At 37.1% G+C, this 144,179-nt stretch overlaps 1 protein-coding gene across 8 annotated transcripts; it reads right to left on the bottom strand.

The window, feature by feature from the left end:
• Nucleotides 1-45,811: 45,811 nt before the first annotated feature.
• SATB1 (SATB homeobox 1) lies at nt 45,812-143,322 on the bottom strand. 8 transcript variants are annotated; one of them, XM_019726015.3, is made up of 12 exons: nt 143,046-143,322; nt 119,347-119,581; nt 115,413-115,589; nt 114,517-114,643; nt 113,631-113,754; nt 95,016-95,127; nt 92,237-92,691; nt 84,409-84,621; nt 76,431-76,586; nt 49,977-50,180; nt 49,309-49,404; nt 45,812-47,540 (listed from the first exon to the last, which is right to left on the bottom strand). In XM_019726015.3, exons 2-12 carry the CDS (start codon nt 119,555-119,557, stop codon nt 47,040-47,042), a joined length of 2,376 nt encoding a protein of 791 aa, XP_019581574.1. In that variant the 5' UTR covers nt 119,558-119,581; nt 143,046-143,322; the 3' UTR covers nt 45,812-47,039. The 8 variants fall into 8 exon arrangements, with proteins under 8 accessions (XP_019581574.1, XP_074168893.1, XP_074168894.1 ...); XM_074312792.2 differs by lacking the exon at nt 143,046-143,322 and adding an exon at nt 137,025-137,163; XM_074312793.2 differs by lacking the exon at nt 143,046-143,322 and adding an exon at nt 122,250-124,065.
• Between the last annotated feature and the right edge of the window lie 857 nt (nt 143,323-144,179).

The raw sequence follows: 144,179 nt of genomic DNA, 5'->3' as shown, positions 1-144,179 counted from the left end.
TCGGTCAGAGTTGTCTCCAGTGTAGATAGCAATGATCTGGGTCTAGATGAAGTGTAATGAGACAGGGCATGGTTCCCACCAGCCATGGACAGTGTTTAACCTCCTGATCTGGTTATCTTGCCTCCCACTCTGATGTGCTCATCAGTGTGTCAATCACAGCTCTGAGAAAGGAACACTTTGCTTCTTCTTGAGAATTTTTACTATGCTCTCCAGAGTGGGGAGAAAGAGAAAATATAGGAGCGAATATTCCAAGGGGAAACTCCATGAGCTCACATGGTTCATTTCATGAACGAGCTCTTGTTTTCTTTTGAGAAGAATTTCTTCCATCCTGATACCTCAAGGTTTAAGCTTCCTTGACACCAATCTATGCAAATATCCCAGTTCTGCTTTCTCCCTGAGACCACAGAGAGAACGGAATGTGGAAAGGATCCAGGCTGCTGTTTCTGCCTGTGGGTTTGGCCCTAAAATTGCTTTTGTGCTTTTCAGTCAGTCCTTTCACCTCAGTGGGGCTCAGCGTTCTCATCTCCAGAAATCTTTGTGTAAAATATGTCTGGGGGTTCATAAAACTTTGAAAATCAGTAACTTATGCACATGCCCATAGCTTGAAAGAGTGGGTTTATGAGAATAATATACTGATTATTTGGGGGACATGATCGATTGGATAGAAACACTTTAAAACAAGGATTTTGGAATCCTTCTTCTAAAAATAAAAACATGGGTACAATTCATCATAATCTTACCTGCAAGGCAGACCCTGAAGTGGAGAGTTAACATAAGAGAATCCTAAAGAAATCTGACCACGTGTCTCTGTGAGTTTTGTGGAATGAAGTTCATTGTTTTATACTCATGCTAGTTAAGCCTTCGAGGTAACAGAAGCATTGGTATCTTAAATTTCTAGAAGAGCCAAGGGGCCATCGCAGGAAAAACCAAAGCCCTTAATTTTTAACCCTTACAGAGACTCTTACAGACAAATAAAGCTTGGCTTTTACTTACCTTTCCAGTCTGGTAATTTTTTTCACAAGTGAGAAAGAACTTGACCAACAAGGGTCTAAATAGCTTTTCCACCTTCATGCTCCACTGAATTCTGAGGGAATTCCCATCTTCCATGTTTAGATGCGCAGAAGTCAGCTGTGAACCAGATGGATGAGGGTGAGTTGCCCTCCACGAAGAACAAGCAATCTCCCCATATCCACTCAGTGTATGGCTCCAGATTCTGCTTCTATGTCTCACTGATTATGAGGGGTTTTTCTTGTTTTTTGTTTTTTGGGGGTTTTTTTTTGGTTTTTTTTGCCATATCTTCTCCCCCTTCGTTCCTGCAATATTTGTATTTCATGCTCTTATTCTCTTAATGCCTGAGCAATTTGAAACTCTCATAATATAGGCAATTCCCAGTTCTCGTTCCTGAAGTATTGTGATTCCCTTTCAGCTTTTCAGAGGCACGTGTGCTGGGGAAAGAACGGAGCCCTCCCTGTCAATCCAATTTGTGATAAGGATTTCCCCAGGTGCACCCATTCCATGGTCCCGGTGTTGCTTTGTGCCTGGTTGGCATCCTTTTGGAGAGCGTTTGTATTGCTTTTTCATCTCAGAAAAGATACTCTAGTCACAAACCAGTCATCTGCCTGTTAAGCTGTATTTAGAACAAATCACTCTGAAGCAAAACAATGACGATGACAACAAAAGAGCTACACTTATTTTTTTCTAGATTTTTAACAAAATGTTTGATGTTGTGGAGATTTCCAAACAATTAATGTGAAATTGGGGACTGTTGTTCACATGATTTATTTACCATATAGAGAGAACTCAGCTGGAGTGCTGCTGTCAATGACACTCCCAATGAAATTTTAGCAAAGAGTTGGAAAATCAGTGAACTCTCCTAAGAAGCAGTACATTTTCGTGGGATAAAAGTTAACAGGAATCATAACGCTTAAAAATCACAAGGTACAGGAAAGTCTACGCCAGACCACCGAAGGGTATATATTTCTTTGAACACTTGATTTCATATTCAAAATTGGTCAGTCATTTAAAACAGGTTGAGAAATAGCAGGTTGAGAAATAGCCCCGTGTTTTTCATAGCCTTTCATGTTATAAATCAGGGTCATATATTTGTGCACACATGTGCACATACACAAAACAAGAGAAAGAGAGAATGGTGAACAGCAAGCACATTTTATAAAAGTAAGACCCCAGACCTGGACAATCCCCAACTATCATAAATGTTACAAATCCAAAATGGAATACTTAAAAAGAGCCCAACCTGTTTCTCATGAGCAGTTTTTCAGACGCTCAGTACAGACCACATGAGGTCTGCTAGGTTTCCATTCCACAGGGTAGTGCAAAAATAGGCCAGGAATAAAAGAGAACAATGGTACACACACAAAATAGTAAAAATGAAATAGAGAAGGTGTGAAGTTAGATGCTTGATTAATCTGTGGAAAACGAGCGCCAGGAATATTGTTATGGGCCTGGCTCCTAGAGGCAAGATTTGTTAGCAAAAACTGTCTCTAAATATTTATGCTCAGCTAAATAATTGCTAAATAATTCCAGTTCTCAGCTGGAAATCTAGGATCAGGACTAGCCTAAATTAGTAGATCTGTGAGATGGTATATTGGTATTTTATTCAGCAGTACTCTTGCTCAATGATACTTTTACCTTTCAGCATATAATTAATATCCTTTTATAAAAAAGCTTTTCATGTCCCCACATAGGAAGCCTTCCTTTGGAAATATTTCCCTAAAACAAACAAAGCACTTAAAACAGTCCATTCAATAGCATTTGTGTTAGGATTATTAAAGACATACAGAGTTTTGGCTTTCACACTGTGTACTAACACGGATTCTTTCATTTGCGGATCCTCGCGTGTGGAGTGGAGATGGCGGTGGCAGTGGCGTACTTCTTCATTCATCATCTTGGACATTAGTTTCCTGAGAATCAGCGTAAGTTTCTAGCATTCTTTTTATGGCCCTGACTGGTGCTTAGTGAACCCAAGATTAAAAGCAGAACTTCAATCTGCAGGGACTCTCTAGAAGAAATTATTTTGTGTGAACCAAGGGACACAGAAGAGGCGTCATCATTTAATTCAACTGCCGGAGAAACACCAAAATAGTCTCACATTCTTCTCATATCAGAACAGGAGATCGTTGCTGGTTTTGACCAAAAATTGAAATACTCATGTAAAAGGAGTTAGTTGAAATGGAAGCCTATACTTCTCTTTTTTTGTTTTTCTCTTGGACACTGTAAATGTGTTTAAAAATCAACATACAGGAGGCCTAGAGTCTAAAGTGGACTCTGCCATAAACAAGTTCTGTGTTAAGGCACTTCTTCTCTTTGAGTTTCAGTTTCCTCATTCATCTTGAATAGGAGATTGGATGTGACATCTTGTGAGCCTTTCCAGTTGGTTCTACCCTTCAACAATTCATCTCTGACTTTTAAAAATCATGAAGCAGAAACAAAGAATATAACAGAGAGAAAGAAACTGATGAAAGGAGCAAATTCAGTTGGAAACTGGGAGGGGTTAATGTAAATGTATTATTGTCGTGGTGTATAGAAGAAACTTTGACCTTGGCCTTTGATGTAACTATCCAGAAGCCACATCATGAAATTTTGGTAAACAGCAAGAACCCCAGAGCCCCCTGCTGACTTCATAGCCCATCTCATCTGCTCGTTTTCTAGGCAAGTTTGTCAACCTCTCTTTGCCTCTGTTTCCTCATCTGCATAAATGGAGATAATAAATAATGAGATCTACCTCTAAAGCTCATTTGAAGATTAAACAAAGTAAACATATATGGAACACAGTACCTGCGACAGAGTAAAAATTCATGTTATCTGTTGTTATTGTTCTTTGACTGAACTACAGGAAAACAATGTATTGATGTTACTCAAAGACATTTTGAAGAAAGGAAAAGAAAGAAATTATTTCGCTGCAGCAAATAAATGTATATGGTTTCCTGTGTTGTTTTGGGTTTTGTAAGAGACTGAAAAAGGAGGAGGTTTTCCTCTCCCTAACAGACAAGAGCTACAGAGATGGAGCTTGGCAATCTAAAACAGATCTATTTTGTCCACTAATGGAGAAATAACATCATGTGCATTTCGAAAGCTCTGGATCTGTTTAAATCAATTAAAGTATAGTTAATGTATTTTAATATCTGAGCTCTTTCCTTATCAAGATAACTCTGCAATGTTTTCTCCTCAGAGCCCAAGGTGATGAAAAATAGACTCATTTACTCTATTACATCTTATAACTGCGGCTTCAGGAATTTTGTTTGTTTGTTTTAGTTGTGAAGCCACAAGAAGACTTTATGTGGCTCTAGAACTGCTGTCGATTTTCATACCACAATACACAAGGGCATTTCTCTCCTTCAGGCTGCTATTGTTTCCAATCTCGAGATAAATGTGCACTTGATAAAACTATTTTAATGATGTTAATATTAATACTTCAGTAGAATACTTTATCTGCTAGTAATAGCTTTAAAGAGTTTGTTGAGATTTTATCATCTCATACATTTTAATAGAGTATTAGGTTTGTAAATAACAAGAAAAATACAGTAGATCCACCTCTCACTTCCTTTACATCCGTGTAATGATTACCAGTGGAATATTTGCTGTTTTGTACCCTTCGTAGACCAATCAATATTTTGGTGATTGCAGAAGTCTGAAGCACAGAATTGTAGTGTAAACAAATGAGAAACATTAAAAGTATGCTAAATATGATAGCCAGTTGATTATGTAAATTTAAACAGTGTAGGGGAAAGAAATTGCTTATTAAATTAGTCTGTTTTTAGTTCATTCTGGCATTGTTGATTACACACTATAGCCAGATATTTCATAAATAGATTCCTTTGGAACCTGGAGGTTTGGGAATGCCAGCTGATTAATGGAGTGGTGTACAGGCTTGGAGGCCGTAATGGAGATAGCATGTCTTATGACCATTGCCATTCTACAGCTCAGGCCTTCCGTGGGGGTGCAAACAATGGAGAGGGAGGGAGGGAGAAAGAGAGAGAGAGAATGATAAGAGCTTTTGATGGACTGCTCATCTCAATATGCGCTCCTCATCCATCAGTCTGGGAATTGGTTGCTTTTCAGCTACATCCTGTTAGTGGTCTTCATAGAAGCAACAGTCTAACGTTTTCAACTAAGAAGTAAATGAATATATTCCATGCACAGTAGATTTGATTATGTAACTGTAGGAATATCCACAAGTTTAGAAATACCTAAAGAAATCTCAAAGTGACAGAGTGACGTGGGAAACGTTTTAGAATGATAGATTGGAAACTCAACTGCAGTGTAGGAAAGAGAGACCTGATCTGGTGTGCTGTTTCCTGTTTGAGAACTGATACTGTAACAAGAATAACTAAAGAACAATAAATTGGCATTTCTGTTTTGTGAAAGTCAAGAAGGGTGGCCCCTAATTGGCTCTTGGGAAAATCCATCTTCTAGACAGAGAAATCCTAATTTTGAAGACTTCTCCATCTACCAAGCGTGATGCCGTTAAACCTGAACATCCATTGCTAAATATCCTATAACTCTGATTTGCATTTGGCATTCACTCCTCTTCTTCTTCTCTACTTAGAGGCCATACCACCTAACAGCCTGATCCCTTGCAGTCCCATTCCCTCCTTGCCATCCGTCTATAAGAACAGAAATGTATCTGTGTTTTCAAAGTTCTAACTCCACGCCGGCCCTGTGATACGTTTCTCCTGTTCACACAGGCAATCTCCCTTGGGGTCATTACTTCCCATCTGCTTACGGCTCCATTTCCTTCATATGAAAAGAGGGCCTTCTCTTGTTCCAACTCTGCTCTTACTGTTTTTCTTACTTCACCCCTGAAACTATGGAAAAGGACGTCACAGTATGGGCCTTCGTGTTCTCTCTGCTCGCTTATACCCAAACCCCATACATTCTGATTTGGGTGCCTATGGTGTCAGAGAAACCATAATGTTGAAGGTCACCAGTGGCATTTTTGTGAGCAAATCCAGTGCCTTTTCTCATCTGGACTCTCCAGTATCTTTCTGAATCACATGAGTTTATGTCCCACTTCCTATTCTGGAAATTCCCTCCTTCCTTGACATTCATGATACTGTGCTTTTCTTGTTCCTCAATCTCTGACTGCAGTCTCTGATTGCTGCTTTTATGTTTCCTTTGCTTGTCTTTGCAAAAGTACTTCATATGTATATATGCTTTGTATATATTATCCAGAACTACAACGGGCTAAGTATGTGATAATTGCCATTTTACAGATGAAGAGGCAGAGGCTAAAAGAATTTAAATAACGTGCTCTAAGTCACATGCCTCATAACAGATGGAGGCAGGATTTGATACCAAAGCCCTGTCCTATGCATCCTCAGCTGATAACCTCAGAGGACTCCCAAATGTTTTCTTTTCAGAGCCTGAGATGATAATTTGCTCTACTGTATTTTATAACCGCGGCTTTGAAAATTCTTTTTTTTAATTTGTGAAGCTGTGACACCACCGGCAGTGTCACCAGAGCTCTTTCACCTTCCAAGCCACTTCATCTACACATCTGCATCTGGACACACCTTTTTGGCTCTTCCTCCCCTTGTACAATAGAAGAACAACTCCTTCCATTTATGCTCTGTATTCCTCTTATGTTGCTTTCTTAAGATCTTCCTTCCTATCTCCTAGTTCCATCATTCTTTTCCCTTGCTATTACATCAGTTTCATTCTAGAAGAGGTCCCCTTTTGTGTGTATGTCCCATTGCAGCTTCTGCCCCATTGCTAAAAAGATTATGCACTTAACTGTCTCCACTTCTTCACATCTCATGTTTCCACCTTTCTTGTTCTTATTTATGTCCCCAGTACTCAACTGAAACTACACTTGACAAGGTCTTCAAAGACCTGAAAATAGCTTCAGCGACACCTTCCTGTCCTCATTTTACTCTACTGCTCAGCAGTTTTCTTACTCCTTACTTTGATTGCCTGCTGCCACTCTCCTGGTCTTCCTCTGACCTCCCTGACTACTCCTTCTCAGTCCCCTGTGTTGGCTCCCCTCCCTCGATGCCACTATTCAATGGAGAAGTGTCCCAGGGCTTGGTCGTTGGCCCTCTTTTATTCCTCTTTACCTCCATTCATCATTGATGATTTCGTCCAGTCTTGTGGATTGAAATACTATCTATTTGATGATCATTTCAAATACATCTGATCTTAATTTCTCTGCTCCAGATTTATCTATCCAACTATCTACTGTTCAACTTTCTGATTCAGAAGTTTAACATAGCCAAACAAGAAATCACGTTAATTTACCTCAAACTTGCCCTTTGGGAATCTCAGTCTCAGTAGATGGCACGATCAATCTCCCTCAGCAACTCAATGCAGAAATTCAGGAGTCATCTTTGCCTTTTCCCTTTTCATCACTCCAGTCATTTCTCCTCCAAATTATATTTCAATTTCAGCCTAATTTACAATTGCATTGCCACATTTCTAGTTCCATTTAACTCATTTACCTTCTTAATATCTTACTTTTAAACAGGCATCTTGCCTCCCATTCTTGCCCCCATGCAATCTCTTCCTCACACAGAAGCCTGTATTTTAAAACATTAATCAGAACGTATTATTTCTTTTGAATCCTTTCAGTGATTTCCCATGGAACTTGGCATAAAACCCTACTCTTTTTCATGGCCTTTCCCCTTATTTCATTTTGTGCCCCTTCCTCCCTCTCTCACATTCCTCCAGCCACACTCATCTCTTTTCTTTCCCTTGCACACGTATAGTTCTTTCATGCCTCAGAGCCTTTGCACATGCTGTTCCCTTTTCTTTGACAGCTTTTCACAGAGTTGAATTCTTTAAGTTGCAGTTAAAATACGCTCTCCTCAGAGATGTCTATCGGATCATCTTATAAAACATGGCCATCCCAGTCTCTAATTGGTCTCTATCACATCCTCTTATTCATTTTCCTCAGTGTTTTTAATCATGGTCTAAAAATGTCTTCTTTATCATTGGTTCTCTGTTTCCGCCTTCTAGAATAGCACTTCTGAGAAACTTTCTGCAACGTTGAAAATGTTCGTCTGTGCTGTCCCATATAGTAACTACTAGCCACATGTGGTTATTGGTCACTTGAAATATGACTAGTGAGACCAAGGAACTGAATTTCTAATCTTGATTAATTTAAATTTAAATACAAATCGCTACTTGTGGCTAGTGGTTACCATAATGAACAGAAGAGCTCTCAAATGTGTATTCTATAAAAGTCAGGGATCTTTGTTTAATTCGTTCATTGCTATTATCCCTAATGCTTACGAAAGTACTTGAAACACAGACAATGCTCAGTAATATTTGGTTAATGATAAAGAAACAGTAGGTGATTTCCGGTTAGGATGAAAATCTGGGAGAAAACAGAATGATTCCTAATTGTGGCATGATTTGTAAGGGATACAATCTTCCCTTTAGAAATGTGTTTGGACTATATGTGGCTTTCCTGAGATCTTTAATTAGGATTCTGAGAGAGGAACCTGATATTGTAAATTAATTTTTTGACCATGTTCAAAACATGCTTGATTCTTTGGCTGTGTTTTGTTAAGCGGTGATACAATTATGCTATCTATGGAGTTATCATATGTAATTAATGAATTAATCAATTTACTTAATTCATGTGCAGAAAGATATTCTGTTTTCTAGTGTTGTCTACTAATTATGCAGTAAATCAAGGCTTTGAAGAGTTTCAACAACCATTCATTTTTTATGAATTAATCTTTCTTTGGCTTTCTTCTCAAGGGGTGAACAAATAATGCAAACATAGACCCAAGGATACGTGAAGTCTGAATGCTAAGAGCATGCAGAAGGGATAACTGAATATAAAAAATATATGGAATTAATTTTCAAGTGGTGTACTAATGTCGCTGGGCGCAGACAGGGTCAGTCAGTGTCAAGAGCAGGTAAGACCCCGTGGTGCAAATAAGGAAGGCCTTGCTTCCTTGGCAAAAGATGCTAAATGAAATATATAATCAGTAAAAAAAAAAAAAAAAAGAGTAAGAATATGCAAGCAATGCATATAACAAAAAAAAATGGCTAAAGAATAATTTTGCCAATTTTGATATTAATACCAATCTAAGAATAACTACAACTATTGCTACTGCTATGCTACCATTTTTTGAGAGCCTGCTACGTACCAGGAACTATACTAAACACTTCATATACGTGGTTCTAGTTACTAATCAGGTCAATTCTGCATGCGGACTATTTATTTCTCCATTTTTTAGCTAATAAAACAGGCTCAGTTTAGACTCATAGTTTGTGAGTGGTGGAGCTGCAATCTGGCCCCAAATAAATCTGACTCCAAAGCTTGAGCTCTTAAAAAGAAAAAAAAAGTTAAAAATCTGATATTCTGTATGGCATTTAAATATAGACACGTGAGAGTTTCTTAGGCGTATGGAATAGGATCCAGTTTTTAATACGACATTTTTATAAAGTTGTTCTCTTTTTGTGATCCAATTGTCAATTAATTCTTATGGTCTAGAGCAAAAGAAAAGCAGGTCATAGAGATGAATAAAGTAAGTTAGGTGTGAGACAATATGGAGTGATGGGACCTGTGGCAAAATGAAAAACATGTGCCTATCCAAAGGCAGTAAAATTCATTTTAAGATGCTGTTATGGGTTGAATTCTATCTCCCCCAAAAAAGGTGTTTTGAAGTCCTAACTCATAGTACCTCAGAATGTGACTTTATTGGGAAATAGGATCACTGCAGATGCAATTAATTAATGTGAGGTCATGGGAGGAAGTATGATCATGAGGGAAAACGGAGTATGGGGGGCCCCTAATCGAATATGGCTGGTATACATATAAGAGAAGAAGAGACAGATAGGGACACAGGGAGAATGCCATGTGAAGACAGAGACTTGAGTGATTCATCTATAAGCCAAGAAACACCAAATGTTGCTGGCAAACCACTAGGAGCTAGGAAGAGCCAAGGAAAGATTTCTTACAAGTTTCAGATGGAGTACGCCCTGGCTGACACCTTGATTTTGTACTTCTAGCCTCCAGAACTATGAGAAAATAAATTTCTGTTGTTTCATGCCACTGCGTCTGTGATACTTTGTGACAGCAGCCCTAGGAAACTAATACAGATGCACTGAAAGGACCATCCATTGTCTAGATAGGAACAGTTGATCTGAACCAACTTAAACCCTTGACACAATGATCTATAGGACAAATATAGCCATTGATCATGAATAAATAAAAGCAAACGAAGGAAGAATTCTGAAATTCTCTGATTTCGAATAACAACTTATAGAGCACTTAGTATTGCTATAGACTGTACTAAGTTCTTCATAAATATTATCTCCTTCATTCTTCATAATAATCCTACCCGTTAGGCATTAGTACTACCATCTCCATTTTACACAGGGGAAATTTACACACATACAGGTTCAGTGACACCCACAGTCACACAGCTAGTAAGTGGCAGAGCTGGGATCAAATCCAGGTATAGTCTGATGCTGGAGTCCATGCTCTTGACCACTGTGCCATGCCAGTGGTCATCTTCAGCATCAATGCTCTAACTCACCCTTATTTTTAGTGACTGGCATGTGAATGTTACACTTCCCCTACATTCATCAAGTCTGATACAGAGGCTCTGATTACCATACTCTCTTCAGCGATGCTCAGTGCCTTTTGATTTGCTTCTATGATATGGAGAGGGCGCAGCATCAGTTCAACTGGTCCCTTTCTGGCATGGCTATGACTTACTCAAAAATCAAGAGAAGGAATTCTGGTGGATGCTCACAACATCTATTCCAACGGTATATTAAAAAATCTGAGGAATTAACTCTTGGATAGATTCAAGATCCTATTAGATTTATCATGAGGCAGGTTGAGTCAAACACTCCCTAAATTTTTCCTTTTCACAATGCAGTTACCTTGATATATAGGTACAGAGCCCTTGCTGGAAAGGTTACATGGAAAATATGTAATAAGCACCAAAAGTGTAACAGCAGACTTTCTCTTCCTGAGTTTCTACCTTTCTTTAATCCTTCGGACTCTGGGTCTATAATTGACTTAGTTCTGGAATCTGATGAAGGCTGTTGGTCCTAGGATGATGGCTCAAGTTGGACTTTTAGTCACCAGACGTGGAGTATTTTTGATTGTTTATTAAATAAATCAAGAAAGACTTAAAGGTGGTTGCTTATTAATTTAATCTTTGCAGCCTATGTTTAATTAAACACATCCAGAAATACCTGTGGGTTGAAGTAGCCTCAGAAATTTAGATTGTCTAACCAGCCTTGATACCTGTATTCAGTTGACATCTGGTCTTTCTGCCACTATAGGACCATGCCCACTAAAGTTCGGGGGAGTTTCCTCTTGTAGTCCTTTCTAGGAATGCCATCCCAAAGAGAAGAGCCAAGAGAGTTCTTGCTATGATTTTGTGCTCAAAGCCTTCCTGAATGAGACTCTACTGGGCTCTCTAGAAGAGCATAGGTAGGGAGTGCGTGAGCAGAAAGTGCTTGGTAGAAACAAACCATCATTTCAGCCTCCCCTACATGGGTGGTTCTTAAACCTGAACATGCCTCAGAATCTCCTGGATGGCTGGTTAAAACACAGTTTGTCGTTCCCCATCCCTAGAGTTTCTGATTTCGCACGTCTGGGATGGAGCCGGAGCGTCTGCATGTCTAACAAGTTCCTAAATGATGCTGATGATGTTGGTCTGGGAGCCACACTTTGAGAATCATTGTTCTGCATCATGTCCCAGGGTTTCTGGCCGTTCAATGTAACTTACTGAGGAAAGCATTAGATCTGTGTTTGCGTTAACCAACCTAGAGAGCTTTTAGAACCATAGTCAGCTATCTGAGCTAACACGTTGAGGGCAAACATTCTTAAGGCACATTTATATCAAAGAATTCAGACCAAACATGCTTTCAGATCAAGTACCTTCAAAATCTATCCCCATGGATAAGCCACGGATTTTTATAATACATGTAAGCAAGTTGTACAACTCCTTTCTTGGCTCTGACTCCATATTTTTCACCCCAGTCCATGCTGAAATCAGATTCTGAATACTGGCCTAAAACAATTGAAGGGGTTGGCATGGAGGTAAATAGGAGGTAGCCCTTTATTATTAGTCTGCTCTCTGCTTCTTCAGGCAATGGAGGAAGTAAGGGAATATTTCATGAGAGTTTTTTCAGATGACGTTGATGGGTTCAGGGTATTGCAATCACTCTAAATTCTCTACAAATATCACCACTCCTGTTGTCAGGAGTCAGGCCACTCCCTAACATTCATATAAAAAGCTTTATGTGGCTGTGAATTCAACTGTCACTCTAATTTGGCAACCTTGTGAATCTTACTTTGGGCTTTGTAGTTTGGTGATCTTAGCCCTTATCTATATGAGGCAAGAGATTCTTTCAGCATGGTCAGGACAGTCTCTGAATTTCATCTGGAGCCTTGTGGCAAGAATTTATGTATTGCAATTTGTCATCCCTTCACCTTAAAGATAGCCAATGCTAATTTCACTCTGGTCCCAGAATTCCTCATGCCATTCTAAGTTGTTCCGTGACACTGACACATATATCGGAGGTTTTTGTTTTCGATGTGCATATGATGCCAAGTATTCAGAGGTGATGACAAACTTTTTATTTTGCCATTGTGTCTCAGTGTCTTTTGCCTAATTACCAATTCCAAATATTACACATTTTCTTGGGGGTGTTAGCCGTCCCCTACACCGTTCCGATTTTTTGCATCAGGGTTCTTTGATAGCAAACAAAAGATCCTAAGTAAAAAGAATGTATGGTTTTCCTAAATGGATATCAGAGTGGCCTTAAAATGAGAGGAATAGCTCATACTTAAGCTTTGGGAAGTACTAGACCCAGAACTTCTCTGGATAGCTAGGTAACAAAAATGAACATGCAGTCTCTTTAGGGTGCATGGTCAGAATAAATGGCTTGCAGCTACTCTTGATCTTTGAGGAATTATGCTCAATATTCACTCTCCAGGAGGAAGGAGACTAGTGTCTCCTTAATCACGTGCCCATCCTTTTGCCAAGAGGCATCATGTCTCCTTGATTAAGGCTCACCAATATTGTATTCAATTAGGAAGGAGGCATTTCCCAAGGCAAAGTTAGGATGTTATTGCCAGAAGAAAGAGGAAAATATGCTGGACAAGTAAAAGCCTGCAGTGTCTACCCAATGACTGGTTACATTAAATATCTCTGTGGTATAGGTGAATGGGTTTTGTAAGTAATGATTTTACATCTACCGGGGTGCCAAAAACAATGTATACAAGTGGACACTTTGGTCAACATTGCTCAAGCAGTTCGCCATAATCAGAAGTGTCTGGACGCTAATGGTAACCACTTTGAGCATCTCTTATAATTGCAGAAGTCAAACATGACTTGTGTTCATCTTTTGTTATAGGTATATATTGAGTATTACAATTTTAATACAGTTTTCCTTTCTCAAAATGTGTATACATGTTTTTGGCACCTTCTGTATTTGGGATCTTTATTTTACGAAAATTTTTGTCTTTGGTAGAGCCTAGTTTCTGGACTGTCTCTGTTTTTATTTTGGCTACTGTAAGCACAAAGTTATACATACTTTCTTAATAAATCACAATGTCTTTTAAGGACAGCAAAATGTAGATGGACACAAGTGGGTTTTAATATCCAAGAGTGTAATAGTGTAAATCTCCCTTTAAATTTCAACCATATGGGTTTACAGAGCAGTTAAAAATAAGTCTGAAGGCATTAATGGCTTTGACTAAATAGAAACAGACATCAGGCTAAGCCCACGAACAGCCAGAAAACCAATGGGATGATACAGACATACAATAAATACAATCAAAAAGACTCAGTCAAATGTGGAATGCAGCACATCAAAGGTAAAACCTTTACCTATTATTAATTATGACAGTAATTTCTATCTCATAACATTTCACATAGCAACTGTAACCAAGAACATCTGCATTTTAAACTGAAGGTGCCTCGTATGCTAATGGAAGGCAGGATAGAAGCTAAGGAAAATGGCAACATCCAAGCTTTCATGCAAACCACCAATTGCCTTATTTGATGGTGGAAAAACAACATCTTTTGTATTACACAATGGTATATAATTCTAAATAGAGTTTAAACAAGAAGGGCCCTCAGGGTACTGTAAGGGTCCTAAGTTTCTCTCGTTACATATTCTATGTTTTATATTTCAACAGTGTCATTAAAAATAATATTCTCTTTTCATAACTACACTTCAACCAAAGTATAAATAATCAAAAATACCTTTTATCTAGAAGTAAGAGAACAGAAACAGTGACAAAAGGCCAAGAATTCTTTCATAAGCAGGATTTTTATTTGCATTCAAAGCTCTCATGATATCTTCATGTCTATTCAATCAAATTTGTCCTTCCAAGGCTTACCCTGCATCTCTTCACATGAATTCACAGAATCCTTGTACCTGCTTTTCAAGTATTTAGCCCCATATCTGGGCTCGTGGGCTTCATGTTCATGGTTCATGCCTTGTTCTTGATGTTTTCAATGTAAATACTGAGTTAGTCATATGAGCTAATTTTCTCTGACAAACCATTAGTTGGTGCTTAGTTTGTGTATCTGGGTCTATACCCAGCTTTCTATAGCAATTATTAATAAAACTGCTCCTTTCATTAGGGTGTATTGGAGGCTGAACACCTACTAAACATTTTGTGTACATCATCACCTCAGGCGTTCCTTACTCCAAGTATATTTGGTACTGGCAGTGGACATCTATTGCTTTGATAAGTCCCTACATGAGTCCCAACTTCCCAAGGTATACACAAACATTGGTTTTCCCAGGCTCCTTTGCAGCTATGGTGGATATGTCATAAATTCAACCTAACTGATCCACCCATGCAAGACTTCATTCAGGATTGAGTTACCTGAGCTCAGAGGCTCCGCATGGGCCAGAAGGGGGCATTTATTTTTCTGGCCTGGTGGAAGCAGAAACAGGTGGCACTGGTGAATTCAGAAGAGTTCCTTTCAACCTGGGCACAGGAGGCAGCTGTCGTGGTAGCCTCCTCATTCATCTAATTCTTCCTCACGGTTTAGGGTATTGTTCATTGTTCCTGAAACTTTAGAATTGAGGCTGTTACTTGATTGCTCCTACTGATTCTGTGAACTGCCTACTAGCCTTAAAATCAATTTCGCTTTAAAATAGCCAAAGTAGATTCTGTTCCCTGCAACTGAAAAAACCCGAGCAACCCAGTACTGCTAGTAGTATGCTCCTTTTAAGCATGAAATAAATTGAAACTAAGTAATTTGTCTAATACTGCAAAAAGGATAGCTAAGCATTGGAGGTAGAATTGAAATCACTGGCGCTTTGCTACTTCATACCTTTAAACCTCTTCCCAGAAGAGGCAGCATTTGGAATCGTTAATAATCATATATTCTTCAGGACATATTTGTGCCTGATCCTTTGTAATGACATATTTTTTAAAACCTGAGAACATGATATGTCGTGACAAGAGAAAATATGTCATAAAAAAGACAGTGTCTTCATGGTCTCAAGAATTACACCACCACAGCCTGAGCAGAAAGGGAAGATCTGAGGTGGGCTGGGGAGGGCTCGAAGAAGGAGAATCAATGTGCAAAGCAAAGTTTTATAGGTTAAACTATTTTTTCATAGAAATTTCCCTTCGAGGCATATTTAGTCTGGTCATGTCTTTAGCAAAGCATAGTCTGAAAATCGGAGAATACCATAGAAAGGTGACATTAAAATTCCTTAAGCTCCTGTATCTTCATGAAAGAGATTCTGGTCTACATTTTATGGTATTTGACTCAGGTAAACTTTTCAAAGTATGTGTTGTCTAATTGTTTCCAATTTCCTAATAACACTGTTCCGCCCTCACACACACCCCACCACACTATTGTAGCTGCTATTGACTACTGGAACCCACAACACTACTATTTGGTATAATGAGGGACTTTGGGGCTTGTATCATTAGTGAAGCCTTCCGAATCCCTTCTGCTTATCTTCCCCACATATTGTTTGCAGTTATATAGCTCTCTATGTTTTGTTCAATGTCATTTGACTTTGAATTTGGCTTGTTTTCAAGGTTCAGTAAAATGAGTTTCGAGATGTCCATATCCTGTGAAGAGGCGACATTCTTGGTTTCTAAGAAAGCTGTTTTTGTTCGTGCTCCTGGGGAATTGCTTTGTGTTGCGCCTTCTATTGCCCTTCCTTGTTCCTTTATTAATTAGATACTTAAATGGGTCTTTTAAAAACTAAAGTTGCCATTATTACATTTAAATCATGCTTTCGTTATTACTATGTATGAATTATCTAGCATTCTTAAACTTCAATTACTTTTTTTCAATGGAGATTAATCATCAAGTGCCTGGAAAGAATATGGTCCAAGTTGGTGAAGATGGGTTTTCTTTTTCTTGAAGCTTTTTGAAAGATCATAGGTTCAGAAATTAAAAATAAAAATTTCCCAAACGAATATCTACTAGGCTATTATAACAATAAGGATCTACTCAGGACAAGAGGACTCACTCCAGGTCTTTCAATAGAGGGAAGTTTATACAGATAAGTCCCTGACTTATGATGGTTCAACTTACAATTTTTTGACTTTACAATGGTGTGAATGTGAGGCACATAATAAATTACATGAAATATTTAACACTTTATTATAAAATAGGCTTTGTGTTAGATGATCTTGCCCAATTCTAAGCTAATGTCAGTGTTCTGAGCACATTTAAGGTAGGCTAAGCTAAGCTATGATTTTATTAGGTTAGGTGTTTTAATGCATTTTCAACTTAGGATATTTTCAATTTATGATGGATTTATCAGGACATAACCTCATTATAAGTAGAGGAGCACCTGTATTAGGAAATAATTAGAAAGATATTGTGAGAACAAAAAGGGAAAGAGGAGATGGTGAAGTAGCCTAAACAGTAACAACAGCAGAAAGTTGCTCTCATCTCTGGGGCTCTAAGGACAAATGGAAGAGGTGATGTACTCAGAGCCCAGATGCCAGAGCTTCCCTCCAGATGGCTGGACCAGAGAGAACATGCAGCCACTGATGGAAACACAGCTCAAAGCAGAGAAAGATGGGGAGAAATACACTGGGCTTTCCCCTTCTACCATATCCTGCCAGGACCTCCCATTGATGGAGTCTAACTGAAAGCCAGTTGGCAAGGGAAACTGGGAAATACACATTTCAGTCCTTTGTGACACATGGCAGGTTAGGGTAAGTGTGGGAAATCCATTGCAGAGCAAATAGTCTGATGACTACACAACAATCTAAGGAAAAGTTTGAAAGTAGAGCAGGATTATGTCTGAAACTGCTTCCACTTATTCTTCTGCCTATAAGTTATTTAATGGGGCTTTCTGGAGGCAACTGTTCCATGAGGGCTCTCATTGTAGAAAAAGCTCTTCTGATAATACACACAAAATATTCTCTTATGTCATCAGATTATGGTTATTTTAAAAATATTAGTTTATTTGCCTTGCCTTATGATGAGCTATTTATTTTTCTGTCTACTATATATAGAACCAAGATAATATCAGTGCTAATGAAGTCTTATAATAACAATTATTATTAGCGTACTCTTATTCCAGAAACTGGCAAGTTTCCGGTATGTCTTCAACTTCATTCCCATTATTATAATCATGTAATGTCTAGCAATAACATCACATTAAAATTTCAAAGATTTTTTTCTCTGTTCCCTGATAAAATGAAATCTTTACTTGTTTATAGATTACAATTCCTATTTTTAGTCATAAAATGGGGCAGATACAAGGAACTTTCTGATTGCTAATGCTAAAGGTAGGAAAAAATAAAGTGTGGTAGAGGATTATTTCATGAAAGTGCTGAGTGATGGTCAGTGACCAAGGTAAGCCAAAGCCAAAGGGGAGAAAATGGTGGAGACCTAATGGAAAGGGATATCAGGTGATGGAGGCTGACAGTGAAGGCAGAGGGAGGGGGCACTTAAGTTATTCCACAAATATTTAACAAGCACCTACGACAGCCCAAGCACTGTCCCAGCTGCTGGCAATAAAGGCAAAAAAAAGTGAGAAACACTTTGTGCTTCTGCAGCTCTTATATTCTTCTAGTGGGAAAGAAAAACAAAACAAGTTTACAATTTACCTGAATGATCAATTCAGGTAGTGGTGTTATAAGGAGGAGGCAGTATTTGCTGAATAGGTGACTTGGAGGGAGTGGCCAAGAAATTTGTCTCTGAGATGGTGGCTTTGATACTGAGACCTGAATGAGGACCTCAGGAAAAAGCATTCCAGGCAGGACATACTCCTGGAAGCCATACGAACCTCAGGAAAAAGCATTCCAGGCAGGACATACTCCTGGAAGCCATACGAAATTTGGCATATTTGAGGACTCAAAAGGCAGCCACATGAGGGAGGGACAGATGATTTTATTAAATCCGCAAATTAGGGTGGAACAATTATTCCAGGATGACTGTTAAACAAATAACACTGGTATTGTAAAGAAGGGATTCCGTTCTGCATGACATGGTGTTCGGTACCTCAAGGACACAAAGATGAATAAAGCAGAGTTCCTGCCTGTCAAGATGCTCAGCTAGAGAGGGAGAGACCAAAATCAAAAATGATTCAGGGCAAGAAACTCACGTACAAAGTGCAATGGTTGCATAGAAGAAAAATATTCAAATAAGGCAGCAAACCATTAAAGAAGACATTATTTTCATGATGAAATTTAAGATGGATTGCAATGCTTCAAATGTGCAGCAAGTAATTCAACTTTGGGCCATTGTTACGAGGGACCATTTCATGTCTTCAGCCAAACCAGAATTTGGATCATAGAGTTTTAGAGCTAGACGAGACATTAATTATCATTGAGTTTAAACCCTTTATTTTTCTTAAGAGGAAGTAAAAGAAGCTAAATTACTAGGCCAAGGTCAGTCAGTAAACTGACACCTTCCCGTGGATGGTTCTAGAAACATATCTTGCTTTTTTTTGCATATAATAATAACACAGTCATAGGTTGTCAGCTTCAGTCAATGCCCACACTTCTGAAACACAATTTAAAAGTATGATTCAGCTGATTCATTCATTCATTCATTCATTCATTCAACAAATATTTATTGAAAATATGCCTGTAATATGCTGTTGAACACCCACTATATGCTGAGCACCTACACGCTATTGAACATTTTATGCTAATCACTGCACTCCTAAGAGTGAAGTAAAACACGAAGTTAAAAGTGTACAGTTGTTATTTCCCACTAACTGAGTGGAATGGAGAGTTAAAAAGTCATTATAAGTAGAACCATAATTTTCCTCCAGTCTGGAAGTAATTCTGGGCTTCCTGTCTATAAATAGGTTGGTCTACTCTAAATGGACCCCACTGTACTTCTTTAAATCACAATTACTAAGTAACCATCCACAAACAGCTGATGTTGGAATTGAATGATCTAGATAAGCAAACTTCATCTGAGGGCATTTAGAGATATGTCTGTGGGATGAGTAATAGCCTATGTGGAGAGTGAAATGCTCAGCTGCTCGAAATTCTTAGCAGGTCTCTGAATTCTGTCTAAAAATATTGGCAGCAACATCTGCCCTCATTGTCAACACATGCTGAGAAGGCTTTAATATTCACCCAGAACAGGTAGGCTCTTGGTTTTCAGAAGGTTGCATAAAGATCTTCTACCCAGCAATTTACGTAGACTGCATTTAAGCTTCCTTGGAGATACTAAAAACTGCTAGAAATTTAAATTTTAGTTTCAGAATGATTGGTATTTGTTAAAGAAATCATTCATTGGAAGTCAAGAGACAGGTTCTGGAACCTCCTGTGCTATGACAAAGTCCGTGGCTTTGAATATCTTCCTGTCCATCCACTATATACTCTTTACTATGCACTAGGGTTCACCTATGGACCATATATGAATGATGCTCTGATCCCTGAAGATATCATATATTTTCTCATCACCGTGCCTTTGATCATGCTATTCCCTCTGTCTGGAATCTCATTCCCTTGTTTCTGTGCCTAAAATAAAACAAAACAAACCTCTGCTCATCCTTTAAGGCCCAGCTCAAAATTTACTTTCAGTGTTCATCAGGAAAAATGATCATATCTTCCCCAGTATTTTATAATGTTGTCATGCACAACATCTTACTATGTGCCATATACTTTATATGATTTACCTAAGTTAATTCTCACAACTATTTTCCCTCATTGATAAAGGAGGAAAATGAGAGCCAAAGTCAAGTTACTAGCAATTAAGAGAACTGAGATTCAAAGTCCGTGGCTTTGAATATCTTCCTGAATATTCCTTTTGAATATCAAACCCATGAACATTTGATGCAAGACACCATGGCTTAACTATTTTATTTTCTAGCTATTGGGCCTCTGTCAGCCAAGCATATCAGAACTAGTTTTGTAGCTCTCTAATTATGCTATGGAATGTGAACTCTGAATGGAAAGACCAAGATCAAGTGGGGCCAGCATCCTACAAACTTGAGTTGATGTGCTACCATGTTGGTGACACAATTGAGATCTATTACAATAAAATAAAGTTAATTGGGCAGATTTGGAACTAGAAAGCAGTTTGTGTTATGGGCACACAATTTTCTGTACTTCTGTTCCTTAGTTTTTCTATTTCTAATCCAAAGAACACACGTAGAAAGCAACAGATCTGTGAATGATTATCTCCCATTTTCTAGAATTATTCATTTATCCAGTTAATGCTTAGTGAGCATCTGTTGTGTTCAAGGCACTATAGAGGGTTCATGGGGTATCAGGTAAAATCCATGCTCTCAAAAACACACAAAAATGAGATAAGATATGTACCCATGTAACTATAATGGAACTTTGAAAATAGTCAATGTTAGGGGAAATACCATTTACATTTCATTAACCCGTATTCACACTTTTAAGCGGTCATCAGTTTGAATACATTCTGACTCTCATGCCTAAGAGGAAGTAGATTGAAAATGGAGGGAAGGGAAAGGTACAAAGGGAAGGGATGGTGATGTATACGAAGAAAAAACAGACATAAGACATCCTGATAGTTCTGAATAATATCTCAAAAACTCATTTTCACTTGGTTGCAAATGACAAGTCTTAAGTCAGCGTAGATATAGTCAGATGGAACACTATCCAAAACATTGCCCCAAACAATAATAATATAAATACATAATGTTTCCTCCTCCCACATACATACTTGCTTATAGTTGAGGTCATCAGTATCTCACCAGTCTGGGGGATTTTTCTATTCTTATAGCTCTTCACTTTAGGCAAATTAGCAGAGCTCCATCAAAATGCATTCTTAATTCATGAGCAGATAATACTTTGAGCTGGCAAGTCTCGTAACTGTGTACAGTGCTGGCATCCATTCCTTATCCAGCACACCAGCAACTGCTCCATAGCCAAATCCCCTGTTAAATCCTTCACCACACTGTTTATGTCTCCTGTAAGGGACTCCAGAATATATTTTGTACATCTCATCTTTGTCAGTCCAGAACTAGAAGCCCAATAATATTAGTTAGAACAAATGCTAGTTTGTTAACGAGCTATTTCTTCTCATATTCCATATACTTATTTATTCCTGACAATACTTGCCTTGTCTTACCACCTAGAAACATTTGGTGAGTTAGTCTTCAATTGTCATTCCTGCACTAGCTGAAAATGACACCTTTGTTCTTTTTCAAAAGGAATTTAGAGGTAAAGAATTACAATTTCATGAAGGTTTCTTTATGTTTCATCTCTTAGTTGTAAATGATATTATAGATTTCAAACTGAATTCATATTAAAAATGATCCCCAAGACTATAAGATCCTCAGGAGAAGAAAACTGTGTTTATTCCTTGCACCTCACATAAAGCTTCCAGAATGGGTGCTTGGTGCATTTGTGTTGAATTCAACCAAATGAAAAATTGTGGTTCATTTTGTTTATAGTTTATATGGAAATCTGATGATAATGCTACTAAAGTTCAGGGGAAAATTCTTGGATTTTAAAGACCCTAGGTAGCAAGACAAACAGTAGATGGAATGGTTGAAAGAGTTTTCCCTCAAATTCCCAAATTTGTGGGAAATCCTTCAATCAACCAATTCTGCTTTGCATCTCTCCCAGTGCTATGAATTCTACCCAATACAAACACTTACCTATTAAGAGGACACTTGGATAAATAAACAATCTGATGGAGAAATAGGCAGAGGACATGAAAAGACATTTCTCCAAAGAAGACATACAGATGGTCAATAGACAAATGAAAAGATGCTCGACATCACTAATCATCAAGGAACTTAAAACCACAATGAGATACCGCCTCAACCAGACAGAATGGATATTATTGAAAAGTCAACAAATAACATGTATTGGCAAGGATGTGGAGAAAAGGGAAACTTTGGGCACCATTTTGTGGGACTGCAAACTAGTGCAGCCATTATGAATACACTGTGGAGATTCCTCAAAAAACTAAAAATGAATATACCATACAACTCAGCAATTCTACTTCTGGGTATTTATCCAAAGAAAATAAAAACACTAATTCAAAAAGGTATATTCCCTGCTATGTTCATTGCAGCATTATATAGCCAAGATATGGAAGCAACCTAGGTGTCCTTTGGTAGATGAATGGATAAAGAAGATGTGGTATACAAGGGTATGGAGCACTTACACAGTGGAAAGTTCGCAAACTTAATCGTCCGTGTGTGTGTGCATGTGTGTATGAAATGAAATATTATGCAGCAATAAATAAAAATAAAATCTTGCCATTAGTGACAACATGGAGAGACCTAGAGGGTATTATGCTAAGTGAAATAAGTCAGACAGAGAAAGACAAATACTGTATGGTTTCACTTGCATGTGGAATCTAGAAACAAAACAAAAACAGACTCACTGAAACAGAGACCAAAGCAATTGTTACCAGAAGGGAAGGAGTGGGCGATGGGTGAAAACAGGAAATGGCGTATTGTCAATAATATTGTGATAAATTTGCGTGGTGACAGATGACTAGTAGAATTAATGGGGTGATCACATTTTAAAGTAAAAAAAGTCAGTATTTTGTACGCATGAATATAACCAATATAAAACTGTATACCAACTATACTTAAATAAAAAAAGACAAAGTAAATACATATATATATATACATATATACATATATATATAAACACATACATATATAAATATATATATATATAAATATATATATATATATATATATATATATATATATACATACATACATATATAAATATATATATATATATATAAAATGGAAAATGTTGCTGCCTCTTTTACTCTCTTTATAGTGGAGCGTTTGACCTTTGCTTATACTCCCTTCCTTAGTCTTATGATTTAAATGCATACTTTAAAGTTAGCTTGTTTTGTCAAGAATATGATAACTGCAGGAAGATACAGCAATTGTGTTGAGTGCGGAAAGGGTGAGGTCCTGCTGTTCCTTTATGTATTCACTTTATCAGCCAGAGGAGTAAGTTTTCCCCTGTGGCTCCCTTCAGCTTGGTCGTCGTTTTTCAGCAGCGAAAGCTCCATCAACAGATAGCAGCCTTTCCAACAGAGGAGAAAGGATCTGCCACTTTAAATTTTCAGCAGGCAACTGGCATTTTATTATTTACGTATTTCATGTCATTATGTTGGATAATATAACAAATGATGCAATCAGATCCACGGGAAATTTAAAGTGGTGTACACCTGTTCTCACCTGGGAGAGGAGCAATAGCTCATACACAACTTCCCCAGCTGAAAACCTGCAGTACACAAAGCCTTTGCATAGAACGTGCTCCCAGACTGACAAATAGGCCAAGTTGAAGAACATGAAATAAATTCCTTTAACCTTCTTTGATGAGCTTCAGACTTGATTTTTTTAAATAAAATGGCTTTTCCTCTTATTAAAAAAAAATGGGGGTGTACCAAAATTGGTTCACTAAATTGCCATCGAAGCAGAAATGTGAAAACCAAGTATAAATCACGAATGCTTTTCTGAGCTCCTGGCTAAATTTGTCTGCTAGTCCTAGAGATGGACCCTCTTATCAATTATGTCATCACTTTTATTTGGAAAGTGTATGCAGAGGAAACATAATTGTGACTGAACCAGGAAAATATACTTCTTAAAATAAATTAATTATACATCATGCAAAGAGCAAAGCCCCACCCCTCACCCCTTTTTAACTCCTTGAAAAATTTGGAAATTCTTCCAGAAAAAAAAAGATGACTTAAATATACAGCAAATCTGGTGTATAACTGCTCTTTGTGAGTCGTGTTGAGATAGTGTCAGAATAGATGGGGTAAAGGAACACTGAACAGCCAAATTCACAGCTAGTCAGTCACCTGGTACCAGGCCAGGTTTCTGAAAGATGATGAACGTTTAGGCAAAATCTTTCTTTCACTTGTAATGTTTTTGTCTCAAATCCTAATGGAGTCTCCTAGCTAGCTAAGTTTACCTAATGGGACTGCCAAATAAAACATAGAACATCCCGTTAAAGTTTAATTTTAGATAAACAGATAACCTTTTAGTACAAGTATTTCCAAAATATTGCTTCTAGAGATATAAAATATAATCCATGTCCCCCCAGAAACATCCAATATAGTGAGACAAGACATACAGACATGAAATATTAATTATACTAAAATAACATACTAAATAGCATACATACAAAATGCTTTATACTAAAATAATATATGCAATATATTTATATTGTATAGTAAGTCCCAAATATTGCATAGGACATATTTATACTAAAACATTATTTGTTGTTAATTCAAAGTTCAAATTTAACTGGGCATTGGGTTTTTTGTTTGGTTGGTTGGTTTGGCTTGGTTTTTACTAAATTGGGCAACCATCGTAAGAAGAAAAGCACTCCCAGTACCTGGGCCACCTATAAGCCTAAGGCAAGTGTCCTGCTTGGCCCGTTTCACCTGGACACACACCCACATCCCAGTCATATACGTCATTACTAGCCCACCTGCCAGCAAAGGACACCACAAGTAAGGAGGTAAAAGCATGAGATTTCCTCCCTAAAGTCTACAGCAAATGTGTTGAATCCTCTCTGTCAGGTTTTCCCCGGAAGATGCCTCTTCCTAAATGTGAGATGGTCCAGGACCCTCCATCATGTCAACCATGTATAAGAAAAAGGGAGACTAGAAGGGGCCAGACTACTTCAGGGTCTCTGAGTTCGAGGACTTTTAATATTTACACTCAGACTTCTCCCACCAAATGCTATGATCCAACAAATGACCTTAACAAATGACCTTACATATGACGTATCAACATCAGCACCCTCTTCCACCCAGTTGGCAAAACATTTCCACCAAAGCACACGGTACCATGTTTTGGGCCTCTGCTAATTCTTACCTGATGATGGTATGCAAGTTACACTGATGGGTTCACAAGAAGTTTCTAGTACACATGATTTTTTTATTCTTTATGTTCCATAGTAAATATAGGTGGGATATCAGAACAACAGAGAAAATAAGACCAAATTCTCACTTTCCTGTTGTCCAGTCAGACATTAATCAGGAGATAAATCACATCTCTTGAGCAGTTAGCCAAGTGAGTATCAGAGATGCTTCTGCCTCTCAGAGAGTTTTTTTTTTTTTTTTTTTCATGACCCTACTTATAAAAGCCTTCTGTTCTTTTGGTCATGCCCACTTTAATAGACATTAATTAATGCCCATAGCTGTGACTGTCAAACTTGTATGTTTCGGAATCATGAGGAGGGCTTGTTAAAACACAGGCTGAACTTCTGATTCAGCAGGTCTAGGGCTGGGATGAAGCTTGAGCATTTGCATTTTAACATGAGCCCTGGAAATGCTGATGCTCTGGTCCAGGGACTGAATTTTTAGATCAACTGGGCTATAGATTAATCTTCCTTATTGCAGCCAGATGTTGTCCTCTCCTGGATGCAAGATACTAGTATCCTGTTAAAGTTGCCATCAGATGCCTTCACATCAGTTTTAGAAGACACACGTGTACGTGAGTACATGCACATGTTATAATACGTATATATCAATTACTTTGAAGGACAACAAAGCCACACCTAGCTTGTGTTACATTAAATATAGAACACTGTGGTTCTCACATATCTTTGCTTTTAGAGGGATGGGAAAACTTCCTTCTATATCTGATAATACATTTCCCTTCCCACCCCCAACCAGTATGTATATAATATTAATACTTAGTAGTTTTGCAAATAAATTAACTTGTAGCCATAAACTGGTAATTACAAAATTCCTTTTTTTTCCTATTTTAATAATTAATACATATTTTAATAGAAAATTTAAAATAAAGAAAACACCTTCAAAATAAAACATAGAAGCTACCCCTAATTCCACTGCCCAGAGAACCTCTGTGAATTTTATAATATATATCTTTCCTGGGGTTTTTTTCCCCCTTTTTTGTTGTTTTATGAAATTGGAATCTCATTGTTCATACTGTTTTGTAATTTTTTTTTAACAAATGATAAATTGTGGGCATTTCCAATGTGCTTCAACAATGTGATGTCTAAAGACTACAAAGTGTTCTTTTACAAAGATATGCCATAATTCATTTTGTTTATCCCCTATTGCTGGGCATTTAAAGTATTTCATTTCTTGTTAATGTAAATAATGTCAAGAAAAATTTTCAGGTTACAATGCCATCCTGTCTAGTCACGGTACAACAGTTCATCTAAGTTTCAATTAAAATAACTGTAAAGACCAGAAAACAATGAAAACTCACAGCAATTCTAAAAACTTTGATTTATGAACTATTTAATGGAAGAACAAACCGCTAACTAGAAGACAAAAGGAACTGAACAGAAAAACAAAACTACTTGAGTTTCAGTTCATAAAATGCCTAACCTTCACCCCTATGAAATATATTCCAGGTGGGGAAAAAAACAACAATGATACTGTATATTCTCCCACTATTTGTCCCCTACTCAGAATCCAAGATCTTCACCAAACAGAAAAATAGAAGCTCTTCTTTGCACTACAGCTGTTTCGATGAAGAATGCCACTCTTTCCTTTCAGTTCTCCATTATTCTGCACCACTGCAGAAATAACTCTACCCAGAATGAAACTGCTAAAACAACCAGCATGCTGATAGTAATGTCTCATATCCTAGGAGATGTAGCCCCATAAACAAGCTCTGTAAGTCAGGAACACAAAGATAAGCAGAATGCTGGGAAATGTGTATGAAAGAGTATTGTGTTCCAAGTATTCTGCTTGTTCAGATCGTCATAAAACCAGACAGCAGCAACAGCAGATGCCATCTCAAAGCAGAGTTGCAATAGACGAATGCCTTCCGGGAGGTAGGCATAGCACTTGGAATGAACTCAGCACCTTGCCCTCTCGTTATCGTAATAAGTAAGAAAATTTGCCGTCATTCAACTGGACAGAACCAAGGGAAACCATACATCTTGCTTGTTGATATATGCCAAAGTATAACAAAAGTGAAAGGAAAGCACCAGTAAGCCTATGAGAAACGAATGCCAATAGGAAAGTTTCAGATGAGGAGTGTAACTATGAAAATTATCAACTGCTAGTTCAAAAAAAAAAAATCATGAAACTCTTTGGCATCTTCAATTGATACAAGGAAAAATTACTGTGATGAAGAGGAGCTGAAATGTGTTCAGTGTGAATAACCCAGGAAGAAAGCCAACAAGGTGTCATGAAAAGGCAACAGTAAGAGATAAAAATAGATGTGGATAAGATGTGGAAACACTGCAGATGCATTAAAAATATAATAGCAGAATTTAAAATGCTATTGGTAGTCAAAAAGAGCAGAATTGATGTAGACTACAAACTTGGGCTCCTCCACATGAGTGCAGAGAAATAAACAGAGATATGAAAGGCACAAAAATATATATAGCTATGTAGAAAGAATAGGAAGCTGAAATAGGTACTGTACAATAACTGGAATCCATGAAGAAAAGCTAAAGCAAATACATCAGAAGAAAATATCAAATGATATTATTGGGGAAAAAAGTTACAAACTAAGTGAAGAACAGATTTCATAGGCTAATACTTTGTAGGAGGAAAAACATCAGTGAAATTATACCCACAACCAGACTTACTCTGTGTTTAAAAAATACCCTCAGAATCTCTTATAATCCTCCCTTCAAGATCCATCTCTAGGGCAAGTTGTGAGCTCATTAAAAAACATAGAACCTGAAACACATGTTCTAAAAGGAATCCATTATGGCCCCAGGCCAGTGGAACTGGTTTTCTATGGAAGGTTTCAACAAATATAAAGCATGTGTGGTATACCTTGTATGTTCTGCTCCTTTCACCCCCACCTCAGAAAGATTACACTCAGACCCTGTTTCTTTGACAGAGAAGCAGGTCAGGAGAACTGCTCAGCCCCCAAGGAGCATGTCTTCCCAACGTATTTATATGTGGCCAAAGGGAGAGATGGAAAAGAAAGGATCTCCCAAAGGTAGAACAAATAGCCATGGAGAATAATGGACTGGGCAGCTACTGCGGGGGAAGAGCCAGGACCTACTCAAGGAATAATTCCCAGTGCATGGTTCAGGGTCCTGGCTGTGTATTAGGCTTTCAGCATTGTCATGGATCAGAAGCTGCTGTGGACCTCCCACATAATCCCTTTCCAAAAGTCTGTGTTTACCATAGTTATTCTGTCACGGATTCCTTTTCAGTTGTACATCTCCAGATCAAAAGTAGCCACCTATAGATCTGGTGTAGACAGTATCACAAGAATTCTGGTTCTTTGAGTCTGATAAGATGATTGGAGGACACTTGTGTTGTCTCCCTTAGGGAGCCACTGAGTGTATTTTGCATGCCAAATGGAAGGAAGAAGATATTTGTGACCAAGATAGAGCAGGACTATGGTAAGACTGTATTATTGTTCAAAATATTTGTTGTCCTTCCCTGTGGTTGAATTAAACATTTATATTCTATTGAAGTCAGTTTTTGTCATGACATGTAAGCAGAAGACACACATGTCACTACTGCACAGAACTTCTGAGAACCATTATATGGTTCTGCCATACTCTCTTTTCCCTATGCCATGACCCATCCTCTAATGTCTACATTAGCATCTTGGAGATGGAAGTGAGGGCACAGACCTGCAGCCAACTCACAGCATATAAAATAATTTCAAAATAAACCTTTATCATTGTAAACCAATAATATTTTGAGTCAATTGTTACCTCAACATACCTTAACCTAAAATGACAGATACAGGATACACATTATCTGATTAAAGCTATTCAGGGTCTCAGCAAATCCTCCTATCCCCTGGGTTAAACATCTACTTTGTGTTTTTAAATTCTTTCTTATCTGAAAAAGAAAGCATATGAATTTTCCTCAGAGCATACCTTTGACCACAATACATAGTGTTGTCATCACTATTTTCTAAATGCTTTTGTAATTCTACTTTTTATTTTCATTTTGGCATGAAAGTTGAGTTTTAATTTTTTTGAGTAGTTTGGCCTTTAAATTTTAACTTGAAGTACTAATTCCTATTTTCTCTGCATTGAAATTGAGAGTCTGTATAACTTTAGCCTTTCAGAAGTAGTAAAGATCTTTTTTGACACAAATTTTATACATGTTCTACAGTTTCCTAAAACATATTTTTGGAAAAGTCTAAAGATTAACTTTATTCAATTATAAAAATTAGATTATTTAAATCCCATATATCATTATTTACTTTTTACCTGTATTATCTGTTTAACACTGGGTAGGTTAAGTAATTTGGTAAAATAGGGTTTTATATATTATGCCTTGTATTTCCAAAACTTTTTTGCTCTATGTAAATTGATCCAATGTTTTTCAATAACACTTCACACTAGTGATACCTAATATTTATTGAACACTGACAAAATACACGGCATCTTAGTTTTATGCATTCTATTATTTGTGATAGTTTTCTCCCTTTTCTCTTCATTCTTCTATATGAGCTGGGTTTTCTTTTCAATCTCTCTCTTTCTCTCCCTTCTTTTAGGAAAATATTCATCCTGATTCTAATTCAACTTGACTCGCCCTTAAAATTTAATTGAAATTTCTCTAATTTAAATTCAATACTCATATTCAAAAACGTATATGAAATCACCAGGGTCAAGAAAATCCAAGAAGAAACACTGGAGAGGGGACTCACAGCTATCAAGCCTTATTATATTAAAATTATCATTTAGAAAAATTAATAATAATAATAAACAATAGCAGCAGGCACAATTTACTAAGCACTTGTTAATATGCTAAACACTTTACCTAATTATATTCTCTAATAATCATCTCACCCTATAGTAGTGCAGCAATGACAATCTCTAGTGTCAGATAAGAAAACTGAGGTTCAGAAAAGTTAGGCAACTTTCTTCAAATTTTATGCTAACTAGTGGTGAAGTCAGGATTTGTACCCAAGTCTGTCTAGTTCTTAGACAAGCGATTTTAAGACATTGAGCATCTATATTGAATACACGGAGTGACCGGATTGGGGAAAAAAAGAAAAAAAGTAGCTTTGTTGTCATGATTTGAAGCAGTACATGATTGATTTATCTATCTTAGAAGCCTCTAGAAGAAAGTGTACAGCATTATAATTCATCTTTATATAAAGTGAGTGTTTCATAAGAATTACAGACTTTTGTCAAATAGAATGAATAACATTTACAAGGCTCTTTATAGTTTGCTAAATACAAACCTTAAACATTCTTTCCTGAATTCTTTATCTAGCATTTTACCACCTGGTGGAACCATCAGTTCCTGAGTGAATATTCCTAGTTTTCACAAGTGTAAGAATACGTTAAAATGTTTGTGCAGTATTCTTGTTGCTCATCCCCCGCCCCACCTGCACACACTTATCTTCCAGAAATTAATTTGAATAAAAAAGATGGTTATTTTTTTCCCTTTATTTTTCTAGTAAGCTGCTTTAGTAGAAAGGTCTTGCTTCAAAAACATTGCCAAAAATAGATTTTCCCCCAGTTTCCCCCATCCACTAACCTGTAGCTTTATAAGCATGTTCTCCCTCAACTTCACCTTGCTAACAGGATAAACTAAATGTTCTTCTTCTTAGATTTTTGGGTCCAAGGATATTAAATGTGAGTTTTGGCCTAACTAACATTTCGGAAGAAAAGAATGTAAACCCCCTACATTTTTCTTATGATACTTAAGAAAAGGAAGGGAAATAAGGTTCACTATGGTTATATCAGATGTAATTGGTTCAGCTTTGTAACAGAAACACCCCCAAATAACAGTGGCTTAACTGGTATAGGAATTTACTTCTTTAACATATAATAGTCAGAGCTATCTTAGCACCTCTGCTTCATGAAGTTGTCAGGAGTGTTTTTCAAGTTTGTTCTGCCTTCATACCTAAATGGTACTTTAATCAGCATGGCCCATGATCCACATTTATTTTAAATCAAAAGAGGAAAAGAAGGACACGTTCTTTCCTATCAAGGATACAACCTGCAGGCTGTACAAGTCACACTTGCATATATCCCATTGGCCAAATGTAGCTGCAAGGGAGGCTGGGAAGGTAGATTTTTTTGGGGGTAGCCGTGTGCCAGCAATTGTACTATGCAAAGTACCTTAGCCTAAGATGAAAAGGATTCTGGAGATTCATTGCACAACAATGTGAATGTACTTAATCTTACTGAACTGTATACTAAAAAATGCTTAAGATGATAAATTTTATGTTATGTATATTTTACCTCAATACAAACTTTTTTTAAAAAATAACGTTAGGCTAGAATTAAGAGACATGAGTTCTCGTCCCATTTATGCCATAATTAATTCTGTGTCCTTGGGTGATTTTAATTTTATTGAACCCGAGTTTACTCACCTATCTATACAGTGAAACCATTATAGATTACCTTTTGTAGGTATAACTCATTTAACTCTACATTAGTTACTCATCTTTAGTAAAAATGAATTTATTGGAAAAATGAATAAGAAACAAGAAGATGGACAGGTAAACTGAGTAAAAGAAATACCACTATATTCACACACCAGATTCAGTCTTGTCCACACTACCATTGCGGTAAGTTAGCTCTAACTGTTCCCTGCCTTCTTGCCAATTGCATTAACAGTTGTTAAGTCATGGAAGGAAGCATCCTACTGGCCCAGACTAGATATGTCTTCCCAGGGCAGGAAGCCAAAGGAAATGGACCCTTTGGCTTCATCATAGAAAATAAGCGATACCTCTCACCAACACTACTCACAAAAAAGGCAATATACAAGGAGAATCGAATGCCTGCCAGTCAAAACAACAATATCCACTTTACTCTTTTTTCTAAATTCTCTGTTCTCTGTCATCCTATTTTCTCCTGCTTTTTCTCCTGCTCCTGTAACATTCTTTGTTTCCTCAGGCTTTGCTTTCACTTCCTGATTCTGAAATCTCTGAGTTCTTTAAGGCTCTTCTATGAGGCCTCATCTCTTCTTTATCAATACACTCCCACATCCTTGCTCAATATTTCAACCCCCGATTCTGCCGATGGTCTCCAAATCTCTATCACTTATCTGACTTCTCTTGAGGTCGACATGCACTATTAGATCTATGATCCTTAGTGTGGATGCCCAGAACCACATTTCTCATCCTTCTCCCATGTTGTACTCCTTTTTTTGGTTGTCTACCTCGGTAAATGGCATTGCAATCCACCTGGCCTCCAAGGCGAAAACAAACCAAGCAAATACACAAAAGAGGAATTATCTTACACTTACCTCTCTCAATCATTTTCCACAGGAACTCAGTCATCCTGTCTTGTGAAATGTACCTCTGAGATATTTCCTGTACCCTCACTTGCTCTTTATCTACACTGCCAAATCCCTTGTCATCTTTATAGAGGCTACAGGAATTGGGATCTAAATCAAACCAGAGAAACTGACCATTATTGTTACTTATAATATGTTTGGGAGCTGCAATGACAGTACAAGTTTATAATTTATACTTAAGAAAATTCCCAGTGCAAAATAAATTGTTTTACTGTATTATGTGGTAACGTTTAACATTTTGTGTATTTCTTTTAGCACAGTAACTTAAAAAAAATAAACAGAGCAAAAGTCATATTAGATGCTACAATTGTGTTGATACATTGGTTTAATATATGAAATCAGTTTTGGATTATTACCAGTTTGTAAACTTGGAAATATTCCAGTTCTACTGATTGGGACTTCATAACTTATTTGAAAGACTGCATCATATTTAATTGCTTAAAGGAATTTTTGGCGTAGAATTTGACCAATATAATTAAAGTTTTCAACTGACCATGGCTCAACCAACAGTATTTCCATTCTATTACAGAATTCATATTTTAAAACTGGAAAAAACTCAAAGGTCAGATTTTTATTGCAGCCCTAAATCTGAAGATGTTGGTTTATAACTTAAATTTCTGCCATTTAAAGCAAAATTAAAAGATACTGATGCATTTTTCCACCCTGAGGAATTAAGAAGGAAGTCACTTCTCAGTAGAGATAGAAGAGTCTATGTGTTCAATAGGCAATGCTTTCAATAAATATCCAAGAAACAGCTATTTCAATATAAATGCTCCAGGTGGTTTCATCCCAGCTTTCCCACCCCTCTGCTCTCTCCCTTGTTACTTATGCGTCTTTTTATAAATAGTAATGTGCATATTTATCCTTCCAAGGGCTGATGCTCTTTAATAAGTATAAAGGGGTACTCTTCTGACTTGACTTGGGATCCACATGGCGACTGGTGAGAACAATACTCACTCCAAGCCACCACAGTGGCTTTCACTGATATTCATAGGGACTTCCACTTTGTGACTAGTTTAGAAGGGAAGAATTTGGTTGACAGTGGAGTCCAGAAAACACAGAGAGGAGATGAGCACTCTGGAAGGATGATGAAGCATCTCTGACCTCAGTCTTGAGGCTGAGATTGGCTCTGTCTGGTGAGGTGCTTGAGGGCCACAATCAGGCAACTACTTCCCTGAGGAACTTCGTGAAGCGGTGGGTGGGAGCAAGTCTGCTTCAAGTTCTAGGTGACAAAGTGTGGCATGCATTGTTTTGAACTAAGAAATTACTAATAGAGTAGCCCTTAAATAACTTTAGCATGTGAGCCAGTAAAATGTTTAATAAAGAACTGTATGCGATGCCAAGAATACATTCCTTTGTCATATAGTGGGATTTCATCGACCAATTCTGGCAAGCAGACCAGGTATTTTGTAAAGTTTCATAATCAAAATTAAAGCACTGTAGGACTAAGAAGACTCATTCTTTCACAAAATTCTTTTCCTTGTGAGTTATAGTCTATCGCAGAGGTCTTGAATAGTTTTATTTTAGGACATTTAGAAATAACAGCAAAAACGGAAACTTGTTCCTCAAAATTTTCCTGGTCTAGTTTCTCAGTAACACTTTTTGGGGTTTGTTTTCCCCATGTACAGAACCTACTTACAATGTGCATGCATCTACATTTACTTAGGCATTGATTTTGGTAATGTTTGTGTCAGGTTCTAGTTCTCCAGGCATTGCTCATTCAAAATATGACCCGAGGTTTGTCACTCAGTCTTCTGCATTTCATTTTTCTCTAAAGTAATAAGAAGAGCTTCCATTTGTACCACTGACTCAACAGAAAGATATTATGTTGTAGAATATATTCATGGAATTATCATCAACTGAGAATTTTTGGTGGCAGTGTGAGAGTATTTCAGCCAAAATAGTAAAGGAGATTTTGGGAGAAGTTCTATTCCTGGAAACTTATTTATAAATTCTGGTCTGGATTCTGTCATAAATTAACTGTATAAAGTTGAGTGTTAATTAATGTCTCTGGGCCTCAGTTTTCTGATAGGAAAACTGATCTAAATAATGTCTTGTAAAGCACAAATTATGTGAAACAAAAATCCTATGAAATGCTCCTTTTCAAAAGGGGCCTGCAATCAAACAGGTAGGGAAAATATGTCTTATCAAAGTCCATTTTCAAGTCTCTGTGACCATTATCACAAATCAACTGACTTATTTAATCATGGAATCCTTTTATCAGATTAATACCTATTAAAATGCAGATAAAACACTTTAGGAAAGGCTGGATTAAATGATCCATCTGTCTGTTTCCAACTAAGAAAATCCTGTAAAAATAATAGTTTTAGGCCTTACAAAAACTATTCAGAAATGACAAAATCATAAAACAAAATTATAAGTAAGCTAGGACTTCAATAAAGTAAATAAATCTTTATTCTTATGGACCAATAGTAAATGCATAAAATGAAAACAGTCCAATTAGGGTGATACATTAGGATTTTAAATTTCAAGATAACTTTCATCACCATACTGTTTTTACCAATTAAAAATAATTTTTGTACAGACATAAATTTTCTGTGTTTAGCCAATGGTGTCATTCTGCTCATTTTTAGGTCATTCTTTGACTATCAAACATTTGCCTATTCTTTGGAAGGGTGTAGCCAACATAAGTACATGGACATTTCAAACTTTCAGTGACTGTTCCTTCAAGACATAGTGATTCACCTGTGGGAACAGGAAATTATTACATACACACACATTTGTGTATATCTCTTGCACTTGTACCAACTTCCTCAGGGTGTTTGGCCAAACCATTCCACCACTATATGGCTTTGTCCACTGAACTAGAAAAGAACACTACTGATCTTATCATCATGATGCCCCATATTTATAATCTGTCCTGTCTGCTAAGGCTAAATTGATTTGTGCGCCCATGTGGATGTGCTGATACAATCTTACTGGTTCCTCTCCACTTAGCGAACTTCAGACAGAAAGATCAGTTTTATTTTTTCATGTGTTAATGACAGTTGACATTCAGTGTTATTTTATATTATTAATAGTTTCCGGTGTACAGCAGAGTGGTTAGATAGTTATATAATTTATAAAGTGATCTTTCCTGGTAAGTCTAGTATCCATCTGACACCATACATAGTTATTACAATATTATTGACTATATTCCCTATGCTGTACCAGAAAGACGAGTTTTAGATTGTGCCTTCAAATATAAGGTCAAACAATTAAATTCGCGAACTCATCCTAGAAAAAGTGCTACATACCTCACTGCTCAATATCACTACAGTCACCTTTGAAGTACTCCCCTTGGGAAGCTATCACTAACGCCAGTGCCCAGTACACCCTTCAAAGCAATTTTGGAGCTCTTTTTCTGGAATGGCCACCAGAGCTGTTGTTGTATTACCCTTGATGTCTTGAATGTCAGCCAAATGTCTTCCTTTCAATATTTCCTTTATCTTCAGGTAAAGAAAGAAGTCATTGGGGGCCAGATCAGGTGAGAAGAGAGGGTGTTCCAAACAAATATAGTTGTTTGTTTACTGGAGGTTTTCTCCCTCACAGACAGTGCTGTGTGAACTGGTGCATTGTCGTGATGCAACAGCCATGAATTGTTGGCAAAAAGTTCAGGTCGTTTTCATCTTTTTCACGCAGCCTTTCCACGCTTCCAAATAGTAAACTTGATTAACTGTTTGTCCAGTTGGTACAAATTCATAATGAATAATCTCTCTGATATCAAAAATGATTAGCAACAGCGTTGCAACAAGTTCGCGAACTTAATTGTCTAACCTTGTATATCCAGGTTCTAGGATCATTGTCCAATACGGTTTTGCAATAAGGTCCATTAAGAGGACTGTAATAGCAGAAGTCTGTTGCTATTTTTGGATTAATGTTTATTATAAGTTTTTCTTACGTTTTTCCCCATTTTTTTTTTTTTTTACTCAGAGGCTGTTGTGATAGGTGTATGTTTAGCACTAAATAAATAAATGAATAAATAAATCAAATATTGGGTCCAATCCAGACAGAATTAGGCTCTGCATCTGTTTTCCCCTAGGCACACTGACAGCACTACTCAGTTTCTGCAGGTTTCAAGAGCCCAAGAGTTAAGAGAGATGAGGGTGGGCCCTTTGCTCCTCCTGGGTTCTCCAGTGGTCAGTAGAACATTTCTCGAGCATCTGGGTCTACAGAAATGGCTTTTCTGACATAGTCGACATTCTCTCTGTTAGAAGGAATCACTTAAATCCCTGTGGTCTTGGTTTACTTCAACAGAACTCCCTAGACTGAAATCATTTCCTGAAGGGCCATCAAGCCAAGTGCCAATTTAATCTCAAATCTTCAAAGGAAAAACTTACAGTTGACAGTGGCATGTCTCAGGATGGAAAGGAGACAGCTCTAGCTTTCTGTTGGGCTAGGAAGCATTGATTGCAGGAGAGAACAAATGCTCTCTTAGTCTAATCAATCTCACAGAACAGATGGATATGGCAATTAGTGCAAAAACAATTTTGCCAAGAATATTAACACTTCTTGAGTTTATCAAGAAGAGGTAAAGTTTCTGTCAATAATTTTCTAAATTTATAGAATAGGTACTGGTGAGCAACAGGGTATAGGATCTCTGGCCTTACGCTCCTGTGTAGGCCAATGAGGTAATTAGTAAAATGAATGAATTATGTTCTCCATACACAAGTAAAACATGGAGTTGAGGATGAAAGAGCTTTGTAGGTAATATGTGCTCCAACTCTTCTGAAAAATACTGGAATGATTATTTTGTTTTGACACAAGTTATCCAGAAATTCTTTTAATTCTTTACCTTTGCAAACCAAGGCGCAGCTTAATGATCTAGGGCAGAAGCTGACAAACATTTTCTATGAAGGGCTAAAGAGTTAATATTTTAGGGCTGGGTGGCCATATGGTCTCTTTCACAACCACTCTAATTCTATCACTGTAGCACAAAAGCAGCCATAGAGAATAAGTAAATGAATAGGCATGGCTGTGTTCCAATAAAGCTTTACTTACAAAACAGGTAGTAGGCTAGATTTGGCTCATGGATCATAGTTTGCTGACCTCGGATCTAAGACATTGATATTTGGTCTCTTCTAATATTATATATAAAAATATTTTCTTTGTTCAAAATTAGGGCACTTATTAGAACTACCAAATTTAAAAATAGGCAGGGTTTCTAAAATAATTAAAAGAGGTTAGTTTGCCATGTGGTTTCCATATATTTTTTTTACTCATAATATAGAAATATGCAGAACGTATGCAAATGCTTCCCCTTTGAGTAATCTCACTTACCAGCCAAAGTCTTCCTATTTCCTACCCAACATTCATCCTTCTCTTCCTGTGTCTCCGTTATTTCTCCTAGCTCTCTTCTTCCCTTAGTTTTATTCTTTTGCACAGTCCTTCTCCTTCTCCCTTTCCATAGTTCAACTTTATTTTGGTCAAATAGGATTTTGTGGCTTAGCATGACCATCTATCTAATCAAGAGTTGAGTGTTAAAGCTATGACCCTCATGACAAGTAAGGATAAACAGTGAATCCCAAGGCAAAAACTAAGGCTACATTTTTAGAGGTAAAATACTGGGAGATATGTCCACTGAGGCCAGTTATATAAACTCTCTGTGCCTCAGTTTAATTACCAATATAATAATAATAATATAATAATGTATCTACCTTAAATGATTGTTATTTTGATTAAATGAATTTATATTGTAAAGGGCTTAGAACAGTGCTAGCACATAAGTTCAGGAACAAGGCAAAGATACTGATTTCACCATTTCTATTTAACATTGTACTGGACCTTCTAGAAAATAAAATAAAGGAAAAAAAGAAGGCATTTATATTGGAAAGAAGAAATAAAGCTATATTTGCAGATGATATAATTCTCGATCTATAAAATCTGATGATATTGATAAAAAAGCTGCTAGAACTATTGTGAGTTTAGGCTAGGTTGCAGGATACAAGATCAACATACAAAAAAAATACTAGGAACAAACAATTGGAAACAAAAAATTTTCAAAATACCATTTGCAATGAAATAAAAAATATGAAATAATTTATAGATAAATTTGACAAACATGTGCTATAACTATACACTGAAAACCATAAAACATCACTGAGAGAAATGAAAGAAGACCTAAATAAACAAAAAGATATATCATGTTCCTGGATCCAAAGGCTAAATATTGTTAAAATGCCAATCCTTCCCTAAATGATCTATTGAGTTAAAGCAACCCCAATCAAATTCCAGATTTTTTTTGGTATCAATTGATGAGCTCAATCTAAAATTCATAGGGAAGTGAAAAGACCCAGAAGCAACAAAATAACTTTTAAGAAGAATAATCAAGTTTGAAGATGTGGACCACTTGTAGATTATTATGAAGCAATTGTAATTGAGACTGCGTGGTCTTGGTGGAAAGTCTGATAGAGCAACAAAATAAAATAAAAAGTCCGTGAGTGACACACATACATCTGGTCAGCTGAGTTTTGACAATGATGCAAAGGCAATTCAATGGAGATAGAATAGTCTTTTAAAAAAGCTACTGGAAAACTTGCACATATACATGCAAAAAAAAAAGAGAAAGAAAAACATTTTGATCCATATCTTGATACTTTGTGCCATATACAAAAATTAACTGAATATGGATCACAGATTCAAATGTAAATTCTAAAACTATAAAACTTCTAAAAGAAACGATAGGAAAAAATTTTGTGATCTTGGATGAGGCAAATATTACGTATATACAACACTGAAAACAAGACCTTTAAGAGAAAAAAAAAAGTTAAATTGCACTTCACCAAAATCAAATAAATTCTTTCTGTTCTTTAAAAGACACTGTTAAGAGAATGGAAATACAAGTCATAGACTGAAAGGAAATACTTGCAAATCACATATCTGACAAAGGACTTTGTAACCATAATATATAAAAGACTCTCAAAACTCAATAATAAGAAAACAAACAACCCAATAAAAAAATAGTCAAAAGAATAGAGACTTTATAAGAGAAGATATATGGCTAGCAAATCATAGGAAAAGATATTCAAGTAAGAAAATGCAATGCGTTATGGAAATGCCAATTAAAATCATGAGATATTACCACACGTCTACTAGAATGTTCAAAATTTAAAAAGACTGACCATATCCAGTCTTGGCAAGAATGTGAAGCAACAGGAACTTAGTATAACTACTTTGGAAAACTGTTGGTCATCTTCTTAAAAAGCTAAACTAATACCTATGATATGAAAAGTTATTTTACTTCTAGGAATTTACCCAAGATAAATGAAGTATTTCCATGCAAAGGTATGCATATAAAGGCTTATAGGATCTTTATTTGTAACAGCCCCAAGCTGGAAACAATCCAAATAAACATTCAACCACTTAATAAACAAATAACACTATATCCACATGAAAGGTAGTATTTCTCAATAATAAATGAAATGAACATAGATGACTCTTAAAATAATTAGGTTTCGTGAAAGGAGCCAAAAAAGTGAGTATGTTCTGGATTATTCTGTTTATATAAAATTCTAGAATATGCAAACTAATCTATAGTGACAGAAAGCAAATCAGTGGTTTCATGGGGATAGTCATAGATAAGGATAGGAATGGTGGGAGGGAGGGAATATTAAAAAAAGGCACAAGGAAACTACTGAAATGATGGATATGTTCATTATGTTTCCAGTTGTGTGTGTGTGTGTGTGTGTGTGTGTGTATTTGTATTTAACATATGTGTCAAAGTTACAAAGTTGTGTACTTTAACTATGTACCATTTATTATATGTCAATTATACCTCAACAAGGCTGTGAAATTTTGGTAGCCTACTTAAATAAAATGTATAGAATCTCATGATATGCATTTCTGTCAAATATGTTTCATTCTGTATTATTTTCCAGTCAAATTTTGCATACATTTTCTTTTTTCTTTTTTGTCCTATGTTATATGAGAAAGTCTTAGCAAATTCTTTGTGTAGTAAGATGTAGTATACAAACACACACACACAAATACAACAGTGTCATATTTCATCAGGACCATGAGATGTTAAAGGCTAACAAAAGCCTATTTACATATGTCAATTTAAAATGCACTACTACTAAGAGGACCTCCAGGGGGTATGGGTTCATACTATATAGCCAATGTTTCTTCTAAATTGCCTGATCTCATTTATTCATTCATTCATTTATCAAACATATATTTCTGTAGTAAAATTTGAGTAATAAAAACATATGATATTTGAAATGATCTCATATGGTGATTAGAACTGTGGTTTAAGCATCACATAGAAAACTATAGATGAAAGTTACACTCATGTTAGATTCAGAGTTTCGTATCTATAATGTTACTGTTTTCGTAGATGTTCAGAACAATTCATTTTCAGACTTATCCTTCCACATTCTGACATTTGACTGGTTGGATTTTATTTGAAGTATTACCCTTTTTAAAAGAAAAAAAAATAGGATAAATGCCAAATGCCTCTATGAACCTCAGGGTTTATAGTACAGAATTATTGATTAAATTTAGCTCTTCGTTTGAAAAGTAAGTTTACTGGACTGTACCAATTGGAGTGTGAATTTAATGTAGTTTAAAATATAAGCAGTACTGAATGCAGTTAACTTTTTATGATGTTATTTCTATTTCTTGAAGCACACCCCTTTGTTTAGAAATTTTTTTTTTCTCCCCAGGGTAAAAATATTTCTGTCCTTTTTAATTTAGCCTTCCTGGGCATGTTGCAGATATTCTACCTCACTATGTTTTTCAGGTCTTTTGTCGTAGAGCCAATTCTTCATTTCTGTGCTTCTCACCTGTTTCTGTCTATTTATTTGTGTACAAGATGTCAAAGGAAAATGAAAAGTAACACCTCAAAATACCACCTTGAAAAAGAAAATGCCAACAAATTCTTTTCTGCACCTGAAGCTTTTAATTCTTTAATCCACCATGGAATGTTGCTTAATTACATATTTTATTATGCATAACTGAAAATTATGTACTTTAGTTTCAACAATGATATGAAAGCGCATGTATTGTTTATAAATAAAGAGAGGCTGGTTTGTCTTTGTTTTCTATGTTACAAATATTTGTGGAATTCTCACAGGTTCTTCTTCTAAAATTGACTTTTTGAAAATTCCCAGAGGACTCTGAGAAAAACTTCAATTTTTAATTTTTTTCCCTAGAAAACCAAAAGTTCATTACTTTTCAAAAAGTAAGATTTAGTCATAACATCACTATGGACCAAAACCATTGAACAGGATGAATATTTTCATGAAAGTTTCATCTTAATTTTAGCAAGTTTTATAATTTATTAGTGGGAAATGTTACATTCTTGAACTAGGTGATGAATCCTTAGGGGTTCATTATTTTATTATCTTTACTTTTTCATGTGTATTTGAAAATTCCTATAATAAAGATTTTTTATTTTGCTTTTTTTAAACTTTTGTGTATATGGAACTTACACGACAGCAGAGTTTGGGTATTACTATTTCATGATGAAACATTTCATAGACTTGATTTCAGTTACTTCAGTGATGAACTTTTTATATTAGCAAAATGCATATTATAGTTCCGAAAATTTTGAATTTCAATTTTTTTCCGTATTTTCTTCATTGAAAGGTTTTTAAGGAGAAAGTAGAGATAGAAATCTGTAGATAGACTTGGTTGGGTTTAAGACCAATGTGGCCACTTAGCTGAACAAGTCAGTTACCCTGTTTCGCCTCCTTTGTCTTTAAAGTGGGAATTTTGGTCCCTGTCTTACATATGCCTCGTAGTGGAATGGAGGTATGTTTGTGGCACTGCCTTTTCAAATGAAGCATTCCATAAATGTTGTTGCTATAATTTTAAGCATATTTGAGGGTGATGTTAGGAAGGGAACCTCAGAGGGTGGGAAAGCTTTTTATGAGAGATCTGGTAAAACAAATATTTGGAAATTAAAATTGGAAACAAAGGTGGAGTATGTGAAACCTGTCCCCATATTAAGATGCTTTTGGACAGGTTGTGCTCTGGACAAATGCTCATTTTGCATCACATTGCCACAGACTGAACAAATTAATGGACACACATGTTTGAATGTTGTCAACATTGTCATTTATCAGGCACTGTTGGTCCTTCTGTGAGTGGCAAATCAGTTCATTTCTTTTGGAGGGCATAAGGGTATGAATTATAGACTGTCACTGGAATGAAAAAAATTTTAAATACCATAGAGAGCAAAAACTCAATAACAGTAAAATGAATCAACTAGCAAAAGAATGAAAGAAGTCTTCGGCATTTAACTTAGTGCGAAATATGTTATTTTAGTTCCTTTGCGAGTGTTTATTTTGCAAGGCAACAAATATAACCTATTCCTCTAAGGCATTCCCAGAGAACACAACTCAAGTCATGTGCTTTTAATATCAGTAGGAATATTAGCAGTTGAGAATAGTTGATGGAAGAACGTGACAATACACAACCTTGGTATAAAGCAAGAAGCCATAATGGAATTGTTGTAGAATTATTTTTGATCAAATTAAATTTGGAAATATATATGACCCACGTAAGTAGGGTAATATAAGTAAGGCTTAAAAATGTTGCTCGTCATTTTAAACATTAATTCCAAATTATTTTTATTTAACATTTGGTACTGTAAACAGGTATAGTATTCTGGACATACACCTTCACCACATTTCTTTAATAAGGGTACTTTTATATCAAAAATGTGTATGTTAATAGATTGTAGCTTAGCTTTTGTCAAAAAGGCATGCAAGTAGTATTTACATTAAAAGGATTACCTCAGAAGAAACACTGAATCCATAATACACTCCCTTAAAAAGTCAAAAATATTTATTTGTAAGGTAGACTATAGCATTAGTATCTTCTGATATTCTAGATATGATTAATATTTTTGGACTGCCATTGGTTTCCACACTACCATGCAAATTTCTGGCTTAACAAAACAGTCCTATTTCTATAGGCTGTTTAATAGGGTATGTACATTTTAATTGGTTTTTGAAAATATCACCAGGCAGTTTAGAATACCTCATTTATTGATAATATCGTGACAATCAAGGAGCTTAATATCAGCTGGTAACAATAGGGAATAGGGCAGAATTTACTAATGGAATGTATGGGATTGTCATTTTTAATCGAACCATTTGAAAATGTTTTCTACTCAAGCTATATATTTTAAATAAGCACAGATATAGATATCACTACTTGAAAAAAAAACCACTTCGTTTAAGCTCAGAATTCATTAGGACTAAATGTTAATCTATACACATTTTATACATAATATGTACAGACTTTGTAACCAAATGCCACACAACTAGGGCACACACAAACATATTAGTTACCTTGGTTTTCAAAGGTTATGTGTCAACTCTGCATATTTTGTGCCAAGGAGATATTATCAACATTATTTTTTGCATAATGTGCAAGTATTATATGGCCACAGAGTGTAATACAAATTAGTGGCAAAGTGCTGAGGGAAGGAATCCATGACACATTCAGATGTACAAGGTTGAATATTACCCGTAAACTACCTGACTCTGCTAAGGTCTTAACAGCACGAAGCGCTATGTCATGCCCAGCTTTTAAAAGTCTCTGAAATACTTGGACACAATGAAACTTGTTCAAGGAACTGTACCATCGCCACTGGCAACCAGAGGACTGGTGTGAGCGATAAATGACATCAGGGGAGCAATGTGTTAAATCACCCAGACAAATCTTTTCCAAAATGTGTCATCTTTCCTGAAAATAATTTTGCTCACTCCATGATTGTTTAATGACATGTGCTTTTTTTTCTTTTTTTGGTTTATAATATCCTATTAGCAGAATTATGCTGCTTAAGTTATAGGGTATAAACAAGAATTTTGTTAGTATTGTTATGCTGATTCCTTACAGAGACTCATCAATTCATTGAGAATGTTACTTCAAAAGTTAGGTTATGGGGAATGGAAAAATCTTATTTGCAAACCAATTTCTCCTTACAAAAAAAAAAAATTATTAAATTTCATACCTCACACCTTATGTTAAGTGTTGGGCTGGTTAAAAAAAAGTCTTCTCTCTGCTGTAGCCTTTTCCTTAAACTCAGAGAAAAGAGGAATAAGGTTTTCTTAAATACTTCATGGCATATTAGTTTCTATTTATTTCACTTTTTTAATACATGACATCTAATTTTTATTTTATTAATTCAGATTCCTTTTGCTCAAATGAAAGTCTGAGCTCCAGTGAGCCAGAATGTTTAAAAGTTGTTTTCTTACTTAAAAGAATTTAAAACGTTTTCAATCAATTTTAAGTTTGCAGCAAACCAGCTGCCTTCAGAGTACTTCAGCTGTGCTTCAGAAGTAAATAGTACTTTTAAAGCTGAATTGGGAGTTTTTCAATGACCCCGTTTCGGTTTCCTAAGTAAAAGTTGAACACTAAAGCAGCACAGTTGCCTACCAATGAGCTTAGCAGGGCCTGGGGTAATGACAGGAAGAGAATGGACAATTTCTGACCCAAGTATGAAGGAACCCAGATACCCTTATTAACTTCTAGGAAACCTTAAGAGGAGTAAGCAAAAGATAAAATGAAGACGAAGAAAATAATAATAAAAACCTGCAACATGGGCCTCAATCCTTTTTATGACCATTAGCACACCTCATTTTGTATCTTGGAGTTGACGGAGTTTAATTTATGTTGCAAGAATTTTGACAACTGTGTTTCAATTCCAGGTGTGTTCTTATTTTCATGTAGTTCTAGTTATGACATACACAACCAACTGAACAAGTTATTAACTTATATTCCATTTATAACTTTAAAAAATACATTGCTTATTATGGAGTTTTTAATACAGAAGGCCCATTTTTCCTTACTTATTTTGTTAGTATTAATGGCCTTTAAAAATATTTATACATTAGCTTTAAAAAAAGTGTTGCCATAATTGAAGTATTGAGAAATAAATGCAGATGAAGCCATTCCAAGCACATAACTGCTAGAGACTGGATTTCTGTTTTTGTTGGAGAGTCTTTAGACTATAGTGCTATCTCTGTTTATTAAGCAAAATGTTAACCAAAAACAGGTTATCATCCTCAGAAGCTTTAAAAATGAGCATGTGTTTGTGATTTAAATTTACAGTGTTTCATGGGACTTTTCAATTGTTCTTTTTCAAATCAGTAAAATATCATCAAGGAAGTATTAACATGCACCTAACTGAGGGCCATCTTTGACTCTTCAAAGTTACTTCACATAAGCAGACAAACCCTACCATGTCATACCATACAAACAATTTTAATTGTGTAGTTACAGTCAATAACCACTCCTAATCAGAACATTTCTGCATAAAGAAAATTGTGATACACTTATAAAAACAGCCAGCTGTAACAAAATAGCTGGTGTTTTCATAGCCATAAACTCATAAAAAAGAAATACACCTTTATACAGAAATTTTATACAGATGTAGCTTTAAAATTGATTGTAAACCAAAGGAAGACACATTGCAAACATCAATTATTTTCACATTAATTGCATAATTTTCTAAGGTGATCTATTAGTTTTATTTACCTAAGCTTATTTGCATGATAGTAAAAATTGCATACAACAATAAGAGTGAAGCTTATAGTATGAATTGCTTGGATAACATAGAGCACTTTTTATAGGCAACTGTGTAAAGCACATTTTCTCTATTTAAAACTTTTAAGACACTTTGTTTTACTGCCCATCAAAATACATTTATAAATAGAAAAGAATCAGTATGGTAACAAGAGAAGCAATATTACATTTAACGGAAACTTCCAAAAAATTAATTACAACGTGATGCTGCAGGATCTACAAATAAATAATGAGGACTAAATTGTGTTTCACATTTTCTTTTCATTTAAAAAAAAATCATTGTAACAATGAGAATGGAAAAAAATTACAGTGAACTTTTATTTCCAAAATAAAAACAAATTTGAATTACGGCAGTGCCATATAATACAAGGCATTTGTTGGCATATGTCATCTTTAAACTGCATTCCACAGTCTATAGTTCTTTTGTAACATACATAGAGTAACAAACTCTTTTTTTTCTTTTTCTTTTTAAAATAAGGGGCGAGTTTCCAAAGATCAGTGTGGAGTGTTACAGAAATAATTAAAGGAAGGAAATAATCACAGAAGTTATAATGCTTGTTTGAGGCTCCAGAATAATAATAATTAAAAAAAAAATCACTGGTATCATGCTTATGGGGTACACACCTGGGTGCGTCCCGTGAACAGAAATTTGAATTTTTAATACCAAACAATCCTCGATGCTTCACCTGGGGCTGCCAAGCAGTTTGTAAAACAGAGTAAAACATTTAGTGCAGTCTGTACTATCTTTCTTAACTTTCCTGTTTGTGCAAGTTTCTGAAGATTCATTGGCCAAACCATGAACAACAAAGGTTTTTCTGAGAGAATACAGGTGGACGTTTCATTTTGTTGTAAATACCAGTGGCACTGTTGAATGAAAATAATACTTTTAGTTCAGTCTTTCAAGTCTGAGTTAATGTCTGTGTTCCCTTCCACTGCCAGCTCGTCTTCTAGTTTCACCGAGAAAAGGGTGTTAGCATTTTTATCCTGGACACTCTCTTCTAAATCCTTAAGCAATTCCTCTTCTTTGTATTCGGCCACATCCACCTCTAACCCGGAGTTGTCCTTCAGTTTGCCGTGGTGCTTGAGATAATACCGCTGGTTCTGAAAGAACTTGATGATGGTGTACTTGGGAAGGTCAAGTTGGGCAGACAGAGTCTGGATGGCCTCTTCATCCGGGTACAGGCCTACGTCTTGGATGAAACTCTGGAGGATTCCCAGGGCCTCCACGGAAATCTTCGTTCGCGGCCGGGTCTTTTGGCGGTTGTCATCCTCAGCCTCGGCGGGTGAGGCCACGGTGGGCTGCCGCGGGGGGAGCCGGGGGCCTGCCGGCTGCTGTGCCTGCGGCTGCGGGGTTGGGGGGGCCGGCTGCTGCTGCTGCTGAGGCGGCTGCTGCTGGAAAGGAACAAGTGAACAATCAGCTCTGCGTTCTCCTTTGCACAGGGGCGCGCGAAGCCCTCTAGAATTAGCCAGGATGTGCTTATGAATCCCACAGACAGCTTCCTGGATGGGGACATGGGCTCAGGCCCCAGTGGCAGGCCCGCAGAGTGGCCCACAGCATCAGGGAAAAAGTTAAAGTGGTAAGAACTAAAAACGGGAGAAATGAACAGAGTCTGGGGAGGCTACGGATCAGTGGGGCCTCCCTACCCTCGATTTTCAGTCTGCCTCATGGGAAGTGTTAACTACGCACTCTGCAAATGTGAGCCATCAACTTCACCCATAGGTTGCGCATCAAAGGTGCTGACAGCAAAGCAAATTGTGACATCAATAATTAACAAAGATTTAAAAGCAAGATCGAGGATGATGTCAAAGGCATTTTAGAAAGGCGAGCTACAGAGCCGGCAAAGCAATGTGTGATGCCCCATGTCATCGGATGGCTAACACATGGAACAAGAATAGCCAGTTTTCTTTAAGGTCCCAATGAAATGGATAAGCCTCTGCTCTTCTTCAGCATGATCTCTTAGGAGTCCAGAGGACTTCTGAGAGTCTCACATTTGTGAATTTCCTACCAGACAGTTCCGATTTAACACACACACAATTTCTTACCAAATTGTACCAGGCTGACACTGCAAGTTTTTTTCTTACTGAAAAATAAAGGTTCAATCCGCTGCACAATGGCTAGCGAATTGTTTTGTCTATAGTACACTCAGATGTGATTAGGATTTAAATTTAGTGTATACAGACACGTTTTCATAATTAGTATCTGTATATGTGCTGTAATTTCCATACATAATGACACATAACAAACGGCGACACAGGCACATCCTGTCCTCGATACCCATAATTCTTACCAGCAAATCAACTTGAGGAAGCGGCAAAATAGTAGAACATTTATACTGCGCCTAAGCATTTCCTTTTATCCCCCTAAGAAGCAATTTTATTAAAAACGATTTACATTTTCAAACAAGTACTATTTTTATTAAGGTGTATCTTTCTCTTTTTGTTTTTGCTAAACAGTAAGTTTCTCAGGCTTTCACGATTATTTTAGTGCTTGATATCCTAAGGGATGCTCTTTTGCAATTTATCTTGAATACACACTCAAGCATTTTTTTCCCTAGTGGATGGATAACGCTATTATTGTTTTTAGCTATATATGTGTGTATATATGTGTCTGTGTATACATACATATATATATATATGTGTGTATATACACATATATGCATATATATGTATATGTATGTATGTGTGTGTATATATATATATACACACACACACACACACACACACACACACCCACACACACACACACACATATTTTTTAACAGCAATACTCAGATATAATGCAGGTGATTCACCAAACATAGACTTTTAGGACAATGGAAGGCAATGGCGTTTTCCCTTGAAGGGGAAAGGTAAAAGCAGCCCCTTAGATTTAATAGAAACTTCCTAAGCAATTGAGGCCTTGAGAGCAGCCACAAACAACCTGATCCCAGAGCTTTCCAATCTAATGCCTAGGGGAGTGCCCTCAAAGGATGAATGGGGACAAGTCCACTGACATGACAAGTGAAGCACAAGGCTGAATCTGCTGGCACAAGGCTCTTTGGCCCCCACCATGATGAGTGTGCCCTCTGAAAGACTGAATATCCTGACCAAGGGAGTAGGTCTTGACGCCACCCTCTCTGTCTCCCTCTCTTGCTGGCAAGGGGAACTTGTGCCCGCTCACCTGAGGAGCAGCACCGAGCCACGGTGCAGGGGTCAGCAGGCCTGGTAAGAAAACGCCTCTAGACTCTCCTTTCCCAAGGGTGGTGGGAGAGGGGCTCTAAAGGAAAGACAAACAGACATGACTCATGCCTAATCTGTGTTCTGTGAGGGTGTAGGGAGATAGGTACAAGGTGAAGGAAGGGCCAAGGAGTCAGAAGAACGATTCCAATTAGGGTTCCCTCCCCTCCTCCATCTGGACAGAATCCAAGGCACAAAATTGTGATTCAACACAATTCCTCTACAGAAGCAACAGTAATTCCTTTCCTTGGGGGCAATGTTGGTATTAGTTAAAAAATAGGTGGTGTGTTTTAAATTCTGATTAAAAAAAATGTTTAAGCTCTCACACGCCAACAACCAAATTCTAACGGAGAAAGACTCGCCAAACCATGAAGTGTAAAAAGGGTTCCTGCCACTTTGGGGGTGAGGAGATGGGGAGAGAGGAACGCAAAACACATGTTGGACAAAGTGGGTTCATTTTCCTTTTATCCCCGAGCAAGATGGCAGTGCACTGCTATCTCTTGCTTTAAAAGCCTGTGTGTAGAACTGCTGGGAAGAAGAAACATTAATTTCCCTGCTAAGTGAAAGCTCTGTTGACTTACTGCTGTATTGAATTGGCCCAGGTAAACGAACCTGAATCTGTTCTGCTGGAACATGGATGATGTGGGGCGGCCTGTCACCATGGTGATGCACCGCATTGCTCTCCTGCTCATATATGGCGTCACGTTCTGGCTGCGGAAGGCTGAGGAACCTTCGGATCATGGAGAGGTTCTCCCACAGGGTCCTGTTTTCTGGAGAAGGATCTTCTTTCCAACGTAACAGCTCACACAACCACCCCTTAGAGACAAGAGAATTATAGGTCAATTCATGCCTATGGTGGGGCGGACAGCTTCCATTAGGAGCTTGAAAAGAAAAGACCCTGTGAAGTTAACTTTTTTTATAAACTCAAAACACTCCACTCTACTTCACAATTTTTCTTTCTTTTTTTTTTTTTAATAATGTGTTAACAAGAGAATAGCTGTGGCTGTCGAGGAGGCAGGCTCTGTTTCTAATAAACACTCTGACTTGCATCTTAAAGAAGGGTCATATTTTTCAGACTCCACGAGCAAGACTCATGTCCGACGGACTCTGCAATAGGTGACACAGGAGAAAAATAAAGCTACGTCTTTCGAGTCTCGCCTAACTTTCTTGTCTGATGAGTGGCCACCTGAAGTCCTAAAAGTATTTAAGAAGAGATATAATAGGGTTTTAGAATAATGTTTTTCTAAAAGGATTCCCTAAGTTTGCAGTTTTTGATTTGGAAAGGAAACTGTGTGTGAATATGTGTGTGTATATATGTGTGTCACTGTGTGTATGAAAGAGAAAGAAAGGACATGGGCAGTTCTGTGAGCAAGAACACTGTCCAATGCATGGGGTCATGATTAGCATAGGTGTCAGAAAAACTCTCCAAGGAAGAACTTTCCTAAAAGACAGCTTGGAGTCCTGTTTTTCTGCCCACTGCAGTGTACACATATGATTTGTCTGGCAATCATCTTAATAGATTTCCAAAGCAAAGAGAGAAGGAAATGCCCCATGAATGCCAAAACCTGAACTTCTCTGATGCCTCCTAAGACCCAGTTTTTGTTCCTCAGATTATTGATTAAGAACTGCGTGGTTCAACATAGTACACTGCCTAACATTTTCTAATCACCACCTCAGACCTTCTTCATCTTGGCTGCCATGAGGATGCTAAGTAATCAGATGGAGAGGAAGGGAGGGGAATCCATTCAGACCTCCTTCACCAGCCAAGGCTACCACCCCCAGCTGCTGGGCTGCCTGCTAATAGCTTACAGCCACACTCTTCTCTGGAGAAGTGTCTTGGGACCATCTCACCTAGAGATGCCTCAACAGTTATTCCACTTCCTCACTGACCCCCTCACCTGGGTGGCCAGTAACTGGCTGACCCAATGGTACAAAGTCTCTGCCCTCTTGCCCCAAAATATCAACTCAGTCTACCCTTCAATTTCCTCTCTAGAGATGGCTCCCCCATTCTTTCTGCTCCCTCCGCCCATCAACAGATACTTTACCTGAAGACCACATTCTTACTGGACCCCATCTTCCCTATCCTCCCTTGCTCCTTCCAGGTCCCCTCACTAAATCAGGAGCATCTGATTCCCCATTTTAGGCTCTACTTCAAGGAACTTGACCTAAGACAAAGGGGCTTCTTGAAAATTCCAAGTAAATTAGTTGGATGTGAATGGAAAGAATACAGTTTCTTATTTATCTGATTTTTAGAACTCGCCAAGGAGAAAACAGAAAATGTTTTTTGTTTTTGTTTGCAATGTTACCTCTGGGGTGAGAATGGTATAATTTTCCTCACCTTCTTTTCAACTGAACCATTGGAGAGAAAATTCTCCTTCCAACTGCAATATACAATGGGCAGTAGCAAGGCCTATTCTCCCCCAAACGGCCTAGTTGAGAGATTTTGAAAGAAAAGATGGAGGACTGATATATGAGCTTTCCACGGCCCAGCTGCTAACCAGCCAAGGGTGACTGCTGCTAACCCTCATGAGCGCTACCAATTTTTCTAAGGATGCTTTGATTCTCTACTGAACAGGTCTTTTCATTAAACGAATATGTACAAGGGGATGGTCACACAATCATGCACGTATTCAATGCCACTGAACGCATACTTCAAGGCTGAGAGAGCAGGCAGTAAATTGAAGGTTTACCTGAAAGACTATTATCTAAATAAAAAATAATAATTATTGTGATTACAGTGTCATCGAACATGCTTCTCTTCTAACCAAGGCATTTCTATGTTTATTTCCAGAATAATATATGTGATATTTAAGATCTATTTATGAGTATAAAATTAACTACAAAACTGTATTTGAGAATTGAAATATGTGAGACCCACTTGCATATGGTGCCCTGAAGATGGTTATTTAGCTCTTATTGGCAAATGTTTAGTTATCTAGATTAAGCCACGAAAATACTTCATATTTTCCTAGGTCTAAACTATTTCTTTATACTTGACCTCTAAGTTTTGATGCTGTGAGGGTTTTAGCTATATATTTAAAAGCCTATAGGCTTGAATATTAACCATGGTGAAGATTACTTTCCTCCTCTCCCTTTGTCTCCATTCATCAGCTATGGCAATTGACAGGCCCCCATGCCTAAACACAGTAAATACTGCAATTTTATTTACCTTTCAAGAGATGTTAGAAGGTTCATAACAGAACCTTTTTATTTTTTTTTTAATTTAGCTAGTCTTATACTATTTCAATAAGTGCTAAACATGGAGCATCTAAGAATTTTTTTTAGAAATAAATGCTTGTAACTAAAAACTGCTAAAAGTTAAATTAAGAATGATTCATGTAAGAAAAGCTTCTTGGAGAAAGCTGAAAACTCCAATAATTTTCAAATCCTTTAGAAACTTTTTAACGCAGAGATCAGTTAGTACTTGGATATATGTGAAAAAAACATGTGGATCACAGATGTTCTTTGGAAAAGAAAATCATTAGTTCTTTTAAAATGGCTAATAATGATAGCTAATTCCTAAACAATCACACTCACACTGGTTTAACAAATATTTCAGGAAAAGAGCCCCGACTCATTCAACAAATATTTTGTTCATATTGTCACTTCTGTGTCTCTATACTTATGAAATAGATCCTTATTTTTATTAATTGCCCATGACTAACATAACATTTCCAGTAGTTTGCTATTAACCTCTGCCCTTAAATAATACTTCTAATTCCTTATCTAAAAATAATTTGATGAATTATAAGTTTGAAGCATGTCTCTGCTAGCCTTTCAAGAAACAAGATGATTTTAAGAGACTGAAATCAGATGCTTCTTAGAAAAATATTTAACGGTGCAGCTGGGAACTGTTAGTTCTACAAGGGTATTCCAAAAATGACAAAAAATGTGGGGGTGGGGGGTTGCTTTACTTGATGTGCATATCTCTTAAAAATTAATGCAGAACAGATATTTTGACATGTCAGTTCTTTGTCAGCAGAGAAATAAATTGGCTTATTCCCAATTTACACTGGCAAAAATAAGATTAATTTATTCTAATACTATTTCAATGCCTTGGAATATTGTGACTACCTCAAATTCTATCGATTGAAACTCTATTAATGATGACAGTAATCTGATCTATGTCTTGCAGAAAGTTACTAAAAAAGCCAAATGCTTTTTAATTCCCCAATACCATTTTCTAGGTTACTTTTGCATAAGTGATAGATACTGTTAGAGCATATAAATTTGGGAAGACGAACATGTCAGAATATTTGTAACATTTAACAAATAAAAATAATGACTCCCCTAAGTACTATATTGGTTTTTAAATGATAAATTTATAGATTTACTGGGTAGAGGAGAAAAGAGGAATGAAACACAACACTCTGTTGCAAAATGTGAACATAATTACATTTTTGAGAGTGGTCTCTGGGACTTGAAATATTGTAAAACTACAGGCAGGAGTAGGGACCTACTCCCAACATTAAAATTGGATCACAACTGTTCTGAATAGTAGAAAAGACAGGAGACTAACAGCGTCAAAATAATGAGACGGATCCATTCTCAGTAAACTAAAATGGTACAAGGAACAACCTAAACTTTAAATGTAGTAAATTTGCCAAGCAACATTACACTGCATATAAAGAGGGTAAAATATAAACAGTAGCCACATGTAAATAAATTAGTAAAACTTTCAGGATGTTACTACTTTTCAAACTGACAAAGTTTAATTTGACACCTTCTGTTCTAAACCCTTTGTTTCTATTCAAAATCACGCCTTGAGCTGTTGCTATCAATCACAGCGCTCCCCCTATTACTTAAAAAAACTGGCATGGACCCTGAATAAGCTGAAAATGCCATGCAGATGAATTCTGAGATAATATGTTCAAACCTGTTATATACAACACAAATCCTGTAAAGTTATGTATTGTAAACCTACATTTATTGAGAACTAAAAGTCTTAAATCCATCTGCCACAAAGGAAATACTGTTATGTACTTTGGACTAACCAAGAACCATCTGCAAATGTCTTGCCACTGTAAGCAAGAAAATGGTGCAAAAGATGCTAAACCCAAGACTGCATGAAATAAATAACATTCTTTTGACTGGTTTTGGTTAGGGATCTATTAAAGAAATGTAAGATCTGGGGGAAAAAAAGGAAACAAGAAAATGCAGAATGACTGCCAAACCAGTACTGAAAAAAAAAAAAGCAAAACAAACTCAATGACAAAACAATGGCAATTTATTATGGTCCATGAAACACATGACTGTATGCTCATTTTAAAGGAAAAATTAGCAGTTCTAAACTCAATATTCTAATGATGTGCTTTACTGACAGAATCTTGTTGTACCACATTTAAATAAAAATTCTGGCACCTTCCTTCATCTCTCAGCTGCTAATTTCCAACCAAATTCAATCTCTGATTTCAACTCCGCTCTTTTTATACAGTTAATTCAAGTCAATTCACTTCTAACATTTTAACAGATAAGGGGTGCACAATGGTTTTAATGGTCAGGAAAGTAACCTCATTTTACGAATAAATTTATTGTACCTATATAGTCTCACACACATAAAAAGAGAACTCTTACAGGGCCAAGTGTGTGACAGAGATGGGAGCATGTAACACAATTAGTTTTCCTGGGGAAAACAGACCAGTATTTTGTAAAAAAGACTTTGTAAAAAAGTCTTTTAATACAATACACAGATACGTATATATTACCACTATATACAAATACATTTTAAACCCAAGAGCTATAAAAAAAAGAAAGAAAATGACAAATAATTCTTGCTGCAACTAAGAAGGAAAAATACATTTTAAAAAATAGAATGGTGATTTGAGTTCTAAAAAGCAAAACATTTTATAGTCTGTATTTATTCTCCCCCTCTTCTTTTATGTGTTATTTGCAGGAGTATTTTGCTCCAATCTCTGAAGCATATAGTATAATATGATATTAAAAGAAATCAATCTAAATAGGGAGGTATTTGATACAAACATTTTAGTGGAAAGCATGAATTACATTTTAGCAAGTAGCAGGAACAAGGATTAAGTACATAATCCATTAAATAGTACTTCTAACACAAAAAATTCAGTATTGTAGACTAAACTACACTAGGCATTTTGAATGAGTACATTCTGAACAACAACTAACTATAAAGCTAGCAATTTATCATTCAGCAAATAATTTTCTACTTTTAAAAGAATCTGTAAGTGTTACTTATGCTAATGAAGTCAGTTTTTAATCTGCCCACAAACATGCTAATAGAGGGCAATTTTTTTTTTTATTTACAAAGCTGTCAGCACTCAAGGGTAATTTCATATCAATGTTCTATAAGCTGGGGATGGGGGAAATGGGTTCTAATTGTCAGAGCTACTGATTCTTTTACCTTTAGCATAAAGGTTTACGGACATCACAAGCGATACAAAGTGACTAATAATGTTTTAAACAATCCCTTTAACATTCCAAAGGGTTGCATTTTCACACTTTTTATGCTTCATCTACACTCTACCTCAAATATGGCATTAAATAATACTGCTTTTTCCAGGGCTCTAACACAGAGAGGCCTAATGGAAGTACAACCAACCCCAGACCTGGGTGCTTCACACAGCAACTTCTAACCTTTTGTCGAGAATAATCATAACACTTTAAACAGTGAGAAACAAAACAGTGGCAAAGCAATACTAAAAGCATTTTAAATTATTTACTAGGTTAGAAGGGTGAAATGATACTTTAAATACATCAAATTTCATCATCTAGGCCATTTTTTGGTGGCAAAGTGGTATTGATCTTTCCAAATGCTTAAAATTAACTATTTTCCAGAAGGTCATTATTTGATTAAAGGCATTAAAGTTGAGGGCAAGAAGCGATGCACTTTTTCTTCTTCCCCATTCAAATCATCATGTAATTTAATAAAAACCACCCCATCAGGTTCTGTAATAAAAACGCTTATCTTAAGATATTGTTCTTTACCTCTCATATTAACCTTTAAATGTTATGAAGTTCTTTAGAAGAAAAGCCTTTGCTACAGCAGATTATTCTATAACATAATGAGAGGCCGCCCATTAACATCAATAAAGATACATGTTCTCCTCTATGGAATTAGCAGGAAATACATTAATCTATCTCCCCAGTTTAATAACATCTGCATTGTGTAGAGTGAAGAGAATCTCAGCAGGTCTGCGAATAACTTTTCCTGCTAAGTTAACACTGGTCTTATTAAAGAAAACATGGGAGATAAAGTTGAACAGAGACGTACCAGGCTATGCATTTTCCACTCTAACAGTATCATATCACATCCATTTTACTCAAAGATGGGTTTTAATATATATTCCCAAATATATTTATTTTCAAGGTGTGGCTTATGATACTTGCATATGCTAAAAATAAAAATAAAAAGATACTCTTAAATTATGACTATTTTTAAACTTCTAAACTGTTTCTCTTTTAAACAACTCTCTCCAGACTCTACAGTTTATTTAAGGGACTAAATATCTTAGCCCAAAACCTGTGGGTTTCCATATTGTGGTCACAAGAGGACATAAAACAGCTATCCATAAATTTCTCATTTGTAAATTTTTGCCATTTTGTCTTTAAGAGGTTAAACACATCTAGCAGAGTTTCTGGAGGTTTGTTATTATAAAAAAGAAATGTTTATACAATCTGGGGGCAAGTTCCCATTAAAATTTAGTGAATTTAAAAGGCATATTCAGAATCCTTAGTAAATCATTTATTTTTCCATTTTGTTTAAAAATTAATCAAGCAAAAAGTTGAAAATCATTGTGTTTTTTTTATGGTTTTTATGTTCACCTCTTTTCTACCTTCTCATAGCCACTGACTTTAGGGAACACATAAATATGGTGTTTTTTGGTCCGTAACAAGATTATCAGATTACAATCTGGCCAGAGTAGATAAAACTGGTTCTCACTTAAAAAGGTTGTCAGGCAAGAAGATCTCACATTTTAAAGAGAATTTTCAGGAGGGAGAATCTGAGAAGGGGCATGCAGGAGAAATGGAGAAATGAAGATAAAAGTATGAAATTCTAAACAACATATTAAAACTAGCTATCAAGAAGATGATCTCTTAATTTGCCTAAAATAGAGAATTTCCAAAATAGCCTCAATTTTACTTTTAAAACATTTGATTTTGAAAATATCTCATTTAAAAGTTGATTTTTTTTTCATATATTTCAAGTCTGCTTTCAAAATGGTTTCTTCAAAGATTAACCAAAATTAATAAAATTCTGGCTTATCAGTCTGATAACAGTACCTGACTCTGCAAAAGAATTGCTTATGTTTTTTCCCCTTGATCTAAGATGTCTTTTTGACATTACATAAATGTCAGTGATATGATTTGACTCCTATTTAACATTTATATACTCTGCCTTAAAAATTTACTTAAGTTTTTATTCTCTCCTCATTGTTCATAGCTAGTGTCACTGGAAAACTCAATACTCCCTCCCAAGGTTCATGCTATAATACTTTTCATCAATTTTAGCCTCTGCTTCTATTACATCAAGATTGTTTTCTTTCCATTCTGCTCACCACTGACTTGTCAGTACTGGGGCACCTTTACTTTGAATTAGGTTCTTAGGCACCAGTCTTTTTAATTACTTCCCATGGACAATTATTTTGACTTCTGAACAAAAGACCTTTTAAGCCCTCATTCCTTTTCCTTTCTTAACGTAAGTACACCAATGATGACTAGAGCTTTGGTGAGGAATGAGAGAACAACTGCTACCATATAGAGTTGTGATTCCTACAAAAAGCACATAAATACGAGGTCTGCTTTAGGCTATGGACCTTCCCGATAGGTAAACGTACAAGTTTAATCAAGCTTTCTTGAATCCCCTTAGCCATCTTTGAGATGCCCTTGGAAAAAGGATGCTATGAAAATCATTGCTCTGGTCTTCTGCTTTTAAATTGCCCAAAGATATCCTACTGCTCAAAATGACCTTCAAAGGCTTCCCATGGCAGAGAAAAAGTCCACATCTGCCAGAGCTGCACTGAAGGCTCCTCCCAGTCACACTCATGTCCTAATTCACGGGACTATTTATTAGCTGTTACCCCACACTCCCTCATATTCTAGTCTCCATACCTCTGTTCTAACACGAAAGCCCTTTCTCCTTTTTTTCCTGCCCATCCAAATACTAACTCTCCTTCAAGTCATGCTCAATCACCTCAGTATACCAATAAAGGGTTATATCCTGTATAGGTATTTATGTATGTGAACTTGAGTGAATTACCCTTCTGAGACTTAGATGCTCCTCTACAAAGTACAGATAATAATAGGACTAATCTCACAGGATTGAGGCTGGTACAAATAAAATAGACTATATTCGGCCCAGTAAGTACAAAAAGAGCTGATGAACTTAACTGAAAGTATTTGCCTTAGATGACTCACACAATATTGGGGAAGATTTGACATTCAAAAACACCTACTGGCGTAAGGCAATCTGTGATAAAGGTCAGTGGTGGGCAGGCATCAAATGGGACCCAAGTGGAAGGAAGGGAAAAAGAAATGTGCTGGGATGGTCAAGAAAGTCTTTACTGATGAAGAGTGACCTTAGTTGGCTTGGCTTTGAAGAATGGGCAATATTTAAAGTGGGGAGAATTAGCAATATGCTAGAAAAACTAGGTAGACCAGTTACTTTCTAACTGACTATACCTACCATTTTTTTGCTATTGCTCTTTACTATACATTCCTGAGAATACAGCTTACTATGACCTCACCCCCTATATATACTGTACTTCTAAGATGTATTTGCTAAGAAAACCTTGGTATCAATTTGAATTCCTGTTGTACTACTTACTAGCCCTGTAACCTTGGTCAAGTAACTCAAGTGCTCCAGACTTCAATTTTCTCTTCTATAAAATGGGGGTAATTTTACCACCAGCAATAAGGTTGTGAGAATTAAGTACAAGGGGCTTAGCACCCAGTGTGATGGATGTCAGCTATTATTAGTTTTAGTATTGTTATCATTATCACAAAGATAATCCAAAGGAATTTGAATATCTAGGGAGTTAATGAAAATAATTCAGTTACCATATCCCAACCTGAACCCAGTATTTTCCTCTCACAAACTAGATTTTCCTCCTATGTAGTTTAACTCAATTAATAGCATCACCACCCACTCAGTCACCTGTGCTGTAAGGCTGTTATTTGAGGTATAAATTGGTATAATCTTTCTGAAAGGCAATGTGAAAATGTTGAATGCAGAAATGTCTAGCAATCACCTTTAAAACACAAATGCCTTTTTTGATCCAGTAATTCTACTTCTGAGAATTTATCCTAAGGAAACGATCAATAAAGATGTATACAAACATTTAATTATAATAATGCACACATTAGCATTATTTGTGATAGCAAAAGTTGACTATAACTTAAATATATCTTAATAAGGAACTCAAAGGTATGTATAACATGAATGAATATAAGATATATATGCATATACACACATAGATATGTATACATGTCTAATTTAGCCTATGGAATTTCCTGATAGGGAAATATACAGGTTTAAGCTCACATGAATTGCCTTACCCATCTTTGAGATATATTTATGTACATACATATACTATATACCCATGTGTGTGTGTGTGTTATATAAAGAACATAAATCAGGCTATCTCTAGTTAACTTGCATTATGTATATTTTTATATTCTTCCTTATGCTTGTAAGTTTAAAATAATTTAATTATTTTCTATAGTGGCTATGCACTGTTGTTGTTTTTTAATTAAAAAATAGCACAGAGTTCAAATTAAAAATCTGATTTTTCTTGTCTGTTTTTCCCATAAGTGAACAATCATGAATTCCTGTCCATTGCACCCCTTAGAATGTCTCTTGAATTTGTTACTTCCTTTTCCATTCTAACTGCTCTGGTTCAGGGCCTCCGCATTTCCTCCATGGACTAATACTGATGGGTTTCTTTATTCTAGTCCATCCCCATCTGTGCTGAGTTACATTTATCATAAACAAATGTCAACACAAATAGCCCTTTGAATCGCATACTCTTCACTTTCCTTCACCCAAGGAGCTGGAGCCACCCTGGGGCTCACACTTCAATGAGTGAACGTAAAATTGTAGCAAAAGATTCCTTGCAACGCACTGAAGGGGCAGGAAGTTGCGGGGACCGAGGAGGGAGTGGACAGAGAAAGACATAAAAATGGCACAATTTGGGCCATTTAGTTAGTGGCAAGAAACTGTATACCCCTCTGAAGTTCTTGAGGGCATCATGTATGGTGGCAAAGTCCAATGACTTATACAGTATTCATAAAGATGTTGCATTTCAAGAACTGAGACGCAAATTGAGCTCAGCTTACTAGCTTTAAGGAGGCAGGGAACCACTACTGAAAGCGTGTATCAAAGGCAAATACATTTGATTATTTAAAGCAGCAGCTTAATGGGAAACTTCTCTTTTTTCAAACCCCTCAACCCGAATATGTATGTGCTCTTATCCTGTAATGTTATGAAGCAAATTTCTTATCATGCCGCATCCTAAAATCACTATTTAAATTTTACACTATTTCTTTTTCTGTTCAAAATTATGAAGCTCACAAAGAAAAACACTGAATATCCATACATGCCATGTGCAAAAAAACTGTAAAAATATGAACTTACAAAATGAATAATGTTTAGGTGATGATTTATCTGATACAGTGGTTTGCTTAGAAAAATGATTTACTACCATGTTATTTTCAACAAATATTTCTGCCACTGCATTTTAATTGATTTATATAAAACTTTTCAACATTGCAGATAGCTCCTGAAAGGAGCTATACTCCCAATTATGCATATTTAGCATCTGGGAATTAAAATGTTAAATCTTCCCTCTATGATAGTCTAGGAGAAATAACAAAACAAAAATTTTTAAACTAGAGAAAGGCAAGTTGGGATTGTAAAAGTTATGGGAGTCACATCCTAAGAGGAACAATCAATTGGGTCATTATGAACTCCCAAGTTGCTTATGATTTTGCTGATAAAGTAACACCTATTTTGTAGCCAAAAACCACATCATTTTATCCATTATACAAAGCTACGAATCAGGGATTGGCTTAACTGAGGGATCACATCTTGTGATTCACAAATAGGCACTTAAAAAAAAAAAAAAAGCATAAATACTTCTGGAGAGATCAGGTGGATCCCACTGACAATGGCCAGTTTGTAATTTTACCAGTGAAAGGAGACAAGGGAGGCTGGGGCTCTCTGCATGGGCCATCTCAGTTACTCCTCACAACCACTGATCCTGTTTTATACCGGAGGGGGTGGGTGAAGCAAGCTCAGAGAGGACCCCAGGGTGGGGGAGGACAGGAGAACAGCAGTGGCGTCTGACCAGACTCCACCTTTCTGAGCTCAGAGCCCTCTCTCCTCTCACCTGGACTCCCTGAGGAATGCACTGCCTTTAGTAAGGGCAAAATTGTGAGCAGATGAAGTTCTGCTTTTGAATCATTCCATCCTTCTACAGATAATTACACTGTCATCTATGGGCCACCCACTGTGTAGGATACCAGGAGATTTGAGGACAGATATATGGGGAGTCATTTCTCCCAAAACATACTGTCCAGCAAAGTAAGAACAGCTTAAATTTCAGGTGTAAGTTGATATTAAAGGTGTCGTTCAACGGGCAAAAAAAAAAAATTCTAGTCTAAGGTCAAAGGCAGTCTCACAAAATCCTGCACTTTATGTGGCATTAGAATGTTGAAGAAGAAAAGGTTACGCGTAAGGTTTAGTTTTGGTTGTGGTTCTAAACGTTAATGCAATGCTCATAACCCCTGCCTACATGCTCCGGGAGTGAAGGGCGCTTGGAAAAGAAGCACACTGAAAAGTAATAAATAACAAACAAATGTTTCCTAGGTAAATTCAAGAATTCCTCAGCTAAGTATTTAAAAACATAATTACTTTTCCTATACAAAAATTTATCTAATCACTGATGTCATCTTTTTTGTGTCATGGACTCTCTAGCAACCTGGTAAAGCCCATGGATGACACTTTTCCAGAATAATGTTTTTATGTGCCTGAAATAAAATACATAAGATTATGAAGAAACCAATTATCAAATTGATTATGAAATACAATTATCAAAAATTTGTGATACACTAATATATGTGCTTCTTTATTAACACACTAAAGAAGATCTAGCAACAGATCTAATAACTACTGTAATTTTATAGTGGTGAAGAACAATAATATTTTGAGATCCTGCATAACTTAATATATGAAAATATTTGTGATTTTTATTGGTGATAAATTCATAGGTATTGCTAACACTATCGTGATTTGTTTCCTATATTGATAATTGAATAAAATGTCAAATTTCAGTAATATGTTAATGGAATTTTTTTTCCTACCCAAATTCATGGATCCCCTGGGGTGCATAGATTAAGAAATCTTGAATAGGGTGCACACATACACTCCATATGTATGTGTGCATATAGATACATATATGTACTGAATGTATATATTTACATATTTCAAACATTTTTCCAGAATTACCTTATATAAAAGCTCCTAGTAGGCTAGAAAACTTTGGCATTGATAGATTCAAAACAGATTTCCTTATCATGCTTCTTTGGGGGGGGGGGGGGGTTGGCCACTAAAGAACTATGCCTCTTAGGGATGAGTTGGAGGGAAATAGGTAGTCACTAATACAATTGTCCCCAGACAGTGTCCTAGGTTTCCATCAGGAGTGTTTCAGCAGTACCCTGGCTGTGTTCATGAAGGATGGGGTGTTGATGAGAAGGCCCTACTCCCATCCAATCTTGAAGTCAATCAAAATGGGGGAAGATTTTTATCTGATATATATATTTCAGTTCTGGATGAGATTTCATTTGTAAAACAATAGTTATCCAACTGAAAATTTTTTGATTGACAATCACACCAGTACATATATACATCACTGTTTTTTTCTTGGTCCTTTTACACACTCAGAAAAATAGGTTTACAACCTCTGAGTAAAGCATCCATATTCTACCTTAGTTCACTTCATACTATAAAATGACTATCAAGTTGAAGAATACTAGCAGAGTGTCCTCTGAGAAATATCTATCTGCCAGGAGAGGAACACTAACAAGCTTTCCTAAAAAGGCCTGCTTTCCCAAGTAGAAGGGGATAAGGTAGCCAGGCGGGTATTGGATGGAGACAGAGAAAGGAATGGAATAGTGGCGTGGGCATGCTATTGGGGTGGGTGAGGAGGGAGAAACTATGCAAATCCTAGGAGACCAGAGTAACGAAATAATGGTCCTTGCCCTTATCACCACTTTTTAAAAGAACAAAGGTTATAAAGTATTTGCCTTTAAGATTTGAGGACACGGCAGAACGAAGCTAGTCAAATAGAGGAATAAAGAAAGAAAAGAAGGGTGGCAGGATGGCTCAGCTGGTTAGAGTGCGAGCTCTGAACAATAGGGTTGCCAGTTCGATTCCCACATGGGCCAGTAAGCTGTGCCCTCCACAACTAGATTGAAGGACAACGACTTGGAGCTGATGGGACCTGGAGAAACACACAGTTCCCAATATTCCCCAATAAATTTAAAAAAAAAAGAAAAGAAAGTGAGAAGGAAAGATAATAAAATGTGGGGGTAGGGGGAATAGGTAGAAAATAACTGAGCATATAACTGTCTCATAACTTTATACTGTATGTAGCTGAATGCTAAATTTATCCAGAAATATAACTCTGTCTAGAAATATGCTTGATGGATAAGGCTTTAGAGTCCTTATAGTTATCCAGGGTCCAAGTTATTTAGTCTCTTTAATCAAAATACTAAAATAAAATTATTACCCATTAGGCTGTTACCCTTCCCCCAATCTGCAAACACACAAGCAAAAATTAATTGCAATCCAGCAAGAAAGAAGGCAATTTAGACAGTAACAGCTTGGCATGGACTGAGCTGGGTTTCCTAACAGCATTTGTCTGTTTGTGAATGTATATTTTATTTACAGCCTTCACTTCCTTGACCTCACTGAAAGTAATTTATTTTTACCTAATCTGCATTTCATATAAACTACCAAATACTCCATCAATGAATCAGCTAAGTAGCACCCATGACAAGTAGCACTCCTGTTGGTACCATAAGTAAAATGGGTAAACATGTAAAGTAGACATTTGGGGATGGGCACCCCTCAGCAGCTATTAAATGCTACAGGCACCAATTTATGAATTTGCAAATATGGGCTTCAAGCTACTCCCTCAGATCAGCTGTCATTCCCTGCCCCTTTTTCCTTGTTTACTCCCTATTTCACTAAACGTCTTCTAAACCTGTGATTTCTCATGGACCGAGTATATTTTTTCCTCTTGACTGTGCTATTCTTCCCAGAAGAACTTATATCACCCCAAAGAGAGAGAGAGACGGGCAGGGGGAGAGAAGTTAGACTTTTAGGGATCAGTTAAAAATATACGTTTAAGGAGGAAGCTCTTCAGCAAACGTCAAGTCATATCGTGTTGGCAACCACTACCCCACCCCATTCTAAGCCAAGCCCATTCCCCAAACAAACTGAGCTCATCTCATCTCTACACTGTACTGACTCTGCTAGGTCCTTGATAATAAGAGGAAGATCTTCCAGTTTTCTAATAGCAAGTCTTACATGAGATTATATCAATCTTGAGCTCATCTAGCATTATAAAACATGGAGTTCATACACTGGATTCCAAACAATTCCATTCTTCTCACTACATGCCACTCATGAACAATCCTTTTTGGCCACAGACCCCAAAATAGCACTTCGTTCCCCCAAACTGAGCCCTTCCATTATTCAAAATCTTACCTCCTCTGTGACCCATTCCCAGGCTAACACACCTATTGGCAGTACCTTCAATGAAAACAGCACCCTTTTTCACACTTGTGCACCTGTTTCAGCAACAAACTCACAGAATCTGGAACTGCAAGGGACAGGAGACATAATCTGACCCAACCTATTTTTCCTTCTTGAAAGGGAAGTCCAATGCCGGAGAGGTTAAGTCACTTGCCTGGGGCTACACAACTCAGCAGCAGTGGAACTGAGCCTAACACTGCAATCCTCAGTGCTTTCTCTGAAAGTTGAATTTTATGTACAAGTATATAAGCCACCTGTTAGTTTGCAAGTTAACACTATTTCTATCTGACGTAGATAATCAAGAACCATGCCCTCTCATTCCTTTCAGCTCAGAATAAAACCATGAGCTACACTGAATGCGACACTGATGAACTCTACCATGATGATGAAAAATGCAGACAGTGGGTCCACAAGAAAACAGGACAGAATATTAAAAGGAACCAGTTCTCCTTCCTGTACATTTTCATGAGGATGTGAAAGCAATGAAGAGTAACTGCAGAATGTCTGAGGAAGGTGAACAGAGTGGGGGCAGGATAAAGTTCGTGAACTGTATTTCTACTCAATCTTCAACTGTGACTTACTAACAGATACATGAAAACTGTCCTTTTCTGAGACGGGCTGAGGAGGGTCCATAACGAAAATCAATTATGTTTTCCTTTAATAATGGGATTCCTGTAATCTAAATTGAATGGAAAGACATGTTCTTCCCTCACACCCAAAATACTGAATATTCTCAAATTCCATACATATCACAGCATCTCTCAACAACTCTTTGCTCTCTTTCCTGTTCCCTTTTGTGTCAACAGGTGTGCTAGGCACAAAGAAATCCTCACCCAAAAACTAAAGTTCACAAACATGGAAGACTAGGGATGGTTTTTCAGGTGGTAAATGAAATGTTGCATTCGTAAAGGAACAAGTCAAAGTTCCTGTAAGTGGCAAGCTCTACTAGTGACTGCAAAATGTGATTCAATTTGCACGCTGGCTTATCACTAACATCTCTTGAAGTAGCTGTGCAAAAACTTCAGGGTTATCGAAGCAAGCAGCAATGAAGTCATAAGCTGTATTCTTTGGCCTCCACTTTTCTTCCTTCCTAAACTCATCCTAAAATGCAAGTGACTGTAGCAGCAGTGGGTTGATCTCACTAATTAGTAATGGGTGCTTTCACCTCTGTGTTAAACACTCAATGGGAAATGATGTTGTGACAGATAGATCATGTGGGGATTGAAACAAATCTCCCACAAGGACTGCATCTCACTAAATGACTATAAAGGCAGATTAACACTGTGAAGAAACTGACCTAATGATTTGTTATTAACCATGTGAGCTGCTTAGCAGCTGAGATGGAAAAATGGTTCTAACTAAATTGCAAATACTTTTTTTTTTCCCCCTCTAAAGTAATAGTTAGGCCAGAAGAAAGTATGAAGAGACAGTTTAGAAATGCTGGATTTCAAAGTTGGAAGATATTATGGAGCAAACGCAAAACACACAGAAAATAGCCAGGGTAAGAAGGAAGCAAGTTCCAGTGAAAAATTGTAAAGATTTTTTTTAAAGGTGAGAAAAATAACTAAGGAAGAAGGAAAATGGATAAAATAAGGGAACAAAAGGGGGGACACCCACTATTCTATCAGAAATGGCACCTCTTATCAGTTAGATAACAGGAATCACCACAGAATCCTAAGAGGCTTCTGAGTGAGATTCATAACTGAAGTTATGACAAAGTAAAAAGTAAAACAAAGATAAAAAGAATGTATTTTATTGGGCATTAAAAGACATTTAAATAGGCTACCTCTATGTTTTAAATGTTCTCTAAAGTGGATTGTTGTGAACCTTCTCCAGAGGTATGATTCTAAATCAGCACTGCTCCTATTTCCTTCTCCTCTCTTAATTTTAGTTTCTCACCAGCTTATTTGCCTTCTTATGGCTCCAATACCTTACTGTTTTTATTGCTGGATTCTTCTGAGACTGTTGATAACTTTGGCCTTATATGGTTACCTACTGTGCCTGCACTTTCTGCCAGGTTATCACCAATATTTCTACAGAAACAGAGTTCACTGGTTTTCAACTCTACTTTTCAAAATGATTCTGCAAATCCGTAAACTTCTGTATGAAATAAATTTTCTGATTGTTTTTGGATTGTCTGAGATATGACCGTAAAGCCTACACTAACGACTTTCCACTTAAAAAAATAGTAATAATAATAATAAGGTAAACTATCTTTTAAAAAACTACATATACTCAACTGTAGAAATTCTTTCAGAATTTATGTTCAAATGAAAGGTTTAACACTAAAAAAATAAAAAGGCATAGCTCAAAGGGCTAGTATCCTTCCCACTAAAAAAAACAACAAAAAAACACAAAAACCAAAAAAAAAAAAAAGAAAAGAAAAGAAACCTTACAGAAAAAATGGAAAGCCCAATGGAAAATACAATCTTTTTCCTATTCAAATTTTGGTGAAAGTGGAAAAAAAGGGATTTGATGAAGATTTTTATAAGATAACGTGGAAACTCCATTTTTCTAGATACAACTTCTTTTCATTGCATTTTACTTTTATTTAAGTACATTGTCAACACACACACATATACATACCCCAACTCTTTTTTTTTTAAAAAAAAAAGGGCCTGAAATTTTAGTTACACCACATGTGGTTTTCATTTGTGAAAAATGAACAAGCTGTTTGTGGTTAAACTGTCTAATCGCCTGTTATCAATCTAGCGCTGCATTCAAGATTTACAGGATACATCAGCTTCTGTGCCACATTAGCTGTAAAGGGGGAGGGGGGAGGGAAGGAGGAGAGAGTTTATCCTGAGGAATAATATTTCCAATGCAGCCACACTCGCACTACATCTGGTTGTGCTGGTAGCGGCAGTTAAATTGAAATATTTCACAGCGTGTGTCAGAAACATGCAGAATGGTAATTATGACAGATCTGATTAAGCCCGAGTGCCACAAGCTCCCTGGCCAGCGCCGGTTGTGCAGGTGTGACCTTGTGCGTGCCTGCGTGTGTAAATAAAATTAATTACAAGCGAGAGGGTGAAGGCTTCAGTGACATCACAAAGCGGAGAAACTCCCAAGGGGGAGACCTAATGGAATATTTTCCCTCAGTCTAATAATACAGTTCATATTGACTTGAGGTAATTAGTGGGATCATTAAAGCAGTTTTCCCGGCGTATTTGGCTGCCTGATCAGATTAGTGAAAATGTTCTTCAGAACAAGCCCTGTGTGGTCTGCCAGAGAGGAGGAAATAAAAAGCAACAAAGCATATTTTGGAATGATAAGCAGCGCTGGACTTTTACTCCAGCAAAAAATCTCTACTTCTCTCTGGAGTCTACAGCTCTAACTCTCCTGTCCATTTTAATTCTTCTATTCAACTTGTGTATTCCTATACACATTTGAAACTATTTCTCTCGTTTCCCCTTTCTCTCTGTTAAATCAGACTGCTTTATCACCACGAGCCATCCCAACGTCCCAGCAAATCTCTTTTAAACAAGGCAATTTTAAAATTGGGGTAAAGTATCTTAAATGACGGCTTTACTGTTAACTGACAATATGGGGCAATTAGGAGAGGCCAAAAAGAAGGGGGGGGGGAGAAATGCCACTTAAGATTCACCTGCTAAACAAAAGATTCCTTTCTTATGTAACACCTAACAGAGATTTAAATATTTATTTGCATTTGGATCTCAAAATGGACTTAGCATAGGACAAAGTTGGGGCAAACATTCTTCCAGTTGAACAGAACACAGAGCCCTCGTCAAGAAAAGGGCCATTTGTTTGAAAACACTCTATTGAGCATGCTCTACCTTGCCACTGGAATATGCCAAGCGCTGTCACAGATGGCAGGCTCTGACAGTTCCCATCCGTAGCATCGATACTCGACAGTTCAGCACAAGATCAGTGACATTCTGTCTCATTAGAACCACGCTAATTATCACAGCTAGTTTCAGGGGAAACCATGTGTTGCAATGGTCAATTTGAAGGAGTCTGTGCATCAACAAACTGGTAATAAGGATCAGACACCTTATTATATGACAGCATGCTGCCTATGATCTGATTTGCAGAATCAGAGGCACCGAGGCGGCCGAGGAGGCTGGCAGTTTATGAAACAGTGTGTTTAAACCCAATTCCTCAAGCACACTGGTTGAAGAGGGAATTATTTAAAAAAAAAAAAAAAAGTACACAAAGACAACTGGAATTGTTGAATCAAGAAATCAAAGGAAAACAGATTCTCTATTAACATACAACAGAATTAGATTAAGACTTAGAAAGAAGACAACTTCATCAGTTTAACAATTGCATGGCAACTCCACAAGCGGTCTGGAGCTTCTGTTTTTACAAGGTATTTCATGATAAATTCTAGAATAGCTATATTTCTACTAATCTCTAAAATATTTACTATACATGTATTTTTAATGGATGGTCTATGATTTAGCTGTATCATTTTGTCATGCAAAAGAACTGAATGTGTAAAAGCTTAACTATAGTTTAAAAAATGAGTAATCTCAAAGGTTACTTTTAAGATACTAAAGGTATTCTTTTGGAAGGGCAGAAAAAAATCTACATTAGATTCGTATTACCAACATAAGTTCTTCTATCCCTCTCTGAGCACCTTTTATTGATGTGAAATTTTAATGGTGCAGTTTCTTTCAGAGCTATTTTTCTATTGTCATTTTGCATAAATGCATTTTCATAGCTCATTCATTTCACAGGGCCTTTATTTTCATTTCTCATACAAGGGAAAAAGGAGCTAAAGCTAAAATAAAACCTACCTTTACTACCAAAAACATAAAAGACAACTGTTGAGACTTCTGAGAAAACTCTTTGTCTTTTAAGTTGGTCCTTGTTAAAGGATTGTATCAGTATTATCGTTATGTGCTAAGTTTAATTGAATGACATTCAGTTTGAAGATTAATTCCTATTAAGAGTTAAACCCCAGTGGTTTAGTCTCTTCCCTACTCCCATTTTGTAGCTAGCCGATCCTGTTCTTAAAGTGCTAACTCTTCAACTGTCAAAAGCTGATTATAGAGGAGCGTCCAAAAAGAGGAACTTGCACATAATAGTCTTAGCCCACATTTTTCAACTCATACTAACATTTTAAGACAAAAGGTGGCCTCTAGTAATGCAGAGTCTACAAATACAGAATTGGTACACTTATGCTTTAGTAAGTACACACTGACCTGCTTTAAAGTGGATCACTTCTGTGGGGACCGTCCTTGGACTGCCTCACATCATGATCTTCTTTAAAGAGTTGGCCCAATATTTATAAATTGATTCTTTTCAAATCTTGTCTAAAATTTTCTTATGACAATTTCTAAAGATGGAGAAACTGGGCTTAATGAGTTATGACTATATTCGTAACAGTTAACTTATTAAGTGGGTCAATGAGAAAAATGTATTTACATGACTCCAGTTAATTGATTTTTAATTTAGGGGAAAAGAGTGAAACTTCTAAATGATTTGAAAGAGGCAAAAAGATAGCCAAAAATCTTCTGTCTAACTTGTTTAAATAGGTAACATCAAGTGCCTGAGGGGGAAAAAATGAGGGGGAAAAAAATCACTCCTTTATGTGACTTTTTTAGCCAAAAATACGATGAGCAACTAAGTACTCTATACGATAATTCTGGACCTCCTTGATCAAACCCCAGATTTACTAAAACATGATTGTTTTTCTAATGTAAAAATGTGAAAAGGGCTCATATTCAAATGCACAATTTAACTAGCTCTTACAACATCATATAACATACAATCATGTACCTTAACTATTCGAGTATGTCCATATTTATGTATTTAAAGTCATTAATTCCAATACTCCTGTTTAGCAATCAACTAGATAGAGATATAAAGAGAGGTCTGCAACTAAATGCAATATGGATTCCCAATATTTAGAAGGATTTTTAGCAATTGGCTAGCACAGAACACCTTAAATAGGAGACCGATGGAACTCCATAGCCTTTTTACTCAAGAATGCAACACAGGAGGGGCTGCCAAAAATGTGTGTCAAACAGGGACACAGCAGATGGCTGAGATGGCTGCACCCTGAGTGTCTTACTTTTCTCCCCTCTCTCCTGTAAGTACTCCTCTTGTCCCTTCCTCCTCCAGGGAAACCTACGTTGTATCTCCCCAGAGTCTCCTCTACCCAGTAAAAAATAAATAAGTAAATAAATAAAATAAAGCACGAGACGGAGAACGTGTAAAGAGGCTGTTTTCTCCTCAGACCATGGTGGAAAAAAAACAAAAAAACAACAACTCTATTTGCCAAGAGAAAGTGCTACGAATAGGACACAACTTAAAGCTCTTCCCACAGACTGCTGGAAAAGGGTGTGGCACCAGAAATAACAGAAACCGTGATTCTCAAATCAGCAGGGGCCTCCTGTGTATCTTAAATCGGAGACTACACAGGTGCAATCACACTGCAGCAGTCTGTCACATGAACATTCCAAAAGAATGAATCAGCATAGAGCTTCAAAGTGTAGTTTCTATGAAGTGTAATTTAATTCTAACCAAAGAAAAGATGCTTTCACTCATATGCTAGAATACAGAATGCAATCACAGTTCCATGATTTTTTCCCCTGGATTTTATCAGTACAGATTCCTATTCCCAGCAATGAAAATTACATTTTTAATCCTACTTCCAACCCATTTTATGATATATCTTACTTCTATTTAAGAATTCCAATCACCATCTAAGAATGGCCAAATCCAGAGGTCAAAAAGACAATTTTTTTTTTCCACCTACAAACCCAAGGAGCACTAAAGTTTTCTTTTCTCTTTCTTCCCCCCTCCTTTTCCTCTCTCATCCTAGAAGGCTCCAATGTCAATGATAAAAATATCACAAAAGGAGATGGAAGAAAGCGAAAGTCTTTAAATTACTTCATCTCTTTAGCTGGTTGTGCTATCTTCAGAGAGGCAGAAATCCTCTTTTTCTACTGTTTAAAAACCACACCTATCAACCAGCTGAAGTTGTAGCAGCCACAGGGTCCTCTAACTCTAGAGGACTGGTGGGTAGCGATTGTAAAAGATTATATTGAAAGCGTGTTCAGTCAAATACAATTTTCATCATCTAGTAGCTTTACCTGAAAGAAATACCCTGTTCAATAAAGCACGAGAGAGAAATCATTTTCTAAACACAAGTGGAGATACAGTGCCGCTCTGTAAAAGCCCTTCACTCTTACTGCATTACTGTATCTGCAAGTTCCACCTCTGCCAACATGAAAATCAATGTAACAATCCGATGTACAAAGCAAGGCCTACAGCGCTGCTAATGTCCCCTTGCTGGACATACACCTTAAGTCTCAGAGCTCTCAGGGGGTTTGCTGCGGAATAAAATTAGATTCCAACATCTGCCACCATTAAAGAAAAAATTCCATTTCCATCTCCCATATGAAAACACTATAACCAATGAACAGTAACTGAACCTTGATACTGTAATGGTTATTACCCAAATCAACTATTTTTTTTAAACAGTAAAATTAGCGAATTCTGCTCTCATAATTATTTGAATGTTATCAGACTAAATGTTTGATAAAATTCCAATATGATTCACTTGAAAAAACTGCTGCTTATTTAAATACCCAGAATATAAAGTGTATTCATTTGTAGCTATTCACATTATGTTTAAAGCATATCATCCTTTTAAAGTTTGCACTAGCCTGCTTTCCTATCCAAGCACAAAAGGTAGCCTACCTTCAGTTTGTACCTGCATATTTTATTCACACATTTCTATTAGAGTTAAAAACAATCTCATTTCTATTACTCATCAAAGAGAAGAGATAACATAATACATGTGAAATGGTGGAATCTACAGAGTTGGTTTCTTTTACTGAAAATATTTTGTGCATTAGTCACTGCATAACACAACTATGATGTGTCTGGTTCCATAACATTCTGGAACTATAGTAACTTTAAAATAATTACGCTGCCTGTAATTCAGGGTAATGACCTAAAGCTTTACCTTTTAAAATGAAAGGTATTTGAGATACATGACGAGATAATAATAATAAAAGTCTCTTGTACAGGGCTGAGCCTCTTGGTTGACACATTATGATATTAGCCATTTGTGTATAGGGCTGTATAATTTAAAAGTTTTTCTGTATACATTATAGCTTGTGACCTTCTCCCATGTTAAAAGAATCTCAGGCTCAAACAGGTTACACAATTTTGCAATATTATCATACCAGTGACACAACCTGGACCATAGCCTCCTGAGTGCTCTACAACGTCTCCTCTCTGCCCCTCTGCTAGGCAGGAAAAAGCCGAAATTCCAAGAGCCCTATATGTTAGTAAGAACCCGTATCCCATGAATAAGTCAATGAAGAAAGGAAAGCCACCACAATATCAATTAGTGCAGTATCCCCAATTCCTCTTTCTTGGAGCAGGGTATATAACTTCAGTACTGATGCTTTCTGGAACCCTGAGGAGACACCAACATAGGAGGGCAGATGCCGAGAATTGGGGGTTAGCTCTCTTATCTATTAGTCAAGTGACCCTCGGGTGTATACAATGAGGAAAACAACGCTAGCTCACAGGGTTATTCTGAGAATGGAAAGTAGATTAATATACGTGTTATCACACGATGAGGTCTAGAACAAAAAATGCAATGGATGTTAAGTCAACCTGGAAAATCAGGGCAAGACACAGACGCAGATGGAGCGGACGGGCTAAGATGGAAGTGACTAAGTGCTTCCCTCTTTATCCATGCTCCATTTTCAGGGACCTCTGCCTCATTCTGACACGCTTTGGCACACGTCTAAAAGGGGTAATTAAGTCTTGTAGAAGTTAGGAATTTTGATCATGATAAAGCCTGAAGACTGATTATTTATTTATCCATTTACGTACTTACTTTGGTTTGTTTGCTAGTTTTGAGGTTTTTTTGTTTTTACAAAAACCATGGCAGGAAACAGAAGTCAATGATTACCTTCCCTTGTCCTATTTCCTCTTTTAGTGATACATACAGTTTTTGGACTGTCCTGTTTTTAAATAACCATCAATATTGCTACCTATTTTCATAAAGAGGGTACTGCTAACATCTAAATTGAATAACTAAGAGAAAACTACACAAATAAGGGAGTTACAGTAAATCAGGAGTTAGGAATAACCATCTGAGGGAATGAAGTTAACCGTTTGCTTGACCCCTTAGCCATCAACCAGCCCCTTAGATTCTCTCTCAAGCTAGGGTTTTTGGGAAACATCATCATGGCAGACACATAAAAGCTGCCAATGGACATTGTTGAAAGAGACTCATGGGGAGCTTCATAGGACAGGGGTACAAAGAGCAAGGGTATTTAAAACCTCCCAGAATATCACTCACATGACGTTATCAACCCATAGCAGCCACTGTCTGAATAGGTTCAAAATGAGTAACTCAGCCCAGGTGGGGAGAATTTGGGATATCATTTAAAAGCAAGAAGGTAGCAAAGGGGTTGCTAAGGAGCTAAGCTATACAGTCAGAAGGGAAGGGGGGGGGGGTAGATTAAATGACAGATGAGAAGCAACTGCATGACAGTTATCAAAAAGCTTTAATATTTATGTTTGTTTGCTTAAGGCTGCCCCTTAAAACAATAATACATGTCTAGTTTCTCTGTGTATCTATCTTGGGAAATATGGGGAAAGTGTTTGGCCTGGTAAAAACATAGTCTGATATTCTTGATAAATTGGATAGGTCAGAAAAGATGTAGGATCAGAAAAGCAAAATAATATATATTTAAATATGAGCTCCTCATCATCACTAGAGTGAAGAGCCACAACAAGAATGTGCAGGGTGGGTGGGTGAGGGGTAAAGTGAGACCAGGACATTTCTCCTTAATGCATAGTCTTGGCATGTAAATGAAGACATCTGAAGAAGCACACAGGTTTGAAGCGGCTCTAACATTCTATCATAATTAGAAACATTTCAAGAGCCCTGTAATTTCCAATCAAAATTACAGTAATTTCCGATATACAAGCCATGATTCATGACAGAATTTTACATTCCATGAGAGATTACGGTGGCCTGATGTATGACACGCTGAGTACAGCTCTAACATAAACAATTCAGTTTAATGTTTAAACAGCACTGGATGTTTAGAATCTCACAATAAAAGAAACATATTATTGTAGAAATTATCACTTTGACAGTGATTGAAGGGTAGGCAGGCATGTGGCCTGTAAAGCTGTAATTTTTACAGTCCACAGCTTGAGTTTAATCATTTTTATATAACATTTCCAAGATATCCCTTAAGTATTTCAACCAGCCTATAACTTAAACAAGAACAACCTTTTCTAAAGCAAAACTCCTGTCAAGTACCACTATTAATGTTGACAGAGTGAATTTTAGGAAAAGTTAAAAAAAGTATTATACTGTAAATACTCTCAGCATTGTATATTTTTATCAGAAGTTGACAGCAACCAGGCTGTCTTATAAAGGAGGGTTCATTAATGAAAATAAAAATATTATGTGTTTAAAATTTCAAGTTGTGAAAAATCTCACCCAAGCCGTTGATGTCCCTAAATTCTCACCTCGATAGTGTTATCAAATCTTTTTGCACGAGAGTTTAGTATTCTTCTGGTCCATTAAGAAGTATTCTTGGCTTTGAACAAAGGTTTATAGATAATTGTGAGTCTGTTCATATAGATGACTCTGCTTTTGATAAACAATTATCAATCTATGACAATTATATAAATAAATAACTGCATTATATATCCTTTATGTTTTTATTTTGTTTTGTAAGGATTTATAACTTTTCCAATTCAATTCTTTTCATTTGTAATTCATCAAAAATAGAACTGTAATTCAATTTCTGTGTCATATATCTATAGAAAAATTAAAATCATTAATACGCAAAGATATGTGTATGTTTGTGTCAGTTTGTTTTAATAAATGTGCCCAATAGCTATATAGATGCCTGAGTTGGAACAGAAGAAACTACAATGTTTGTAGTATTTTAGGATGGAAATCAAGGTGATCTAAGTAATAACGAAACAATAGTAACTCAAGTTATTTGTTCTAGTACAATAGACCAGACTGAGAAACTTCCTGTATGTTATAATATTCTTCTTTTGCAAATTAACTATAAATTGACTCAGGGTTTTACTAAGAAATGGTTTGGAGACTGGCTGTTGAAGGAAACAAAACCAAGTGTCTATTATCTGAATCAGAACATTTTGTTTCATCCTAGAGCTCTGTAAACAATCCTGAAGACTGTGACCTCTCAGTGATGCAAGTTCATATGGAAGATAGACACCTCTCTGAATGAAATTTTCACAGACATCGCAGATAAACATTCTCAACGCCTAACAGAGGCTCTTACCTGGCTTTTGGTTGCTGCAACCTTTGCAAATAGTGCTTGGGACACTTTAGCGCGCTTCATTTCCTGCTGAATCTCATCATAAATGGAAGCATTAATGTTCATGGTATTGTTCTCTGGTTTCCCATTCCTCTCAGTGGCAATAGTAGCTGTTTTCACCTACGAAACATTTTGAACACGACTATCATTTTTCATTGGTCAAAATGTTTTAAAGCTTCTCGGGCTCAGCATCCAAACTGGACATTGTTGCTCTTTTTATGATCAAGGTGGTCAACAGTGCAGTCATTCAACATTAGTTATTACCCCGAGATCAGATTGCTTAAGTTAAGGAAGTTCCATTGTCACAGGTGATTGCATCTGTAATATGACAGCAACTGCCAGCTGACAACCAGGAATTATAATGCTATAAAGTAAGTTTTCTGGAAAACGGAATAGTTTCAAAGACTTGCAAACCCTAACCTAATTGTTTCCCAATTACCTTCCATTGCAATTCTAACAAAGAAAATCTACAATTAAAATCAAAACGCACACAGTGCTATGTCTTCACTGGGTGCCTGGTGCCTAATAGACAATTGCATCACTAATAGTTATTACATACTATGGCCTTTGTAATTTTAGACTTTTTTTTAATGCTTTTCCCTCTTATGTTTCATTTTAAAAATCTTCCATAACAAAGCCATTTGCAGAGCTGCATATTTAAATCTTCTATCCATCCATGAAACAGGTAGAGTGCCTTGCTTAATTATCATAAAGGCTGGTTGCATTTTACACGTGCTTGTCCAAGCTGTTCTGTATAATTATTTCATCTTTTCCTGGCACCCCTGTATATAACTATTTCTTTTTGACTTATGGAACCAGACTATAAGAAAATGTTCCACAATATTTAATAGAACACTGCTGCAAGTTACACAAAATATATTACCAGTGACTTTAAAAATACATTCAAAATGTATAATCTCGAGTGAAAAATTGGTATCAAAGTCTTTGGTAATAATGATAAGCAGCGATCAGCAGAAAACCGCATAAAATTTTAGGGGGAAAATTAAACCACATCCTCAAAATTTATTAATACTATTATTAACCTTTAAAATTCCAAATTTAATTTTTATTATGCAGTTATATTAACCAGTCTGGTAAATTTACATATGAACTATGCAGCTGCTGTTTTACTGAAAAACTGATGAAAATGTGAATGAAAAGTTACCACAGATACAGGACCATGTTTTTCCCAGCAAAGGGATTCATTAAAGACCTAATTTCTTAGGGGCCTTTACAAAACACAGGTTTTTTGGTACTCTAGAAGTTTACCATCTTGGACCATTTCTCACATATACTATAAGTACTAGAAAATGAAATGCATTTTAGGATAAATGAATAATTTGGGGGCATTAAATGACATACCCTCCTAATCATATGGCAAGTCTTCCACGTTTATTTCATTCACCCTGTCCCAAAATATTTGGCATCAAAAGTGGGACAGAGGTTACCCTAGGCTTTGTACTTAAAGGGTAAATATGAGAACCATTAAAAGCTGCCTCCTAATGCTTCAAACTTTTAGCCAGTTAGCAAAATAATTCACCTCTGGCTTGACTTGAAAAGGCAGCTAGAGTCTTCCACCTTGACACTACCTAAGCACTGAAAGGAAAATGCTGTGAAATGGTTACAGGACAGGCCCAGAGTGAGAACACAGCCGATGAGACAGGACAAGTGACCAATGGGCTGGGCCCCATTTGCCTCTCATAAACTATAAACTGGAGACAAGAGTGGCAAGAGTGTAGGCTAGGTTTCCAGAGTTTCCCTTCTAGTTCTGTGACGCCAGTAAGCAAGGGCACTACAAAGGTATATTAACGACTCGAGGCCACTAAGAACCAACACAAGGCTTTGAAGCAATAATCTGCTAAACACCACTTTAGGAGCCAGAAGAGTTAACGCATTACCATAAATTGCCCAGAAAGTTGCTTTGGTGAGATTCGCAACTTTGCTCTGGGGTGGTCTTGCTTTGAGGCAGAAGGATAGATTTGATCACCCCACGGGGTCCCCTTTAATACCTATTTTTCTCACTGCTTAAATGAAAGAGAAAAGAAAAGCCATGTCAATCGCTTTGAAAATTGAATGTTATGGAAATGGGGGCATGAAGTCCAGTGCATTGGAAGAAACAGTTCCTTGGTAGCAATCTGCTTAGCAATAGTTAAGAGGACAGGCTTTGGAAACTTGGCGTTTTATGTTTCTGAAATAATTTGCATTCTTTTGTAAAAATTATGTTTAAGAATTTATCTTCCAGGTGGGCTATAACCATTTGTCACAACCCTTGATTTTGGTTCTAAAAATTTCTTTGGTTACATATTTTTTTTTAAAGCAACTACCACTTGAACCAAAGAGCAAGAATTTTAAATTAGGAAAACAAAATTAAAACACTGTTTCTTAGTAGCCAACACAATCAAAACAAAAAGTGGAAAAGAACTACACATGAAACATTAAATTTTTTTTTTTAAAAAGTGAGAGCAACAACTTTTAAAAATATAAAGAAACTGTATTACTCATTTAAAAAAGATTTACAAAAGCTCTCTTTTATCATCTTGTTGGCTCAGATACGCATCTTATCATAGATAAGCTATTAGAATTCTGGAATCACATTTTTTCCTAAACACAAGCTATTGCTTAAGGGGAACTGACTTGGACAGCTTTTCAAAAATATGAAAGCTGAATTTTTCCCCAGGTAAAAATGGAAACAAAAATCTTTTATACCTCACTCTACTAAGTACTATTTTAGCTTAGTACAAAAAAAATCTTCTTTAATCCTGGTTTAGCTTTTAATATTATATCACACATTAAAATTCATAAAGTAGTTCATTCCAGGCAAAACAAACTACTCTTCAGCTCTTCTCCGCAAATAGCACAGGAGGTAAAATAAATGCAGTTGCTTTCTGAATAGCTTTTATCAAGGTAGGGTGTGCTACTCCATCATTACGGTGGCGCCGAGGAAGTAGTTAAGAATTGAAGCTTCTACTATTAACCTTCCCACGTGGGGAAAGGGTGCAGCACTAAGGCCTGCTTTTTATTTTACTAAAAGTGTGAGGTAGAGCACACATTTTCCATGCAAAATCGATTTTGTTTCTCCATGTATTGCAGTACGCATTAAATCATTTTACAAAATGAACATACTACATAGGCACTACATACGACATGCACACTGTACTATATGAACTGTACCAGGGTCCTGATTGGTGATTGTACTATTCCTTGAGGCAGGAGCAATTACCTGCAAGCACACAGCACACACGTGTGTGCATGCACACACACAAAGTTTGATGCAGTTTTAATAATAATCAGGATAATACACGCTGACATTCATTAGTTGCTTATGATGTGCTGGGCATCGTGTTAACAGACATTAACTGTAACCTGTACAGTAACCCTCAGTAGGTATGATTATGGCCCCATTTAAAAATTGAGAAGATGCTCTTAAAACAAAAAGGTTAAGTACTTTGTCCCTAGGCAAGGCTGAGAACTAAACTTAACGTCTGTCTGATGCTAATGCTTACCTCAGAAACCACTGCAACTATACTGATGTCATAGGGAGCTTCTTTATTTGGAAAAATTCTTTTTTAAGACATGCTGGTAGTCCTTTGCTAAATTTAGCTCATTAATCTCTAATTTTTAGTAGTGAGTGGCTTTATCATTAATTTTACAAATCCAATCTGAATGTAATTTTCAAGGTATGCAAACGATAAATGTTTTCTTAGAAGTGATATGTAAGACATGTGCTATTCTAAGGCACTCTTATTGGTGATGTCTACACATTCCACATTCTCAAATGTCTATATATTAACTCTGTCTTGAGTATCACGGTTCTATCTTTTTACTCTTTCCTTCCTTTTGTAGATACAGTATTATTTTCTAAATCTGGCCTTTTAAAAATGCTCTAGCTTTTTAAAGATGATTATTAACAGGAAGCCTTTTACAAGCACATAACTAAGATCTTAAAATAATGCTGGATTCCTAACAAATAAACTTTTAATCACATATTAAGTTCCCGCCCATAACTAGACCTGTTTCATTATATTGTAGAATTTGGTGTTAAGAGACAGAAGGGTGCAGCTACCAGATTAAACTAATTGAATATTGTTTATATGAACTTCATATATTTTCTAAAGCATTGTTATAAAATATCATGTCTTCCTTTAGAAGAAACTAAAGTATTGCATGAGATTTAAAAAATAAAGGAAAAAATAATTATATAACGAATTCAAAAGTTTTAACTTGACAATTATAGGCTGTCAAACAGTCCTTGTGAAAACAGAAATTGCTAATTTAACTCCAAAAGTCACACATATTAAAACACAAATAAAACCAGAATAAGCACACACCTAAAAAGAAGTCATCAAGTTAAAACTGATTTGTTCTATGGAAGAGACAATTCCAGCAAAATAATCATTAATAAAGTTCCTCTAATAAGCTTATCTGGAAAATTTGATAAGCACGGTCAGAAAAGAAACCTTTAAAACCAGGGAGCTTTGAAGGGGTTGAGCTCTCCCAGATATTTTCATACAACCAAAGATTGGAAGGGGCAACTTTCCACACAGTCTCAGAAATTCCCATGGATAATATGTCAAACATATCAGGAGAATGTTCTCATATGCTTTCCTCTTCCTAACCCAACAATAAACCTTCCCATCTTCTATGAGAAACAGAGAAAGTCCCCAAGTCTCATTTTCCCTTTTCTAAAATGTCCGTGTGTATTTTCAGGAGATGGCTTGAGGTAGGGGAAAGAGCAACAGACTTAACCAGGGATGAGAAAACTTAGACAACACCTTAGACTTGGTTTTCTCATTTTTCTCTCCTACAAAAATGTTGGTCTGCGGAGTACGTGAAGGTGTTGAGAAAACCGTGAACTATTATCAAGGGCAAGGTATTCTTATTTCTTGAATGAGAGCATGTAAAGTTGTGAAAATATGCTGTCAGTAAACAGATCTGCCCAGAGCCACTGCCCCAGTGAGAAGACGAAGCTCACAGTATGGCAGCCCCGACTGAAGCACAAGGGACAGGTCTGTAGAGGAGGTATCTCGCCTAGTCAGGGCCAGCCAAGAGCTTTGGTAATTCCTGAGGCTAGTCTGGGTTTTTCCAGGGGAGGTATTTCTAAGAATAAAACCAGGGGCTTACAAAAACCAGGAAGTCCCTTCTTGAAGATGATGCAGATACTGAGTACCTCAATAGTGTAGGTCCATGGTCTGGTATGAACCAGGGACATCCAAATCATCTTCACTATGACCTAAACTCTACAGAAGGAGCTGGAAAAGAATCCAGTCTTTCAGGCCTAAAGACAAGCGGATCTCCTATGAGCCAGGAGGGACTTCTGCCTGCAACATGTGATTCTTCAGAAAGAGATCAGGGTTCGGGTCTAACTCAAGCAAGCCCAAGACTTATCTCTTCATTTGCGAGTGTGGGGGAGGAATGAAATGCACAGTGATTTCACATAGACTCCTCTCTGGCAAAATATAAAATTGAAAAAGACGAAATTCTGCAGTTTATTTTTATATCCATGGTATCATCCTTCCCCGCCCCCCTTCTATTTTCATCATTTGTAATAAGCATATTAAATCCTTACGGGGTGTATGGGTTCCAGTTTAAGCAACAGATTTCAACTGCACAAAACAGTAGTAATTCAACTGCTCTATAACACATTTTTCCAAATCTAAAGGACTCATTTGACATTGATATGCTTTTAATACATTAAAAATTTCTTAAAATTTAATTCATTAAACCATTCTTAAAAGATAAAAGGTCAACAAACTGTGAGCTCTATTATAATAATATTAAATAATGCAAAGGGATTCTCAGTGAGGCAAATAAGATACCGTAAAGATTTATATTATAGCAGTGAAATAAAATTATACACATATATCAGATAATCACTTCAGAGTTTGGTTAGATAGCTAATAATATCACATTAATAGAAACAATTTTTTTCTTTGAAAGAGATTCACTAAGAATCTATAGTATCTACATAGTTCATATGTTCATCATTGGCTGAATATCCTAGCTAAGGGCTTGGTCTCAATTCTTCTAAAGACCAAATACAGCTAAGGATGGCTTAATCAGTTAATCAATAATTCAAGCCAAAATAAACTATATTGTCTATTGCAACTTATCAGCAGATACAGTCTTTAGACATATATATGAAAGCTACTAAAAAGGATCTTAATAGTAAATGAAAACAAATATCACTTAAGAATTAATGTAACTTTGGCTAAAGAAAAAAACAACTTGATACCTAAGAATAGCAGAATCACATTTGGAAAACAAAAACATTAAAATCCCAGCAAAATTAGAAACAAAAGCTGTATTCAGAATTGCTAAGTCAAATATTTGGATAATTTGAAAAAAGGTAAAAAAAGGAGCCACTCAATGCTAAAGTTCGTGCTGGTCTTAAGTAATCCACCCTTTGTTAGTATTGCAGATTAAGTGATAAGGCAGATTGCTGTCTGACCAGAGGCCTTTCAGTGATGATAGGAGCAAAGTTAAGTAAAGACGGTGTGTGAACGCTAAACACCCTACTGAGAATTAAACCAAATCCAAGTACAGTAGTTTTTGTTTAGTCACTCTTGCGAAAATTACATCTATATAAAGAGTTCCTCATCCTTTTCATTAAGAAATGTTTCATAGAAAGCTTTATAGATCAAATTCAATAATTGTGTGTGTGTGTGTGTGTGTGTGTGTGTGTGTGTGTGTGTGTAGGCAGGTGGATATGTATGTATGTATACAGATGCCTTTCTTTTCTACTAGAGAAACATGACTTTCTTATTCATAGTGACTTCCTTACAGTCTGCTCCTACAGAAATCACGACCTAATTGATTTTCCTTAAATAAAATGGAGAAAATGGACTTTGTGACATTCCTAAAAAAACAATCATTTCGGAATATTATAATATGCAGGCTAAGATCCTCAACAGTGGCTAAAGATTATGTCTCTTCCTTATTTATCGACTATCAGTAGAAGTTTCGTTTTTAGTGTTGAATGAGCTTTTCCCATATTTCTATACTTGGAAATGTATTATTATTTTTTACTATTTTACTATAACATCAATATATAATTTCATTATCACATTAGCTTACAAAATAGTTTAAGTTTATATTCCATGTTCGATTTTTATTTAGTCTAAGCTGACCTTATTTTTAAGAGTTGTACGTACTGTAAATTAAATGTGTAAGAAATATATTTGCTTGTGGGTTATAAGTCTAATCCACTATCAAACTTTTATCTAATAGTCTGTACTGAAAATTAACTTCTTCAATTCTCATAATAGTTATAAGGCTACCTTTTAAACTTGATTTAAACAAAAAAATAACAATATAGATGCACATACACACAGTTACCAGGGCGGTGAATGGTCCTTCCTAAAAAGTGTAAAAATTTGGAAAATAGAAAATGTGCCCATTTCTGGGAATATGGATAGAATTCCTTATCAGCCTCATTTAAAGCTGCCTTCAAGGATTGTATTAAACTTAATTATGAAAGATTACAAACGAGATGATGTGTAATTGGTACCAGCTGCAGTTCGTATCGGAAAGCATAAATACAAATGGAATTATTTATTTATTTTTATTTATTTACGATTCAAATGGCAGTTCTAGAACTCACAGGGATAAAATTGACTTTACTACTTTTTTCCCATTGAGTTTAAAATACTTCTATACTTAATAGTAGGAGAGACAAATATCCATTTAACGACTACTTTTCACCCACAAAGAACCCCAAAGATGAAGCAACACAAAGCAATTTTCTTTCCCTTAATTAGTAGCTTATTGTTTTTATATCATAATTAGTGATTTGAGACCAAATTCTCCTCAAGCAACAACCTGCATTCTATTTTTTAAACTCTCTATCTATCCATCTCTCTTTCTAATTTCTTGTCAAGATTCTTCATTAGATATTTTTTAAAAAAGCGAAAGAAGAAGGGCAATGTGGAAAAGTAGACTTCACCTGGGGAGGGCGGCTGGGTGGTGTGCTTATCAGGGGGGCAGGACCCATAGCCGAGGCAGCATTCAAGCTCCTTTCCCTTTCATCCTGGTAAATACGATCTCGTTCAGCCTCCGGTAACTGCAAGAAATTCTGCATAGCCCGAAGGTTTACCAGCAAAGACTGGGATGCAGTCTTGGGGTCCTCTTCCTTTCGAAGAATTTCTGAAAGCAAGCCCTGCAGGGAATGACAGACACTGGATGAGTGAGCTTGCTCCCATTCTCGGCCCAGCTAGCAGTGATCCTTCCCTTTTCTTCTCCACTGTTTAGAAAATGAACAGTCAGAAGCATTAATTCTACATACGAATATATTAGTTACAATTGAAGTGGTAGAGAAGAGAGCCTCAATTGTATTCTTAATTTTATTAAGCATCTGCTTTACATATAACATAAACTGAAACTGCCTAATTGATCTCCTTCCTTTGAGTAGCTTAACATGCCATGAAATCTTTCACAGAGAGACGATGGAGGGAAGTTAAGGATAAATGAAATGCTCATAATACAACAGCATTGAGCTGTATAGTTCTCAAGCTGCCTAGACAAAGGCAGTGGAATGCCAACAGCCCAATATGTAAAGATACAAAGCCAATTCCAGAAAACAGAACTTTCGTAGAAAATGAACTGCAACATATTAGAAAAAAGAATTTAAGGAAAGCATCATCTAAGACTTATGCTGTTTTCACCAACAAAAATATTTTAAGTTATTCCGTAATTTTCAAATTACTAGAATCAATGACAAGTGATTCTTTCTATTTACCATTTAAAGAAACTATATACTGATTACTCCAGGTAACAGGTTGCAATTTTGAACTTCAGAAACCATAGATTAAATTTGAAATACATAACCCCTTTTCCACATTACAAAAATCCATCATAGCATGCCAAAGAAAAGAATATTATCAAATTCTGTAATTGTCAAATTTCTTGAGGCATAAAAATACTTATTAATGACAGAAGAAATTTACAAACCATTAGTAAACTCCTTTAAGATGTCTCTCTCCCCCAAATAATACAGCATTTTTTTTTTTTTTTAACTTTTGGAAAAATGCTTTCAAAAAATGGGTGGTTTTCCCCAATTTTGTTTAAGGGATCATATAAAACAGAAGGATTAGAAATTTTTTCTGTCCATTTGATAGGGGCTGGCAGCACTTACCTCTTCAATCTTGTATATGAAATAATGCCTGGAATACCAAGGCATATTTGCTTTCTGCATTTGGGAGAATATCTGTTTATCACAATATAGCTAAGAATAAAATGTTGTCAAGATTTCTATCCAGTTTGCAAATTTCACTTTCCAATAACCCTGCAGAAAGGGTGAAAGGGTGTATTTGGAGAAGGGAAGGTAAAGTGTCATGTCAAAATAATCAAGCCCCAAGATTATGACATTTGGGTTTTTTCATGGTTTTCTAGAAGTGCAAACCTAGTTTTGTCTCCAATTCCTCAGGGATAATGTACCATATTACCCAAATGTAACAGTTGGGTGCAGACAGTAAAAACACACTGTCCACTTTAAAAATGATTTATTGGCTATTAGAAAAGAACCTGCAATAGGCTCAGGGGGCTTAAGAGTAAATTTTAATCTCTCACTTGGTGTACGCAAGTGAAGTCTGGAAACTGGACCCAAACTTTCAGTTTCACCATAAGAAATGTGACTAAAGAATGAAGGACATGTATCCTTTCATTCTTAATACTGATAACTAATGTTGCAACTGTGTTTATACAAGACAAAATATCCAGTCAATTTAACTAAAATTCAAACAGGCAGTCACCCAGCTATTTAATTTTCACAAGGCCAACTAATTAGATTGACTGTGTTTTTGATGTGTCACATCGAAACCAAAAAATACAGGTCTCAAAAAATGTTTGAAAATAGGTGTAAAAAAATAATCTTTGATCTCCACTCATCCCCACCAAATGTTATGTAGCAAAAAGTGTGCTTGGCAAAGTAATGTATATTAACCAAACAGAAGTAGAGAGATAGAAACATACAATACACCGAAATAGAATGTTACAAATTTCTTGAGTATAATAATCTAATATTCATTTTTGTCATCCCAGCACAATGTCTACCATGTAAGTGATAAATATTTACTAAGTGGATTAATTATGTATATTCAGATCACAAAAGGAAAAAAACCGCAAATAGGTGATAGAAACTTAAAAACAAGATATGCTATCCATGGGTAAATTCTATTGGTAAATATTAATTTACTTAAGGTGAGATTTCAATGAAAAGTTATGCGGCACTCTGTAAGATATTTATCTACATTAAGTGTTCAATAATTTAAAAAATAGCTTAGGTCAAAAGAGAGTCTATAAACCTTTAGGATGTTATTATATTTGGGAGATTTGAAATTAGACATTTATAAATTTCAAATAACAAAATAATAACATATCATCTCTTTCTTGAAAAATATTTCCTGAGACAGCAGAGAACTATAATGAGAAAAACAAACGTGAAAAAATATATAATGTTCTCTATCAAGTCTTGCTAATAAGACATTTGTATATGGTATAAAGTAGAAGACAGTAGGTTGGTCACTTGGGAGAGAGTTTAGAAATTTCTTTACCCATATTTTGATGTTGGCATGACTTCCCATTTGAGCATATAAAGTGGTTTAGGGGCAAAATTTTATTTCCACTTAATTATTCAATTGGAGCAAGTGCAGTTTTTCTGCTTGTAATATGCTGAAGGTCTAAAGTGGTACCTTAAACCCTGGGACACTCAAAGAGTTCTAAGGCAGCCAGTGTAGACATCTCAGGTGTTTTAGAAATCTTCGGGGTTTTTTAAATTTTATTTTATTTTTTGGCCCAGGCTTTCAATGAGGGGAGTGCCCCCTGGTGGAAATGCTTGAAAATATTGTTAAAAAATGTTTTGATTAGAATGTGTTAATTACAAAAAAAAAATCATGTCACTTGAGAAAAATTCTGGATGCAAAATGACTGCTATTAGATTCTGGATACGGGAATGAATATTTTGGTCCTGTTGAGGTTACTGTTACCAGAACAGTTGCATTTATGGATTCAAGACGTATGTGGCCCCTGTTTCCCATTTTCCATAGTCGAAAATACAGTTCAGACTTGCCAAGTTAGGTCAAGGTCATTTGTAGTAATCCCTCACAGAGGATAATAGGAGGGATCTCTTACCAAAAATTCTTCTTTGTGCTAAAAAATAATATGTCAAGGTCATCATGTACCTACTTGCTAATTCAGAGAATGTGTTAAAACACCAGGACTAAAACAAGTCATCAATATTGTGCACCATAGGTATTCAATAAATTTGTTCAATGAAATTAAAATCATTAGCCATCTTGTTTCTGAGAAGAACTTGAGAATTTGTATGTTTGTTCGGTAGTAAGTTACCAGCTCCTCATGAATATTTTTATTGGAAATGAGAAGCTGCTTTTCATTGGGACTTCACAGCTTCAAATAATTCGATAGGTGCTCTATACATGGAAATAAAAAATGATTTTGTATTGTCATCTCATGGTGGTTGAGAATTCTTATTTTTCCATTAAAAGGTGAACTTACTGATGAATTCCTAAAGCTTTTTTACGTTCCAAAAAGAGTTTACAAGTTATTACAAGTAAAATTCATTAGTAATTGTAAAAGAAAGAAAAAAAACTTTCAATAAATATTATCAGTACTTCCAACTGCTAATTATGAATTCTTTAAAACAGCAGATAAGCAAAAGAGACTGCCAATCTGAACAAAAAGCCTGTCTGGCCTCCCGTTTGTCTCCTCTTTGAACATAATCACTGATTCAAATAGATTTTATCAGTTTCATGGAACTTCAAAGCCCTCAGAAGGAAAATATGATTTGATAAAACCTCCCATCTAAAAAGAAAATATGTAGAATATTCTTCAAGGCTACCTGCCTCTGTCGTTTGGTGAATTTTTAATCACATGTCCAGGTGAAAGACTATTTTCAAACTCCACCTACTAGGCTGGACTCATGCCAAATATGTTATAAGCAGACACATTTATCTCTGTCATTTGGGAGGCTAAACGAGAGCTGTCACATTGGGGTAATAGCACCTTTTTACCTTTTATTCAATAGTGATATGGATAGTGGACTTTTCTTAAATTACACTGTGAAGAATTATAGAAACACAGTAGCAATTTCTGTTATACTTAAGCAGGCAAATTTCTCTCCACCACATAATTTACAGAACTCAAATTCAATAAAACATTACATGATGGTCCATTACTGTTATCAGTTTTGAATAATCCATCTTCATTCTTCATTTTACTGGAAAATAAAGTGTGCCAAAGACAAGGGGGTGGGGGAGGGAAAAAGCCACAGAATGGGATTAGAGTTAAACTCTGGGTTTTACTTTTTTAAAGGCACTAAAGAATATATTTTCTTCTATCACAACCTTTAATAGCAATAATACAGAGAAGTGAATTGGCATATATAGCAAAGTATAAATCTGGAAGCTTTGGCTATTATTTTTAGCCACAGGTTTCCATTAAAAAGATATCAAGTAGGCATAACTGAATGAATGATACATGCTAAAAGCTGGTGTCTTCAGTAGCAATTAAAGAACATATGCCCATCAATTCAAAAGGGGAAAAAGTCCTTAAAACAAGTAATAATATACATTTCACTATAAATTTTCAGAAAGGTAGACTTTTTTTCTTTAATAATTATGTGTGAAAGTCTTAAGAGGGGGGTTATGATTTGATTTAGGACACCCAATTAAGATGATGAGAAAATTCTCCAATTAAGAGTTAAAACATGAAATCCAGGATTTTAAAGTTATACAGAGCTGTCAACGACCAAATTTTCTCATCATAACAGCATTATGTATTATTCTGATGTTTTACCACACTGTTTATAAGGCACCAATGTCTTTACCTCACCATATATAACTGCATTTGTATGTATGTATTTTACATTAATTTTTTAAACTTGGAATTGGAATTGCACATTGTAATAAGTGCACACAATGTGTGATGTGCGATTTAACTCTGCAGAGCTCCTTGTCTATACATATGCATTAGCATGCGTATTTTCGTACTCCATACTCACACCATACACTCTCATTCTGCACCTGCTTTTACCGAAATGCATACACTTTGAAATAAACACACTACATGCATTCATATGAATGTATAATCATTAAAATAAATGCAGCTGTGTGTGCACACACAAGCATGTGTGTGGTTTTTAGTATGACCAGCTAAAATACATGCACACTTGAGTGTTCAAAACCTAGTTCCCCAACAGTGAACAATTCAATGTACATGGAAAATTACTTAAATCAAACAGCTTCAAATACGGCTCAACATCCACTTCCACTGAGGAGTACCGCTTATCAACATAAAGGTTTAAAACCAAACTCCTCTATCACCCAGGGTTCCAAACAGTATTTTGGTAATGACTTTTTTTTTTTAATTGGCTATTATTAATAAACAGAGATTGAGATCAAGCTGCACCAGGTTTTCATTCTCCTCTCATCCTCCGAAAAAGAACATTACTGTTTTTGATGTTAACCAGAGATGACTATCTTTTCAAAGAGATTAATATGGCATAAAAAGATAGTTTGGCCTTTTATCTAGTAACAAATCCTACAGATATCTGTGGAATTTGTCAGTGTGAGAAAGGCAGAACAAATGGTCAGCTCTTTAGAGTAATGGCTGTGACATCATAACCCAAGAGAAGAAAAACAGTACCAAGGGGTGGCAACGTCACCCTCATACCCTTCAGCTGGACTTGTGTCATTCTTCACCATACAAAATATACTTCCCTCAATGCTTTAAGAAATAATTTGCTCAGTTTTTAAAATACTTATCAGTAAATCTATATGTCATTTGTGTCTATATCAATGTTGTCTTTGTCTGTGGGCTTTTAAATTCAATTCAACAAGCATTTTATTGAACTTTTATGTACAGACCTATTTTTTGCCCAGTACTGAGAACTACTAGCAGTGACTGCTTCTTACAAAAATAAAGAATGCTGCCAGAAACAGCAGTATCTAGAAGGTTGACTTTTGATTCATTCATTCATCCATCCCTTCATTCACTTGATTTTTTAAAATAATTATCCACCCAGCTGAATTTGGTACCATATTAAATTTACCAGCTAATAATGAACACATTTTTTTTTAAAGTTGTGAAAATGCAGAACTAGGTAAAAATCATACAATTTTAACCTGACATAACGTTCTGCAACTGTTTTTGTTTTTTTTTAAAATAGGCAAATTATGTACAAAAAAACAGATAAAGAAACTGAAAATAAACACTGAGTTAAAGGCCGCCTAAATTTCCATCCAGTTAAGGGAAGCCAAAAATAAGACACAGCTGGGATTCTCGCAGGTATGGAAGCTATGCCAACAAGGAATTAATACTAGATTATTTTTGTACCAGAATTGTATTCTTTTAATCATGTAATAAGCAAAATAACTTATATATGAGAGGAAAGTATGTGTCAGGTCCCCCCAAAAAATTGACAAAAGAAAGAACAGTGGTAAAACAAGTAAGTTGAAAGTATATAATGTCCTCATTCTAATCAAAATTACATGTTCTTTGGGGGTTTTTGCGTGTGTGCCTGGGCCAAAAATAAACACCACATATACCATACTAGTTTCCAAAAAAAGAAATTAGAAATCTTCTCATTCACAGTTGAATAGAATTTGTTCAGGACTTTTCAACTATATTTCTCACAGGGCTCTCATCTCTTATCACCCTTTCTCCTTGTCCCTCTAAACCTCTTCCAGGATGATAATATCTTCACAGGAATTTGCCCAGGAGGACAAAGGCGTGGACCCAAGGGGTACATGCAGATCTCAGTGATGAGAAGTCTGCAGACTAAGGCCTGCAGATCAAACTTACCCCAGGGCCTCTTCATGAGGTTGGGAAGAACACTAATACTGTAAAGAGGGGAGGGGACAAAGCTAAGAAACATTTTATGCTAGTAAGTCAGATATTTTTTCTAAATGGCTACTTGGAATTAAATGGCAGAAATTGCTATTGAGTCCCAAGAATTTTTTTTTTTTTTTTTTAAGTTGTAAAGGAATTCAGTAGGGCATATTTATATACTCATATTTGATGTAGGTATCAACATGGGAAAGACAGTAAGCTAGAAGCCTGGAATCCTACCAGTGGCCTTGACCAAGTGTGGGGACAGAGTCCAGGAGAGCAGTTTCCAGACTCTCAGCCTCACATGGAAAGGTGCTGGCTCAGTTATTAGATGGCCATCCGCTGTGGCTGGGTGGCCATTAGCTGTTACCGGCTAGTCATTAGCCACTAATATAACTGCCGTGGCTACGCTAGGGGGTTGGTTGGCAGAGAAACGTAGGGCGGATTGTGCATCGTGTGGCTCCTGCTCCCTGTGTCTCCAACCCAGCCGCCAGAGAGAATATAGTGGTATGACTCCCCTATTTATGGCTCCGTTGTTCCTTTTTGGCCTCACCATGTCCTGCGTTCTTGTGCGGGGAGCAGGAGCTGAGATCCTGCATGACACCAAGTCATGCAACTTTTCTCAACCTGCCACTACTAACAGTCTGTGATTCCATTATGTAAAAGCACAGGTAATGCTAGTTTGAAACATTTTTGATATTTATCTTTCAAAGCCCCTAAATTAGGATCAATTTGTACACAGCTTCCTCTTAGTAGAGGAGGTTTATGACAGAGAAAGGCATGATAAAACTTAGGCACCACCAGGAACAGACAATCTGATCCCATGAAGAGAAAGAAGGATGTTAGCACAAAGTAAAAGAATAAACATTAGTATAGATGGGACCAAAGAAAGACACTAAAGAATCATTAACAAATAAAACAAAACTAACCTGAGTTCTGTTAAAAGCCACACGTGCAAATACTGCCTGGGAGATTCCTGCTCGTTTCAGTTCATCACGTACCCACTGGTAGATTTCGGAAGACACCTCTGTGTTGGTTGAAACCTGTTGCTCCAAAGGCTTATTCATAGATCTACTGACAGGGGGAGGGTGGTTCAAGTATTGTTGGTTTAAGGACTGCTGGGCTAAAAGTCTATTCACTGCATACTGCTGGTTCAGCAGCTGAGCCATCACCAGCTGCTGGTTGACCAATTGAGGACTGATGGGCGTTGACACAAGCCCAGGGTGCAGATTTGGAAGAGGGGTCCGGACAGAGGGCTGGCTGCCATGGGAGAGCTGCGCAGGGGATGGAGGCTGCTCGGCTGTGTTCCCTGGGACCGGCTGCGGGCCAAAGTTGACATGGTTGGCACCTTGCTGGGAAAGTTCAGAAAGACTATCCATCTCAACTAAAATGGACAAAAAGTAAAATTATGTTAAGCCAACAATGATGGGTATTGATGGGATTTCTGATCATTTTTTAAATAGAAACAGTAGGCACAGGACACATCTAAGACCCAATTAAACTAAGAAAATCTCAAGATGGAACTCAACCCACTGTGTTCCTTTCCCCTTCTGCACAAATCCACAAATTTTAAAAGTGGGACAGTGCTTCTGATCTAATTTTATAATGTGGTTTAGATTTAAGGCATGAAATACATCTATTATTTTCAAATTCTATGTACTAGTTTTGGGGTCAAACTATTATTCATTCTCATTACCCCAAGAAGGCTTATACGCAATGTTTACTAAAGATAGCTTCTAAAAGAATGCCATTTACTTATAGGCAGCTAGGGCAAAAAAAATGAACTGAGCTAAGAAAACACATCATATGCAACTAAAGAAAAAAAGAAATATACAAGTATTTTCTCATGATCTATATTAACTATTATTACTCTAGGCAAAAAGTTTGAAAGAATAAAAGATGATATAAATGTTATTATGTACGTTCAATTTTTACCCAGACATGAATATAAAAAAAGCAATCAATATAATAAATAATGAAAGTGGTCATAATGATAAGTAATAATATCTGAGTACATATTGAACACCGGACTTAGTATCTTATATGGCTTGCTTCATTTAATTCTAACCATCATGGGCTGCAGGTAGATCTGCAAATATTTCTTAGAATGAAGTATATGATTTATTGGATTAGAAGCCAGTCTACCCAATGTTGCTAAGACCCAAATGTTTCTTGAAGAAGCTATGGCTATCACCCGATGATAAACACAATCTTTCAGGGAAGGGGCAGGGAGTTGTTCTGGTACAGTGGTGATACTGTCACGATTTTGCAATTTATTACCACCTACCCAAGATGAATGTTTCTCCCTTGGCTAGATTTCTCAGTGTTCTGGCTGAGAGTCAGCGCTAAGTGTGTCAAATGCTTAGCTGCTGCAAGGAGGAGACTGGTTTGATGCTCTTGACTGGAAAAGCTGAGCGTGGTGCTGTATGGAAACAGGTGAGCCTTTCCAAATAGCACATCGTACTTCCCATGTATAGACTGGATTTTAATCATCATTTCTCTTTTCACTACATATTCAGATTTTATGTTTAGAGGAACTTATCATATTGCTATGATCACTGATGTATGCAAAATATAACTAAGAATTGGGGAAGAAACCTTCCATTTCTACCAGTGATATCAGCCCAAGTGGGCCATTCACAGGAAATAGTAATTCAAGCAATTATTCCAAAAATGATGCATTGTCTTCATTATAGCTCTAAGCTATAAAAGGCAAAGAATCTGTTTTGGTAGATGGATGGTTTTGCTTCAAATATTAAAAGCTAAAACATGCTCAAAATTCAGGTTCTCTTGTCTCTTAAAATCTTTAGAAGGTGTTGTTGCTATTAAATGAAGGTTAATAGAAGTAAACAGAAATACATTTAAAGCAGGGCATAATGCTATGCATATTAAACATCCCACTCCTATATTATTTTAAAATATATTATTTGGAAGGTACAAGCATGTGAAAAAAACATTAATAGAAATTAAAACCTTAACCTTAACCAGTGTTTGCTTTTGCAAACACTAACCAACTCAATAGGGAGAAAATGTCATAATCTAAATGCTAAAGTACAGTACACAACTTTTATCTGTCATTTTACACTGTAGATAATTTTAATGCATTTTTTGAGTAACAAATATTGACGTAAAGTTACATGTTATGATAGGATGCTATACTGGAATTAAAAATTTAGAAATGATGCAATGATTTTTTCTGGCATGTAGGGTAAAGCAGTATGCTCACTAAAGTGCCTACATGGGGGGCCAGGGATTAGGGATATAAAAATCACTGGCTCTCAATTGTGGAAACTATAAATACAATTTAATATCTTTAAAAATTGGATGTAGAAACAGACACGTTATTTTTCTGTGGAACAGAAACAAAAACCATAAAAGCATGATTTATCTCTGAGAGAAATCACAGCGAATATTAGTTATTCAAGGCCTGGTTAGGTCTTCACTGAGATGTTAAAAAATGACAGCTCCCTTCCTCACGCCTCGATTTCCTGCACGTCTGACAACCAAGTCAGTTTGGCTGATTTAAACACAAACATTTATTGAATTTAATTATCTCATTATACTCATACCCACTCCCCACCCTCAAAGAAACATTCTAAATTGATCTCTAATTGGGCAATCAAAAGACCTGGCTTTAGATGTGACTTTTATAAACTTCCAAATGACACATAATGGTATGTAGCCACCACTGCAACGGTTTTTGCTTACCCATCATATCTTTTGTCTTCTTGAAATGTTTGTACCACCTTCCAAATTCTTGACATTTTGCTGCTGAGACATTTGCATAGTAAGTGCTGTTCACAATGGAAGAAATCATACTCTGCATGAAGAGGGGAGAAACATTTGTAATACATAGCAGCACAAGATGGAACACAGAAAAGATTTCAATTGTGGAAACTGTAATTTTTTTTTAATTAACTGAGTACTAATACATTTTTGTTTACACTTAATCGAAAGCTTCGACTTCTTAAAATTAAGTAGACCATCAAATGCTTATTTAAGTCGAAAGCAGCTGACCATTGAGACGAGTATCAAGCTATCAAACCCACAGGCTTTGCTCTAGTATTTATGGAACCTCCATCAGTGTCATCTATTCCTAGGCTGACAACGTGAAGACGGTTCTATGATTGTAATTCATAAATAAGTGCTACTTTGAGGTTTAGTGACTGTACTCTACCATCCTTGCTGCTCAAAGTATGGCCCAGGGACCAACAATATCAACATCACCTGGAAGCTTCTTAGAAATGCATCATCTCCAGCACCACCCCAGACCTAGTCAACCAGCACCTGCATTTTAGCAAAATCCCGAGGGTATTTGCCTTTGCATTAAAGTTTGAGAAACACCAGTTGTACTTTCCACACCTATTGTTTGGATTTCAATTGGAAATGCATTAACTGCTTTAACACTGTTCAAAGGTTGGCCTCAAGGAGAAAACCAATATTCAAAGAGATTCTTTGCAGACCAAAAAACCATTCTACAATCTTATTGCTAGCTTCATCTACAGTAAAGCTTGAATTTTGAATTTCAAACCATAGAAATTTTAAATATATACTTTTCATGCTTACTAAATTTCTCACAGATACCGCAAAAAAGAAAATGACCTATTTTGTCACTTGTCTTCATCCTGCTTTTAACAAAAGCCCTGAAAGCAGTCAACAGTTTAACATATAAAAAAGACAAAAATGACGATGATTTTCATGTATTACTACAAATTTTTTAAAACTCATTTTCAACAAAGAAAAGTGTTTTCTTCCTAGCAAATTTTGGTTATGGTAATTTCAGTGACTTAATTCACAGTTATTTGGAACCATACCACCCATATTCTCGAGTCGCAGCTAAGTTAATTTCCAACTGAGTCTTAGGAACAATTCAACTTTGGAGCTCCAATCTATCCCGTTCCTATGGTGCAGAAACCTCAGAACTTACATTTCAGACTTCCGTTGGTCTAGGGTGAATTAGTTTACAGAAGGCAGCATTGTTTGGGAGGCAGTGAACAACCAGAAAAGCCAGTTTGGGGACAAAAATACTTTTAGACATTATCTTCTTTTAGCTACTTTAAGTCTCATTTGGTTATTACGGATTCTCCTGACATCTATTATCAGTGTTAATTTTGTAATATGAATACATTCCCATAATATGTAAACCTTGAAGAACTTCCAGTGAAGGATAAGCTAGAGTTGCATTATTTATGTAAAACACGGCTATCTTTCCTAAGAGGCGTTGTGACATCTATTTTTTTTTGACACTTTCTACTTTATAGTCCTTTTCCCACTTTATTTCTCTAAAAAGACATTCTTAATGGGCTCATGATGCCCTGCCATTAATCCAGTAGCTTGCAATTTTACTAAGAGCCTTCTTCCTCAGTCCAGAGTACAAAAAGATACTTAGCAAGGTTGCCAGAACCAGAGCCAGAAGATTACCTGATCCAGTTAACAATCTGTCAGCTTCAATCACCCTTACTCTATTGTAATAATGGATCAATAAAGTCAGACACTAATAAAACTATTGAGATCGCTGATGGATAACGGTGATTCTGAAAATGGATGACAGTTGATGTTCTTCCACTTTGGTCCAATTTTTAAAAAATTATTACTCTTACACCTAGACATTCTGGCACTTTCTTAAATGTTAATATAATAGTACATATAAATTTTAGATGTAGCTTAAGTCTTAATTTTCTGAAATGTTTGGAATATCTAAATTTTGCTGAGGTTTCTGACAAATATCCAGTCTACTTCAGTTTGCCATTAGTTCTATATATCATATTTGCTCTTTATTGCACACCTGCTATGTGCCTGGTTGGTACTAGGAATACTAAGGCAGATAAGACACACCCTCTGCCTATAGGAATGTACCGTCTATTAGGAAGACAAATATGTAAACAGATCATCTCAATTTAATGTGAATCAGTACACCAACGGTGAGCAAAATATATGGGGGTAGGAGGGAGAATACATAGTGTAGGAAACAAAAGTCTGAAATATTTTCATAAAACTAGAGCCCATATGTAATAGTGCTATGTAGTTCATTACCATCCATATGTGAAAAATAATATCCATATGTGCATCATCAAAGCTTCCCTTGCCCTTGCTTAATCCTAAATTGGTAGGCTCTGTCTTTAAGTGTCTTTCTGAATGCTCTCTACTCTGTCAAGTGGTGTGTGCTTGGACAACTCTGATTAATGTAAATACGAGCCTAAGCAAGACATAAATAAAAAGGCTAACCCTACAGGTAACGATGCATGCCAAAGCAGCTTTTTAGATGATCTATCTTCCTGTGCTTTTGGGGGCCTAGTAAATATTCCATAATTCAGGTAACTTGGGGTCACTTCAACTTTTATTGGAATAATATGCAATACATTTCATATGTACCCATTGCAAGATGCTTTCTTTTCTTCCTCCTGTGATAAAATCCTTATTGAAATCTTAGCATGGCATCTGACTACACTAGTGAATTTCAAGGGCAGGGAAGAGAGGTTTCAGAATCTTATGGGGCCTGTGGCATTTGAAAAAATATTCAATACTGTGGTCTTAAATTTGGAAAATCATAAAGAAACACCTATTGTTTTGATAGTACAAATGACAAAAATTCAAAGTTGGTAATATTTTCCTAGGTAGCAGGGATGTACAGAGATACACGTTTTTAAGGATACAAGCTTGGGATTCTTATGTCAATCAAAAGGAGACATTAATTTAAAAAGATTACACATGGGCCAGCCCGGTGGCTCAGGTGGTTAGAGCGCCATGCTCCTAACTCCGAAGGTTGCCGGTTCGATTCCCATATAGGCCAGTAGGCTCTCAACCACAAGGTTCAATTCCTCGAGTCCCGCAAGGGATGGTGGGCTCTGTCCCCTGCAACTAAGATTGAACACAGCACCTTGAGCTGAGCTGCCTCTTGGATGGCCCAATTGGTTGGAGCGCGGGCTGTCAACCAGAGGGTTGCCAGTTCAATTCCTCGACTCCCGCAAGGGATGGTGGGCAGCGCCCCCTGCAACTAAAAATTGAACACAGCACCTTGAGCTGAGCTGCCGCTGAGCTCCCAGATGGCTCAGTCGGTTGGAACGCATCTTCTCAACCACAAGGTTGCCGGTTTCGACTCCTGCAAGGGATGGTGGGCTGTGCCCCCTGCAACTAGCAACGGCAACTGGACCTGGAACTGAGTTACGTCCTCCACAACTAAGATTGAAAGGACAACAACTTGACTCGGAAAAAAGGCCTGGAAGTACACACTGTTCCCCAATAAAGTCCTGTTCCCCTTCCCCAATAAAATCTTAAAAAAAAAAAAGAAAAGATTACACATGGCTGTGAGTTCATGCAGGTCTGGGTTCCATATTCTTTTCCAGCCCAAATGCCTGGCATATATTACATAAACACTAAATGTTCATTTGATGAACAGAATCAACTAAATCTGCATTTATGTCTAAGATGTGCCACAGACTGGTCATGTGACCCTAGTCAAATTGCCTATTCTATCACAACTCCCATCCTAAATGGCAAAGATAGTGGCACTCACCCCATGGGGTTATTCTGAGAATCTATTCATTCCAGGATTATTTTTTCACTCATTCAGCATGTATTTACTGAAATCCTACTATGTGCCAAGCACTGGGCAAGTCACTACAAAAATGACTTAATGAGACATACTATCTGCCCTTGGACAGACAATAAATAAAATAATGAGTGTGATGAAATCTGCACAGTGCCTGGAACATACCATGTGTGGACCTAAGAGATGTTAATTACTATGACAAGCCAACCCTCTGCTACCATCTCCTCATTGGGCTTTTACTGTATGATCACCTTTCAGGTCAAAAGACTACGCTGCAAATAACAGAAAGGTATCAGATCAAATTTTCAAATGATATATTTTAAGTCAAATACATTTTCTTATGAAGAATGAAAAGTGTACTAATTAAATTATTAAGTTACAAGTCAGGTCAAGGGGTAACAAGGGAAAACACCAAGGAAAAAGAGTATTTCTACTTGTTGCAATATTCCAATTGGGTGGCTATCTTCTAAAGTTGGCCTGTATTTGGTAGCTGACATCAAGACGACACACATCACTTCCCTCACTTGGATGATTGAGCAGTGCCCTCTCCCATCTCTAGCTAACAGCTGCTCATCTCTGAGGATATATTTCAGGTATCTCTACTTCTGCCTTTCCTGACTCCCCAAACATCTCACATATAGTACCACTATGGCACTTGTCATGCTGTTGATTTTTTACTGGACAGTGAGCCTTGGGTCTTATCTCCAAATAGTGGGCACTCATCACAGCGCTGGGCACATATTAGATGACCAATAAAAGGGCACTAAAATAAGCCATTACTGAGGCTACCAAAAAACCCTTTCTTTCTTTTTCTCTTAAAGGTCAAAGGTAAATGGCAGCTTAATTGTCAATGAATCTTTTAAATCCATCACTTTTAGTCACAATAAAACTCATAGTTTAAAAATCCTATTAATTTGCAAGAGATCCCTTCCCAGGTTTTTCAAAATGCATCCACACAGATGTCTCAGAAGTCACAGTTGCTCAGTAGTTATGTCATTCCAGTTCACTTGTTGGTGCCTGTTCATTTGAGCTCTCCAAAGCACTTTAGAAAGACACAACTGGTATCACAAGTTTTCCTACTCAGTGGCCAGTCTACGTAAAACATCAATGCTCAGGGAATAAAGTAATCAGGCTGACAAAACTCAGTCAGCTTAAATCCCAAGTTCAAATGCTACGCACAACACCAAACACTGAATAGGCCACAGCTCCCAGCGCTGGGAAATAGAATTTGAAAGGCAGCAGAAATTGGCTATGGGTCTCATAACCCCAGTGTGACACGGTACTCTCATCCTAGGAGCCAAGTTGTAAGCTTTTCTAAGATCCATAAAGCACATGTCTGCTCCCTATGAGGAGCTTTGGTTCTTTCTGGGAGTCTGCTGAAGTTCCGATCTGAAAGAATGCCATCTTCACAGAAACCCCGGCACTCTAGAATACCATCTGCCACAGGCTGAGCTTCCTTTTCAGCCAAATACATTATTTATAACCTTTCTAATTGTGAAAAGGTAAGGGTGGAATTTTTCTAAAGCCTGACTTAGATGCAGTTAGAACATTCTGAACCTTTGCTCTAAAATACTGCAGGTCTCTAAAACTGAAAAACAAAAAAAAACAACAAAAAAACCCAGAAGGAATTGGTGGAGGTTACATAATTTTTAAAAATGTTATATCCTTTCAAACCTCTGCTAGAATAGGACATACTCTGTAGGTATATATTTATAACAGATTCAGAAACTAAAGAAAGATGGTTTTATTTTTCTACCTGGTCATTTTAGTGGCCAACGAAGAGGTTTGGAGAAAGGTGAGGCCTTCTGAAAAAAAGGTTCATCAAATGGGAAAAGGCAGTGATCTGATTACCTTAAAATTGCTTTGTTGTGCCTTTAACAACAACAAAAAAAACCCACCCCAAAACAATGCTAATCAGGTTATTCAATCATTTAAACCAAAACTGTTCATGCTTTTCTGCCAAATCAACCAACCACAGCAAAATCTGTTATCTCTGATTGCTCAGCTTCCAGTCAAAAAACAGTTAACCCCCACTATACCAAAAGTTTTCCCAAATACCCTCAATGCTCTGCAAGCTCATGGGGAATAAAGAGAAAGCCATGTCATCTTTAAAGGGCAACTGGAGTTCGGTACCATATTTGCATATTACAATACACTCTAATAAACTAAACAGCCTGTACCGGAAGCTAGCAGCTCCCTAGCATTTCATGGAATCTCCAAACTGGCATTTTGTGCACTATTTTTTTTTTTTTTTTTTTTTAAACAAGACTGTGATACCATGATCAAAACTTACTAAAGACTTGCTGTTGGTTTAACTGAGGTAGGAGAAGGTAGCAAGAAAATCTACAAAATGGTGGTTCACCCATGTTTAAAGCTTTCAGGCTCCATCAGCAGAGAGGGCAAAGGCTACAACATCTTATTTACACAATTATCTAAATACGATTAAACAGCTGATGGACAAATATTAAACTGGAAAATGTATAGTCATTTCAGCTTAATGTAATCCTCTTTCTGTAAACACCCAAGATTATTTTTTTCAACCAGAACAGTCCTGACATCTCATAAGCCTAAGGGTGAATAGCAAGAGATTGTTTTTGATAGTTATAAATATTCAAAAGACATGCAGACCATCTGCTTTCATAATACAGGTAAAGCAAGACTGAAATGGTGACTGCTGTATAAAAATGATTCTTTTAACAAAGTCTTCCTCTCCTCGAAAACTATAAAGACAGATGTCAAAAACTGTTTACACAGAGCAATCAGGAGCGTGCAAAATGTAATATTCCTTTTACACACAGTGCTTGCTAAAGAGATTTTTTTTTTCTTTTTCTTCCCATCTGTGTGTTGCAACACATTTCTACAAGTTAAAAACATTTTTTTTCAAACAGAGATCTCATGAATACCCAAAAACATGCTATCTGGTTTCTGAATGCTAATTAATTTCAACTAAGGAATCTGAATATCTTTTTCTGTAGGAAGAAATATATGTTTTGAATTGGAATACTCTAGAGAGGCAGCAAGAGAAATAATCTTGCACAGGTTTAATTCTATAAGGCGATTTTCATGGTTCTAGCTTGTCTATAATATATGTATCGGTTATACCCATGCTTTAAATGAAAGCACATCACTTCTAATGTCTTTGGCATAAAATCTAAAATAACTCTTTTTTGAAATAAATGTCCGCACATGCAAAATATATATACAGAAACCTTTAACTTCTCAGTTGATGCAGAGTGATGCATAAAGCCTTAGAGTTAATTTTCAGAACTGGAACACTAATCTTGACAGTAACCTTTTTATGTATTGTATTAATGGCACAGAGGCATTAAGCACCTTTTTTGTAATTTTCAATAAAATGAGCATTTACTGAACAATCTGTCAAACTGCTGGCTCTCTATTCTTTTACATTTTTATTTTGTGGGAAGTGCAACTTCATACACTCTGATGTCTTTCTCCACATTCTATCTGCCTATGGCCTGAATTTTTCCAGCAGTTTTTTTGTATGCATGTGGAAAACTCGAAGGTCAAACTTTAATTTCAGATCAGATGGAATCAACGCCACATTCAAATACAATTTTAATAGGGATTCTCAGGAACTGGGGTTTTCTTTTAATCCCAAAGGATATCAACTACTGCAAACAAGCTCTAAAAGGCGTCATATGAGATGGTGACATGGAAGGAATTTGTTGAAAATTAACAGGTAGTTCCCATCTGGTATTTGGGGGTGGGAAGGAAGGGAAATGGGCTTCAATTTATGAGAAGCAAATGGCAGGATTTCTAAGTGTAATATTCTGTTTGTGCATGCTAGCTTATGTTCCCAAATCTTTCCCTCTGGATCCTCTATTGCTTTCTAAGCTATTCTCTTGGGAGATACAACTGGGGCATATTCAGAATCTCAATTTGTTGAGAAGAGACTAATCACTTCTAAATTTTACTTAAACTCCAATTGTCATAGTTATAGCTCTTGCCATCTTGATCAATCCCAGTGACTGAAAACGGCATTTTTCACACAAAGTAACCCTATAAGGGTTACTAAAATGTGCTAAAAATGGAAACTCAGTACAAAGCTCTAAAGGAATACAAAAGGAAGCACAAAGAGAACACATCCAATTTGGTTTTAATTGTCTTAGTACATCTCCTAAAAATGCAAATGTGATCATTTCAAACCCAAATTTTATTTAATTATTTAAATATGCAATTCATAGTTTTTAAAGAAAATGTTGGTTTACAGTTCATATGACTTTTCCACATAATTAAAGTAATTTTACGTAAGAACTAGATAATATCTTTTGACCAGATTCTCTATCTAGTCCTTTTGTATAAACACCTATCTAGATCTTTCTTACTACACAGAAACCCTCTTACTCAAATCAATTGAGTATGTTAGTAAAGAGCTTAAATTAGAAAATATTAGTTAAAAGGTGTAGTAGTATTAAGAGTATGTACTATTTCAAATTAACTACACATAGAAGCTTACGTTGGTTCATTTGCAATATGAAGGGAATTGAACTAGATAATCTCCAAAGTCCCTTCTAGCAGCTTTAACATTCTATGAAATCTACATGTCTTCCCAAAAAGATGTCCTATGGTGTCTCCTTTAGTGACTAAAGAAGATTCCGTTGTGATACACATCATCCATTGTCAGGCACTCATTGTGTAAACGTCCCCAACTATATTTTTAGGATATTTCAAGTCCCTTGGTATCTTGCTTATGATTATTAAAAATATACTCATCATTAAGTTAAACATTATGCTACTCCACATAGGATTTTCACAAATTTTTTATTAGGTAAATTGAAATCCAATGATTTTGATTTTATAACAAGATTGTTTCCTAAAATTCTAAATCTGTATCAACTTGGACAATGTTTGCTGACTCTTTTTCTGATGGCTCCTCTGGGGTTAAATCTCCCATTCTCCATGGAGATTAAAATTTCTAGCATCTGCTTAGAAACAGCAGAAAAAAGATACCAAGTTTGTATCAAATTCTATGGGTCCTAACTAGAGCCTATTAAAATTTTTTAAGCGACAGAGTGGAAAAAAGAAAAAAAAACTGAAGTAGTTTGAACAATCCGTTTTTCCAAAAGTATATGCTAGAATTAGGATCTATAACTCTTCACAGATTCTATATTCCTTATTTGCATCCCTTCTTTACATGAACACTATTAGATTTTATGCCATACTGTCTAAAAATTGGGGAGAAAAAGACAGTCTGGTTTTTAGCTTTTGATGGGACCACGGAACTCTCTTTTGGAATCTCATGAAACCTATGGAAACTCGACCCACATATGCTCTCCAAAGTGACTTATAATTTCAGGATCTGCACAAACCCATAGAAGCCACAGGTTTTGTGGACCCCACTCAGGTCTGATCCAAAATTTCACAGGAGACTAAGGAGGCTAAATCATGTCCTTGATTTCTAAGTTTTATTATTAGCTGTTAGTCAAGCCTTCCCAATGATTTAAATATAAATCATTGTTACCTCTGAACTCCTAGGTCATAGAGAAAAAAACAAATTAATCTGAATCATCTCTAGCAAGATTATGAAACTGCTTCACAGTTTAGGAAAATGCCATATACTGGTGAGTAAAATCTTTAGAAGTTATGGTGAAATGGTAAAAATGTATTGAACAGGTTATATGTCATGAAATAATGAGCCCCTTCCATAAGTGGAGGTTTGTGGTCCAAGCTGGGCTGTGCTCGGTGGACACACCAAGTCCCTGAAGCCCATTCTGGAATGGCTGAACAGTTATCTACACTTGCAGCTCTCTCTAAATTCAGGTGATTCTGGACCTTTATACAGCTGACTTTTACACATTATATGTTTATAGCCCTAAACAGTCTCCAGTGCCAAATGTAGACTTCAGAACATCAATTGAGTAATGGACATTGTGAGCTCACATGGGCTGGTACTATTAGCATTTCTGTGTTGGCAGCGTCAGCATCTTTGTCTATCCATCATTTGACCCTGTTATTGAAATTTCCCCTCTTTATTTTATTTTTAAATATGAGAAATAGACAAATGGAACTAAGAAAAGTTAGTAAAGATATTTTACTAACTAAAAGGGATTTGAGATTCAGTAAAAAAATAAAATGTGAATTTCAAATATAACACAATTGAGACAAAAATGAACAGTATTAGCCACACTGAAATACATGTTCGATTATGGAAGAAAAATTTTAAATGTGCATAGAAATATGTTGCTAAAGATTGTGCTTAATAGTGATGTATAATTAGGTCTTTTATAGCTTTCTTTTTTTTAGATCTCTGGGTCCCTTGTATCCCCAAGACTATTATTCTGCTTACAAACATATAAGTTTTATATATATATTCAAGAACATTAAAATATAAGTAAAACTATGAAACAGTTTGTATCTTAGAAAAAATTCAGAAATCATTTGCTCTTGATTAGGCAAATTAAAAATTCAGAATTAAGTTTAATAGGAAAAATATTTTGTAAGGTAAGATACTATAGATAAGAGTATATATAAAATGTTACTAATAAAACCACTGGCATAGTTTATTGGTTCATAAAATTAACATGATGAAAATCCTATGAGGATATTTCAATTTTACAAATATTCCTGAGATCCTACTCTGTGTGCCAGCATCTCTGACTATGATGATGAATAAAACTTAGTCCCTTTGCTCCAGTCAATTACAGAGTACATGGAGAGCCTAGTTAGTCCACAGATAATTTCAAAACAATGTGGAAAGTACTATGATGGGTGCATAAAGGGAGAACAGAGCCTTGAGTGTGAGGAGTGGGAGTGGAGGGAAGTTAAAGGAAAGGACACTGGGAAAAACTCACATCAAACGACAGTCTCACAAGACATCTTTATCCTCTTCGACACTGTCTAGTCTAAGGTCCCATATTTGCTTAACTTGCAAATGTGCGTATTTAAAGCACAAGGCTTGAGTCTTCCCCTACTTCCATTTTAAAATATATCCGAACTTTGTAATGATTCTGTGGGCAATGCTAAAGGTGTCTCTTAAAGGTGAGAACGAGTTATAACACAATCCTCTGATTTTTTCCCCAAATGAAAAGTTTTGGGTTACTTCCATAAAAAGTGAAACTTACATCAAAATCTTCTGTGTAGCAGCAAAGTTTCTTAGATCATACAGCACCCACAAGTACAACTTCAAACTCTTGATGCCCACATCTTAGAAAAACAACTAACGTTACTCCACACTTTAGAACTGAATGCTATTCTAAACGTTTTGCAAGTATTAACTCATATAATTCTAATAACAACCCTGAAAAAGCAGTACTATTATCTTCCTACTTTATAGATGAAGAAACTGAGACACGGACAGTCAGGGCCCAAGCTTACAGAGCTGGTAATGACAGCTCACATTCTTGACCCTCAGGTAATGAGTGCTACTATGGTAGTTCACTACTCAAAATGATGGCAAAGAGCAATGACACATAAAGACTCACATAAAAAGTAACAAAATGAAATTGCTGAAAAAATATATTGCTTCAAGAAATAGTTCCATTAAGAACTAAAAAGAAAACAAAGCTCTGTCCTATGTTAACATAACTCAGGAGTTTCAATACATTTTGGAAAATACCTATTTGTGAAGTTTCAAATAGTGAATACTTGTTTCGGTTAGCTCCACATTTGCTGGATTGACAGTAAAATGGGACAAGCCTAGGACAGCTGGTGATACCCAATGATGGAGTAACCTGTCTTGTCATCTAGATAAGAATGTGATCTCAAATGATGCTAACAATTAAAGCTTTACTCTTTCTTAACTTTCACATATCATCTGACTTGCATCTTTAACCTCTCTGAGTAAACTAAATCAGATTAGCAGTTTTGTGGGAAAATATTGCAATACAAAATAATATTTAAAAAAAAAAAAAAAAAGAAAGTCTGAGAGTAAAAAGGAGAGAAAGAAAGAGACCATTAAAGGAAGTCAGCCACCCTCTCTGCAATGAGGAATTCTGCAACCTTATGAATTGTCCATGAGGAAACTCCAGCACCCCATAATAATATTGTATATTAGAACACAATACAATCTTATATTTCTGTAGCGCCCCTCATACAAGCATCCCAGGGTGCTTTACAATCATTATGAGTTAAAATTAAAACTGAAGCACATACAATTCCTAATAGAATCATTTTAAAAATGCTAAACAGAACAAATAACTTTTAAGTCTAGATTTAAAAGTCCCAACAGCCAGAGCGTTCCTTACTTCAATTGGCAATGAGCTGCAGAGCCCCGGGCTGAGGCGCTCTCCTGATATGTTAAAGGCTCTCTTATGTTTTTTATGCTCAGAGCATGTTATGATCAAGCAGATTCCAATGAAAGGGGGAAAAAATGGGTGCCTCTATCTGTTTGTTTTGATTATTCTGAATTTAGGGGTTTTTTTTTTTTTTGTTTATGAGTTTGTATGTGGCCCAAACCTGACATGAAATAAAGCAGATTTTAAAAAGCGATCCCAGATAAAGCCCAACTTGAAATTTAAATAGTAACTGTGAAAAAAAAGACACTGACCATTGTCACCCCAATAAATTTAATTTAAAAAAAGACACTGAAAAAGCACTCTAAAACTAGCCCTGTTTTAGCAAGAAAATCAGATTGATTAGCATGATTTGGTTAACTTACAACAAAATTAGAAAATAGCATTGAATAGGCTTTTGTCCAGGCCATGTCTACTCCTAAGCCTTGGCAGTATTTATTATTCTGAAAATCAGAAAAAAATAGGGGAAATGTTCTCATGATATGTTAATTTTCCTTGCATTAGTGATTTCTGAGGTCAAAGGAAACTTGTTCATACCTAAAACAAAGCATAGGTAAAAATCTATTAAGTGAAAGTGAAGTACGTACACATTGTTCAGCCCTCCTTAAATTGGCATGGCTTAAACTTTTATGTTGTACTACTGTGAAAAAATAGTGGCCATAAAATATTTGAAATCAATCCATTTTAAGTTAGATGCTTTGTTAAGTTTGGCTTTTTTGATTTAATGTAGCTAAAAGATTATAGAAAACTCATGTCAAGCTACAGTAAAATTTTTGTGTATCTAAACTGGCTAAAAATTAGCCTGCTATATGAAATTCAAAAAAGAAAAACCTGCAATTTAGAGGACAATTCTATGGTAGATTCCATACATTACAACATGAACACGGAGCAGATTATCTCACTAAGTTGAAAAAGGAACTAGAATGAAGTAAAATGGTTCAAAAAAGGAGGCAGAAAAACATTATTTGGCGTAAGTTGAGCAATTCACACAACTACCCACATAAGACTGTTTTTTTTCCATTTCCTTTATGTGTCTCACCATTAATACGATTGTTGGAAAGTGGTAATAAAATCCAATTAGTATCAAGCACTTCAGTGCCTGGGTAAGTGGACATTCATAATCTGGTATTCTCATGGTCAGTAGGGTAAGGAGTGGGAAAAGCGTTGTAATTTAAAAAAAAGAAAGAATACATGATATTCCTCAAAATACATGATAATTAACAAAATTTGTAATATTAGACGAGGAAAGAAGGGGCAAGAACAAAATCATACAAGCACACCTCAAACAGGAAACTTCCTATTTTTAAATGGAGCTGACAGTTATGTCCTCATCCATCATATCAGGCTAGGGGATGACTAAGGTCTACACTTTCAAAGAGACTCAAAAAATTCAACTTCCCACTGTTTCCAATGCAAATGCCTAACACTATCTTGTGGGTTCAAAACACTGGGCTATTAGCTCAATTACATTAGGTTGGTACAAAAGTCATTGTGGTTTAAAAGGTTAAAAATAATTGCAAAAACCGCAATTACTTTTGCACCAACCTAATACCTACTGATCCAGAAGGATGTGAGGATGGGGGATACAAGTAACTGCCACAGAGCTGTTCCATTCAAACCTTTTGGAACCTCCCAAATACCAGATTATTCCAGAAGTCAGTTTCCCTGGTCTACAACACACCCTCTTGTGCTCTACATTAGGGACATGAGATGACGGTACTGTTAAAGCAAGTCAGTGTACAAAATACAAAATCAAAGATACAAAAACAAAACACAAATATGAAAGAAAAACGTCAGTAGTGAGAATAGGAAATTATCAGTAGTTCAGAGAAATGTAAGTATTTTATAAAGCACATCGAATTAGTTTGAGAATGCCTTAAAAAAAGTTCCTTTATCTATATATGTGACCAAGTAGGGTACATGGTTAAGCTCTCAGGCTCCAGGTATGAACTCTTGCCCCTCTACTTTACTAGCTATGTTAAGTGTGGGCACTCACTTGAACATTCAATGCCTCAGGTTCCTGAACTGAAAATGGGGATATAAAACTATATAACACTTAGGGTCACAGAAACGCTCTTGATACGCCAAAAGCACTAAACGAAAGTTAACTATTATTACTTCAACTATTAAGATGTAGCATACTTATTACTATATTGGAAATAGGAGTCTGCAGTCACACAGCAGACTGTCAATACATATTTTTTTAATGAATAAATATGTGAATATGTGAATAAATGTCATGCTAGATTTTCATGAGAAATACAATATGTGAATATTGATGCTGCATATTGCCTTGAAAATGTGATTATTAATGCTTACTAAAAAACTTTTAAAAATGTCATTTCAGTCCGAAAATTATGAATGATGGCACAAAGTGCAGTTAAAACAATATATACCTATAACATAACAGGGCTTTTAAAATTGTTGCTCCAGTGTTATCTATAATCAGACTGAAAACCAAGTGAACACAGAGGTTTATTAAATGTCTATGGAAATGAACGTCAGATTTCAGAGAATCAGCCTGGTTAAATGCTAAGCTTCAGGAGGGCAGGATTGTTTACTTTTTTATTTGTTTGGCCAATGCATAATGAAAACGCTGGCATATATTAGATCCTGAAATGCTGGCAAGAAAAGGAAAACCAAAAGATCGTTTTTCTCAATATCACTTCTAATGAAATGTTCAAATTTCAATTCATTTTATACAGCTTTTGCTATCATAAAAATGAAAATGACAATTTGTACTTACTTTATGAAGGACTTGGGCTTGGAGCTTACTTTTCCCCAGGTGAGAAACAGAAAACAATGAAGTAGAAAACAATCCAGTCCCTTCAAAATGTGAAAGTTGTGATGTGAGTGTGATTGTGTGTGAGTGTGTGTATGCATGCATGATAGGGACAGGTAGTAAAAATGCACATATCAGATTAAAATCTCATAGGAAAATCTGACCTAAACATTTTTAGAAGGAAGACATTAGGCTGACAGAAGTAATAACTGACCTTTCACTTAAAATGAATCTATCCTGGTTGTGAATGTATATATTTTTAACCAGTGTTTAAGTTCAATTTCTAAAACTTCTGGGAAAAGTAGTATCAAAAAGAAATGTTTTATTGTAAATCAAAATGTTCCTTTTTTTAACTCCCAATTTACCTCCCGAATCCATGTTCTCGAAGTTCTTATGATCACAGGTTTTCTTGTCCCCAAGTCAGATTTTATTCTGTTGTCATTACTTGCAGTTCAGAATACAACAAACACCCAACCTATCTAACCACATCCACTGAAAAAAGCAAGCAACAACACAATACCCAACCTCAGATCTACTGAGCTAAGCGTTTCTTATGCCTTAGAACATTTTACAAAATAAACAAACACGTGGTACAAAAACTTCACAAATGGATGTCAGTCTATTTGGGCCAACTTATGATAGCAAAGCAGTACCAGAAATAAAGGTATGAGTTATAAATCAAACCACATGCACACTGATGGAATTCTTGCAGATTAAGAAAATCTTACAAATATTATCAAAGAAAACATTATTACACCAAAATGTAAGTATTCATTTTAAAATGAAAACTTACTTTAAAATTTATCATTGGGAAGGGACTTTTGGGTTCCATCACTAACCAGCATTTTGACTTTAATCTCTAGGGACACTGGCTCCTTCATCTGTCCAAGGAAAAACCAGGGAAAGATAACATCTTCTAGTTCTAAGATTCCAAGTCTGAACTGGACATCTGCTTACCAAGTGTAGGACAAACCTCCCAAGAGATTAAGGCTTGTCAGACACCACAGGCAAATTCCTGCTGGCTCCCCATTCCTCCCAGCCCTCTTGGCCTATATTCTGTAAAGGGAGACTACTGCCCACAGGGTGGACATTCTTCTGAGCATAGTACTAAGGGACCCTGGAGCTGTAATTGCTACTGAGCTCTTTTATCATATTAAACAACACAAAACCCTTAATATGCAGTAAAATGTGTGCGTTGACTGGTATGCTGAAAGTTCTCAAATGAATGAATCAAAACTCCATGGGGGTAAAAAAGTCTGAACTCTTAGCATTTCTTAGTGTTGGGTCCCATTTTGTATAATATTTATTCACTAGGTATTTTTCACCACAGCATCTTCATCACCTAATCTGAGCCACTGGAGAAAGAAAGAGCTCAGCATATATTTTGGGCTTAGAGACCTTTGAGAGCCTGCATTTCACGTTATTAGGTAAATGCATTTCAAGTTATTAGTTAAAGATTAATAACTTATGACAGAGAGGCAAATAAAGAACAAATAGAAAATAGTTCATTAGTAAGCCATTCCAAATTATCAGATTCATTCTACAGAAAGAAACAGAAAATGATGGAGCAGAATATAAAATAAGTCCCTCATTTAGAGCACAGGTTGCACTTTTTTATAATATTAAATATTAAATTAATTTCTAATATTTGATGCTACCACTAAAATATGCGTAATATTTTCAAAAGATTTTTTTTAAAGATAAGACCGCTGATGTTGAAGTTAACTGATGTTGAAGTTACAGGTGAGTTTCACCACTGCATGATTACAGAGGGGTCTCCAGCTACACCCAGCCACATATTCTTCTACAGGCTTCGCTAAAGAAATTCACCAATGTATGACTCCAAAACCAAGTCCTGAATTTCATTTTGTCATTTTGTTTAATGTTATAATTGCCTGTATTCAATTCATTTCCCATGATAACATTAAGTAAATTCACAATTATATTTATAAGCTACAGTGAGGTGGAGTTTATTGGCTGACTGTTGATGTCATTTAACAATTAGTTCTCACTGCCTATATCAATAAATACTTGTACTAGCATCCTCTTCTCCAGCTCACAGTAAATGCCTGAATTCACTTCCAAATCAATCGGACATTTAGAAACACAAGAATACATGAGATTCCTATCCTGGGTGTTTACACATATATTTTAACTCTGAATAAAACATTTTAAAAGTTAATTTCTATGATATTTCACATTTTCAAATGCTAGCAACCAAGTAACATATTATCTGAAGTTGTCTGTAAAACCCAAAGTCCCAGAGGTAAGAGTCACCTGCTTCATTATATCATCCTATTGATTTAACTGTGTTTAATTAATTTAAATTACTTTATTGGATGGTTATAAATTCACATCCTCTCTACTCCTAGGGTGAGCGAGGGAGGATAAAAGGAGATAAGCTAAAATGACAAAAAGAGTTTGCTCTGAATTTCAAGAAATTGGCACTTAATGCAGAGAACATTTTACCTGTGGCTATAGCTTACCTTAAAAGAATATAGAAAGCCATCATTAAATATAAACTTAATTCATTTGCTTCATTCCTATAATTGCTAACAAATATCAAAGCTGATGGTGTGTAATGCTGCAAACCTGAAATGCATGTAGTTTCCATGAAACAGCAGCACAAATTTCCACAAGCTTCCTTCCAAAGGTACCCAGTATCTTCACGAATATCATATTAGAAACACATTTTGAGACTATCTCAGTTGCAGGAATGTGCACAGTAGTCATACAGTTCAAGTGAGTGACAGACTAACATTCAGAATTACATTTTAAACTTGAATTAAAAGACAAAACTAAAAATTTAGTAAAACTCCAAATCACATTTGAATTATACTGTATCATGGAATGACCGTACAGTGGGTTTGGGCACCAAAGGATGGCATTTTAAACACATTTATGTAGTGACCACACAGGCAGCCCATTAAGAGTAGGTTCATAGTATCCTGTCTTTTTATTTGAAATCAGCTGAGCAGTATCAAAAATGATGTTTGGTTTTACATTTAGAAACAGGAGCAGTCTCTATCTAGAGTTTCAGTCGCCCTCCATCAAAATTCATTCTAAAAAAATCAAGCACAATAATAATAAATCTTTGTCTCATTTCAAAAATCCCTGATGGTATGATAGGCATCTCAAGAGGGGGGTTGGAGTGCAGGTAAACAATGCCCTAAAACTGGTGACAAAATCCTAATGAACAGTAACTACTCAACCTTTAGTTACAGGAAAGAGATTTCTGTTCTTAGTTTTTAAATTGTTTTTACTAAATGCTCTCTTTTACATTGATTGATTTATTTTTTTGGTACTAAACCAAGTATCCGAAAACGCTACCCTTTTTTTGATTCAGGCAGCATGGCGAAATTTTCTACGTTAACACTTACCCTGCCACTCACCAGAGGCTCCTGGAAGTTATACCACTTACTCTTCCTTTCAATAAGGGCACTCAGGAGAATGTAGCTTCCATGCTCAGAGCACTCAGGAAAGGAACTGAAAAACAAGCTAGCATAGGCTTCTGCTAAGCTGGTTTTCCTTTGCTCTTTTCCCCAAGGGAGAAAAAGTGTAAAGGCTCTGTTCAGAATGAATCAAGCATATTTTAAAAAGTCATCAGTGGTCAAGTCCCTTTGCATTTCTGGCAGATTCTTGATTCAGATACCAGTTGCTTTAGACTACAGAGCCCCATCAAACCTCAACTCAGGGCTGCCCATGATGTCTTATTATGTATTACATGCTATAGTAAGTACCTGTGAAAGGGGACACTCCTTGGCCAACGAACTCTGATTCATATCTTTCAGTAAGTCCTTCAGAGCATTCCTTACTGTGGTGTGCGACCATTGTTCAGGAGGCAAGTCTTCTAGTTTGGGGCAACTATTTGAGACATAGATTAGAAAGGGGATTATTACAAGATTGCATCCCGCTGCAAAACATTCCTTTAAGACAGACAGATTTCATTTTGCGCATCAAACAGATGCATCTGGAGATTGCTCTCGGTCTCCTGATTGTTCCGATTAGTTAATTACTTTATACAACACATCTGCTGTATCGATGCATGAATTATACATCAGCTGCCTGTGGTGGCGATTTTTTCATGTTACTTCTACCTTCCTGCTCTGATGCGCTTGGGAAGACAATTTAAGGTGTACTGCTTTCTCATGCGCCATCGTGAAATGCATTAACGTATTAACCATTTTCCTTTCATGACTCTGTTCATACGAATTAAAATGGTAAAAAATATATATATAAATAAATAAGATCGCGGCAGTAGTGAATAAGCCATTCTTTCACAAAATGTACACAGATGGCACTGTTCATGATATGCAAAAATATTTTTCTCTTAAGTAAACTTTATGTAAAATGCTTTCTTGTAATGCATCATTTAATTGACTAAATATAAAAAGTCTTGTCTTTTGATAACCTGCACAAACCTACAAATGGGGGGAGGGTACATTGCTTTTAAATTCTACCCTGAAGTTAGGAAAATAAAGCAGAAGGGGTTAGGTAACAAAATCAATTTGAATTAACACTTTTGAAACACAGAGAAAATAAAAATTAAAGGTTGACCAGACATGGCTTTATTTCAAAAGATCAGGTATGCAGAATGTTTTGCCCTAGAATGCTGTCCTGACTCACCTGTGTAACTGAATTTTCAATGTGACCACATGATACACGTCTTGAAGCATATCTGCTACCGTAGCATCAGGGGCATCTGTCACGTAAGACAGTGGAACTGGATTCCACTTTCCAACCTGGATTAGCCCTATTCCAGATAGAGAGAATATATCATCAAATATTTTACCCTTCAGATAATGTATCCAGTAGTGGTTCTTTTTTTTTTTTCATGGCCCCCACCACAAGCAATATTGTTATTTCTGTTTGAATGATTCCCTTCTCTCTAAAAGGCAGGTCAATGGAAATATTCACAGCTTAGCTTTCCAAATTGTGAAATTATGTAAATGACTGTAGGGTTGTTTATTATTTTGGAAATCAAACCCCATCAATAAAACCTATACATAGGCCCCATTTTCCTAACTTACAGGAAGTTCTAATAAGACATAGCTGAACCGGTTCTAAATGGCTTTACGATTTAGATAAGATTCTCTATTGCAAAGGGAATCAGCATTGAAAAATACTTTACAGCCCATAAAACCATCAGAAACAGAATAAAAGAAACAGAACTAGATATTCAGTCATAAATGCAAATTGACTCTCAACAGTCCATCTGCTCAAATACGCTCCTCACTTCCTTGTGGGTCCTCAGTGGAGCAGATTATTAAGGTCAATAAGCATACTAATGATTCAGCTGAAGTAATTTAAAAAAAAAAAATCTACCTCGACATTCCACACAAGCAAAATGCGTGTTAACTAAACCAAACTGAATTAAGGCAATTTTTTTAAAGCCATAGTCTATAAGGAACCAATGTAATATCTAAGCTACAGTTCTTTGAATAAAAATATCCAGTGCTTTCTCTGCAAGGTAAACAAAGGATGCCAAACAATTTTTCCAGCCCCACATACGCATTATTTACCTTTGGCCTGGGCAGCAGAGCTATGCGAATAACCCAGAGACAGCAATGCCATTTCAATCAGCTGGTTGAAAAGCATATCCTTTCTCACCAACACAAATTCCGCATGCTCCTCCTTGCAATCATATTCAATGGCGTTTTCATAATGTTCCACCACGCAAAAAACTGGTAGCATGGTTCCTATCAAAGAGACAGAGAAAAAGAGATGCAAACCAACAATCTTCAGAAATACAGTCTGGGGGGAGGAAAAACTAAGCCATGAAAATAAATCTTTACAACAGTGAGACTGTGTTTCCAAGGCAGACAGTGCACAGAAACACAGGCACGCACACACAAACATATATAGTCTTTCATTTTTTAAAGATGTAATAGGAACATTTAAATAGAACATAACTTGGTCCTATGGTAACTTGGGCTCTGCTTTAACTAAAACCAGTCAATGCAGAATTACATTTCTGATCAAATAATAATGCTGACGAGAGAGAAATAAGTGTCTTGTCTGATCTGTTGTGAGTGATGTACAGTGTGCAAACGTAACTCACTCTACTTGTCTTCAAAAGAACCACCTTCATGCTTTCTACATGCTTTTACCATTAAACTTCTCCTTTTGGTGTCCAAACAAATTATCTTTAACTAGAAAATTATTAGTCAAATAATAATTCTTTGAGGAATTCATTTTTCTTCCTTTCTAAAGATATGTATTCTAATGCTTCCATAAAAGAAACACAAAACTTAACCAAACTGATGCTCGAAATATATGATTTCAATGTGTGCATAATGGAGATAAATAAGATTTATTTTTATAGCTACTCATTTAATCTACCTGAGTAAAAATATATCCCAGTAACCATATGTCCTTAAAATGAACAATCTTTGTTATAGTAAATGGGATAAAAATGAGAGAGAAAAAAGGAAGCTGGCCTCATCATGACAGATTAGGATAAAGGAATCTGTATAGACTTGAAATGTGTTCTCTTTTTATTTACTTTAATTCAATGTAATAACTCAGTAGACAGATGATTAATAAGCGCAGGTCATACCACTGTTAGAATAGAGGCTTCTAGAAACTAAAATCATGGAATGCTGTAGTACTCAAGGTGTTTATGCAGTGTACTGTCAGACTTCCAATAACAAACGGAAAAGGGTTAAAAGCAGATGCATCTGAACTGTACTGTGGCAAACTGCCAGAAGGGTATCATCTTTAGCATAAATGATGACAAGGGTTACTTTAACAGGGCACCCAGGATCCCCAATTAGTCCTATAACATTAATGCCTCTATAAGCTCTGCCCTCTGGACTCGCAGAATCCTACCAACTTCTGAAAATGTCTAGTGCATGCCAACCAGAGCTAAAAAATCGGGATTTCCTGACACCAGAGATGCCCTTTAAAAATGCTCTATTTGCTTGTTTCTGCTGAACAGAAGCTGGTGGTAAAACAGCTATATATTTCTACATGTGCATCTTCACCAAAGCTTTAGTGAGCTGTTCATAAGAGATTCTAGCTCTGACAAAAAACAAACAAACAACAACAACAAAAAACCCTTTAGGTTTACTTAGAAAAGCTTGCAAACTCATTCGGAGGTACCCAACAGGCTAGGCATTAAAAAACAAGCCGCAGAGCTTGCCAATATTCTGATCATTCATTCAGCTCTTTTATACCAGAGAGAGAACCTGTCAGGGATCAGAAGACGACTTGGGGAGACCACAGCAAAAACAGCAATATGCAAACTGGTGATTTCTTCCTTGGCTTGGAGATACTTTGGCAAAATCTCCTAAGCAAATAAACAAAAACATTCAACCCCTTTTTCTTGAGTAGTGCTTTCTCATCTCAGCCACAATTTTTATCTAGCACCTGTCAAACAGAAACCATGCCCAAAAAATAAGGTTTGGAAAAACAAAAAAAAGCCACCACTAAAAGGCTTTAGTAATTTTGTTGTTTGAAGTAAGCAGAGAACCTTCTACAATTAAAAACTGCATTTTGAAAATAAGTCACTGTCAATGCAGTGCTTTAAGAAAAGAAATGCATTCGAGCAGGAAGTGAAATTACTGTACTTTGGTTTCTCCTCCTCCTGTCCTGATGTCTTCAAAGAGTTGGGTTAGTGCAACAAAAACATACGCATTGATTTTTCCTCTTATTGGATGATACAGACTTGCTCTATATATGCCGTTCCTTAGACCTCTGAAACAACTGGAGGTTTTTCAAACTGTTGAAATATATTGGATATATTTTAGACTTTACTTGGATGTATTTACCCTGTAGATAATTATGGTGGCTATTGCTAAAGTGACAATAGTATCATTTCAGTACAAATCTAGCTGCTAAATCTTCCAGCAAACTGTCACGGCCATCCTCCTGATACTGGGAGCAATGCTGAACAGGAGCCTTCCCTGAACTGTCTGATTATTTGTGCTTGCTTGTGTTTGGCGAGACTTCCAACTACAGCAACTTCATAACCTTCCAGCATTAAAAGGGGAGTGCACTGGTCACTGCTGAATGCTAAAAATACCACATGATTTAAACCTGGAGGCAGTCTTAGAAGCTTTTGCTGAAGGTTTATGAGCCTGTGTAAACAGCACGTCTGCCATAAGGAGCAGTGAAGTCTGTAGAATCCTTGTCTAAAACTGTCCTGGCATTAAAGTTTGCTGTGCAAATATCACATAATACCAGAGACAGCTGAAATCTCCTATTTAGGAATTTATGGAACTTATATGTTTGCAGGCGTCAGAAAGTCTTTTTTATAGAGCCCCAGTGCTTCACAGTACAATATTAATGCACTCTGTTTGAAAAGCCATAATAAATTATATTTTTAATGCTCTTACCCTGGCTTTCTTAAGATGCATACATTCTTGGCAAACAATCAATAAATAGGGTAATCATGAGTAGAGGCCAAAGAATTTGCTGAAGTGCTGTTTTTCCATTTTTAATAGATAAAGATCTAACAATACGGACTGCTGTGTCTGTTCATTTCAGGATCAATATATTCTTTGTTTTCGCCAAACCAAGGAAAAAATAAATGATTGTATGATAAATGTTATGCATCAAACACAATGAAATTCCTCTGCCTTCTAACTTTATCTACTTAATATTCTTGGTTGCTAAAAGATGGCATTTTTATCCTGTGCTTAGCAAATGTAAGGAAAATCTGAACCCCATACACAGTTATTCACAGACAAAATAAAGACCATTATGAGGCACACACATTACACCCAGTATAGGCACTGCCTTACATAAACAACAGTGTTGAACATGGTCAAACTTATGTTCAACTTAACCAATTCAATGTAAAATTGGTAGAAAGTAGTCACATTTACATATACCCCCTTTATAAACTTGCCTAAATATGCCCTTCTTTTATCAAAAATACCCAATTATAGCAAAATCAAAAACTAGAATCGTCAGTTTTTTTTTTTCACTGCTAGATAATAAATTTGCTCTTAAGAAAACACACCACACACACAAAAAAATGACATCAGAAAACTTTTACATCATATCATATATGATTTCCATTACCTCTGAAACTGCGTTACAACTAATCATCTCATGAAAAAGCTAGGGCGGTACTCAAACAATCTAAGTGTCTTATTCTTAATCAGGGTGAGTTTAAGCACTAACCACCTACATGTTCTCTACTACAGTAACACCTCCTCAATGGAAGCCTGGCATAACTAAGACCAGTATACTGAATTCAGCCCTTATCATCCAAAAATGTCCAATGATTCCAGTCGGTAGTAGAGTAAGATGCTCCACTCAGGCACAGAGCCTACACTTCAAAACGGAACTGCCACTGCAGCCAGGAATGGAACGAATTTCAGATCAGAAAGAGAATCAAGGAAAAGAACATACAACGACATGTTCTGCATCTCCACCCACACACAAAGTGGCCTTGGGTAGACACAGGGCTCACAGCTTTCCAGGATTTGGCTGGAAAGTATTTACCTTTCCTAAGGTTGGTTTTCATCAGATGGCCCGAGTGTTTTAAAGGCACTCCCTGCATTTTTGCACCTGTACTCCCAAGCCTTCCTCTTCCTAGCGGGCTCCCGTTCTGCTCCAGGCGGGCAATCTTGGCTGGTGGGCCCTTCGGATCGCTCACATTGTTAGACATTTCTGAATGTTCTTTCCCCTGAGTTGCCTCGTTCAAATGATCCATACTCAGTTACCCTCTAAAGATCACCTGCCAGAATTTAAAAAGAAGACATGTTACAATTGGGTGAGTGGGGTCGGTCTCTTTCTCTCTTTCTCTCTCCCCACCCCACCCCACCCCACCCCCACACACAATGTAACGTTTTACCCCGAGATAATCTCTCATCACAAATATAAGGTATTTGTAGGATTACCTAGCTAGATATATAATTCAGATATTACTATATTTCTACATAACAGTGTTATATTTCCACTCAAGTTAACTGAATAATTTGTGAAAACTGTACCAACACACATGAATAAAAGGTAATTTGTCACCCACCAACAAAACTAAGTGGGGGGAAATGGGCTTAATTTAAAACAAGAATTACTGCAAGCATACCTAGAAAAGAAAGTAACAAATTGTATTTATGTAGTCTCAATTTTAAAAAATTAGAAACTCATTACAGAACAGCAACACTTTAATCAAGAATGGAAAAGTTACCACACCCCAAAATATTATTTAAATTTGATGTATCCTTTTACATATAGCTTAATTTTTATGAGAAAAAAATATACATACATAAATATATATGCACACATATACCACCTCAAAAGGTAGCAAACATCGCTTTTTAAATTCCCCACTGGCTTTGTAGGTTAATTTGTAGAAAAAGTTTTCTACTGTCAAAGTTTCAAGAGTTATGTGACCTGCTACAGATCTCGAGTCTTGGCTCAAATGTGTGATTGGGTCATTTCACCTCTAAGTAAATGGATAGAAGTGGAAGATTTCTTCAAATATCCCAGGTACTGAAGCATTATAACTCACATGTTTTGGAGTTAACATTTAGGAGTCCACTAGAAATATAATGCCAATTTATATAGCAAAAAACTTGAAAATACTTTGTGATATGCACATTGGATTCAAAAGCCAAACTGGCTTTAAAAAAAAAACCAACCTTAATGATTTTGATAAAACCAGTGTTCAAAAATAACCTCAGTATGCAATAAAGTCCACATCTTAATTAAATTCAGAAAAAAATAATAGATAACTATTTTCACTTATATGATGGAAATCAATTTTCACACCGTTTCTGATAAAGCAATGAGCACATCAAAATCATTTCTAAAATACATGTTAAACTCGAATTGATAAAAACAGATGAGTAGAATTATTCTATGAACTTTCCTAGTACTTGAAGTATTGAGCTTACCAATATTAACGGGGAAGGGATCATATTTAGGAAAATCAGAATATGATAATTACTACATTCTTCCAGCTGCCTAGTAATCTGACATCACTTGTACTTTAAAAACAAAATATTACACTAGAAAACCTATTTAGATCCGATTTATTGAAAACAAGCTTGTATCAGCATGGCATTTCTATAAGCATGTTTTTCTCTTTAACCATAGATTACTTTGTCCATTATAATCAAGAAAAGAAATGAATGGGGAGGAGGGAGCAATGGTCATCTGTAGGCTTAAAAGCAACCTTAAGAATGCCAATTGAAGAACTCTAAAGTTTGAGAAATAATGGCTATTTATCCTTGTACTCCAGGGTGGCACGCTGAGAACTAAAGGTTTGCCGTTGATAGAGGTCCCATCTGTTTTTGGTTATGAGGTTCATTAAGAATAAATGTGCCTCTTTTAACCACTTTTTATCAACATTACTATTCTCCATTACATTAAACTAAAGCCAAAATTAGAGAGTGATGATTATTAACTTATTCAAAACACTCTTTATAATGTTTCACGTGAATTTATAATACAAAGCTGCTTTTTCTGAAATTGGTTGCCTTACCCTAGAGCAGAAAATGAATTTTAAAACATGATTTGAAAAGAAAATACTTAACCCGTGGGGCAATTTAAGAAAAAAAAAGGAGGGGGGCTGAGTAGACAACAGCATCAAAGTTAATGCTACAAAACATACTAAGTAGTCATGAGGCTTAACAGCATTATAAACTGTACAGCAAATGAAAATGATAGATTATAATTTAGTTAATGTATTGACAATCAAAACATCATATAGGTCATGCAAAATTGTCCTTTGAATACCCACCTAAGCGTCTATTAAACACTCAGTCATCTTGTAAAAAGCTTTACATTATAAGCAAAATTACATGCACATAAAACACCCAATTTACTCATTTAAACTCTATGCCCAAGGCTAAAGTTCACCAAACCTCAGTTTGGAATTGCAAAGAGCAGTCTCCATGGGGCCTGCTGGACTGACAGCAGGGGAACTAACTATGGTCTCAACAGATGCCAGGCTGAAGAGTTTCTTTTGAGTTACACATTTTAAAATACATTCTAGTGTAACGTCTGGTTGTCACACATAAAGCAGGCTACTTTCTCAAAATCCCATTTCCCTGTCCATAAACTAAGTCCATAAGTGATAATTACTGAATTAAAACAGTGAACTCAAACACAACAATTATTTCCCTTAAAAAGGAAAAAAAAAAAAAAAAAAGCACGAAAATCCGGTTTCAAGAACCTATTTTTTGCATTATGGGATCCTTTTCAACGAGTTCCTTACTGGATTGCCTCCCTCGCCCCCACACAATCACATTTTAAAAGATTGTGCCCTTATCCATTCCATATGGCCGGCATGATCCAGGCCAAGCTTTCACTGTGACCTTTTAAAGAGACAAAGAAGCAAAGTACTATCTAGAAACAGAAACACTGCAGTTTTACTGAGTGAAATTAGCAAAACCGACCTGAAACTCACCACTTCAAAACTTGACAGCATATAAATAACAAAAACAAAGGAGATTTCCTTTGCAGCCCGGGTTCTTGAAGAGAAGTTCAAGACTGATGTTTTCTGTCTTTTTTTTAAATTAAAAAAAAAAAAAAAGGCAGCAGACCTGAAGGCGACTTCCCCTGAAATTGTATTATTTTCTCTTCCCCTACCCCCGCCCCCCTAAGCGGGGGAAGGGCAGAAATAAACGTCTACAAGAGTAGCCATGGGGTGGGGTGGGGGCTGTTAAAAAAAAAAATCACAATTCGAAAAACAACATATATGGTTTGTAAAATGTCTAACCTCAGAGAACGGGTTTTCGATGGGGAGGAGGGGAGAGTGGGACGTAGGGAGGAGGGCGAAGATAAAATTGATCTGACAAGTGATTCGTTGGGGGGGAAATCGTAAAAACAAAGCAAAACCCGTTATGAGCTTATACACTGTTGTGGTGCTGGGCAGGCCAGGTAGTGACTGAGGATTCTCTTAAAAAGAAAAAAAAAAAGAAAGAAAAAAAAATCACTGCGGACAAGGTCTCCAGAAAGGAAAAAGAAAGGTCCCCTAGCTTCCCTCCCTCCCTCAGCTCGCTGTGGTTCTTCGGTGGGAGGACAGAAAGTCTACTTCTGGCTGTCACTTGCAATATTATTCTCCAAGAACCCCAGAGAACGCAGAGAGGGGAAGGCCACCTCTCCTCCCTTCCAATCGCCCCCACCGCCCTCCCCAACAATTGCGACTAATATTAACAAACCTTAAACTTTCTTCCCACAGCCTCGCACCCCCAACGAGGGCATCTACCGGGGGACAGCGAGGGTGGGGGGCAGAAGGTCGCGAAAAAAGCCCCAGAAAAGCACTAGAATGCCACTTTTGATTCGGCCCTCGCTGACGACAGCCCCGAGGACCCTCTCCCTACCCATTGACGCGGGGCTGCGAGCGTCTGGGGAGCCGAGTGAGTGAAGGAGGGCGAGAGAGAGGGTTTGGGGGGAGGGGAGGGGGAAGAGAATCAGAAGGCACCCCCAGCCACCTCCACTGCCTCAGCAGCGACCAACTCCCCGCCCCCTCCCCCCAAAAAGTCGCCACGCTCTCACTCAGCCAGAGTCCGAGGTAAACAACGGGCACCACAATAGCACTAGGACTTGGGGGTGGGGGGGAAAGGAACCCAGAAACCCCCAAAACTGATGAGGAGTTTCCCGAAATGAAAGAGGGGGGGTGGGAGCGTCCTCTGGAGTCGCCCAGGCTTTCTGCTCGGTCCCCGGGCAAGCTCGGGGGCGGCTGTTGCTGTTGTTGTTGTGACGAGGCCGGTTGTTGCTGGGTGGCACAGGGAGAGGTGTGTGTGTGCGCGCGTTTGTGTGTGTGTGCGTGTGAGCGCGAGTCCCCGGACGGGGCTGTTTCTCTCTCTCTCTCTCTCCCTCGCTCGCTCTCGCTTTCCCCCTCGTTGCCGTCTCTGCCCCCATTAAATTATTAGTTGACTCATCCCGGCCGCTGTCGCCGCCGCCGCCGTGCCCAGCTCGGCTCCGCGCGTCCGCCCGGGCTGCAGCCCCGTACGCCGCTGCTCCTGCTGCCGCTGCTGCCGCCGCCGCCGCCGCTGTGGCTGTCTCTTCTTCCTCCTCCTCATTTTAATACAAAATCACCCCGCTCGCAGCCCCAGCCCCGAGCACGCAGCCTCCTCCCGGCCGCCCGCCGCCGCCCCGAGCCCTTCCCCAGCGGGGCCGGCTCCTCCGCCGCGTCCGGGGAGCGGGAGCGAGCGAGAAAGTGGCGGTGGCGGCGGCGGCGGCGGAGGAGGGGGGAGCGAGAGGAGAAGGAAGGGGGTGCGGAGCGGAGGAGGAAGGCGGCGGGGGGGGCAGGGGGGGCGGGGGGGCCGGGTGCACCGAGAAGGCGGAAGAGGGATGGGGATTAAAACCCGGGCTGGAGGGCCGGGATCGGGGGAGGGGGCGGGGGCGGCGAGTTAAAAAGCAGAAAGACAAGTAACTAGTGAATGAGTGAGGGAAGGGGAGGGGGGAGCGCACGATTTCCGGCCCCGGGCGCGCAAGAATTTGTAATGAGCTTGATTAGAGTGAGGCGGCCCGACATTTATTACACACAATACCCAGAATAACAGGGCGCTGTGCGAGGGTTAGCGCCGGCCGCCGCCAGGCGCGCCGGGGAGGGCGCAGGGAGGAGGAGGAGAGGGGGCTTCCCTGGCAGCGGTCGCCGCGGCAGGGAGGGGAGCGCGCGGCGCGCGGGCGGCTGGGGCAGGTGTGCGAGAGTGAGCTGGGAGGGAGGAGGGGCAGGACTGGAGGAGGGGGCGGCGGGGATGAAAGTGATGAGGAGGAGGGGGCGAGGACCAGGAGAAAAGCTAACCAACCACCCACCCACAACGCCACAAAAGCCACAAAAAGGAATACGTCGGGAGCGTCGCAGGCGGGCACCCAAGGGACAGGCGAGGGGGGGAGGGCGCACGGGCCCTGCGGGAGAGGGGCCCGGACACGCAGGTGACTGGCATAGAGTACGGAGCTAGGGGGACTTCAGGAAGTGGCTGAAGGGGACAACCGGGAGGAAGAGCTCTCCCTGGAATCGCGGAGGGTGCTGAAACGTTTGCAGAGGAATAAAGGCCAGGATCCTTAAAATGCTCTCGCGAATATTTATCCTCAAAGGAGGATGAATCCAAAACTATTTCGAGCCAACGTTCAAAAAAAGATGAGTAAGAGCTTTCTATACAAGTCAGAGGTAGGTTCAAAACTCCCTCACTTAGCCATAGAACACGTTGGAGAAAGAAATACGTGGCCCACAGTGGCCGAGTTTAACAAAATTTGGGTCACTTTGAAAGAGATCTAACTTACTAAAAAGGAAAAGATGCCATCATTCTTAAACTGATTTACACCGGGCGAAAGACGGGAAAGTTTGGGTGGGTCAATATATCAGTTGTAGCAATGAGTATTTCTGTAATCTAGGGTAGACAAATGATCGTTAGCACAGAAGTATGATCCTCTTATTCAGGTAATCTTATTAAATGTAATTCCTGTAAAAATGAAGAACATTACTGTCTCGCCCAAAATAGAGATGCAATGTTTACTGCCTAGGTTTTACTACTAACATCTCAGTCCCTGAAGGCAGTTTATCATTAAACAAAAACAAAAATGTAGTTAAGAATTAGTTTTCGGAATACACTACTAGTAGGGAAAAGAGAAAAATCAGTCAGATAAACATTTTGTTACACGTAAAAAAGCAACAAGTTAGCACAAGTACTGAGATAAGAGGGAAATATGCAAATTAAGCTCTTTAAAGCTACCAATACACTCTTAGAGACAGTTTACATTAGAAATTTAAGAAAAGCAGAAAATAAAGCAGAAAATTAAATATAGGAAATAATGGCCTCCTGGGGATGACAAGTTTAGGAGACACAATGAAAATATATCACTCTAATGGCACCCAGGTTTCACCCACAAACCGGAAAGGTTAGTCAAAATCGAGGAAGGCAGCCATGAATCTTGGCACAGATAAACCCAACCCTTCAGCAAAATAAAGAACATGTGAGAATAGAACTCAAAACACAGCCATCACAAACAAGAAAATAAATATGAGGCAATCCACACGATATCACATTTTTAAAAGTTGAAATGTGGAAAAATATAGAGAAGAATATTTTAAAACATAAGAAATAAAATAAAAAAGAAATATTTAAAAGAAAAACAGATAGCAATCAAGTATCTCTATAATGACTGATGTTTGCAATATGATAGGTTAATTTCCAAGACGTATATTTTAATAGTTGATTCACACTGGTGATGCCTGACATGTTTCCCTGAAACCTGCCCGGTTTTCAGTAGGGACTGTGTATTCTAGTGACACTGTATAAATTTACAAAAATAGCAAAATATAAAAATTAAGAAAAATTATAGTGGACTACAAAATAATTATCCATGCAACTTCAAAGTTGAATGTTTTTGTAAAAAGAGGAAAGAAAATTGTTGGGCAAAACAACATTTGGGCAAAAAGACTAAAAAAGGGTTACTGAAAATATCAATATTAACACACACTGGAATAACAGTGTTAATATGTTTATGTCCTCATTTACACAAATAAATAAGACAAAAAGCTTCCTGATTGCCTCAGCCTCCTAATGACTGGGCTAATGCTGATATAATGTGAGAATTAAAATAGTAATCTTTAAATTTGAATAGCACCTTTTATCCAGGAATTACAAACTAATTCTCAAATACAAAACATAAAACTGTATAATAAGTATGGACATGGCCTTGGGAAAATGATAAACAATTAATGAAGATAAAGACACCTAATAATGACTTTATTATAAAGACTAATGATATAGTATAATTATGAATCTGTTAATCACATATACATACTAATTTTCTCCCAAGCACATCCTTTATTTCAGAACTACGGTATATGATTATAAGAAATGACATAAGTAAAGTGGCACACAGAGGTTTATGCCCTCCAAGTCATATAGTACACTGATAAACTTAATTACTATAAATTATCTACTCCTTAGAATACTCATTATAACCATTGAGCATTGGTCACTGTAAACGCAGGTTAAAATAAAGAAGAAGGAAAAGAAAGATAATTAGGAAAATACCACCTTCCTGAGCATATGTGAGGATGAACTAGCATGGTGAAGGGGGAAAAAAAACACCATCGACTTATTCTACACAGGAATCTTATATTTGACAATAAAGATGCAAGCAAGTATTTTAAAAAGTTAAAACAAAATAAACTTTATAAATCTAGATATCAAAATAGAAAACTTCAGTAACATGAAATATTGCAAGTCAAATCCATGAACTATTTAACATGTGGATGTACAGTTAAAACAGAGTGCATCAATCTTTTATCACCTGAGAAGGCATTCAGACTGGCTACAAAAAGGGTAGCAAAGATAGAATATTGTAACAGTTATACAAGATTAAAAAAAAAAAATAATGAAAGGACTACTGCATGTCTTAGATGGCACCATATTAAGATAAATATGCAGGCAGATATCCGAAAGCATTAAAACATATTCAGAGTTCTGAATAGCACATACATTTGTAATAAACAGAGAAAGCATTTAGAATTTAAACGCTTTTAAGACATGGCAACTCCTCCAGTGACTGTTAGCAAAGCAATGCTTACCACCATAGCACTTTCTAAGGACATTTTTTTTCCATCTTTTTAAATTCAAATACAGTTGGCTATCTCTCTACACTTTTAAAGCAGCACAATTTACGTAGCATCTTGCTCCTTTTGTCGTGTCAACTCTTTGTTTTTTGGCTTTAGCTGCAGGTGGTGTTTTCCATATATGAATTTCTGGGAATATGGTCTGTGTTGGCCATATAAGGATGCCTATTTGAGCCATATGTTTTGCTGTCATGTGTCTCATTTTGTCTGTCTGAGATGTCAGGACTGACTCTTGAATAAACCAAATACAAATTTGTAAGAGCAGAGAGGAAAAAGCTGGGGCTGGAGCCCAAACAACTTTGTCAAAACATATATCGGAGAGGAAATGCAATATCCTGTAAACATTTGCACCCTTCTTCTCACATCTTATCTGTGGCTGACATCATCACAACTGCATAGTTTAGGAGAGAACCTACTTGCTCAAGTATAGAAGTTTGCAGTATGTGTCTACACACAGCTTAATCTGACAGACCCCACATCTTTGGAGGTCATGGCACAGCACACTTAGCTGCCCTACTCTGAGCTACAGCCAGCCTGACCCAGCCTTGAACTTGGGGAAGGGAAGCTGCCTCATGCTTTTCTTGTTTTAGTGAATAAACGAAACTCTGATTAAACTTTCTGACTAATCTTACGAGAAGGTATGGCCACCATTTTAATACTCTCATACCTCCTGAATCTCTTTTGTAACAGTCATCAATTAACAAATTGGATAATTATTGGCTTAATAAATGTCACCCGTACTAGACTGTAAGCCCTATGAGAGCAGAGACTGTCTTTCTCACTGCCATATTACCAGGACTCTCTACACTGTCCTTGCAATATTTACATCATGAATAAATAAATGAGAGCAAAAAGCTCAGTGTCACTTGCAACCAAGTTCCACAGTTAATTGCAATGACAATTCCTTTTAGAGCCTGCAGAAATGAGAAGGAGGTAACAGTGGTTGTATCAGTTAAATTTGAATTCATTGAAATGAAATAAAATTTATAATTGAGTTCCTCAGTCATATTTCAAGTGTTTAATAGCCCCGTGTGGGTATTGGGCAGTGTAGATTCTAGGACCCTTCCACCATTGCATAAAGTTCTATTGGACAGCACTTAGCTAGTGAACTTTAATAAAAGATGACAAAGTAAATCCAAGACCTGGCCAGGAGTCTTAGAGGTGCTGAATGGCTTTCAGACAGTCTAGTATTGTCCAAATTGAAATCATTTTCCATTTTAGAAGTAGCCCGTAGATCTGTAAAGTTGCATGCAACGAGGCTTGTGTACTGCTGCACACAAATTTAGGACAACTTTCTAGACATGTCTGTATTTGAAAAGGTCCTGTATTACATCTGGAATAACACACATCTACCCCAAATGGTGCTTTCCGTGAGCATTTAAATAGCTCATAGGTGAAGCTAAAAACCAGCCATTCCCACTCCTCACTCCCACCCCCACATTAAATAAGCATAGTTACCATTAGAAATGGCTCTTTTGGAAGCTTTACTGTAGGTACCTATTCAAACTGGGAGGGCATCCAGATACCAAACAAATAATGGTGTACTGCACAAAATAGTAACAAAAGCCTTGAATGTGTTTCAGGGGAGATAAAGGAGAAATGATAATAAACTCTAAATATGGGGCTGAAGGCTTTTTGTTTTTGTTTTTTCCCTAGTAAGTTGGATTTCAGTTATAGCCAGATTGATAACGATCAAAAGTTGTTTCCTAATTACATAGGAGTGGCTGTAAATACCCACTGGTAATTTGTGATATGCTTTTAATAGACAAAGGTCATTATGAAAGGTGAGCAAAGAAAGGCCAATGTTGATGCTAGTTTGGGGAAAGATGGATAAGGAAAATGAATATCCATAGCTGGCTTCTAGAACCTGACAGGATATCCAGGCCTTTTACCCAGAAATTTTACTTTATTTTTTTTTTTCAGCAAGAATATATTAGGCAAAAAAATCTACAAGCCACCTTTTTCTTCCATACATATCATCAGTATGGATCATAACCTTGAAAATACACAATGGCAATAATTCCATCAAAATTGGTATCTCTATCTAAACCTAGATCCAAAAATTGAGTGGGGAGAGAGAAGGATTCCTACGATGACTGTTGAGTCTTCCAGGGTAGATATTGCCACTAAAATACTTAGTTTCAGGTTGCTTCATTTTTACCCCCACCCCCCCCCCCCCCCCGAACTGTTTCTGGAGTACCTTTCCTCCTTCTCACCTGCTGTATCTTTTCATATGCAGTTTGATTACACCTCTTCTGTCCAAAGCCTTCTCCAACTGTTAGTTATTTTCTTCTTGATGCTCCATCACACTACCTGTCCCTTCAGTGTGGTATGCCATATTTGCGTGTCTGCCCCTCTGAACTGTTAAGTCTGGAAGCATCTTGAGGGTGTATTTATGTCTGTATTCCTGGAGTCTCTCACAGTGGCTGCCCTCAAAAGGAAAGGAACCCAAGAACTATTTTTATGAGTGGGTGCTTGTAAGAAATTTTAGGAAGATCCTTGCAATCTTAGGGATCAGAGGATAACTCACTAGCTCCCCAAATGTGCTGCATATAAACAGCAATTAAATCAGTATGGCTGAAGGTGGGAGCCAGACATTTGGTGATTCCAATGTACAGCCACGTTTGGCATACACCAGTTTAGGCAATGTTTTGGATACAGGAAATCAAATGTACAGGCTAGGACATTTTCAAGTAATTTTTAACCCAATCCTGAGGTCACTTGGAAAAGTTAAGGCCGTTCTAGGAACCAATACTCACCCCAAATTTAAGAATTATATATGCAGGAAAGTCATTGTTTCAAACAAACAAAAAAAAAGGTGGAGGACAAGTTATTAGATCATTGATTGGTCAATTAAAGGAATGCTGTTTGAGGAACCATGATAAATTAGCATTTGGGCACTTTCTTGAGATTTACTAGGGTGCCAGAAATCCTGTGCAGGTATATGATTTATCATCACAGACATAAGCAACTAACCACAAAATTACACGTGGAAGTAAAGTTCGAAAACCAGTCTATTACTTACTGGAGCCAGAACCATCCTGATTTCCTCTAATTCTTTTGTCAACATAGTTGAGCATGATTTTTCTCCCAGAAAACTTCAACCTTGAGTGGGATCCTCCTTGAACAGTTGAACTGTTCAACTTATTTCCAGACTAAGCCCTGCACTTAAGCAGAACTGAAGTATTCACGTTGTCCATGCCAAAGAGCCCATGACAGAGCATCACAGCCCGAGCTGCTCTGCAATACTCTCGGGAAGCTCAGGGAATATTAATTCCAACAAAGTCAAACAGCAACCGTTCCCAATCAACCTTTTGCCAGGACATATCAACCAAATCTTCTTAGTGCTGTGAGTGTTATTGCTATTCTTTCCTGGCTTAATTGGAGGGGAAAACAGTTTGAGGTTACAGTGGACCTGAATCCCCGTCCAGATCATTTTGGGGGAATATCAGCCATAGGCAATATCTGATATTGTCTGCTATGTCCATCGCCACAGGCACTGGACAGGAGTTGTCCATCAGGAAAGAAAAGCCACCACCAGCAACAACTACATCAAGCCTGGACAATGATTAAATATGACTATAATGCTTGAAATGTGTTGAAGCAAAGGAGAAGTTTAATGCAAAAGTAAAGTGCATTCTATTTGGGATGGTGGAAAAGATGTGGAAGCCGACTGTGGTGATGGTTGCACAACAGTGTGAATGTAATTAATGCCACTGAATTATACAATTAAAATGGTCAAAATGCCATCTTTTCTGTTATATATCTTTTATCACAATAATTTTTTCAAACAAGAAGCTAAAGCAAAAGAATCTCTCACCTATTCTTAATATTAGCAGATACATATTATCATGAAAATATTATGCCAAGTAGAAAAACGAGCTACAACACACTGAACAACTCCATCCTCACAGCCAACCGTCCATTGCTTTGTCCTTATCCGCCAACAGACACAGTCCAGTCTCTGCTAGATGATTAATTCATATGATGAATACCTGACCCAAGCATAATTAACATGGATTGGTAATTAGAGACCAAGATCCCACCCAAAGTAGATAATTTGATGGTCCTCTGATGCAAGAAAATGGTTCTCTTTTCAGATTTTATTCTATACTATTGTATCTTAGCAAAAGAAGAGAAAGCAGAAACAAAAACAAATACATAAGAATACCTTAAGTCCAAAAATTCTTTTTGAATGTTTTTCAAATGAGTGAAAATTAACTATCCTCATGAAATAGTAGACCCTTTCGATCAAACAGTACTTAGAGTGTCGGACATTTACATGCAGTACAGCCAAAGATGTGTAAAAACTGTATAAATGCAGTCAGTGTAATAATTTATAAAATTATATCTGTATAAAGACTTTAGGTTCTAGTTTTTAAATACATATATAATTTTTTTGTTATACGAAGCCCAATACTCTCAAATTTAATTTTATCAATCACTTTTTAGTAATACCAATTAGGATTAAAATATTTACTTCTGCATGCAATAGTTTGTAATCAGCTTTTTCTGTATTTCCTATATTCTGTTTCCTATCATCTATTCTTACTGATTTTGTATTTTTTATTAGACACTTTTATATTTGTGATGGAGTTTTTAATGTATTGGATATTCATGTACAAATTATGTCTTACTGAAGTTCATACCTACATATATATTTGTTCTGGTGCATAACTAAGAAATATGAATACATAGTGAAGCCAAGTTAAAATTACATATTTATTACATATAAAAGCATAAATAGAATACTTAAAAATAATTTCATAGTACAGCTGTAGCTAGAGCATATCCAGTTACCTATTTTGCAGGTGACTCTTTCTTTATTAGTGTGTTTACTGTGGAATTTAATTCATTAAAAACTGACATGAATTATAAATATACATGCAAATTTCCAGTTGATATGAAGCAAAAAGTTGATAAACAATGAATGCTACTGTATAACTTTAAAAACAGAACTAGTGAGCCTTGAGGCTGTTTTTTAATCACTTATTTTTATTTATTCTGTAAAGACTATTTTCATTTGTATTGTCTTTTTTAGTATACATAAATACACTTGGGGGAGAAACAAACAACATACTTATAAAAAATTCTGATGGGGACCAACTTGTAACAATTTTGAGACTGTATTGCTTTAAAGATGGACAATACCCTCTGTCCTATTACTGCTACACCTGAAAAAACACTACATATTCACACTATTGTTGATGAAAATTAAACTTATGACTTCAGGAAGATAAAAAGGCTCTCAAAAATAACTTTTTAGCTTTGCTTTGCACATAGGGGTTTTGTCACTAAGAATTTACAACACTGCAAGCAAGTGTAAACGCATATGCTGCCGTAGAGGAGATAAACCAAATCTTGGGGCATTCTCTACAGATTTGGGAAATCCAATTATTTGTCATCCAAGTATATAATATACATATAGCATAATATGATATATGTTCACAGATACTATTTGTATGTCATACAAGAGAATATTACACAATTTAAAACTAGTTTATCACAATTTTCATTAGAAGTTCTTAAAAACCCAGAGTTAGTGTAATACCTCTATTATTAAGCAACTCCCACAGAAGAGGATAAATGACATAGTGGGAAAAGTAGTGGAGAAAACAAATAGGGAACCTAGCTTTGGGTTTTGCTTCTTCCTCTACTAGCTGGCTGAGTGAACCTTCGTAAATCAAGCAGTATCTATAAAGTGAAGGAAAAGAATCTGATCAACTTTAAGACCACATAAACAATTCTCTGCCCTTAAATGAAAAAAACCAAGTTCAATTTAAAGGGAATATCAAGATATAAGGGCATTTCTCACATACTACATTAGATGTTTATCTATATATGAGACAGGTGTCAAACAAACAAATAGTAAAAAAAAAAAAAAAAAAAAAAAAAAAGCCACTAAGGCAAAGAGAAACTTTAACTCACCAGATTCCATCTGTTACATTTGAATTCATGCATAATTGATTATCCATGACTGGTAAGTTCTTTTCTCACTAGCCGACCACAGTTTTCTAAACATTATATATTAAATCACTACTAAAGTAGACCACATTTCAGAAACAGCAAGGGCAGAATAAGAATATTTTAAATGAAAAATTACATGCTGGTTAATAATAATACAGCTGACCTATGTTTAAGGGAGAGAAATTTTAATCATGTGCATATTAAATATTAATAACCTATTCTGTTATTGTTATAATAAGGTTAAGTAGGCTTCTCCATGCTTAAGGAAAGAGGGAGAAGTAGGAATGCATAATGGTGCAAAAAGACACAGAGAAGGAGACAGACATAAGGAAAACGTGTCAACAATAAACAAGAGGAAATGAGAAAGAAGGAAAAGATGAAGGTGGAAACTAATCTCTATGTGTCATTATGACTGCCAGAGTACTGGCAAAGAAGCAGCATCCTTTTATTTCAATTTTAATCATTTCTGAATTTTAATACCCGGCTCCTTTTGTAATTCTCCTGGCATTCCCCATAGGCCTCCATCCCCGCCAAAACACCACTGTAAATTAAATGGCAGGCAACCACACCACTGATGTAGCCTCCCCAAAGAACCTACCAGGTGACCAAAACAAAAAAAAAGGTATGTCTACCTTACATCCCTGAGGACCTCTAGCCGATTAACTGGCTGAATGTTCTCTACTTTCTTTAATTTTGAAAAGAAGGACAGTAGTTAGGTAACCTACAGATAGAGAATCATTAAAAAAAATAAAGCAAGCCAGTAGTAATACAATAATCAGTGACCATCAGGGCCTGGAAAAATGAGTTTGCTCTCACTGGCACTAAGGAGCATCACATGATTATTTAATTACAGCTCTAATTTTTGTCTCGTGGATGGCAACATATCAACAATTAATAGGGCAAATAGAGGAGACTGTTTTTAAAGAGACAGAATGTGCATGAGAATGTGATAGGTCACACAGCAGTGTACCACTTAAGAATACTTTCCTCTCTGTAACTAAATAGGACTGTCTTGCAAATAGCACCATGCATGTTTTTAAAGGAAAATAAATTTAAAGAGGAAGTATGTTTTTAGATAACTTTCATAGAATGCCCAGAACTTTTCAGAATGTTTTAGATGCAGCTACCACAGCCTTATTGGAACGCTAGTACTAATTTCAAGGAATGGAGTGAAATCTTCATTAATATCAAGACCCTAAATCTTAAAACATTTAAAAAACATAGTGCTACAATGAACAGTATCTTTTTATACAGTAATCGTGGCTGACACGTATTCCAGGGGACCCTGAAAAAATCATTATTGTAGGAAAGAGTAGGAAGAGGTCAATCAGCAATGGGCCACAGGAATTTTGGCCCCAGAATATCAAAAAGACCATTACATGGTGACCTAACTGCAGGGACCTAAAGGAGTGCTCTGTTTTGACTCTAATACGGTTTGTTCCCCAACCAAACACCAAAGTACCATGAACCTGAGCAGAGATAGTCACCTCATCCTTGAGGTCAGACAATGAGGATAAAACAGACCCCAGTGCTACACTCAAAAAATGACAGAGCACATAGTTCAAGAAGAAAAACAGTCGATCACCCAGAAAGCTGGGACATGTGAAGATTAAGTATTCAGATAACCCCAGTAAAAACAGAAAATTATAAAGAAAAGTCTTTTTTCCCCTTAAATCATTATCAGCACAAGGTAAATTCACAATGTGATTATTCATTTAGCAGACTTTTACTGAGGACTCACTATGCAAGGCACACAATGCCAATTGTGAACTTTTATTTTATATAACAGACACATGCACCTGACACAGAATTTATTGTAATTTATTACCTTATAGAAATAAATATAAGCAGCACCTTAAAAATTCATAAAATGGGAATATTTGTGCATTTTTAAGTGCTTTATTGCAAAGTTACAAGGTCTACATATCCAAATTAACCAAGGGAATTCAAAGAGTTAACTAATTTGATAGAATTGTCGAAGTAAGGCTGAGTTCAGCTTCAAACTCCTCTAGTTTCAGTCATCCATTGTTCTGTCATGCCAAAAGCCAAAGCAAAAAACCCAGATTTGAAATTTGGAAAATGAAATAGTCTTAGAACTACTGCTGTGATCAACTGCTCAAATGTATCTTAAACATCAGATTATAGAAAATTTTAAGAAAACATAAGTTGGATAAAGGAACAGTGACTAAAATTATTCCACAAAAAAGAAGTATGATGAGGTGCTAAATCAACTCAATAAGCTTTTAATGGCTGATGCTGGCCAAAATAATCAGAAAACAAGAAAATGTGGGCCTCTCAAAATACAATCTGGGAAAGCTAAAACTGCTGAGGGGCAACAATTTCTAATGCTACTGGCAAAAGTGATCAAGCCAATACTAACTATAAAGAAAGCGGAAAAAAAGGTTGAAAATTTTATATCCCAGTGAAAAGTTTTAAAATGAAGTTGTTTTAATAGAAAACATTTTGATGATTCTGGACCAAAATGTGACTCCATAGATTCTAAAAGAATATTCTTAAGAGTCTAGCAAGCTGCAGCTTGTATGTAAGCATATACATCATTCTTTTTTTTAACATTGTTAACATACAGTTAACGTGTCTCAGAAAAGGCTGTAATTAACTGTCTACTGCTCTAATAACACTAATAAGCGTACAGTATTATTAAAATACAATGACTGCATACAAAGTAAGGCTCTCATTTTTTAACTTTTAAGATAATGTTCTAAACTGTTTTTGAGTCTTCTTAAACCACCCAAAAGAGAGCCCACCTCTAAGATTGGTTTTATAAAGCACAGTTATAAAATATCTTCTTTCCTCCCATAGTCTGGAGAAATCTAACATAAACAGGATATCTAGGTATTATTTTAATTGGCGAAAATACAAAGGGGGTAAAACTTGGATTAGTTTATCAATTCTACAGATTCTTTTAAAATTTAAAACTGTAAGTATTTTAGTTTAGTACCTCATTCACTGATAAACTAATTGAATGGGGAAAGAAAGGTTAACTATATCAAGAACCACATAGCCATGGTGTTAATCCCCAATGATTTCCATTGTCTGGTTCACTGGAAAGGGAAAACTCAATTGCATTCAACATCAAACAGCTAATTATGGATATGCTATATTCAAGACTATTTCCATTTCAAAAGATATCTGTGTATACTGGGTTCTATTTTATTTATAATAATTATTACAATAAAATATTTATAACATAAAACCTCTTTTACCTTAAAGTCCTTAACATTATAAACATTAAAAGGCCGAATTCTCATTTACATGCTCTTAACTGCATATCAGAAACCACGGAGGTAAGACTAGAAAGGAACCTCTAGCAATCAAGTTTACTATATGCCTGGCTTCCTGGAAAACTGCATCTAAAGAATTCCCTTTTCTTTAAATATCTTAAGGAAAGATCGTCTAATAACTTCCCATGGGAGCTTCTTACCATATTTTACTACCCAAAAAAGAACGCCCATTTCAGAATTTTTGTTGGTATCTAGTCCCAAATCACCTACAGCTGAGAAAAAAGCAACATCCCAACACAGAGACCTTTCCCGGACACTAAATGCCTCTCTCTCCCCCTGGCTGTAGCCCTGATTCTCCATATGGAATTGATAGGAACTTTTCTGGCACTTACCCTCTAAATAATCAGAGGCTGCTCTCTGAATCAAGCCCTACAGGAGAGCTCTCAAAAAGTAGTCTTTGATGAGGTGACAATGACGAAGTTCTTTCTGGCACTGCTAGCAAGGCAGAAGCATCTCCAAATGAGGTGGTTACCAGTTGCCTGTGAAGCAGCTGGACCATTACTGCAGTTCTGAGGGTGCGTCACAAATCAGGTCATAGCTCTGGGTAGAGTCCACCCACTTCACCCTGTACAACGCCCTCCACTTCCTGCACACCTGGGGGGAAGGGGTGCAGAGGAGGAGGGCCAAAGCAGGTCCACTGACATTCTAGTAAAGGCACAACCAGGTGCAGCCTGATATCTACTTCTTCTGCAAGCATTTCAGCTTCATTTGGGGGACCTGCACCCCGAGGTACCAAAAAATTTGTGCAACCATAAGCGGGTTCTGAAATGAGTGATTAAGTGTAATAAAATATTGCACAGTTAAAGGTTTTATCCAGCAAGATCTTTCCTCCACTGGAAACCGAACCAACTCAATTTCTAATTATAAGACACTTCACTACCAAATGTCAAATAACTGGACTGAATACATTTCAGCAGAATCTAGGGACACAAATGCTGGGTTACCAGTTAACTATTTTTCATATCTCATAACTAAACTAGATCACTACATAAACTAAATTATGTCCTTGAAAGTCCATTGAAACAGGTGATTACAATTCCTATTATGAACTCTCAGACAGCAACAACTGTGGAAGTGATACAGAATAACTGGAAAGAATAAAAATAGCCAATATGTTAGAGAATTGCTACACTACTACATCTCACCTTGGCTATATCTACACACAATCTGCATCTATTTACTCAGAAATGAAATATCTGATCTTAAAAAAGACTTTAAAAAATAAACAGCAAAAGGTACCATTGGCATATGTTCAAAAGTACTAAATAATGTGTGTTAATGTGTTGATCACACCCTATGAAGACATCAAGTTTAAATAGACTTACCATTGAAAATAGCACTTAGGAACGATATATAAATTACCATAGTAGACACTTTTTATTTGGTATAGTGAAGCAGAAGAATCTTGTGTAACAGATTTGATTTATATGCTGTATTAAGACCACATTCTGCTCTGATGTCAATGGAATATGTGATTCAAGATTGACAACTGTGTGTAGACAATGAGTGTAAGAGCTATCTATAGAATGTAAGTGAAAATAAGCATTTTCTAAAGTTAATCGTAAGTTTTAGAATTCAATTGTAACAGAATTTTCATGATTCCAGGAGTTTGAAAGAGAAGGGATTTTTAATTTAAAAAGAAAACAACAAATGCATTTATTATTATAGGAAAGTTAAAATCTCCCTTATCTTAAGGTTGGCAGATTAACAAGAAAGGAGGTAAGAATATTTTCAGAGGAAAGCCATCAGTACCAAGTAATCAGTGAGTCCCAGTTTGTATCAATATTTGCAGATCTCCATTAAAAACTGTAATACTCCATCTAAGACTTGGAAAGGAAGACACTATCAAAGTTATTATCTACGTAATCAAAGAATTTATATAATCTATTTGAAACTTTGTAGGAAGTTAATTTAGCAAACACACACTTGAATGTGTTAGAACGAATTTGTCCTGAGGTTGCTCTAAGATGACTATTTTAAGTGGCATGCAGATTCTTTAGGGGGTTTGATGTTATAGTTGAGGTATGTAAAGTAACATTTCTTCCAACTGGTTCTCACATGACAGAAATGAAAAAGATGAAATTGCTCTTCTTAAGTTTTTGCCTCTGGGAAATGATAAGAAAAACTCCTTGCGACCCCTACCCCCAACCAGGAAGAGTCTGAAGCCCTGGATTATAGCACAGGTAGATATTAAAATGGAGACAGAGCCGTTATTTAGTGGTGACAGGAATATAAATACGTGCACTAACCTATAAACTGGTATTTACTTCAGGAAGGTAAGTAATATTTTTCCTCTGATTGCTGAGCTGTCAGTTTAATGCAGCGTAAATAAACAGTAGGTGCCTGCTAGCTCCAAGTAGGAAGTGTTCATTCCACACGAGGAACAGATTACTGAAGCCTGATGCTCATCATGCTGAAACATAACTTTCATTTTACCAGAAAGTACACCCTACCGTGGATGATTTTTCGTGCCTGATCTATTAATTAACTTAACTCTGTTCTGTCAAAATGTAAACCAATTTGTTAAAATCATCCCAGAGTTTCGGAGTTTGAAACCCAAATCAATTTGAAAAGCAAAAGTAATGACTGTTCTGTAATCTGATCACAAATGCTAAAAATGAATACTTAACATAATAAGCATAAACTATACTAAACCAAAAACAGAAAAGGAACAAATTTAAATATAGAATTTAATAATCTGAGTTACAGAATTTACTCAAAATTGTCCTCTTTTGCTAATTAAAAGCAGCTGACACCTTCAATATTTCTCAACCCTGTGCTACTTAAGGTCCGTTCAATATGGATGCTTATGCTGTTCTCTAAAATATCTAAAGGTAAACTATTCAAAAAAATCAAATCACACTCCTTAATTCTAACAGAAATATTACTGAGTTCTCCTGAGAGAAGTGGCAAGTTTGAAGATCAAATGATGATACCCTTCCTAAAAGCATTTATACAAAATGTGGTTTTCTTCCCATTTTCTATATACCACAAAGCTATGAGAGTATGTGGCATCTAAATTTCTCCTTATTTACAAGTAGCGAGCAAATATTTCATGGCATCATTTAAAATGGGACCTCATCTTATCTAAAAAGCATAAAAGGCAATTTGGGGTGGTTTCTATTTAAAACATAAACAAATTCTAATAATCAATGGATTGTAAAGGGAAAAGAAGGGTTTAAAATATTTTAGCATTCGACTACAACATGTCTAGACATGGTCTGAAGATTGATTTAGTCATATGCACTTATTTTATGGACTTCATCAATCCCAAGTACTAATATAATAAGCATCATCCAAGATAACACATGTTGGAAGAAATGATGTGTTTGCGTAAAGGGCATATCTATGTATGGCCCTTTTGGAAATTTACAGAGCAGATGAAAAACCACTAGAGTGCTTTATAGAGTCCCTACTGTATATCCATGTTGTGTTTGGCTTAATAGTGTTTGTAACCAAAAGATTTTTACAATAATGAGGAACAGGTGCCTGTCACCTGACCTTTTAGGCCTAATTTACAATCCACAACCTGTCACATAAAAAAAATAATTGAAAATCTCCACATATTTCAGTCTTTGCTAATTTAGCGTAGTCTTTCTTAACCATCACTCAGCATATCATATCTTATTCAGTTGCAGGTTCATATAGCTGGCAACAGACTTCTTTGCAGAAATAAGCCAATATTCATTTTGTTGTTGTTCTTGTTAAAGAGGCTGGGAGACAAAAGAACTACTTTTGTAGATTATCAACCAAAGAATATATTAATTTATTACAACAACTGAACAAAAGGCATTCCTTTTGAATACTTTTACATACAAAGAACTATTATTTATTACATATTTCAGCTTGTGGGAAAATGAGGAATGCATTGATTCTGGAAATAACTATTCAGACTTTTGGAAGTTCTTTAGGTCTTCTTTCTCTTTTTTTCCCCTTCTCCTCCAGGCTCCCTCTCTGCCACACCGCACACATTTTAAGGCATTAGTACTTTAGGAGGGAAATCCCTATTTGTTCTTTTTCATCCATCATTTGTATTCATTATTCAGAAAGGAATACAAAACTAAGCAGTGATTTTTATTTCTCTTGTATAATCTTGCTACATGTAGCCATACTCAAATTTAAAAATGCTTTGTATTTTATAGCTACTGTTTACATATTACATATGACTGAACACTGCATTTAAAATACTGTTTCCATTAGAAAAAAACTATGAAGTAATAAGTGTCAAGTGGAGATGAAGAATAAACATGCTTGGTATATTTATAAAATACATAGTCATTTAAAATGTGCACAAAGAGGATACATATTTTGCTACTGTTGCATAGTATATACATTGTTTAAAGTGTATTTAATAATGTGCCTAACCAAGTTAATTTAAGTATTTATGTCTGGTGATTGTGTTAAACACTTGGAGAGGTAGTGAAAGATACAGCCAGTTACTTCTGCTAACTAAAGTTGAAATTATGCACTTATTATAACCTTTTCTAACAATGTGAGAAAAACAGAGTAAATATATTAAATTTGTTTCACAACAGATGCTTAGGTTGTTAATATTTAAGATGCCTATTCATGCTATTCCTGTCTGCACATTTGTCAAAAATGTAAGCTTGAATGCTAATGTTTGCCAGCAGACTGGAGCAGCCAGTATATGAATGTACTACTGTTCTACTAAAATAATATGCAATAGAAATAAAGAACTGCTGCTAAATCATAGCACTAGTACCCCACAGCAGATTAAAGGTTTGTAGAGCAAACACCTCAACCTTGGCTTTCTTCAGTCTTAAAGTATGGGGGTTTTTTTGCAGCTACAATTGACTAAAGAATACATCTTGCATTCCTGACGTCTCAGAAAAAATCCACTTTAGACAGGGTGTAAATTTCAATAAAGTTTCAACGGGATGAGTTAGTCGGCAGCACAAATACTGCAGATTTCAGGGACTGCTTAGGACAAAACCTGACACGCAGCAGTTGTGTTTTACTCATTCTTACCCCTTCCTCTGTCCTCTTGGGAAAGTCAGGTAGGTCCCATGGCCTCCCAAGGTGCAAGCATGGAACCCCAGCCAGTCAGGGTGGAAAGGTTTTCCTCTGAGACTAGGACGTCTTTCTGTTTTCCCTGTCTTTTACAACCATGTGGAGGGCAACTCGTACAATATTTGCCTGGAAATTCGGAATGCCGCTGAGAAAGTTCACTAAGGAAGGGCGCAGAGGTCAAAGTTGCCAACCGGGGCACTTTGAGAGGCGATCCTGTGGTTGACACTTGTGAGTGAAATTTGCAAACGCCCTAGTGGAGGTCCGGGCCAAAACCTCCAGGAAGAGCCCTAAGTCTCTCTCGGTCTTTTGGGGTCATCCCAAGAGGCCTGCTCAGTGAATTTCCCCGGTAAGCGAGTGTCACTCCCCGGACCTGCCACCTGCCTGCTTCGTTCCTCTCCTCGTGGTTGCCTAAACCCATGATCCGCCGCCCCAGGAGCCTCGACAGTGCAGCGCTCGGAGAAGGCCGCTACGATTGGGTCGGGACCGCAGGAAGGAGACCCCGAGTCCGTCTCTGTGATATTCTCCGTCCCTGCAAAGAGGGCAGCACCTCTTCTGCCTTCAGCCCAACTCCAAACCCACATTCACTCCAGAACCCCATTAAGGACTGTTCTCAACACAGCCGGCGAGGGGTCGAAACGCGGTGTGCCGCGGCTTTCAAACTCCCGGCTCCAACTTAGGCGCCCCGGCGCCCGAGTCGTTCCCGGGATGGAGAAGTTGCCTCAAACTTCCCAGGCCGCTCTCCGCCGCGGCTCCCAACCAGCCGCGCGGGCGGGGGTGGGGGGGTGGGGGGGGAGGCGGAGGAAGGCGGAGATGGACCCGGGAAGGATGCTGAGCTTACTTGCGATGCGACCGGGGAACGTTTCCACTCCCCTAGTCTACGCCGCCCGGCACCTTTCTGCCAGCCCGGTTCCGAGGCGCACAGAAGGTTCTTCCTTTCCCTGTTTGCTTCCTTCGGTCTTTTCGACTCCCCCTTCCAAAAGGGGTAACTCTGATGACCTGAAGGAGTTTGTTCAGTCAGGGTCTGTCAGGCAGGTGTGTTGGTGTGTCCACACCCCGAGAGAGAGCGAATGGCATCTTCAAGTCCCCCATCCCGCGTGTTCTCCCTCACTCTACCGGCCCTCCCCTCTGGGATCCGGCTGCCCGCATGAGAGAAGGGGCTCGGTAGACCCTTGCCACCGAGCGCCCACGAGCGGGGAGCCGAACCGCCCCAACAAGGGGGCGTCGTGGGTGGGTGCTACAAAGAAGTTTGGATCGATTCCGAAAAAAGAGATAAGAGAGCAAAAGTGGGGTGGCGGGAGGAAAGGCAAAGGAGCAGAACTCACTCAGGCATGGGCGTTGAGGGCGGCAGTGGCTGTCGAGTGCGGGCCGAAGACCAGGAACGGCTCCCCGTGCGGGAGCGCCGGCGTCGGACTTCCGAGGCGGCGGCTTCTGCCTCCTGTGCCGCCGCCGCCGGAGCTGCGGCTGCCGCGGAAGTTAATTGCAACTTGACTTCAAGTTGTCTTCTTTCCCCATCCGAAGTGGGCGTTTAAAGGGGAGAGAGAGGCGAGGAGCGAGCTAGCGAGCGCGCGGGGCCGAGGGAAGGAAGAGAAGGGGGAGGGAGGAGATGTTAACGGGGGGGGCAGAGGGAGGGGGCGGAGGCGGGGGCGGGAGGGGGAAGGGGCCGGCGGGAGCTGCTCTCGGCTCGGCGGTCGCGGCGCCCGCAGTCTGGAGGCGCACCGGTGCGGCCGGGGCGCCCCCCGCGGGAGCACGCAGCCACCCGCGGCGCGCATCCAGCCGCGGCTCCTCCGGCTCGACACTCTGCGCCTAAGGGCTCGGCGGACCCTGTGTCACTGCTGCTTCGGAGCTTGTGCGGCGCGGGCTGGCCCGCGGGGCGGCAAGGGCCCGGCCCGCCTCCCCAGCTCCCGCCCCGGCTTCTCCCCCTGGCGGTGGAGCCTCGGCGGCCGCCGGTAACACTGAGCGCGCTGGAGCCCGAGCCGAGCCGAGCCCGAGCCGCCGCTGCCGCCGCCGCAGACGCGCGCCGCTCCCAGGCTTCCTCCCAGCGCGCCGGCCGGGGTGTGGGGGGCGGCGGGCCGGAGGGACGAGGGCGGGCGAGGGGCGCGCACTGGGATTGGCGCCGAAGACCGGACCCTCAGCCGCGAGGGGTAAGTGTGGGCTCCTGGGAGTGTGCTTGGGGGTGCGCGGCGCGGTTCTCGACGCCCGCCAACCCTACCCCCTCACCTCTCCAGGGCCCCCACCTCGCGCACCCCTCCTCTTGCCGCCTGCGGCTTCCTCTTGTTGTTCGTTGTTTGGCTGGGCTCTTTTTTTGAGAAAGGGAGGTAAGGGGGTGATTATAGTGTGTGTGCCAGCGGAGGAGGAAGTCAGGTGAGAGGCCGCGACGCACCCCCCCAAACCTAGCCTGCGTGGGGTGTATCGCTCCCCACTAGGAGCATGTGGACTGATTTTTTTTTCTCTCGTCA

The sequence above is a fragment of the Rhinolophus sinicus genome, chromosome 5 (assembly GCF_057876585.1).
Source record: "Rhinolophus sinicus isolate RSI-liver-muscle chromosome 5, RSI-T2T, whole genome shotgun sequence".
Taxonomy (NCBI): domain Eukaryota; kingdom Metazoa; phylum Chordata; class Mammalia; order Chiroptera; family Rhinolophidae; genus Rhinolophus; species Rhinolophus sinicus.
Note: the sequence above shows the minus strand (reverse complement) of the source record. Positions and strands in the feature narration are given on the sequence as shown.

What these genes read in the sequence shown, in the direction of transcription:
- SATB1 (XM_019726015.3), bottom strand. Translation starts at nt 119,557, where the DNA reads ATGGATCATTTGAACGAGGCAACTCAGGGGAAAGAACATTCAGAAATG. An exon ending in GAAAACCAACCTTAGGAAAG is followed by an intron (nt 115,590 to 119,346) that starts GTAAATACTTTC and finishes TCTCTTTGATAG; the next exon opens with GAACCATGCTACCAGTTTTT. An exon ending in CTCTGCTGCCCAGGCCAAAG is followed by an intron (nt 114,644 to 115,412) that starts GTAAATAATGCG and finishes TATCTGGAATAG; the next exon opens with GGCTAATCCAGGTTGGAAAG.